The sequence below is a fragment of the Ovis aries genome, chromosome 6, assembly GCF_016772045.2.
Source record: "Ovis aries strain OAR_USU_Benz2616 breed Rambouillet chromosome 6, ARS-UI_Ramb_v3.0, whole genome shotgun sequence".
NCBI lineage: Eukaryota > Metazoa > Chordata > Mammalia > Artiodactyla > Bovidae > Ovis > Ovis aries.
This window is the reverse complement of record NC_056059.1, coordinates 45411696-45555874: the sequence shown is the minus strand read 5'-3', so window position 1 is coordinate 45555874 and position 144179 is coordinate 45411696. Positions and strand designations below refer to the sequence as shown.

The window sequence follows — 144179 nt, the reverse complement described above, 5'->3', positions numbered from 1 at the left end:
CTCAGCATCACAGTCTTTTCCAGTGAGTCAGCTCTTCACATGAGGCGGCCAAAGTATTGGAGTTTCAGCTTTAGCATCAGTCCCTCCAAAGAACACCCAGGACTGATCTCCTTTAGAATGGACTGGTTGGATCTCCTTGCAGTCCAAGGGACTCTCAAGAGTCTTCTCCAACATCACAGTTCAAAAGCATCAATTCTTCGGCACTCAGCTTTATTCACAGTCCAACTCTCACATCCATACATGACCACTGGAAAAACCATAGCCTTGACTAGACGAACCTTTGTTGGCAAAGCAATGTCTCTGCTTTTTAATATGCTCTCTAGGTTGGTCATAACTTTCCTTCCAAGGAGTAAGCGTCTTTTAATTTCATGGCTGCAATCATCATCTGCAGTGATTTTGGAGCCCCCCAATATAAAGTCTGACACTGTTTCCACTGTTTCCCATCTATTTCCCATGAAGTGATGGGACCAGATGCCATGATCTTCGTTTTCTGAATGTTGAGCTTTAAGCCAACTTTTTCACTCTCCTCTTTCACTTTCATCAAGAGGCTTTTTAGTTCCTCTTCACTTTCTGCCATAAGGGTGCTGTCATCTGCATATCTGAAGTTATTGATATTTCTCCCAGAAATCTTGATTCCAGCTTGTGCTTCTCCCAGCCCAGCGTTTCTCAAGGTGTACTCTGCATATAAGTTAAATAAGCAGGGTGACAATATACAGCCTTGACATACTCCTTTTCCTATTTGGAACCAGTCTGTTGTTCCATGTCCAGTTCTAAGTGTTGCTTCCTGACCTGCATATAGGTTTCTCAAAAGGCAGGTCAAGGTGGTCTGATATTCCCATCTCTTTCAGAATTGTCCACAGTTTATTGTGATCCACACAGTCAAAGGCTTTGGCATGGTCAATAAAGCAGAAATAGATGTTTTTCTGGAACTCTGTTGCTTTTTCAATGATCCAACGGATGTTGGCAATTTGATCTCTGGTTCCTCTGCCTTTTCTAAAACCAGCTTGAACATCAGGAAGTTCACAGTGAGATGGGTGCAATTGTATAGTAGTTTGAGCATTCTTTTGCATTGCCTTTCTTTGGGATTGGAATGAAAACTGACCTTTTCCAGGACTGTGGCCCTGCTGAGTTTTCCAAATTTGCTGGCATATTGAGTGCAGCACTTTCACAGCATCAGCTTTCAGGATTTGAAATAGCTCAACTGGAATTCCATCACCTCCACTAGCTTTGTTCATAGTGATGCTTTCTAAGGCCCACTTGACTTCACATTCCAGGTTGTCTGGCGCTAGGTGAGTGATCACACCATTGTGATTATCTTGGTCATGAAGATCTTTTTTGTACAGTTCAACATCGTTAATTATTAGAGAAATGCAAATCAAAACTCCAATGAGGTATCACCTCATACTGCTCAGAATGGCCACCATCAAAAAATCTACAAACAATAAATGCTGGAGAGGGTATGGAGAAAAGGGAACCCTCCTACACAGTTGGTGGGAATGCAAATTGGTATAACCTCTATGGAGAATAGTATGGAGTTTCTTAAAAAAACTAAAAATAGAACTAACATGTGGTCCAACAATCCCACCACTGGACATAAAACTGGAGAAAACCATAATTCAGAAAGATATATGCATCCCAGTGTTCATACAATAGCTGAGAGATGGAAGCAACCTTAATGTCCATTGACAGACAAATGGATAAAGAAGATGTGTACATATATATAATGGAATATTACCCTGCCATAAAAAAGAATGAAATGATGCCATATGTAGAAATATGAATGGATTAGGTGAAGTCAAAGACAAATATTATATCACTTATATGTGGAATCAAAAAAATGATACAAATGAACTTATTTACGAAACAGAAACAGTCTCATAGACTTCAAAAACATGCGGAAGCACAGCTGCTTATTGTTATCAAAGGGAAAAGATGTGGGGGATGGATAAACTGGAAATTTGGAGTTAACATATACACACTGCTGCTGCTGCTGCTGCTGCTAAGTTGCTTCAGTTGTGTCCGACTCTGGGAGACCCCAGAGACGGCAACCCACCAAGCCCCACTGTCCCTGGGATTCTCCAGGCAAGAACACTGGAGTGGGTTGCCATTTCCTTTTCCAATGCATGAAAGTGAAAAGTGAAAGTGAAGTCGCTCAGTCTTGTCCGACTCTTAGCGACCACATGGACTGAAGCCTACCAAGCTCCTCCGTCCATGGATTTTCCAGGCAAGAGTACTGGAAAACAGATGGTCAGCAAGAACCTACTGAATAGCATAGGGAACTCTACTCAACATTCTGTTATAACCTACATGGGAAAAGAATCTGAAAAAGAATGGATCTATGTATAACTGAATCACTTTGCTGTATACAAAACTAATACAACATGGTTAATCAACTGTACTCCAAAATAAAATAAAAATGAAAAGAAATAGAGTATTTTGTGAGGCAGAGGAGCCTATTTGCTAGGGAGGCCATTTTGGGTGGGCGTGGAGGTTGGCGTGGAGGTGGAGAGGGGATCCCAAGAGGAGAAATAAGTCAACTTGCAGCTCCTTCCATACGTTTCTCCGTTTCTCAACCCACAGCTCACTAACTGCTCATGTTTACAGTGTTACCACAGCTGCCCACTAGAAGGAGTCACTTCCCCCCACCCCACCCCCAAACACACACACATACACACACACACACATGCACACGCACAAGCACGGCTGCTTAGGGAAACAGTAATCTTTTTTCTAAGTGAAGTCACATGACTATGATCTTTCTAAAACAGTCTTCATCAAGAAACAAAGTCATCTACTGGATCATAAAAATTTGAACCAATTACAAACTGTGGGGCCTCACCTTCCCAGATGCTACCTGGAGCCAAACCAGCTGCCCAGTTAAGGGGATCCTGACTGGTTAGGCCTGGTTGGTCTTCATGTGCTCCCAGAGTCCTGGTCCTTTCCACTGCCCTCTATAGGAACCCTGACCTGACTTCTCTGGGAGGAGAAAGTGTATTCTGGGTATTGAGAGGTAGGGTGGGGCAGTGGACACACTCCTGACCTCCTCACCATCCCTTCCTGCTACACCAAACTCTCTCTCCAGAGCAGAGGCAGGGCATGGGTCCGGGGAGGCTATAGGTTCCCTTTAGGAGCCAAGTGATCATTTCCTTCCAGAAGAGCAAATGTTACCGTGAGACCTGGGAGCCAGGGAAGCTGCTTCTCCCCTTGGACCCAGCACTGCATCTGTGCAGCTTGAAGGCTGTTCAGAAGAGTGGGGGAGGGGAGAGAGAGAAGGAAAGATGGGAGAGGAAAGAGGGGAGAGTGGGGGAGAGAGGAGGGTTGCAGAAGAGTTTAGAGGAAGGAGCCAGACATCAAGAAGCAAAAGTGATGGTGTTGAGGCTGGTCTTTGGAATGAAAAACTGTCTTTGGGGATATTGCAGCAGGAGGATTTCAGAGAAGGAAAATTATCTCAGGGCACCAACTCCAAATGACAGCAGCACCCCTTCCCTAACAGAAGCCCCTTCCCAGTGAGAATTATAGATCCCACCTGCAGGGAAAGATGAGGACCACACTGACTGCACATAAAGATAACAGCAGCTAAGTCGGAATAGTAGCATTCACTGAGCACCTTTTGTGTGCCCGACATTTTTATACATATTACAGTGTGCAATCTGGGCTCAGTTGCTCAGTCATGTCTGACTCTTTACAATCCCATGAACTGTAGTTTGCCAGGCTCCTCTGCCCATGGAATTTTCCAGGCAAGAATACGAGAGTGGGTTGTCATTTCCTTCTCCAGGGGATCTTCCCGACCCAGGGATCAAATCTGTGACCCTTGCATCTCCTGCATTGGAAGGTGGATTCTTTACCAGTGAGCCACCTGGGAAGTCCGTACATGTTACAGACATCTTCTTCATTCCATCTTCGCTGCAGCTCTCCAAAGTAGAGACTGTGTTTGTATTCCTTGAACGCAAGAAGAGTTCAGGTGACTCACTGGATGTGTCGCAGAACTTTCTGGAGTAGACTAGGACTGGAACAGGACTTGAGCCTAGCTCTGTCTGAATCCAGGAGCCACTGTATCTCCACCACATTGGCAAGGACGCTGGGTGAGGGCTTCAGCAGGGCCATCGCATGCTGCTGCATAGGCTGTGGATTGTACAAGGGCCTCCTCCTCCCCTGGCAGGAAGGGCTTTGCCTGCCAGACTACCTGTAGGGCTGCAAGCACTCAAGGGAGGGACATCCAGAGGGGCTGGATCAGCCACGGGCCTCTCAGCCATTGACCTAGACTATTTCCTCTTGTTTCTCAATAACCCTTTCAGGAAGGTATAGCAGCACCCCACCCCACCCCGCCCCCGCCCAACTTGAGTTCACAGATTTAACACTGACAAGTTCAGGTATCTGTAAGACCCCCAGACTGGGTCTGTGGTGTGACATCATTGGTCACTTTGCTGGGGCTTAAATCTAAATCCTTGTGGGAAGGTCACCTGGCTGGGGGGTGGCTCAGTTGCTCACAGGCTGGATTCAGCTCTCTGTGTCACTTGGTTATATCTCATTGTTTCACCTTTTGTGGAGAAACTTGATGGAGGATGGTATTCATAAGTATTGGAATTATTTTTTAAAATCAAAAAGAATATCATTCAGAGAAAGATGGAGATGGCACACTTCCAAGGGTTTAGTTACTGTTCATAACAAGCAGGCTGATTAAGGGAGACAGTGAGACCAGTAGCAGTGGGCACTGGTAACAGGTAACAGTGGGAACAGGTAACACCCACAGCCCAGGGGGCTGAGAGGAGAGAACAGCACTCCTGGAAGTAGGATGAGCTGGAGGTGGCCCAGCAGGGACTGAGGCCAAAGAACGGGGTGGCAGGAATAAACACCCTGACCGCTGTTTGCTCTCATCTCCTGATCTCCTGTCCCAGCCTCTCACTCAGGTCAGACCCAAGGGGAAGGCAGAGGAGAGGGAGCTGGGGTGATTCGACCCATAGAGATCAGCCAGCTCCACACAGAGCTCGAGACTGGAGTGAGCCATGGGGCTAGGGGAAGGCGGAGGGTGGCCTCTGTTTCCCTCTGAGAAGAGAAGGATGCTTTTCTCAGCTTCCAGGGGCCGGAGGTGTTGCTGGCAGACTGCCCTCAGCTGTCCGCCCTCATGACGGGCTCAAGGTTCAGAGCCCTCAGCTCTCTGGGAGAAGCACTTGGGCAACACTGAAGAGCTGCTGAGGGTATGGAGCAACAGGAACTCTTCTACTCAGCTAATGGGAGGCTAGATTGGTGTTGACCGACTGGAGACCAATCTGGCAAAAGTAAACAAGGCTGGATATTTGCAGACTTCTTGAGTTAGCAATTCCACTCATAGAGAAATACTTTGAAGAAACTCAAGCAAGAGCACAAGAATACGGCACGAAAATATTCACTGAAGTATTGTTTGTAATGTCAGAAGCTTGCGACAGCCTCAGAATGGCCATCCACAGAAAAATGGATAAATAACTTGTGATGTTTTAACATGATGGAATGTTCTAGAGTTGAAATGACTGAACTATAGCTCTGTGGACCAACATGGGCAAATCTCCAAAGCATAATATTGAACAACATAAGAGGTAAGTTGCAGAAAGCTGTACGCAGTGGCACAATAGTTTATAATGTATGTATGTACATAGTATATATTATTATATAATGAAAACTTTATATTAAAAATAAATAGAATTTTAGAAACATATAATAATAGATTTAAGGAGACAATATTTGTATCAATAATATAAAAACATGCCTATGATTAGTAGCCAAATTTAGAGGGAGGGAGGAAATGCATGGGTACATAGGGGACTCCAACTGTGTCTGTAACACTGTTCTTTTATTGGAAATCTGGCGAAATGGTGAAATTTTATAAACCCAGATAGCAGGTGCATGGCTGCCAGGCTATTCTGCTTGCTGGCATCGTGCATACATTCTGAAAATCTCTAATATTTAACATGTTTCATTCTGGGACCCTTGGGCTCAGTATTTCAAATCACACCTCTAATTAACCAATTTCAGTCACATGTTCCCTAAACACTTTGACCCTTCTCTAAAACTCTGCCCTCCTGTTGTGTAAGAGAGCTCAGTTCTCACCCCACTGCCCTGAAATTTGGGCAAGTGCTCTCTTGTTAAGTCCAGTATTTGCTTCAGTTTTTTTTCAGAATCATCTGACATGCAGGCTGGCACCAAGCTCATTTGACTTGCTTCTGCTTCATCACTGGAGAGGCTTCAAGTCCTGCAAAAGGACTCAGGAAACACAATCTCCCTCCCAGGGAACCCTCCCCAGTCCAGGTACCAGGGAACCTAAGGACACAGGTCCAGAGAGAACGGCTCTTCCAGCAACCGTGGCACCCGGAGGCTTGGCTTCCCCGCGGAGCCCTCGGCTCACCTACACCCTCAGGAGGCTGCTGGGGATTGCCTTTGCCAGAAGCAGAGACCAGCTCCAGGGTTTCAAGGATTTCAGAGCATGGGCAGAGTGCAATGCCCCTCTGAATTATTTCCTGAAATCCATACTAAAAAGGCCTTCAAGGAAATATCTAATCGGCTTCGACTTGAGTCCTGACAAAAAACCAAAATTGCCTTCCATTTTCCTGTCTCAGAACCTCCAACTCCCACACACATGCAGCCTCTGCTGCCTCCTCCAATCCTTTCTAAATATAAAAGGAGAACTCAGCAACTCCAGGGATGAACCGGCAGTACCCCCAGAGTGCACGGGGTGGTGAGCCCCTCGTGGTCTTGAACCCATCATCACCCCGCTCCCTGAGGGCATGTATCCAGGGGAGCCACTCCCCTTCTCTCTGGGCACCTCTCTGCTCCTCACTGGGCATCAGCAGGGCTGCTGGACCTGCCGGGCAGGCGGCCATGGAACAGGCCAAGAAGTCATGCCTGAAGGAGCCTACCTCCCAGTGGGGGTGACAGGCAATTTACAAGTAAACTAACAGTCACACAATATCCCTGCAGGTGGAGACACGTGCTAGGTGGAGAAGCAAAGTGAGAGAAAGAGGCAGTGCATGGAAGTAGGAGAGACCATGCCTCCTTTGCAGGGTCAGGAAGCCTCCGGGGGGAGGCAACTTCAGAGAACACAGGGTGGGAGCCAGGTGGAGACATCTGGGGGAGAATGAATCCAAGAAAAGGGACCAGCAAGGATGTGATGGGAGGTGCAGGCGGTGAGGCAACCAGGGCAGACCTTGCCCCAGTGCTGTGAGAGCACTGTCCCGGCCGCCACGTTACAGAGGAAGAGACACAGGGTCCAGGAGGATACAAGGCTTGCCAAGACCCCACAGCCAGTATGTGCTGGCTGAAGCCAGGCTGTCTGGCTCTGAGAGGCATTGCTCCACGTCTCCTTATCATAGGACACACACAGATCCATGGCCCATATCCAAATCCTGGATCAGCTGTGGGTCGAAATCCAGGAAACTCCAATTTAAGAATATTCATGCAGTTTGGTATGGCACAATCTGTGATACACCCAGGGGATCCAGGCAGCACACAGTTAAACATATGAACGTAGCATGACAAAATCAGATATAGTAATATTTCTGCACCAAAATATACAAACCTTCACACTCAGTGGAGTTATTAATAGCCTCCATTCAGGGGAGGTTTTGCCACCAAATTCAGGTCACATTTTGATGCCAAGCTAGTTACAAAAATAAATAGCAAACAATTTTTGGTTTTCACAGCCTTTAGGATTTCCACTAAAAGCATGAGGGTCACAGAGTTATAGCTTCTAAAAATGACAGCTCTGTGAAGACAGGTGGTGGAGAAGCCAGCTGGAAACGAGGTCACCCATGTTGCTATCTTGGCATGGCTCAGCCTGAAGGACCTGTCACCAAGGGGGCTGAGCGCTTGGGGTGTGAACTTCCTCCTTAGCATAGGAGCCAACAGTCGCTCCAGAGCAGCTGGCAATGCACAGGAGAAAGGAGATGCAGAGTCCAGATCAGGGGAGAAAAGGGGACAGGAAGGCCCAGCTTTACCGACAAAGCACCAAAATGGAAGCTTTCTTTATATGTATTATATAATAAGATAGATTATATGGTCTTCCCTGGTGATTCAGAGGTAAAGAATCCACCTGCAATGTAGGAGACGTGGGTTAGATCCCTGGGTAGGGGAGATCCCCTAGAGAAGGGAAAGGCTACCTGCTCTAGTATTCTTGCCTGGAGAATGGACAGGCAAGAATGAACAGAAGAACCTGGTGGGCTACAGTCCATGGGGATACAAAGAGTCAGACACGCCTGAGCGACTAACACACACTTCACATGTATTATATCATATATTTCTGGCCTTGCCATGTGGCATGTGAGATCTTATTTCTCCAACCAGGGGCTGAACCCACACCCCTTGCACTGGAAGTATGGAGTCCTGACCACTGGACCACCCACCTAGAAAGTTTCCTTTCAGCTCTTCTTATTGTGCCCTTGTTAGACTGGGTTGAGTGTGAAAACCTAGCCAGAGGCAGAGAAGTTTGCAGGGGTTAATAATCAGTTCCCTGTTGCTCTGGCTAAGCCATGAGGAAATCACCATGGGAAAAGAACAAAAGAAAAATATAGCAATACAGTACAATCTAAACAAAAGTACATCAGGTTGATTAGTTGGGGTCGTCATGCTCTGCTAAGCTGAGGAAAAACATAGTGTGGACCTCGGAAAGCCAGGTCAGTATAAGTTCAGAACACTGCTTGTACACACACTAAGATGTTTTCCCAAAGCATATGCAGGTCTATGACCTCCAGCTGGGTGATACCCCTTCTACAAGAAACTAGCAAAGATAGTTCAAAGTAATCAATCAAATGGGAGACATGACCAAGGATACAGGAGGCTGATTTTATGGCAGCACAACAGATACTTTCTGCTTGCCAAGATACTAAATAAAAGTGATGTGGCTCTGAGGAACAGGGCTCTTGATCCAAGAGGTCTTGAGTCCCCCGGTCCCATCTTTAAAACTTTAATTCTGTCTCTAGTTTCTATTCCCAAACTGTGGGTCATTTTTGATCCCTACCTGCTATGCTGGCTGCAGCAGAAGTTAAAGTTGGGAGAGACAGAAAAGCATCTTTCTTCAGACTGAAAAAAAAAAAAAATCAATCTGGTGCCTAAGTCTTGGTCCTTCTGCCCCTATTCCTACCAAGAAATGCAAATCAATTCTGAAGCCCTCCCTGGGCTCCTCCTCGCCACCTGCCTTAGACAGGCGAGAAACCAGAGTAAGACTAAAGGCACTGGGCAGAGGAACCAGGCTTAGAGGAGCCATTTCTTCCTTCTGCCCCTCAGCCTGGGGAAGAGTTCTTGACCATCATCGCCACCCAAGGTCAGGTGGAAACTCACAGTCCACATACGGCCTCCACTTCTGTCCTAATCAGCTTTACGATTCACTGAGAATCAAATGGCAACAGAAGTAAGAAGGAAATGACACAATTTCCCTAGGGAAATTGGGAAAATAGCCATTCATTCATTCGATTATTCAATAACTGTATTTTGAGCACCTGCTCTATGCCAGGAAGTTTACTGAGCACCCACCACATGCATCAGAGAACAGGACAGCAGAAGCCCTTGTTCTCAGTGGAGAGGGCAGTCAGGCATGGATTCAGTATAGCATCATGGGCAAAGGTGATGGGTGCCTCAGAGGTGGGGAATAACAGCACAGAATAGGGAGATCAGGGTGCCCAGGCAATATAGACAGGGTGCTATGTTGAGCCCTACCAAGACCGTTCTCTGCTCTGTCCTTAGATGACATCATCACACCCAGGCCAATGTCTGAATTTATGTTACAATTTAGTCCATTCTTCTGAACATTCCCAGAGAGCTAACAATCACACTTGTATATATCAAGGGCACCTTGATTTCTATGAATCCAAAGTCAAGCTAAAGACAATGCGTGGAAATAAAAACTAAACACACACCCATACATACCCGATGTTCACATATATCTTCAGAGACATTAGGCAAGATATTGCAGCTCTATACGAAGGAGGAGGTGGAGGAAAAAAATTATAATAGCAATCAAGGAATAGGAAAGAACTCTTGGAAATTAAAATAAGCTAGAAAAAATAAAAAATAATTAGAAGATTGGAAGACAAAGTTGAGGAAAGAAATCTTTCAAAAAATAACACAAAAGTCAATAAGATTTTCAAAAATAATGAGAGAAAGATAAAAAAATAAGAGACTCAGTCCACATGAATTCCAGAGAAAGAGAACTGGGAAACTGAAGAGCAGAAAAAATTTAAGAAACATTTTTTTAAAGTTCCCAAACTGAAGGACATTCAGTTCTAGTGGTGAACTGTAACTGTCTCGTTCTGACTTGAGAGAGCATTTTTTAAATTTTCAGGAATTTCTTAAGCTGCTTGCTAAGCAAAGCCACTATTCACAGATATATAAACTTACAATTAAGTAAATTGTGTTAAAAGCAAATGTGATGAATACTCAGTCTATTACTTCCTAATTACTTTACCACACTTTACTACCTTTTACAACACGTCACTATTATATATCTTTCAAGGTTATTAATGCCTACGTATCTGTATCTGTGAGGTCCAATAGCTTTGTGGCCTAACTTTCATCTCACTCTTTAACACAGACGAAAATACCCACTAACATGGATATGGGACGTACACTTGTTCAGCAGTGACGTGAACACCTCTCCTGAACTGACTAGTAAACAGGTATTGCTTCATTTTTTCTGGTTCTGTCAAATCATGCCTGAGTTGCCACTAAAGGTATAGAGAGTTCAACAACAACAACGATGAAAGCATTCTGAGAGCCCATCAGCCAGGTTGAATTAACAGCAGAGAGTACTGCATATTTTATTATCATTTGTAAATGATGGGCATGACTTTCCAGATGAAAGTCCATTAACAGCTCAATAAATGAATAAAAATCATCCCACCTAAATACATTATCATGAAACCTCAGCATACTAGGGGAAAAGGGAGGGTACAAAATGCACCCAGAAGAGAAAATAGAAACAAGACCTAACAAGCTGGTCATCACACATGACGGACGAGTCACTGGCAACAGGAGAGCTAAGGGATAAGGTAGCAACGCCTTCAAAGCTGTGAGGGGAACCATTTCTGACCTTGAAGTGTGCACCCAACCAAACTGTCAGTGGACAGTGGATGTCAGAATAGAGCAAAGACAGTTTCAGAGATCAGCCATTTTAGAAAGTTTATTCCTGTGTACCCACTCTCAGGAAGCTTCTAGGAAACATGATCCCCTAAAATGGGGATTTGGCTGAGAGAGAGGAAGGTACAGACCTAGGAACTAAGTGCAGAGACGCTGGGGGTAGGAGGGAGTGCGGGATGCCGGCGGCGACAGCTGCAGGGCTTCGCCGGTCAAAGCCTCCTCCTGTTTCGTATTGTCTATGGTCCCACCTTTCCCTCTTTAATTATAAGAAGCCTGGTGCTCATATTTGCAAAACCCTGGAACAAAGATCTTGATTTTTGTTCAACCAAAAAAAAGTGCATCTCAGTCTTGTTTTCTGATCCATAATTCAGGTGTTCCTTAGGCCTCCCAGAGACTTTTGTGAAGACTGCAAAGTATTGAAGGCCTGGTGGATAAATGAAGGTCGCCAAGTAACCCGGGAAGTGGGGCATGTGTCCAGGTAAGTCATTTTAGTGAGCACTTACTATATATGCCTCTAGCCACTGAGAACGAAGGTAAGCACCAGGTATTTGCAAACAATTGCATTGCCCCATGCAGGTACCATGCAGATACCAGCAAAACACAGCAGTCTTCAAACCCAAAGTGTCAGAAGGCAGACCCAGGAGGAACCTGGGAGAGAGGGAGGCAGCAGTGCCCACGCCTCTGGTTATGAATCAATGCCATTCCCCACCGCTCTCCTTTAGATGGGTGATTGCAGAGCAGAGACTCCCCCCAAAACAACCCTTCAAAACTGTGTGCAAACGATCCCGTCCCCTTGCAAATGGCCACCTGAGAGGCCACTCTTGTGCTCCAGCCCATAATACTGTCTTCCCAAAAAGTTAAGACAGGCCTCCTTGGCAGCTGCCGCCAGCCCCTACGGCATCTTCTCTTGAATGCCATCAGTGGAGAAAAGTCTTCATCCTTTGAGTTTGAGAGCATTGGAACCAGAGCTGATGTCTGAGGTGACACAAAAATAAGGAAATTTTCCTCCACCAGAAAGACAAATGTAACCAAAGCAATGAGGTGAATGGCACTACCATCTGGAATTAACCACCACCGGCTGAGTTTACTGAGAGGGCTGGGTCAGCGCTAGTTCATCCCTTTCCGTGAACTTTATCCCCTTGGCCCTCACCAAGACCCAGGGAGGCTAGGATGAGTGTCCCCATTTCACAGATAAAGAAGATGAGGCTCCAAGTAGTTAAGTAGCCTGGTTAAGTCCTCATCCTGACTAAGTGGCAGAGTGTGGCCTGGGAGCTGCTCTGTCTGCCTCCAGAGCTCTTCCGTGGGACTAGTTAGGGGAGGGGCAGGAGGAAGGGACCACTTGGAGAAGGCAGTCTTTGTGCAGGAAGGAGAGACAATGGCAGAAAGACTCATCGTGAGGAAGGAAGGGAAGGACAAAGCACTGCAGGGAAACCCATGTGGGGCTGTGTCCCCGGGAAACCTGAAACGGGGAGCAGCAAGGGTAACAGAGGTACAGAAACGCCTCAGCACTTGGGTGCAGGGACCTGAAAAAGATGTGCTTTTTTTGCAGTAAGCCTAAATTAGCAAATCCCTGCAGAAGGATTTCACTGTCCTGCTTTTCAGTGTTTCAGGATGCCTTCATGAGGCTATGTCCAGAGGCAGGAGGATTCAGAGCCACTTTCGTGATAATAAGCTCAGGATCTTCCCCCAGGTGAAATCAGAAACTGTCCCTAATAGGTTACAGGGGACAAGGAGAGAATAAAAAAGAGAAAGCTGCTGCAGATTGGTAGGTGGAAAGTTTAACAAGCAAAGGAAGCTAACAAATGAGGCTTGTCTGGGGTGGCCCCAGATTTCCACACTTGTCCATTGGTCTTAAAATTTATGTAAAGGCCTTAAATGGGTTCAGATGGTCTCAACAGCATATTATCTCAAGGTTGCATTCCTGAGACAGCTCCTAGTGTTGGAACAGTGGGAAGAATGTAGACTCCAAGGACAGGGGATGGGGTAGGAGCCTCTGATTGCCAGGGTCCCCTCACAGGTCAACTGGTGGTCACAACCTCTCAATGACCTCCTCCAACACACGAACAGCAAAGAATGCATTAAAACTAGATGTTATGCTTACACGGTAATTCATTGGTTTTGTATAACACAGTGCTGATTAGGTCCTTGAAATTTTTGCTCTAGACAGATTAAATATTGCCCTCCTCCTTGCAAACTTTTTGAACAGTGCATCTGCTTAGCAAATCTTTTCATCAAATATTGATTAAAACTTTTTTATTTAAAATGAACAGGATCTAAATTAGTGAGCTGTGACCCAAGTTAGATGTTTGTTTCCGTCCAGGCTAACTGACTAACCTCACTGCCCAGAAGACCCCTGCCATACCAAGATGGAAAAAAAAAAAAAAAAAAAACCACAGCAGAAGATCTGCAGGCTTGAGAATGAAACAGACATGAAACAGACCCATCAACAGGCAGACATTCTCCAGGGTATTTGTGCCTCGGCTTCACCAGGAGGCCCTCAGTCCTTGTGAACAGCACAAACTTGAATTCTAAGTAAAAGTTTGAAAACTGCAACTAGATCATGAAAGCTTCCTTGGTCATGAGTCCAAAAAACATAGGAATGGGTACATCATTTACAGGTTGCCATATGGAATGAAAATACAGGAGCTCTTGTCAAGAATTTCCAAGACGGTGACAACAGAGTGAGAAACTGAATATACAGTCAATAGCCAGACCATGCATGAAATAGAACTCCGAGCTGCAACCTACAGCAGCCTGCCCAGAAAACCGACTCATCTGTGATAACCAGCCCAGGAAACTGTCTGCTTCCTATAAGCCATTCACGCAGGAAGGGAGACGGCCACCTCAACAGTGGCAATCCAGGAAGCCAAAGAATCTTCTTGCAACAATCGGCCTCAATAGCCAATGATCAGTAACCATCACTCCATGGCAAATAGATGGGGAAACAGTGGAAACAGTGACAGACTATTTTGGGGGGCTCCAAAATCATTGCAGATGGTAACTGCAGCCATGAAATTAAAAGACGCTTGCTCCTTGAAAGAAAAGCTATGACCAATCTAGACGGCATATTAAAAAGCAGAGACATTACTTTGCTGACAAAGGTCCATCTAGTCAGGGCTATGGTTTTTCCAGTGGTCATGTATGGATGTGAGAGTTGGACTAAAGAAAGCTGAGCACCAAAGAATTGATGCTTTTGAACTCTGTGGTGTTGGAGAAGACTCTTGAGAGTCCCTTGGACTGCAAGGAGATTCAACCAGTCCATCCTAAAGGAGATCAGTACTGAGTGTTCACTGGAAGGAATGATGTTGAAGCTGAAACTCCAACACTTTGGCCATCTGATGCAAAGCACTGACTCACTGGACTAGATCCTGATGCTGGGAAAGACTGAAGGCAAGAGGAGAAGGGGACGACAGAGGATGAGATGGTTGGATCGCGTCACCAACTCAATGGACATGAGTTTGAGTGAACTCTGGGAGTTGGTGATGCACAGGGAGGCCTGGTGTGCTGCAGTCCATGGGGTCTCAGAGTCAGACATGACTGAGCAACTGAACTGAACTGAATTGAGGTAATTGACAGCTTTCCTAACTTCTGTCCTGTTTCTAACTCAGGACCAACCCAATAAGGCCAAATGCACACTCCCAACCAGCCACATAGGATGTCCTGCTTCTATTAGGCCTCCTTCAGCCTCCGGGGCCCACTGCCTCTAGTCAGCGTAAGCTTGCATTCCCAGCCCTTCAGCCTGCTCTCTAGTGTCTGCCCAAAGGCAAGGCTGCCTCCCTTGCTCAAGAAAGCTCAGAATAAACAGCCTTTGCTTGTTCTCATGTGGTTAGTTCCACAGAGCATTAAACTGAGCCTGAGCCCTTCAGAGCACGAGGCCTGTGTTATACCCATGTGTCAGGAAACCAGCCCAGCATGAACAGCATAGCCAAGCAAACTGCTGCCCTCTGCAGGGCCTTTCAGCCATCCTCCAACTTGCAGGCCACGTCGACCTCTGGAACCCCGTCTCCTGATGGGGACCCTCCCACATATCTTCCTCCTAGGCCACTGGGCCTGGCAGAGTGGGCTACAGTCCTGGCAGAGACATTTGACAGGTCTAAGAGGCCACCATGCCTGGCAACCCAGCATGTCAGAAAGGCCATGTGGTGCCTGAGCTTCCTGGACTGAGGCATTCCCACAGGTCAGGCTCAGCAATCCGCATGGGGCAGCCGTGGGGAGCAGCCCCTCCTACCTTGAGTGGCTCAGAGCGCTGGGAACCTTCGGAGCCGGCCAGCTTGGCGCTAAAGTAAAGACTTCTCAGGCACCAGGGGGCGCTGTGGCTTCCCATATAGGACTCAAAGTGCTGGACTCCCATCAATTTCAAGGGCAGGGCTTCCAATATCGCACAGATCTTCAGTGAGGATTTACCACTAGGCAGCAGGGCTTCCCTGGTGGCTCAGAGGTTAAAGCGGCTGCCTGTGATGCGGGACACCGGGGTTCGATCCCTGGGTCGGGAAGATCCCCTGGAGAAGGAAATGGCAACCCGCTCACTCCAGTACTCTTGCCTGGAGAATCCCATGGACGGAGGAGACTGGTGGGCTACAGTCCATGGGGTCGCAGAGTCAGACACGACTGAGCGACTTGACTTCACTTCACTTCAGCAGGGGTCCCAGCCCTGGAGGAGTTCGCCTGCCAGAAGTGGAAGGTTTGTTGTTCACTAGAAAGGGAGGAAGTGGTTGATGTCAGAGAGGTACTGTGTTTGACAGGAAACTTGGCTGACCCTTCCCTCACCAGCAGTGTGACCTGAGGCAAATTATCTAACCTCTCTGGGCTTCTCCATCCTCCTTGGTACAAAGGGAAATTAACGATGCTCCCTTTTTCTGGGGTGGGGGCAGCTGGACAAGTTCATACCCACAGCTGATTAGTCCAGGTCCTCTCCTGGACTTGGTGCTCAGGAAACACAACGGGTATGGTGAGGATTCGAGGCAGAGATGACAGCTAGCCTGGGACTGGGATGGTGAGGGCTGGAGGAGTAAAAGGAGGCTTTGGAAAAGCATTTGAACTGGACTCTGGGACCAACAGAGGGGCAGCAAGTCTATTCTTCCAAACTAGGTGGGCACATTTTGCACCCTTCTCCCCTTAGAGCCATGCCACTCCTCTCTGTTCTGCTTCAACCCATAAAACATGTCTTCTTCTCCTTTACCAGTGATTTTGCGTACTGTCTTCTTCACCACATTCTGGCAGCATACCATCATCCGTCCCTCCGGCTTCCAGAAATGTGGACCACGTGGAGCGTGTCACACACCTAGTGTGCAGCCCACAGCAAAACTAGCTGTAAAATAGTCTTGCATTTAAACATAAACAGACCCTTATACTAATTTTGGAACTAAGGGCAGTGAAAAGTACTGGGTTAGACATTTGAGAGGTCTAAGGCTCACATTTTCACCGAGTTGCTGAGCCAGTTTGCAAATCTGTTCCTCCAACTTCTGTTCCTCAAATGGAAACTACATTATTACAGTTCCTGCTCCATCCCAAGACCGTCACCTCAAGTCCCTTTTACATGTTGGATGAATAAATGGGATAATTGACACATCATGCTCTATTTTGTGGAAAAAGTTAAGATGGAACTTATTTTTTCGACACTGCATTATCATCGATTCTAGCCCACAACTAATGGCCTAAGTGTGTTTTCTCGTCTGTATTCCATAGAGTCACACGGTCCCTCTGTGTTCACCACCAAGCATCCTGTGTTTTGAATGGTTTCTCTGCTGCAAACTGCAGATTCACCCCCTGCCTGGCCCATGTATTTATTCAGAAGATCATCTCTGCTTCTTACCTGCTTCCCATCTTCCGTGGAAGCCTTGACCCAGTGGAAGTCTGTAGACCAACAAAATGCAAAATATCTTGATGCACTGGGAATGAGACAGAGAACGTCCATGGCACAAATATAGTGGGTAGCTTCCCCACTGTCACCTTTCCGGGGAGAGCACGGCTCTGAGTCCTGAACATACACACATACGAGCCTGCTGAGTAGGCAAGGTGAGAGGCCACGGTCACAGGCAAGGGCAGCAGTGCCGTCTTGGAGGAAATGACCCTGACCTTGGGGGGCAGGATTTGGGGTCCCCCACATACTCCCAAATGGGCAGAGAAAGCAGCACTGCTTCTGGTTGCAGCCTGTTTCCTCACGGACCTGATGGTGATTATGAAGGACGGAGCTCTGAGAATGAAGCCTCGGCACCACTGTCAGTTGTGCCATGCAGACGGCGTCACGGCTGCACCACTGCAGGAAGACTGCAGGCCAGCGCGTGGTTAGGCGCGAGGCAGCCAAGGCACGGGAGGGAGTGGGGTTTGTAACACAGACCCCAGAAAGGCAGCACGCGTCGTGGTTAACAGCCAGAGTGCTGCACCAGGCATCCCCATCCTGCCCCTGCGGCCGGTGTGATTCCTGTGAACAAGCAAACGTTTCCTGTGCCTCAGCTGCTCCATCTGTGAAATGGAGATGATGCTAATAATAGCACTCACCTTATAGGACTGGGCTGAGGCTTGAATGAGTTATTTGTGCAGTGTGCTTGGAATGGCACCTGGCTCTTACTAAGTACTCAGCTGTAGCAATTATTGCTACCTGGGGTTTTGCATCCTGGCTGTTACACCGACTAGCTGTGTAATTGGGATACATGGAACCTCTCTGAACATTTTTCTTTCCTCTGAACTAAGGAGAGCAATTCCTTTGTTGCAGAGCTGTTCAGAGAACGATATGAGATAATGTATACAAAGCCTCTCCCACACTATTTCTCTTTCATGACAGGCTTCTGCACAGGAGAACCTTGAAAAACCAAAGGCACACAGACCAGGAGGAGGGGGATGGGCGGCAGCAGGTGCAGGTAGAGACCCTCTGATTACAACCAGCCTCAGGTCTGGCCCAGCCTGGCCCAGAACATCTGGCCCTGAGCACTTGGGATTTTTGTGTACACTTTGGCAGATGCAGAGGTCCATGGGCCAGCTGGGGCTAGGCCCTCCTGGGTGTGCTAAGCAGCCCAGTGCCATCTCCTGGGGGCCTGGGAACTGCCTGGTTTTTCAAACAGCCGGAGCCCCTAAACAGGGTAGCTCCCCTCCCGGTAATGCTTCAGATGACCCAGGAGAGCACCCAGCACCAGAGAGGCCCTGAAATGCACCCCACACTGGGGGAAAGACGGGTGCTTCAGTGCCTGCCCATCCCTGGTCCCGCCCTGGGCCTCTGAGCAGGGCTCACTCTGGTCCACTCTCCCAGGCGATTCGATTGGGCCACCTCCTCACCCCACAGGATTATCTCTGTGACCAGCGCTGTGCTAAGACGGGACCAGACAGGGGCACCTCTTTCCCAGAGCCAGTGAGGAGAGCTGCCAAGTCAGCTTTAAGGACCTCCCCACACCTCCCCATCATGGCCTTTAATCATATCTCCCAGATGGAGGCAGTGCCAACCTATAGCTGATACAGGACTGGAAGACACTGCTGTGCTCACAAGCTGGCTTCGTAATTGTTTATTCTGCACCGGGTCCTCTATAACCCTGGGCTTTGCTTCGATCTCTCCAGAGGTCAGTGTGGGGCTTGGGAGCCCGGCCTTGCCTCAGTCTGCCTGGGTCCAATTCCCTGCTTCCTCCAACTTCCTAAGTAACCTAAGTCACAGATCCTCCCCTGGGCCTCTCAAAGCCCTGAGCACAGGCAGCTTTTCAAAGAGCTGTCAGCTCCTCCTCCTCCTGCACTGGTGATCCCAGCACCCCACTCGGGGTAACTTTCTCCATCCTGCTTGCTGTCATTTTTGTTACATGAACAGCCACATGGATGAGTCATCCAAAAGCACCAGGCAATTCTTGATCTACTGAGCCCCAGTGATTTTCTCCTTCCCTAACACCATGGCCCCAGTTCCCCTGCCCTCTGTACAGTCACTGCAAACCACACCCATCTCTCCATCCCTCTAAATCTAAAACCCCACAGTCCTCCACCTTCTAACCCACTGACCCTGTCATGGTGTTACTACCTTTTCCAAGCCCCTCATCCCTTTCTTGTTGCAGTGGTTTGACAAAACCATAACCCAGATTAAAGCCAAAGCTCCAGCTAATTCACCCAACATCTGAGCAGCAGGAGGAAATGATTCCATTAATTGGGTTCATTAACTTAGGCTACAAATCTCCAGCAGACCTTCAATGCTAACACTTCCTCAGTGAATTCACTTTTCCTCTGAGGTCAAGGATTTCACACATTTCCTCTCGTCATCTCTCTCTGCTGAGACGGTATCTCTTGGGGAAAACTGTCATACCCACAGTTCCACCAGCCACGAGCACCAGTCCCCACACACTCCTGTGAGCGTGGAAGGAACACCATGCTCCAACCCGAGGCTGACCATTCCTCTGGGCGTTGGGTCTTGGCCCTTTGCCTTCTCGAGGGTTTCACTTTCACGTATTTCCCCTTCCTCTAGAATGGTTAATGTCTCTCTTGTGGATCACTCCTCTGGTAATGTACATATGCCTTCAGAGAATCCATCTTTTTAAAAAAAAAGCCTCCAAAGTCATGTCTCCAGCCTCTTTTCTCTCCTCTCTTGCAGCAAAATTCAAGACTGGCCTACTTCTGTGGGCTCCACTTCCTCACTTCACATCTATTTCATATCCATTCCAACACGGCCTCTGCTACCAACACTCCTCTGAAACACTGTGTCACCACTTTTATACAAAAATCACCTTTCCAAATACACCATCTCTATCCAAAACCAAAACTGAAAAGACACATGCATCCCATTGTTCACACAGCACTATTTACAATAGGTAGAACATGGAAGCAACCTAGATGTCATCAACAGATGCCTGGATAAAGAAGTTGCAGTCTATTACAATGGAATATTACTCAGCCGTAAAATGGAACACATTTGAGTCAGTTCTAATGAGGTGGATGAACCCAGATCCTATCATACAGAGTGAAGTAAGTCAGAAAGAGAAAGATAAATATCATATTCTAATGCATATATATGGAACCTAGAAAAATGGTACTGAAGAATTTATTTCCAGGGCAACAATGGAGAATCAGACATAGAGAATAGACTTATGGACATGGGGAGAGGGGAGGAGAGGGTGAGACGTATGGAGAGTAACATGGAAACTTACATTACCATATGTAAAATAGATAGCCAACGGGAATTTGCTGTATGGCTCAGGAAACTCAAACAGGGGCTCTGTATCAACCTAGAGGGGTGGGATGGGGACGGAGATGGGAGAGAGGCTCAAAAGGGAGGGGATATATGTATACCTATGGCTGATTCATGTTGACATTTGACAGAAAATAGCAAAATTCTGTAAAGCAATTATCCTTCAATAAAAAATAAATGAATTTTTAAAAAAGCAAATGTAATTTTGAAAGCGTTCTGGAGCTCTAAAAGGAACTAGAAAGGGAAGATAGAAAAATACAAATAAATGTTGCCTGCAGTTTAAAAGTACTAAATGCATCAAAACTTCCAGTGATGAATGCCTAAAGGTAACTTCTTCCTGATATAGGGATGATTCCTGATACTACCTTTTGACAAAAAAGACTAAACTTTTTCTTCACATTCAATATGTATTTTCTTTAACACTAGTTCTGCACCCAGTATTAAAAAGAAATCTCGGTAAAAGGAGAAAGCCTCTCACAGTGGTTATACCATTAAGAGAAGAAGCAGAATAAAAAACTCAAGGAAAATTCACTGTTTATTTTGTAAAGAAAATTAAGTGGTTCAACACATCTTCGATCACCGTCTATGTCCTTCCTGACATGAGAACATAAAAATAACAGCAAGCCAGATCATGAGTCTAGCTCGGGGTCTCGCTTCCTACTTCAGCAGCCATCTCTGGAGCTGCAGCAGCAGCACCGGCTTGCTGGGCCTCTGCTTCCGACTCGGACAGCACCTCTTCCTTCACTTTCGCAGGCTTGTTACCAGCCTCCTCCTCTTCATCCGAAGACTCATCAAGCTCCCACTCATCATCTATGTCCATTTCAAACACTCTCACATGACGGAGATTTGAGCTTAACTAAAGAAAAGGCCAAATACAGAAATTTTAAATGGCTTAATATATTGTATATTAAAAATCAGAAATCTGAAGAGTGGTTTCATAGGAAAATTATTTTCCCATCAAGTTACAACAAAATCACTCAACTCAGCTTTTATTCTGTACTCCACATACACAGTGACAATTTCAAGATTAATAAAATCTAAAACAGTTAATAATTACTTAGCAAGCTTTCTCAGAACAAGAGAACTAAATAGCTAAGACCACTACATGCTCGTAATGAATAAAAGCTTTATCACAGAATGTTTGCACTGAGAGGACCTTACAGATCCTGCCACTTCTGTTACTCTTAGTACCAATCTGTAAACACTTACCACACAGGACACCTTTCGAAAACCATTTCCAGCAACATACTGCGCTTTCATACTTTCCAGTAACCTCCAGTGCTTCTCAAAGTGCATGGTACGGGTGGGGATAGCACCACGCTGCTCATCTAGCCTAGAGAGGGGAGAAAGCGGAGCCAGGAGTGAAACAGGGCTCTTTCCCCTCATTTACTAGGGATGGCGTCAGGGTTTGATTCCTACCAATATTCCCATTTCCAACATAACTCTCCCAGCTATTGTATAAAAAAGCTGTGATACTATATTCTATGAAAACACTGCACTTCCAAATAGATCAAATTATCTTATTAAAGCAGAAACCTTAGAAAATAACGTTTCTGATTCACTTTTAAGGTAAGCAAATGAACTCATTTTATTAATGAATCTGCTTACTTAAATCTCAATCTAAAGCTAGCTCTTAGAAGTGAACTTGAACCCCTTCTGAGGCTGTTGAGGTTCTAATTCTGAAAGGAAAATACTAAAGACAAATCTAAAATAATTCTACTATAAACTAGGGCTAATGTCATCCTTGAAAACAAAAGTGCTGTTCTCCACACAAAATAATTCCCCACCTTCTTCCAGCAAATAATTCTTGATTTACGAACAAAGCAAAAGGACAAGAGAGCTGTTGAAGCCAGTATTTTTTCAATTAAAAAAATAGAAGTTTTCTACTCAGTTGATTTTATCATACCTAAAGAACTATAATGTATAATATACATTAAAAAAATATTTAACTGTGCTATCAGAAAGACAATCTTACTAATGTGAGTTACCTCGTAGAGTAAGTCCCAGTGAATTGATATTCTGCAGAATCCTCACTGCTGTACACTGAAGACAATGGCAGCTGCACCAAGAGTCTATCTCTTCCTTCACGTCCTACAGTGTCTTTAAGAACTACTGTGACTGTTTCATCGTCATAAAACTGGGCATCTAAACAACTGTAGGTGCTAGAATTAAATAAGCTCCGTTATATCAAGGTTATCATGACTGAGAAAATACTATACATATAGCATTATACTGGTACCAAACCAAAAACTGACAATGAAAATGTCAAGTTGACATTCTATGCAGCAACATTTAAAATATATCATTAGTTTACGCTAAAGTCACAGTTACCTATGGTACTGATTATTCACAAATATAACTAGGCCCTGAAAACAGGTAATCATGGGAAAAGAAAAATCGGTGAGGTTGCTTCACAGTTCCAGAAAATTCTTGACATCAATGGTCAGGACTTAAGCCTCTGGAAATTCTATGAATGGCACCATACAAATATATTGAGTAATCAAAGTTAACTAGAATGAAAAGTAAAAATAAGATTTATATATGAAAAGATACAACTTCAAAGAACTTCCTTTATGTAAGGAAAACAGTAAGAAAAAGGTAAGTTTAGGATTAGTGTCAGTTCTTTCTCTTGCAAAGCCTCCAGATGATATCGGTATTGTTACACTTAACCTAAGAAAACCCCAGAGCAGTAAGAAGGACACCACCACCTCACATCGCTGTTGGTCATAACAAGACCTTTAGCCATCTGCCCCCTGCAATCACATTACTTTCTTAGGAGACAGAGACTTCAGAAGTATTAACTGTAGGAAACCATACTACAGGAATTCCCGCAGGCCAGTAAGGTTCTTTTCAAATCACCCTCTAAGGTTCAAATCACCCTCTAAGTATAAAACACATAAAGAACCCAGCCCCTCTATGTTGCAAGTGACGAAGGCCTGAGAATATCATCACTGTAACTGATTCTAACCATATTCCTGTATTTGCATTTACTGTATGTACAGCTCATCCAGACAAGGTTCAAGATTTACCTTCTTCTCACTTTTTCAGTTGTGGCATATGTGAAGCTCCCAAATTTAACAGCAATTAGTCCATTACTTATAGATCTTGAAGACAGAAGAGGGGTGGGGAGAGACTTTGTAGAACAACTTGGATAGGCAATAATCTATATATGCTCGAAAAAAAATGACTGTCCGTACATTTACATAATCACCAAACCCCAGACCAAAATACTACTACACTCACTCTAGAATACTGATAACTAACGCAAATCCCTGACAGACAAACTTAACATCAAAATTACAACTCGGTTTAAAATCTCACAGTCACCAAAGCAGCAAAATGTCTTACAAAACGAGGATGTCTGGACAACCAAATTATTTCTCCCATCCAAGTACTAACCAGGCCCAACCCTGCTTAGCTTCTGAGATCGGACGAGATCGGGTGCATTTAGGGTGGTATGGCCACAGACCCAAATTATTTCTCTTGGACTACATCTTGGGTTCAAAAAGTTTCCTTTGGTTTAGATTTAAAACCACTTAAGATCCTAGTGACATTCTGAATATGATTTCTCTTTCAAAACTTTTATTTGCATTCTCAAAAGAAGTCTCTATAGGCAAGGCCTCTTGTTTAATGAAAGGCATACTAAACCTGGCGTGCTGCAGTCCATGGGGTCACAAAGTGTGGGACACGACTGAGAGACTGAACTGAATACTAAACCTTCCTTCTACAAGGAAGCCCAGATACAATCCTGAAGTTCCATAAGTTCATGAGATATAATACCAACTGTTTTGCTGTTATATTTTCCCTAAGCCTAAGGAAATCCTATATGTAATAGCGAAATACCAGTACAAAATTAAATGATCTAAAATTAAAAGGGATTGCACAGCTTCCTAATTTGGCATTACCACCTTAATAATGTGAAAACTAAGACTTAGAAGAGTTGAGTTAGCAAGTCTAAAGTCAAAGGAGCTTAACTAAAAGCTGAAATGGAGGAGAGGGAAGCAGTATGTTTTATTATTAAAAATATTAGAATCTTATCTCCTTGATTCAAACTTCAGATTAATACTCACTGGGAAATATCAGTATGTCTCCTTAAGATGCACATTTTGTAAAGTGAATCTTCTAAAATAGTAAAAAGAAGATAATGTAGATTTGAGGTTTTATTATTCCACCTAAGGAAAAAAGTTAATGTCAAAACATGACATTTAGCTATCAATTTATACAACAAAACTGTACTGTTCACAGAAGACAGGGAAGAAACACACACTTACAGAAAAGGGAATTTGAACAGTCTACGTGTGGAGTCCTCACTAAAACAAAAGAAAAGAAAGGTAAGAAAAATTTTAATCGGCTGTTGAATTATACCACCCAAAAAGTAAACAGAATTACCTTCTACTATCTTTATATAATGGAATACATACTGCTTGATTCATTGATTTTCCAATTACATCCTAAATAAGATTTAAAAATATAATTAAAGCATGTACATACACAGAATTAAATACTCCACAGAAAGTGACTGATCATCACTGTTTAAGTCTAGTGAAAAATTATCTCTGTCACCAAACCTTTATGCAAGAAATTTTAATGACAGTCACAACAGTAAAGAAGAGAGAAAACTCTGAGTGCCAAAGGACCTTGGAGATAAGTGATGGCAGGTGAAAAACCATCTCTTCTAAGTTTCACAGCATCAATCATCCATCCTTCAGCAGTTAACAGACACATCAGCTCTGTAACTAAGATCATTTATAATAAGTTTGTTCTGGGGACCAATAAAATACTAAAGATGCCAACATAGTCAATAACCGTGTATATATTTTTTAATTTATGTAAGAAACCAACAGTAAGAGGAAATATTAGGGTGAATAATAGGAAACTGCCACTTCTGTTATTCAAAAACAGTTGAGTATCAGCATTTTCATATGGTTCATCTTAATAATTATGATCATTTACATAAATGAGCCACATATCATAGATATTCTTGCTCCTATACAAAAACATGCATTTCTTTCAAACTTACTGCTGGCTTTTGCAAGCACTGATCAATAATGTTCTCCATCCGCCTTTTCACAAAATGCAATGATTTTCGAGGATAATAAGGAAACAGCAAAGGACTTTCTGGTTTCAAACAAAAACAAAAACAAAAAACAAAAAGCTATAACAAACCAGAGAGCTAGGCAAAACTAAGCTACTGTTAGAGCCAGCCCGCACAGCTTATCTGATGGTGGAATTCTCCCTGGGCACTCTACTGTACCTTCACACAAACTCACGAAAAACGACCAAGGCCTCCTGCTTTGCAACATCCTTGGCTGCCAGCCCACTGAAAACCACCACACTCACAAGCTGAGTCCTGGCAGTTTACTATTCTTTTACCTTTCCCACCAAAATCCAACAATATGCTTCTGTTGGCTATAAGAAGCAAAGGATGACTTGAGAACCAGAAGACATATAATGAAACAAGTTCACTCTTCCCTCTTCTTTGCCACAATAGTGTAACAATAGCAACCCAGTATTATTTTGGAAGAGTATGATGGTGAAAACAAAAACAGGAGATAAGAAATTGGTGCTATGAAAATAAGCTCTTCATTTCTGAAAAGGGCACTTTTATCAGTAGAAAGTAATATATAACTTGTCAACTACTGCCATCAAGTATGTTAGGTTCTTTTTATATCTGTTATTTCTATTGTTTACAACAGCTGTATAAAATAACTATCATACTATTTATTTCACTGATTTTTTAAAATAAATGAACCCTAGGAGGTTTAGGCAATCACCCAGTGTGAGAATGACCGAGAAGCTAGACCTCTGAATCAAGCCCAGGTCCCACTCCCAAGCCCACCCTCTTCCACTGTGCTCTGCTGGCCTCCCTCATAGCACCTCCTGCCCCAGCTATGCTGGATAAAGGAGTTTTTAATCATGTTAACATTTCAAGCTCCCAACAGGTGACAGATGCTGTGGTATCACAGAAAGATACTTGGTCTCTGTCGCCAGTTCCTGGGACAGAACTCTTTAAAACCTTTGGAATTTCCTGAGTGATAACGATGATAGGAGCATCCTCTGTTTTAAAGAGCCCCTAGATAGCTTCAGGATGCAGGCTGGTCACCATAAAGACCAAGCCCTGATTAGAAGCTTGGAACATTCAGCCCCATCCCCCAACCAGGTAGAAGAGAGAAGCCGGCATTGAGTCCCTCTAGAAAAGGCAGAGGAACCAGATTTCAAAATGCGAACATCCGCTGGATCATCGAAAAACCAAGAGAGTTCCAGAAAAACATCTATTTTTGCTTTATTGACTATGCCAAAGACTTTGACTATGTGGATCACAATAACCTGTGGACAATGCTGAAAGAGATGGGAATACCAGACCACCTGACCTGCCTCTTGAGAAACCTATATGCAGGTCAGGAAGCAACAGTTAGAACTGAACATGGAACAACAGACTGGTTCCAAATAGGAAAAGGAGTACATCAAGGCTGTATATTGTCACCCTGCTTATTTAACTTCTATGCAGAGTACATCATGAGAAACACTGGGCTGGAAGAAGCACAAGCTGGAATCAAGATTGCTGGGAGAAATGTCAATAACCTCAGATATGCAGATGACACGACCCTTACAGCAGAAAGTGAAGAGGAAAGATGAAAGTGAAAGTGGAGAGTGAAAAAGTTGGCTTAAAGCTCAACATTCAGAAAATGAAGATCATGGCATCTGGTCCCATCACTTCATGGGAAATAGATGGGGAAACAGTGGAAACAGTGTCAGACTTTATTTTTTGGGGGGCTCCAAAATCACTGCAGATGTGGACTGCAGCCATGAAATTAAAAGATGCTTACTCCTTGGAAGGAAAGTTATGACCAACTTAGATAGCATACTCAAAAGCAGAGACATTACTTTGCTAACAAAGGTCCGTCTAGTCAAGGCTATGGTTTTTCCAGTAATCATGTATGGATGTGAGAGTTGGACTGTGAAGAAGGCTGAGCGCTGAAGAATTGATGTGTTTGAACTGTGGTGTTGGAGAAGACTCTTGAGAGTCCCTTGGACTGCAAGGAGATCCAACCAGTCCATTGTGAAGATCAGCCCTGGGATATCTTTGGAGGGAATGATGCTGAAGCTGAAACTCCAGTACTTTGGCCACCTCATGCGAAGAGTTGACTCACTGGAAAAGACTCTGATGTTGGGAGGGATTGGGGGCAGGAGAAGGGGACGACAGAGGATGAGACTGCTGGATGGCATCACTGACTCAATGGATGTGAGTCTGAGTGGACTCCGGGAGTTGGTGATGGACAGGGAGGCCTGGCGTGCTGCGATTCACAGGGTTGCAAAGAGTTGGACATGACTGAGCGACTAAACAACTGAAATGAGTACTCATCAAATCAGGTCATAAAAAGATAAGGAAAGACTTGAGGAGCTATCACAGATTGGGTAAGACTAAGAAGACACAACTCAATACAGTGTGGGATCCTAAGGACAATGGAGGGAAAATATGAAGTGTCACCAATGGCCAGTAAGTTAACCACACCTACATAATGAAAACTCCACAAAACCCCTAGATGACAGAGCTAGGGCCTCTGCATTGATGCCTGCATTAAGGGGCTGGGAGGGGTGTGCATCTAAAGAGGGGATGGAAGCTCCACATCCCCCACTCCCTCACCCCATGTGCATCTCTACTTGGCTATTCCAGAATCGCATCCTTGATAATAAACTGGTAAATATAAGTCAAGTGTTTGTTAGTTTTGTAAGCCATTTTAGCAAATTATTAAACTTGAACTATGGGAACCCTCAAATTTATAGCAAAGTGGAACAGAAATGTGGGTAACCTGGGAACCCAGTACTGGTGACAGAACTCTGAAGTGGGGGCAGTCTTGTGGGACTAAGGCCTGAACCCAGGAGTCTGAGCTAACTCTGCAGAGTTAGTGTCATAACGCAAGTGTGGGATACCCAGGTGATCTGGGTATGACCTGAGATGATCTCAGGAGGAAAAGAATCCTCTCACTTTGGAGTCAGAAGTGTTTGAGTAAAAACACTTCAAATGCACACTGACTGCTTGTGTGCTATGTGGCAGGCACTATCCTAAGTGCTCCATTTAGATTAATTTACTGAATCTTCCCAACTGCTTTTGAGGGAGGCACTATGATCACCTCACTTTACAGAAGAGAACACTGGGGCACAGAGAGGTCAGGCAATGTGCCCGCAGCCACACGCCCGCAAGTGGCAGGGCAGGCCCCCAGCCCAGGCAGCCCTGCTTCTAGCACACCCACTTTCACCCACATGTGACACCCACTCTCTCACCTCCCCTGGGAAGGTATGTGCATTAAGTATTCGGCACTTGATTTTTGCAAAGTTCTAGAAAGAAGTTTCATCAAGGGTTTCTTAAAAGCTCCATAGTGACAATTTGTACTACTTCATAATCTACTAAGATGGGAGATTAATGAGCTGGTCTGAAGTCACATTCTAACATCTTAAGAGATGGAATTAATTTGAAGTTAAATATGAGGTCTGTAACTAAGGTTAGGCCTTTCTATTCAGCTACAGAAGATGTGGGGAGAAAAAAGGGTAGGACCAGTTTCTTCCAAAGTCCTCAGGATGGATATGAGCCCCACAGTGACAGGGTCCTGGTGCCATCACTGCTCACACACTGCTATCAGCCCTCCCTAGGCATCATTCCTTACTCCGTCGGCATCCTCATTCAATACAATAAATGAGCTGAGTCAGCTGTACTTTTATTATCCCTCCATTCAATACTAACTTGTGTTAATACATCTCTCTGGTGATCCTGAAGACTCTTAAGCAATATAAAACATGTTCTGCTCCGAAAAAGAATGTGGACTTCTAGGGCTAAATCAAAAGAGCAACAAGCAAAGTTTTGGGCCTGAGATTTCTCTGCTTCTCCCACTCACTCCTCATTCAGATAAACAGCAAACAGAAAGAAGCAGAGATTATTACTGACTGCAGTTAAAAACACAGGCTCTCAAGTTAGCAGAGTCCTAGCTCTATTGGTTACTACCCTCATCATCATGGGCCTTCTCTAACCTTCAGTTTCCTCTTTAGTAAAATGAAGATAACCTTCTAGGTTCTTCTGAGGATTAAAGGAGATAATACATGTATATAGTGGCTATTGGGAGAAGGCAATGGCAACCCACTCCAGTACTCTTGCCTGGAAAATCTCACGGATGGAGAAACCTGGTGGGCTGCAGTCCATGGGGTCGCGAAGAGTCAGACACGACTGAGCAACCTCACTTTCACTTTTCACTTTCATGCATTGGAGAAGGAAATAGTAAACCACTCCAGTGTTCCTGCCTGGAGAATCCCAGGGACGGTGGAGCCGTCTATGGGGTCGCACAGAGTCGGACACGACTGAAGCGACTTGGCAGCAACAGGTGGCTATTACCCCAAGGATCTAAGAAACAGCTAAACCTTGGTTAAATTACTCTTTGAGAAAGCAAAGAAATAGATGCTTTAAACATCTTTTCATCTAAAATGGAGAAGTTTTGATACATAATGGTTGCTATTTTGTGTGGCATCCCCAATAATGTTGGCTTAATAAAATTTTATTGTATCAACAATCCAGAAAACAAAAGGCGTAACAAGTTTAAAAAAAAAAAAAAAAAGCCACCTCAGGAGAATACAGTGATGCATCATTACAGGAGTTAAAAGCATCATATGTTTTTCAAAGCTAATAAACTGGAACTGACTTAAACAGACTTCTCTGATAGGCTCTATAGTTTTCTTCCCAATATCCTATTTTTTATAACAGACAATACTTAAAATAAGCAATCTTACTACATCACAGTTAGCATACTGTGTTTTTGAACATGGTAATAGCACACACTGTTATTATTTTCCTGTTTCTCTAATCAAATAAAATGGACACAAAAATCAAAGAACTTAAATAAGTATTCAGCAAGGACACTTGCTGAGGTATTGCTGCTGCTGCTGCTGCTGCGTCACTTCAACTGGTCTCAAATAAACAGGAACATGGCCCAAATCTGCTTGGTTCATGAAATACCTTTAAGGTGGCTGCTGTTCTGAAGAAAGTCATACCACTGGTTTCCCTCTGTGTTAGGGGGTGACACAAGGTCATCATCTTCATCTTTCAAGTACTAGAAACCGAGAATTAGACATTTCAGCTTTGTAAACCAGAGAATTAGGCTCTGAAATTGCTTACATTTAACACTATTCTACTCAAGTTATTTTTACTGTCAAGTCCTCTGAAACCACATTATTCTGTGAGATGACCAACATTTACTAAACGCCAAGCTACTGAACAAACTGCAGACTACTGAAAGATCAGAATGCAACAGACATAGAAACCATACGTGGAGTTTAAGTATCACGTTCTAGTTTCATGGAAAATAGAGCTGTTGCCCTTACGCATTTTAGACTGAGATATTAAACTGTCAATCTACTCCATGGCAGCGATTCTCAAAGTGTGGTCCACACCACTCGGAGCGCCTTCAAGATGGTTTCCAAGATCCATGAGGCCATTACTATTTCTCTAATGGTAAAAAGCTATTATTTGCTTTTTCCACTGTAATGACGTCTGCCCTGGTTGTCAAGAGCACAGGTGGGGACAACTGCTGGCATTGCCGCCAAGAATCAAACCATGCTAGCAGTCACTGGATTCCTTTTTGCCACATACAGTTTCACCAATCTCTGGAACGGCTATTAAAATTATTAATTTTATTACATCGCAACAAAATCTTTTTAATGTTCTGAGAGACAGAATTGGAAGTATGAATAAAGCACTTTCGCTGCATACCAAAGCATGACGGTTGCCATGAGGAAAAGCATTTATGAAAATGCACTTGAGTCACCTAGGCACATCTTTGCTGCTCCTGGAATTCCATTTTTACTCAAAAGAATGACTGGCAGGCAAACTCTGATTATGTGTCCTTGGGTATTTGGCAGATATTTTCTTGAAACTAAAGAAAGTGATCCTGTCACTTTAAGCAAAATAACTGACAGTATTTGTTGTCAGTGATAAAATTTAAACATTCAAGCAAAAATTAAAATTTTGGAAAACCCGTATCTGCTACTATGTGCTTGACAGCCTCATAGTAGTTAAAGATTGTCTGACGAGATCGGTAATAATATTAACAAAATCTGACTTTTGGATACTGTATGAAGAAAGGTATCAGCCTACGGAAGATCTCTGTAATTCAGTGAATCAGTATTTTCCCAAAGATCAATACATGATATTACAAAATCAAGCACAGGGTAACAAGATCCTTCCAGAGTGAAAAGCAGATGAATAAATTTTAATGAATCATAATACGGAAAGTCTACTGTTGCAACTTAGATTCCACACTAGAACTAACCTAAGATACTACTGTTTGTCAGAATTTGGTAGAGTATCAAAGAATATTCACAATTTTCTAAAAAGCTATTAAAATATTTCTGCCTTTCCAACTATACACCTGTGTAAAACCAGGCTTTCTGATCAAACAACATATCACAACAGAACAAATGCAGCTGCCTTCTCTTAAGCCATACAGCAAGGAGATTTGCAAACATATAAAACAATGTCACTCTTCACTTAATTTTGTTTTGTTAAATAGTTATTTTCCATTAAAAATATTTATATTAACATGTAATGAAAGGGGTGTTTGTTCTTTTTAAGTGAATTAAGAAATAAATAATTCTTTTTTTTCTGTTTAATTTCTAATATCTAATAATATATGCTATTCATAGACACAACCCACATGAAAGCTCTCTGGGAGTTTTCAATAATTTTAATATAAAGGGTTCAAAGACCCCCCCAAAAGTTTAAAGCTACTCTTTGGTGATTTTACTAAAGGAGAAGGCTACTATATAATTTGGCATTATGCTACTTTCAGAAAGTTTTGTATAATAAAGATTAACACTGCTAATGTTTTAAAATTAGTTTTTAAAAAATTAAAAAATTAGTAACTAGATTCAATCCAGAGCCCATACCTGACCAACTTTTTCAACGTTAAAGTATTTTCCTTTTCGATTATAAAGATCTGGAGCCTAGAAAGAATAAATAAAGTTTAATTCTTAAATCAACTCATTAAAGAAAAAAAAATCTTACATTTTAACCAAAAACTCTACTTCTCAAGAAAGCTGTTAGTAGCAGTTACTCTTTTCTTTTGTGGATGGTAAGACACAAACACAAAGTTCAATTTATATGCTTTACATTTAATAAATAAGTACTGTCATTCATTAGTTCAATAGTTGAAAAAGCATACATAATTGCTAGAAGGTTGCTTAAACTGGATTAAATTTGATTACTTACCATTATCCAGATTTACTGTAATTATTGTTGAAAAAGCACTATAGAAATGCCAATTTCCTACCTCATTGAAATGTTCAGTAAGAAATTCAGCAACAAATGTGATATCTTTCTGAGTCATCTATCAAATCCAAAAGGAACAAAAATAAAACAAATCAAGATAAAGAAAAGCTTCTTAATAAAAAATTATGTAACAATAAATGTGACAAGCATGTAATTATTTTAAACCCATTTTCCAATCAGCAACTCCAACAGCTACAGATCTCTTTACGGTCTAAGGCTATTTATTATTTTATGCCTAAAGCTAAGACTGAGAAACCTGTGTGCAGGTCAGGAAGAAACAGTTAGAACTGAACATGGAACAACAGACTGGTTCCAAATAGGAAAAGGAGTACGTCAAGGCAGTATATTGTCACCCTGCTTATTTAACTTCTATGCAGAGTACATCACGAGAAATGCTGGGCTGGAGGAAGCACAAGCTGGAGTCAAGACTGCCGGGAGAAATATCAATAACCTCAGATATGCAGATTACACCACCCTTATGGCAGAAAGTGAAGAGGAACTAAAGAGCCTCTTTATGAAAGTGAAAGAGGAGAGTGAAAAAGTTGGCTTAATGCTCAAAATTCAGAAAACAAAGATCATCGCATCTGGTCCCATCACTTCATGGGAAACAGATGGGGAAACAATGGAAACAGTGGCTGACTTTACTTTGGGGGGCTCCAAAATCACTGCAGATAGTGACTGCAGCCATGAAATTAAAAGATGCTTACTCCTTGGAAGGCAAATTATGACCAACCTAGAGATCATATTAAAAAGCAGAGACATTACTTGCTAACAAAGGTCTGTCTAGTCAAGGCTATGGTTTTTCCAGTAGTCATGTATGGATGTGAGAGTTGGACTATAAAGAAAGCTGAGCGCCGAAGAAATGATGATTCTGAACTATGGTGTTGGAGAAGACTCTTGAGAGTCCCCTGGACTGCAAGGAGATCCAACCAGTCCATCTTAAAGGAGATCAGTCCTGAATATTCATTGGAAGGACTAATGTTGAAGCTGAAACTCCAATACTTTGGCCACCTGATACAAAGAGCTGACTCACTGGAAAAGACCCTGAAGCTGGGAAAGATTGAAGGCAGGAGGAGAAGGGGACGACAGAGGATGAGATGGTTGGATGACATCACCAACTCAATGGACATGGGTTTGGCTGGACTCCAGCAGGTGGTGATGGACAGGGAGGCCTGGCATGCTGTGGTTCACGGGGTCACAAAGAGTTGGACATGACTGAGCAAATGAACTGAAGAATGAGTGTGGAGTCTCTCCTTTGGGAGTGGAGGACGTCTGTTCAGATAACCTCAATCTAGGTTAAGGGCTGCAACCTGAGAACACCTCTTGCTTCAGTGTTGGCCTCTGCTTCTTTTAATGACCCCCACCTTCTCCCTATCCAAGTTCTTCAGCCCTCAAAAAATTACATATTGAGGTCTCTGCCAACAACGAACATACTGAATCTCCCAAAGTAAAGGTAAGAGTGATGGCAGAGAAATAGCTAATGCAAACATCCCTGGTTTGCAAGGCCAGTCATACAGCACAGAAGATCTACTTCCTATAAAAGCTGTGATCCCTTACTTATCTGGTCCACTAAGACTAATTTTAATACTCCCCATTTTTTCAGGCTTAAAACCACCTAATCTACCTGAATCACAGTTTGGGGAGGGGTGAGGATGAGTGAGCTGCAGGAACCAAAAGGGAATTCTGCCCTATTCTGTAAGATATTCTGAGAAGGAGATTTCATTGCTACTTGTCATAATCCTTATTACAGTCAAAAAGAAACTGGTACTCACCAGACATGAACATAGGTACTAATATCTACATACAAGACTTCCAAGGAAAATAAAAATGCATTTAAGATTTTAGGAAGTTAAAAAAAGGAATCCAAATACCCTATGTTATACAGACTCTGAGATCTTATACAAACATGAAAATGATAAGCTTAGCCATAGTCTAGCATTCTGTGAGATAAAAAATATCAAACATGCAAATTTTAAAAAGGGCTTACTAGGATCTCTCTTGTGCCTACAGCCTAACATCTCTTAACAATAACTGCATCTTACTACTAAGATGACCAGCACAGATGAGCTCAACCAGGGCAACACTAACACATATAGGAAAAATACTATTATATACTACCTTGTTCAGTTCGGGAAGTACATGGTCTTCTGTCATTCTCAACATTGCTGAAAATATAAAGTTTAAAACTATCTTTAAAGGGAAACTCCAAACATAATTTGAATTATAGATGCATTTCACGTCTAAATGTATTTCACTGGACTACATTTTCTAGTTTTAACAGCTTCTTGTCACCAAGGAAAACTTATTTTTCTTCTAAGAACTACAGAGTGAAGAATTTGATTTATATTCTTAGGCTCAAAATGGTTGGTATAGCCATCTTAAACCATTTTTCCTTTTCTCCTTTAATACAACCCATTGCCACTCCAGACAAACAAACCGAACTGCTGCCTTTAGCAAAGACTGTGTGTGCAGGAATCCCTCCTAACTTAGTCATGTTTCTTCTCTTAAAATGTGCAGGCAATTCTTTCTTTCCTCCAAAAGCCTTAGAATGCCAAACAGATGTGTTCTTCCCCTTGGGCTTTTCTGCCACATGAAGATGCTTGCACTAAGATTTATGTGTGTATACACACACTTATATATGTGTATATATGTATTTATATACCTTCTTTAATATTTGTGGTGGACCCTTTTTGTCCTTTCATGGGGTGTCTTCATCAATACTGTATTTTATATACATATTACATCCACCTCAGTGAAGAAATATATTGCATGTGTTTTGCATAGCGTTTGAATATGCTTCTTGTGTTTGGTCAGGAAAAAGCATGTTAGGCATGATTCTGCAAATAGGGTTATTTTAGGAAACTGTTCTTAATTAATTCAGACTTCTAATTTATCTGAAAAAAAAAACAACCCAGCCATAATCTAGTTCCATTCATTCATTTATCCATTCAAAAATTACTTACTGAGCATAATACAGGTACTGGGAACAAAGCAGTATAAATAAATCCCTGCCTTCATGGAGACTGCAGTTTACAAAAGAGCAAAGCAGGGTTAGAGCGCTAACTGGTGGCAGCATCCAGTTACAGTTAGGTCTCCAGTTCTCCAATCCAGTGTTTGTTTTGTTGTTCAGTACTAAGTCCTGTCCAACTCTTTTGCAACCCCATGGACTGCAGCCCGCCAGGCTCCTCTGACCAGGGGATTTCCCAGGCAAGCAAACCAAAGTGGGTTTTCATGTCCTTCTCCAGGGGCTCTTCCTGACCCAGGATCAATTCAGTGTGCTTTGTTCTAATGATAAGGACTGAGTGGTAATTCATTTATCTTCTAATGCAGCTTCTTATTACAGTTAGGACATGCAGTAAGACTATAAACTGCCTAATTACTCCAGTAACTATAAGTAAAACCAAGCTACTATTTCTCTAATAGAAAGTCTCTTCTAAGGTTTCATTTAATTTGAACATTGCAATTTATTCTAATTAACTCTGATATTAAAGAGGCTGGCCTGATAAACACTCTGGCTCCCCATTCTGGCTAGTGTTGGTATGGTTTTGAGAAAAATCTAAGAATTTTAAATGTCAACATCCACTGACTGCATTCATTTTTTAATTAAAAGCAATTATACTGGGCTAACAAATATGAAAAGTCATGTTTTAAAAACATGAGAAGCAAAGATTTGGAAAAAAATCAATTAAAAAAAGATTTGGGCATTTGTTTAAAAGGATGTTGGCACAGTACAGGTAATTTACTTTCTGTTTTACTCTTTAGAATTTTAAGAACTATGGAATAAATTCTATTTACAACTAAATATTCCATGTGTTGGCAGGAAATGGATGCTAAATTATTCCAAAGACATTAAGAGAGGCCACAAAACCAGCAGCACTAATGGACTACATACATAAACTATGCACACTCTGCAGGGTGAGCATTAGCACATCTGATATCATGTCAGTGACTATTTGTTGATCACATACAAATGCAAAGAGAGGCGGAGACACAAAGGAAGGACTAGTGGTCTGCAATCGATTTAGCTCGGGCATCACTGTCCAGTAGAAGTGATAATGGCAATGTTCTAGTTCTGTGCTGTCCAACGTGGTAGCCACTAACTACAAGCAGCTCCCGAGCACTTCAAACACGGCTAGCATGACTAAGGAACTGCATATGTAATTCCACATAATTTCAACTAATTTAAACAGCCATAATTGACTAGTGGCTACCATAATGAATGGCACAGATCTAGAAACACAAGATCACGGTATAAAACAGGAGTTCAACTATTCACGGCAGAGGCTTTGTCTTATTTTCTCTCCCCCTTTCCACTCCAAATCTAACACCTAACAGTGCCCAATACAAAGTAGAGATTAAAAAATGTTATTTGAACCTAAGGAGACATTACAGAATATAAAAAGGTCGACTATCAGTAAGTGATAGAGATAATCAACGTTAGAAGTTGTATCTGTGGGGGCACGGATGAGAAGGCGTAAAGAAGAAATACAACTGGCCATGTGTTGAAAACTGCTGAAACTGAGTGAAGTGTATAAGTGGGGTCATTTAAACTATTCTCTCTACAGTGACAAGTATTTAAAAGTTTACTAGTGTAATTGAATATTCCAAATTGATATTCCCACATTTTTTCTTCAAAAGTGTTAAAAATACAAGAATGCTTCATTCAATCAACTTACCCACATACAACCACCGAAAAAATGCTTTGAAGTTTTTCATACTGCTATCTATAACTCTAAAAGATAAAAATAAATCAGAAATGAAATTATTACAGGAGGTTCATATATCATTGTTCAATTACTATGGAATATAATAATCCTTACTGTTCTAGTATAGCCTATCTGGATGACATTTAAAGCTTTAGAACAGATTTAACAAATCAAACACATAGCTAAAAATAAACTCTCAAAAGAGCAGATCTTGATTCTTTTTAAAAATAAAGCAAATAACTCAGATTCTAACTGGTTATAACAGCCTTGCCACAAACTGTAATAGTCTCTCCAAGCATTCAATAAAGTATGAAATCCTTTTCTAACTTTGGAACCAAAAGAAATTAAAAAAAAAAACAAACAAACAGTTTTCAGCACTATTCTGTTTTTTTTTTAAAAGATCACTGATCAGTAAGAAGAAAAAATATCAACCATAACAGAAAATCATCATTATAAGTTTATACTATGTCACTACCATTACCTATGATATCAATAAGACATTACTTATGGAAGCTGATATTTTTATCCTTATAGTAACAGATCTCAAAAATCGAATTTCCTTGGGCTTTACACAAACGTACCCTGAAGATTAAGTGTTATAAGTGGAAGTCATCTACACTTTGATGAAAGTGTTTCTGAATATAGAAATGGATATCATTTTTTTAAAGCTCTTTAAGCTCACATCTGTAAGATAATTACTCTAAGCAAATAATATGTGCCCTTTTCACCCCTAAATCTCAAAGTCCCTTCTAAGCATTAAGTCTCATAATACTACTGGAGAAGTAGGTCAGTATCATTAACCTTTCTGTACACAGTACAACACCTGACATAAAAAACTGTGACATCTCTTGCGTTACCAAGCACCACGATCAAAACTCCTGCAGCAAAAATGGGGGGAAAAAAGATTCCTGTCTTTCTCAGCTCACCCCAACCCCAGGCTAATGTTAAAACTCTCACTGTCTCAGTTTCTCCATTATAATCTAAAATAATGCTTTATTTCACTTATCTCCAAGGAGCAAGAAGTCAAATCAACAACCTTTCATTCATATTAAAACATGATCAGAGAAAACTTAGTATTTTATGTTTACTCTCTGCAAATATGCAGAACCAAAAAATTATTCAACATTCAGGAAAAGGAATGTCATTTCCCTCCCTGTTCTTTGAGCACACACATCTATATTCTAAACTCCATTAAAACGACAGTGGGGAGGGGTGTACGTGTTATAAACTCACATACAAAAAGATGATAGAAAAAAAAGGTTTTTTAAGTTTCAGAAATGTCAAAAGCAGACAGAAGACTGGTGACTGGTGAAGGTCACCAGCAGTGGCCACATGTGAGGCACTTCAGAGAGGGAGCAGCACAGAGTCATCCACCCAGCAGAGCCCCGGAGACACTCAGTCCTTAGAGACATCAAGCTCAGCAGAAGACATCAGGATGACGTTGGGCTGGGCAAAGGAGGACTGAAATTGAAAGAGAGGGGTTCAGCACAGGCCGACATGCGCTGGCACTCGTGCTGGCTTTGGTCCACCCTGCACCCCGCAACTCCAAGCAACTGTAAACTGCCTCAGGAATAAATATGAGTAAACAATCGGGCATCAGGTTTTTGCAGAAAGCTTGCCACAAGAGACCAAAACAAACAGCAAAGTGACATATAAACAGATAATTCAGGAAGCAGCAAAGACTTTTAAAAAATCTAATTAATGTCCTCAGAGAGCCATGAAATGTCATATGTACAGAGCAAGGGCGCTGCTTTGAAAAATGAGTAAACAAATAAGAAAACACTTAGTAATTAAGACAGGACTGCCATAATAAAACATGCAAGAGCATGGCGTGGGTCAATGACTTCATTCTCCATTCCTCCTGGACTCTTATTCCAAAGTTCACACCCTAGACCCTCTTTACCAACCTGAGCCTTCTAAATCTCAATTTCATGCATCCTACTCAACCACAACCACCAGCTTTCTTTCCAGTGACTTCTTGCCAGCATCCCAACAGTCGTACCACCAAGACTTATCCTACTACTCCCGTCTTTCACTGTCTCTTACCCATTTGGTTCTATTTTCAAAATATATTCAGGTTCTGACCATTTCAGATTCTGACCACCATTTCTCTCTTGGCTTCTGTGCTTGCCCTCATATAATCTATCCTCAACACTAAGTAAATAACAAGAGGGATCAAAAAGATTCTAAGTCATATCCTGTTCCCCCACAGCCTGTAATGCTCTAAGAGCTTATTATGTTATTCTTTATTATGTCCAGCGTAAAAGCCAAAGTCCTTACGACGGCCTACAGGCGCTACACAACTTGACCCATCCTCCATGACCTCTTTCACCTTATCCTATCGCTCACACTGTTGCTAAGTTCACTAACTTAGTGGCTCCTGGAGGTGCCCCTCAAGTATGCCAGGCTTGCTCCAAACTCAAGGCCTTTATACCTGCTGTCCCCTTTGCCCCCAAATATCAGCAAGGCTCACTCCTTCCACCCTCGAGGCCCTCCCTGACCAAAAAACTGCACCCCTACCCCCAGCACACCCTAGATCCTCCTTCCCTACATGGTTTTTCCCACCACTACAAACCACTATCTGACCTGCTATAGGTTTTAATTATTCATTTCTTTATTATCTGTCTCATCACATTAGAATACAGTATCTATGAAGGTAAGATTTTTATCAGTTTTGTTCACTACTACACTCTCAGCATCTAGAATAATGTTTAAAACATAATGAAAAACGCACAATAAATGTATATGATGAAAGATGGTGCTGGATAATCAAGTCAAGAAAACTTCACAAGAAACAGTAAAGACAAAGCTATTTAAAAAATGTGAGTAAAAATAAAAGACATAGAGGGTCAATCCACGAAGTCTAATATGACCAACTAGATTTCTAGAACAAAAATCTAGTTTTAAAAAGTGGGGGAGAAGAGGAAATTATCAAAATAATAATACAACGGAGTTCAGCTTAAAAATAGCATTTTTTAAATTATCAGTGCAATATATGGAAAGACCCACATTTAAAATACTACTGTGAAATTTCAGTGTATCAAGGATGAGGAATAAAGTTTTCAAGATAAGAAAAAAAACAGCATACAAAGGAATGAGAATCAGAAGCACCAGACCTTCCATCAGCAACAAACAGGCTAGAATACAACAGAGCAATGCTTTCAAAGCTCTTGGAGAAAATAAATCTCCCTTCATAATCCATACCCAGTCAAAACTGTCAATTAAGTGTGGTAGGAGGAGAAAAGACACAAAGGGACACAGAAAGCTTACCCTTACACATCTGTTTTCTAAGTAATTGGAGGACATTCTCCACAAAGTGATTAAATGAACCAAGAAACAGAGGAGATCATGAAAGTAAGGATCTAACCCATGAAAGCAATGAGGAAAACGCCTGGGTGGTAGCTGGCACAAGAGCCGGAACCAATGGACAGATTGGTGCGGGCGTGGTGGCGGCGGGGGTGTTGTGAGGTGGGTGGCTAACAGAGGAGGCACCAGGGACAGAGGGGAATTCCAGGGATGTGATGCTACCCCTGAGACAGGGAGAAAACCTAAAAATGTGGTAAAGAGAGACAGTGCAAGGAAAAAAGAAAGCAAATAGAGTCTAGGAAAAACAAAGAGAAACAAAGGAACAATTTCAAAAAACTGATAAATACAAGAAATGCAGTACAGTCATACAATTTAAAAATATGGAAGTAACCTATAGAACTAAAACCAGAAACAGTCACAAGAGTTTAAAGGATTCCCTCTGAAGAGAGGACCTGAGGTGAGGATGGGTGAGATAGGAAAATACCATGTGAATTTTTACAATCACTGCGCTATTGGTTTGTTTTAATCCTACAAACATGCAATTTTCATAAGAACTTAAAATCTCATTTTAAGAAAATCACAATTTGCTAGGTTCTCAATTACAAAAAGTGAAATATTCTCAAGTCAATGATTTCAATATTCAAGTATCCCCAATACTTACTGAAGAAGTTCATTTGCCTTGAGTATAAAAGAACCTACTGCAGTAATAGCATCTGAAAAGAAGTAAATAAGTAAATGTCATTTGTCCAATAAGTAAAGTGAGTTTAAAGCAGTCTGTTGAGAAATAAAATTATCACCTTCAATTCCTGCAGCATCTAGTCCAAGAGGTTCATATTTTTGCTTCCATGAAGCCATTCCTTTCAGTTCACTCAAATGGTATAGTAAAGACTCTGAGCCACTATCAAAAACAGAGCAGAAATAAATTAGCATCATCACCGTCATCAGGGTGGCAGGCACCTATTATCTTGCTTGAATGTTTCTAAGTTTTCAAAAATAAAAACTGAAAGTAACTCTAATTTCCTTACTATGAGGGACTATTAGCTCTCAAAATTATTTCAAAACACTGAAGCAGAATCATTTGGTTGTCATGACTAGTGAGACGGACTGGCCACATGATTAAACTTTATGAGATCAAATTATGTTCCACAGTTGGTCCTGGCACTGTTAAGATAGTCATACGGTCATCTTGTTCACCTAACAGCTATGTATTTAAAACTGAGCAAATATTTATTAAGCTCCAACTTCAGGTCAGGCACTATGGGGACTTCATGGTAAACAAAACAAAAGGGTCCTTATAACACTGATAGTCTAATGGGGGAGACAGTCATAACCACATAATCAGACAGTTTCATAATTTCATAATCAGACCATTTCAACACACCAGGTACAGGTGAAAGAGAAGAACCTGAACTAGTCTGGGAATTAGAGAAGGATTCTCTGAACATCTGAGCTGAGAGCTGGAAAATGCAAGTGAAGAACAGAGTGGAAGTGTTCCAAAAAGCAAAGAGACGTACAAAAGCCCCAGGTAGGAGACAAAAGTGTCAAGTTTGAGAAGGCCACCAAAGACATGGGTCCTAACAAATGGGAAGGCACTGGAAGTTTTTAGTAAGAGTAGCATGATCAGATCCACTGTGGAACACATCTGAGGGCACAGTGCGGCCTGGAGACCAGGCCGACAGCCCTACAGTGCTCAAAGAGGGAGGTAAGGGCCCGGGGTCTCAGCATAAAGAAATCTGTCAAAATCTAAGTCAAACACTGAGCATCAACCAGCAAGTGGCCTCACTGAGGGAGCGGTGTTTAGAAATGGCATGAGACTTGAGGGTCTAGAACAGTCTTGGCTCTGACACGTAATAACTTTGCCCTTTCTGAACTTCATATGCCACATGCCCTTTCTAAACTTCAGTTTCTTCTTATGTAAAACGAGGATAATCACAACCAACACCTTGCCAAGGACTTACATGCAAAAATATGTAACATGCTTTTACAGAACATATAAAATGATATACAAACATACTTAATTTCACTGCTCAAAAAAGGGTATATGCCCTATTCAAGACATAACTCATGGCTGTCTGGGTGAGAAAAAAGCCCAGATAGGGCCTCGGGTGGTGAAAAGATGTTGGAAAGTTATTTCACAGAGCAGAGTCATTATTATCGATTCTTTAAATCTTGGGCACTTTAAGATTCCCCTCGAATGCTAAGGCAAAAATGTCAGCCAGAAGACGCTCTAACAGAGAATGCCAGATGATGAAAAGAAGGCTGAAGAAAGGAAACCAATGCTATAGGTACGTGCAGAAGCAACACCAAAAGATTCTCTGTCATCTTCATACCTCTGTAAGTGACTTATAACCAATTTTTGTATACTGGAATATGATGACTCTATAGACTGGCCAAGCTTCTTTAAGCCCTGATTAAGAGAAAAAAAAACGACATTTAGCAAACAAGGAAGATACTATATGCCATTCAAAAAAAATTAAGACTATGTTCATAGCCATTAAAGTACAAAGATAACCACACCTTTACTGTTAACTGGTTCATTAAGAGGGTCTGAAGTTCAGCACTAGAATGAAAAAGAAAGTATTTTTAGTCTTCTCTATTTAAAATCTGAATGCATCACTTAAAACATTTAATTTCAAAGTACAAATTTAAACAAAGATTTTAAACAAATAAAAAGAAATAGCCCAACAAAAATTAAGACTTTGTTGTACTCAGAGAAACAGACAAAAACAGGAAACGTTAAAGTCCACACACAGACTGAAATAGACATGAGAATGTGCTATACACTGAAATGGTATTTCATGTCAGTAAGGAGAAGATGTACTACTCAGTAAGTTACACTGGGCAATTATTAGACACTTAGAAAAAAATAAGTTGTTACGTCTTTCATAGCATACAACCAAATAAATCATATCTGGAACATCTAAATGGGATAAAATCATAAACCACCAAAAAAAATCTCTAGATGAAAATAAAGATCTTTGACTGCTTACTATGGGAAAGATCTTTTTAAGAATAATGCTGAGGTAAATACAATAAAGGAAAAGAGTGATTTAGCTACATAAAAATTTTTAATTTTTTATACATTTAAAAAGTACAGATATATGTATACATGGTACATACACATAAAATGATTACATTTACATAGGAAATAAATACGTGAATAAAAAATCCTAGAAAGATATATACTATTCTTTGTTTTTTGTGCATCAGAATTTTCTATTTTTTTTTTTTTACAATGAATATGAGTTACTTTTGAAATAAATTACTTTTTTTTTTTTTTTAAATTTTAAAATCTTTAATTCTTACATGCATTCCCAAACATGAACCCCCTCCCACCTCCCTCCCCATAACATCTTTCTGGGTCATCCCCATGCACCAGCCCCAAGCATGCTGCATCCTGTGTCAGACATAGACTGGCGATTCAATTCACATGACAGTATACATGTTAGAATGTCATTCTCCCAAATCATCCCACCCTCTCCCTCTCCCTCTGAGTCCAAAAGTCCGTTATACACATCTGTGTCTCTTTCCCTGTCCTGCATACAGGGTCGTCATTGCCGTCTTCCTAAATTCCATATATATGTGTTAGTATACTGTATTGGTGTTTTTCTTTCGGCCAAAGAACTAAATAGACATTTCTCCAAAGAAGACATACGGATGGCTAACAAACACATGAAAAGATGCTCAACATCACTCATTATTAGAGAAATGCAAATCAAAACCACAATGAGGTACCACTTCACACCAGTCAGAATGGCTGCGATCCAAAAATCTGCAAGCAATAAATGCTGGAGAGGGTGTGGAGAAAAGGGAACCCTCCTACACTGTTGGTGGGAATGCAAACTAGTACAGCCACTATGGAGAACAGTGTGGAGATTCCTTAAAAAATTGCAAATAGAACTACCTTATGACCCAGCAATCCCACTTCTGGGCATACACACCGAGGAAACCAGAATTGAAAGAGACACATGTACCCCAGTGTTCATCGCAGCACTGTTTATAATAGCCAGGACATGGAAACAACCTAGATGTCCATCAGCAGATGAATGGATAAGAAAGCTGTGGTACATATACACAATGGAGTATTACTCAGCCGTTAAAAAGAATTCATTTGAATCAGTTCTGATGAGATGGATGAAACTGGAGCCGATTATACAGAGTGAAGTAAGCCAGAAATAAATTACTTTAAAAAGAGAAGGTAAAGCAAAAGTTTCTAATGTAAGTTTATTACCTTGCTTTCCCCCACAACAACAAGTCCATGAATTCATCTTGCACTGATGTGGTTGTGTTCTTTTCCTAGAGAAAGATGGATAAACTCATGATAAGTGTTTTTTAAATAAGCATTATTTATTCAAAATTATGGGAACATGACTCCCTTTCTCACCTTTAACCTTCTCTCAAATCCATATTTAAACTGTTTATCTGAATAGCTGCAGCTGCTGCTGCTAAGTCGCTTCAGTTGTGTCTGACTCTGTGCGACCCCATAGACGGCAGCCCGCCAGGCTCCCCCGTCCCTGGGATTCTCCAGGCAAGAATACTGGAGTGGGTTGCCATTTCCTTCTCCAGTACATGAAAGTGAAAAGTGAAAGTGAAGTCGCTCAGTCGTGTTCGACTCTTAGCGACCCCATGGACTGTAGCCTACCAGGCTCCTCCATCCATGGGACTTCCCAGGCAAGAGTACTGGAGTGGGGTGCCATTGCCTTCTCCGATCTGAATAGCAGTTATGAGGAAACAGCCAGTCCGCTCTTCCAACACCTGTCCTTAATCGCCACATCCTATTAGCTCCACTTCACAATCCTGTCCCCACCTAAGTTTTTCCAATGGGAAGGACTGGCATTATCTCTCTCTGAGACAAGAGTTTGAGGTTAGATCAAGCCATCTCAAAGAAATCAAGATCTGAGCCTTGAACAAATCAGACCGATTTTTCTCATGTCCCTCATGAAATGAGTAAGGACATCATACACTCTTTAACACCTTCCATGGGAAACTCCAGTTACATCACCTGGACAAACTTGGTAAGACGAGAATCCATCTGCATCAGTATTTCTTCCCAGGCTTCACACATACATGTCAGTGACAAATTTATATACTATTAGCAAAAAGAAAAAATATTAAAGTAGCAAAAAATACTTAAGATAATATGCTAACTAAATAATACATGCTTCTTACTGCCAATTGTCTCAAAGAAACCCAGGATTTACTGTAAACCACTTTTAACTCTGAAAGTTAAGCCTGAGAAAGAAGAGACCATGGCTAACACTTGATAATCATTTAACAATCAAACATTCTCAAATTAAGTTTTTATCTGGTAAAATAGATATTTTTCAACTTTTTACATATACGATGTGTTTTATGTACATTAACTGTTAAAATGCTGATTGGTCAACTATTCGATCTTCAAACAGTATCCTTTTAAAAAGACACTGATCTCCAGAAATCTTTGACATGAAGTACATTAGTGACTGTGGCAGACTGAAGCAAGAAGGTCACAGTTCTTTGCAGCTCCTCTATCCGGATGTATAGCCGGTTTCTCCAGTCTGTCGATTTGGGCTGGCCGTGTGTCTCAGTGTGACAAAGAAGCACAAGTGTCACTGAGTCCAAGGCTCCAGAAGGCTTTGCAAGCTTCCACTTACACGCCTGACGTTCCCCTGTCCACACCACTTACCCAACAAGCCTGATCTAGCCTGTTGGGAAGTGGGGAGTGTGGATTTCAGATAAAGCCATCATGGCTGAGAGATACTTGGACCAGCCAGCTGACCACCGCTGTACGACCAAGACCAGCATGAATAGCTGAACCCAGCCCAGAACAACAGAACCTTCAGCTGGGCCTGGCCCAAACAGTCAACCAACTAAAACACCAATCACCTGCTAACTGGGGGTACATTTATTATATCCAAAAGCTGTTAGAATGACTATTTTCCATAATACTTGATTTGCAAAGACACTTTTAAAATTACAAAATACCTTATTATGAGAATGTTTAAAAAGATTTAGATGACTTTTTTCTTTTCTTTTGGAGATATAGAGATGGGTTGGAATAGATTTTCAATTAAATTTCTTTTTCTTGTTTCAGTGGACATTATAAGCTTATCTATCAGACTAGACACCTCTGCCACGTATAGTTGGCTTTAAAAAGTAAGATTTTCAAGTTTTTTATTTACACAACATTAGTAAACAGTCACATAAAACAAGCTATGAATAAATACCTGTAAAAGAGCTGAAATGTGAGTAAACTTTCTGGCCATTCGAGTTACTTCAGGTAAGAAAGAGTACAATAGATTGGTTTCAAGCTGTCAAATTAGAACACTAAAGTGAGTCACAAACAGATATATTTACTACTTTTAAAGACGAGTCAAGGTATAACTATGTATCAGAAAGACTACCTCAGAATTTTGCTCCTTTTCAGTATAACAAATTAGCAAATAACAGAATATAATTTTAGGATTCTCTCATCTGTAGCATCTAACTATGTACAGTTGACCCCCTCTAAGTTAGCAGTCCTCTCTACTTAGTTAGAATAAATGTAATAATCTAATTTATACCACTATTATGAGAGACTTTTAAAATGATCACAAATATCTAAAAAATTTTTAAGGAATTACAGCTAGTAATAAATACAAGTTAACTATCTATTACAGAGGTACATGAAGTATCACAATAAAGTTGTTATTAAAAACATGTTACAAATTCCACATAAAGAGTGAATTATTTTACTATAGCACCAAACACAATTCGGGAAATTGGATTTTCACAGAACCTTCAGATGAAGAGCAACCATGAACAACTGTTCTAGCAAATAGCAGAAAGTCGAGAGCTCTCTGCTGCTGTGAATACAGTGAAACTATAAGGCCTCACTTGCGTCACACCCGGCATCTTTCCGTCCTACTCTGGTTTGAGAGCTCACACATACTTAGACTAAGTGGCTGGGTTATTCGAGATGAAATTTTCAGGAAGATTTTCCTGAAGGCAAAGCTACAATCTAAATACTCTGTAGGAGCCCAGTTTCCACAGTCTATGATACAAACAGCACACAATGAAAAGGTTTTCCCCGGCATTTAGTGGGCATCTCATACAGGAGGCAATGTGTTAGTTAAGAGCCCCGGCTCTGGAGCCAGACTGCCCAGCATCACCTTCAAGTCCTTACCAAGCAAGTGACAGTTGCTCTGCGTGCCATTTACTCAACTACAAAATGGGGATAGTAATAGCACCTATCTATTAGGTTACTGTGAGGATTCACATAAAATATACTGAATTACTCAGTACTGGGCACATATTAAATAATTAGTAAATATTAGCTTTTATTATAATAATAATTATATATATTATAGTTTATATATTATATATTTATAATTATTTATATATAATTATAAAACAATTATTTTTATAATAATAATTATATTTTCTTGGGTCAAAATCCCAAGAAAACACTTGTTACAAACATGAACTGGTATAGCAACAAGTTAATATTGGTCATTAACAGACCATCGAAACACTGTTTTGATGAAAATTATGCTGAGCAATTGGAATAATAAGGTATTCACCAGTAACACTCTAAGATTTAGAAGCTCCAAGTCAATTTTTTGCTTTGTTTTAATGACCATTAGAATCCAGTGATATGGATAATAAAAATCAAACCTTTAAAAATATATATTTACTCTCTGCTGGTTCAAATACTCACCTGAAAATATGAAACTTCTGAAGCACCACTGGCAGAAACTTCTGTGACCACTGACAATGACTTCAAATCACTTGACAGACATAACGCAAGACAAGTACCGACAATCTGTAAAACAGTCAAATCCCCATTATATTTAGTGTTATTGCTGCACTGCATCTGCTTACAACACAGGAAGCGAAAATTCAGAGCTCTAAAAAGCAGTAACTCCTGCCATGTATGTGGCAGATGAAGGCATGCGTCCACTGAGTTGCAAGGACGCAGACACAGACCCTAACTACGCACCCGAGTGCTGGAGAACTAACACAGCCTGCAGAGCCGCAACATTTTCTGCCCTTTTAGGGAACTGCAAGAATAAGAAAAGGCATGGAGAAGACCAAGACTGAGCCTAAGATTGCTTCTAATGACTTTCATCACATTCCGATCACAAATGGCAGCTCTTAAATGCAAGGCTAGAAAAACATCAAATCATAATCAAGTGTACCACAGTAATCTTTTAGTTAAGAAAAAACTTTTTGACTAATTCTCCTAATTCTCCTAATTCTCTAACCTCTGATCTTCACAGACATCATATCACTATTTTATCTTAGTAAGAAAGTTATCCTCTTAACATTTAAGGACGAGTAAATCCAAGAAATGAAACTGAGAAAAATAGTAATGTTTTATTCTTTTCCATAAATCAGTCAGTTGTTACAAAAATAGAGGCAAAAATAGAGAATCTTAAAGAAAAACTTACCCCAGTGACTCGAGCAATTTTGAACATTCCGTAAGCATAAAGCTCAATAAAACCAGAGCTTCCTCCAAGGACAAGAATATTAAGCCTGATTAAAAATAATGCAACAAGCAAGCTGAGGACAACAGAGAGGACCAAGTTCTTACACCAAGATACAAGTTGTTGCTGCCCTCGTATAATCTGCACACTCAAGCTCCCTAGCAGGGTGACTGAACCTCTAAACAAGTTCACCAAATTTCAATTACATCAGGCTTATTCCTTTTTTCCCCCAAAAGAACAACATAAATTTCATTCAGCCTACAAAAACCTCAGTTTACAGTAAAATAAGAATATATTATTTTAATAACCCTCAATAACAAAATCATCTCTTTTCCAGTTAATATAAATTGCCATCAGTTTTATCATGGCCCTGATGCTAAACGTATTATGTGGGCTTAAAGAACCTGAAGATTCAATTTAAATTTCAGAAACTCAAGCACTTCTATCCTCCTTTACTTTTTAAAAATGAAAGTATACCATAATATTAAACTTGACACAAATATCATACAATAAAAATGAGTGACTAATAGATATTGTCTGTTTATTGTTCAGAGGTATTTGCCAGCAATGAAATAAAATGACAAAGAAAATATCTTTGGAACTCTGGTCTAAAAACTGCCTCAAGTATCAAATTTAAGAAAATAAAACTTGCTATTTAAGATGTCTGCAAGATTTACCTGACATCTCCCAAAAGCTTAATAATTTCATCCGAATTTTCTTCACTAAAATATAAAAATAAATTGGGTTATCTTTCAACTATATGCTTCAAATAATAAAAGATTTATCTTACTTGAAAAAAAGAAAAGGTATACCTTACCTAAATATTTTTGAGGTGTTGCTATAACTAGAAAAAAAAAAATAGTAGGGTAAAAAACTCTCAATAGAAATACATTTTTTTAAAGCACATGAGAAAACTGTCAGTGTTAAAAGAAAGAAACCTGTAAGATTAATTTGAATGAGATTAAACACTGGTACTTACTTTTTCGGCAATGTAGGAAGTTTAGGTAAGAGAAGATTTGATTCATCCTCAGAATTATAAAAGGACGTTAGAACACTACAAAGGGGAAAATAAGACAAAGCAAAAATAAGTATTATTAAAACAAAGATTCTACTTCTCTTTCCATTAAAAATATTAATTTTTAAAGGCCCAATTTTACATATGACACATTACCAAATGAACACAGTGACTTTCACAGTGGTAAACTGTGCATGGCATTTAACAATCTATCTTGAACTTTATTTCTGAAAGAAAAAAAAAATCAGCCTATCCACTTTATGTTAAGAGGAACAAATATTTATAAACAATTTTCTCAGCATATGAAATGCATCCATATGTATTTAGTATCAGTACCAGATATGGACTGAGAATTTGTGATTCCTTAACTCTCCTCTAAAAACCAACACTGAACATAGGAGTAGCAAGAGTAATTTTAAAGAACACTGAAGTTATTATAATGTAATGACGGGCTCTATAACTTATGCACATTTGGAGACATAACAATCCAGTCGGTGTATATAAGATGACACCAAGTATTTTGAAACAGTTTTATGTGTCCTCGCATTTTTTTCAATCCTACCTCCAAATACAGATGGAAATGAATAAGGTGAAAAGCGGTGTCCTAAAAGACCCTGGAATCTCCATATAACATTTCTGAACTCTTAACAGAAAGCGTGTTAGGAATACACTTAGCAGGTAACTGGACTGGGACAGAAATTACATGGTATACTCTGCTCCCCTATAAATTCACATTACCTTTTGCAACCTTTATTATTTGATGACAGATTGATCCTTGTTTTATCTACAGTGAATTTTAAACCCCAGGCTAGACCTTATTATCTAATATTTTTACAAGCCCCTCCTGAGGAAATTTGTGAATTAACAATCAGGATTTATAAATTCATTTGATATTAACTTAAAACTTAATTAGAACAGAAAAGCTAACAGGAAGAAAATGATCTTATTTCCTCAAAAAAAAAAAAAAAAACCTTTTATGTTCAGTATTCACTAAGCCTACTGACCCTTTAGGCTATCTTTACTGCAAACGTGGCAGAGTACTTAATTTCACAGACTAAGGCAAAACTATTTTCACAAAATAAGGAAACTATAGGGATCACAAAAATAAAAAGAACTCCTTCAGTATCAAAACAAAATGTTCTATTCAGCACTTTTCATATTCGAAGAATATTTACTCAGACACAGAAACACAAAGTTCCAGAATGAAATATATGGTGAAAAGAAAAACAGAACCTTAATTTGCTAATCAACAATCTTAACTAATATTACTTGAAAGTATAAGTCATTGATATAAACTTTAAAAAATAACCAAAAAGAAAAATCTTGGCTATTCAGGCATTATTGCTCCAATAATAAAACAGATTTTTTTCCAGAAGAGAAAGAAATCTAGCAAATATCAAAAAAAATTTCATCTTGATAAGCTTAAGACAAAAGGTTAAAAGCAAATACACATACTCAATACTCAGATGTGCCTAAGTTTCCACTTTTAAAAAATGAAAATTTCATGAATATCCTACTGGGACCACTGGGGGTTTTATCACTCTACCTGCTCTCAACGGTCACTTCCATCCAATGCATACAAGAAACTGGGGCCTCCACAGAAAAAGAGTGCAAGCTTTCAGGTTTTTCTACATCACACAACACAATTTTTTTGGTATCAGCAAGGGCAAAGGCCAAAACTAAAACAAGAAGAAATAATCAGAATAAGTCAGTGTAATATTAAGAGAAAAATGGGTATTTCATTTCTTGCCCAATTTTACTATTTTATATATATCATAATCATAGAAATGCTTTAACCCCTAAATCCTTCCTTTAAATAAGTAAAACACTGAAAGGTATCTTTGCATAGAGTTACGCTGTTATTGACACTTATTTTCAAATGCTCAAACTTTTGTGAGCAACCTACTACTGTCTTGTATACTGTTCTTAACATCTTACATATCAGAGTCTCTAGACTGGAACCTTGAGGCCAAGCAGAAAACACAGAACAGACATCAACATATAAACAATAACATCGTATCACCAAGACATACTGGTCCCCACCTGAAAGTTTAAAAGTGATTCCATCTGCTTGATTCTTGGGAAGGTTTTTTATTCCTCTTTTTAATTTCTAACCTTTACTGAACAGGGATATCAAATACTGATGGGTCTGAATGATCTAGTATCATTTCTCTACAGAAGTCCTTAATGTCTTCCTAACATATAAAACTGAAGACCGTCTAGACAGAAGGCTGTGTGTTTCACTGTATACCAATACATACAACTCTGTGAGATGAGAGGCAATCCAAGTCTCCTCTTCTTTAAAGCAATTTAAAGCAATCTTGAAATAATCATTACCAAGCTAAGCTCTATTTTATTGTTCAAAAACAGGAGACATTTTTTAATGATAAAAATATCACCTACTTAAATACATTTTCATACACACTGACCTCCATGATTTTTGAGATCCTGATGTTTTTAGACAAACAGAGCAAGATCTCAAAATACTACTCACAAAAGTTCTCTAATTTTACACATACTTTTTTTTTTTTTCCAGTAGAAGAAACAAGAACTGAGCAAAATGAAGATAGACCAAAATAGCTGTTATCTGTGGAGTGACAGGCTTTCAGGACATTTTTACAGACTTATATTTACCTAGGGAAAAAAGGAGGCAACAAGGAGGAATACATATCATTTTATGAAAACAATTTGTTTTTTTAAGGCACCAATGATACAGATGAATTGCAGCATTTTCCTGTGCTGACCAGACATGTACAGCAGCTCAAATAACTGTCAGTGTAACAACACATGGAAGAGGAGCGTTCAGTCCTCAGAGCAGCAGCATGGTAAGCGACACCACACAGGGCACCAACAGGAGTAAGATCACATGGAAATTGAAGGAAGGGGGTCAAAGCTGACAGTCTTTCAGGTGAGGTAAACAATTGTGCAGAGAGAATATTTACGAACCACACATTTAATGCTAAAACACATTTTGGGGAGAAAAGGGCCATGATGGCTCTGAACTGACTATTGAGTGGCAAATGAAGCCCTGGACAAACAGTGCAGAACAAGACAGCAAAAGAACAAAACCAAAGTACCCTGTATATTCTCATAAAACTTCCTGTTAGACTTATCTTTGCCAAGAAGTCAGATTTCATTTTAGAGATATCTCTGCCATGAAACAAGATGGCAGAATCAATCTGAGTTCCATGAAAACACTATAAAGCATCTGAAAAAACAAAATTCCCAAATCAGTATTTAGAATTCTAGTACATTGTAAGAAAAATAAATTCTTTCAGTGAGTAAGTTCTCTTTACAGAATACTCTTTCTGAAAAACAAAAACACATTTTTTACAATACTGTCATTACGTTTGCCATCTGGTCTCCAAGCCAGGCAGGTCACTTCTTTTCCTGTATTTTCATTTGGTGGAAAACTCCAAACTCGATGAAAACTTGCAAGTCGATGAAGTAAAACCTAGGACAAAACAGACATAGTGGCAGATAATAAAAACACCCATTTCCAAAAATAAATCTAAACAGTTAAAAAACTGTACCAAGTATAATATTTAGCCATCAGAAAAAATTCAAAGTCAAGAGTGTCTGAATGAACTTAAGGTATTTCCAAAGAAACGGGTGAAACAAGGTCTAATTTAACCCTGTACTCTACACATTTTCCTAACTTTTACGTCAACAAGAGACTTATGTTTTAGAAAGGAATACAGCTTCCCAGACAGCTCAGCGGTAAAGAATCTACCTGCCAAGCAGAAGACTCAGGTATGATGCCCTGGGTGGGGAAGATCGCCTAGAGAAGGCAATGGCAACCCACTCCAGTATTCTTGCCTGGAAAAGCCCACAGAGAGAGGAGCCTGGCAGGCTGCAGTCCATACGGGCGCAGAGTCTGACACAGCTGAAGCAACTTAGCACACATGCACGCACTGGCTCATTCATGCCTTCCAACACTTCTCATCATCATTTTGGGTGATTTCAAGAGCAACAGTGTTCTGGCTTTTGGTTCTCAACTACCTCTTCTTCAATGACCACAGCTTTTACCCCACCGCAGTCACTCCCAGGGTCATGTCTGTTACACTGTCATTACCGACAACTACAAATGCTGCCATAAACTTCAGCTGCAAACTTCCCACTTTCCATCACTGTCTGTATCTTTCCTGCTCATCCTGACTAATACCCAACTTCAATTCTGCAACCTCACCAAGACATACAATCCAATGAGTCTACCATCGATTCTCTGTCCCTCACCCCACACATGACCTCACTTCCCTACTTAATCAGGTTAGAATTCAAAGTTCATCATTACAATCACTTCTCTTGTACATAACTTCGACTCCCTTGCATCTCTTGCTTTTTGTCACCCTTTGGCACAACAACTCTGGTTAAAGTCAACCACACCAGCACCCATGCAGCTGAACAGAAGACACAACCATGCTCACTAGTTTCACTACAGAACCAGTAAGCTCATGTGCCTTTTAATACTGAAGAACAATCCTATTAGATTCACTAGTCCACTCGCCTTGTCGGCTTCTTCAAAGTTCTCTTCCCTCCTCAAAATTCCAACATTTTCGTCTCCATCCTCATTCCTAAACAGTGCCCTTTCTTCTTCACTAAGAAAATGGAAGCGACAAGTGCCCACAATTACACCTACTCATCTGGTCACACTGACGCTATTTTTTCCCTTCCCTCCTACAGTTGTGGCTGAAGGAACTGCACTCCTCTCAGGGCCATGAGAGAATTCCAGAACACTCTGGATGCAGAGGGAGACTAGGTTTCATAGAGGGCTTTGGGAAAGCAGACATCAATACCCTGGCGACAAAGCCATGATAATCAACACAGCCTTCCAGGCTGCTATGTTTCCCTGACTGCTGAGTTCCCTTTTCCAACTAGTGTCCAAGCCTGGCTGAAGACCACTCCCACCTGGCCAAGTAACTATCAGGACACCTGCGAAAAGGCCAAAGGAGTAAAGACACAAAGGTGAAGGTTTCCTTACAAAATGTCTGCCAAGTAATTAAAAACTTTCAGCAGAAAGTTACAACTGGGTTACACTTGATGAAGTGTAATATAAGGTGAACCAGAAATGGCAACCCACTCCAGTACTCTTGCCCGGAGAATCCCAGGGGTGGGGGAGCCCGGTTGGCTTCCATCTATGGGATCGCACAGAGTCGGACACGACTGAAGCGACTTAGCAGCAGCAGGAGCAGAAATAGCGACAACACTCAGGCACATTCCATCAGGAATCAGTGAATCAGGCACATTCCATCAGGAATCAGTGAATCAGGCACATTCCATCAGGTGAAGCACCACTCTTGTTTCAATTTAAAGGTATTTTTAATGGGAGGTGGTTAACCAACCAACACTGTGAATGTTGGATAACAGAATAAAGATTCTTAAACATCCTCTTTGGCAGCTACAACCATGCATATTCACAGCTCGTGTCTGACAACTCACCTTTCTTCTGCCTGAACTGTATAAGTAAACGAAGGGCGGAATCTGTGAACCCAATACTATGTCAACTCATAAGTGATACATGAGCCTTTAAAAGCCCCATTTAACAAATAACTATGAGAGTCTCCGGGATGCAGGACCGTGTGATTGTGTCAAGCTGTGTGAAAACTTGGCCACAGAATGCGGGAAATGGGTGTACGAAAGACCTTTCCTGTGCGTGGCCCCTTATATTCACGTAGACTGTGCAGCAAGACTGCAGAGAGGGGCAGGGTAGACAGGTGGCCCGGGCTCGGTGTTCTCGTGGCTGCGCGCCGGCTCACTCACCTCGCCCGCGGTGTTGGCCAAAGCAATGAGATCCCGCTTGGGTGACCAGACCAGGAAGATGATCTCCTGCGGCAACTGCTTCTCTCCCACCACCCGGAAGGATGGGAAACAGGTCGGGAAACGCAACATGGGGACGGCCCTGCAATGACTTCCCTAGTCGGAGGCTGGCTGGGGACCCCGCGGCCGCTCTGCCAGAGCCCGGCGCCGCTCCTGCCCCGGACCCTTCCGGCAGAGCACCAAAGGCGGCGGTACCAGCGAGGTGCCCCACCGCAGCCAACGCCGCCGGGGCGGTCTCCGCCTCCCGCTTTCCCTGCCCGCGCCGCCCGCGCTGCCGCCGCCGTCGCGCGCTTTCCGGGCACTTCCGGTGCCCGAACTTCCTCGCGAGAGCACGGAGGCGAGGTTTCGATCACCCACAGTCCTTTTGACAGTCTCCAAACCAGTGGTCCTCAGTCCTGCTTGCTCACTAGAGAGGTTTTTTGTTTGTTTCTTTTGCTTTAAACACCGTGCCCAGGCAGCACGCCAGACTAATGAAAAGCGCTTCCCTGGTGGCTCAGACGGTAAAGAATCCGCCTGCAATGCGGGAGACCTGGGTTCGATCCCTTGGTTGGGAAGATCCCCTGGAGGAAGGCAAGCAACCTACTCCAGTATTCTTGCTGGGAAACTCCATGGACAGAGGAGCCTGACGGGCTACGCAAAGAGTCGGAAACGCCTGAGCGACTAAGCACAGCACAGCGCAGCGCAGCGCAGTACGGAATGGGACCCAGGATTTATGGAACACTCAAGAGTGCTGCCAATTTGCAGCCTACGTAGGAGAGCTCTGCTTTAGAATCTCCAACATTGGCAAATACCCTGATTCTTTATCCCATTTAAGCTTCATAACTACTGATATTAGTAGCCGCATTGTAATAAATGAGGACTGTGGGCTCAGTCAGGATTTGTCTCATAGCTATTGGAGCGTCTACTATACGAAGGAATCTCCACAAGTGCAGGGGACATGGGCTCAGCCTGGCTGGATGTGTGAATCAGAGTCCATCTGATGCCTCTTGTTACACATCTAAATGTGTTAACTTGTTCAAAAGTTCCCATAAGTTATGGGCCAGGTTAAAAGAATGTGACTATCATCATCCTGTGATTATCCATCTTAAAGTCCATGGTAGAAAGCCATCTACCTTTCACTTCGTTTGACTTGCTCAAACAAGAAATGTGGGAAGATCTTCAACTCTAAATAAGCCCTATCTTCCCGCCATCTATCTGGATCTAGCCCCTGGGAAAAGGTGACAGAAGTAGACTAATTCATTCAGCAACAAATATTTCAGGCACTATTTTGTGCCAGGCAGTTTGTAACTCATGATGTTTACTCTGCTCCCTTTCAGAGATGGGTCTTTTACCTTGCTTTTTCTGCAAACTATTAAGCATGGTCCCCAGATTTGTCCAGAGGCAGTATTCCAAGGTGAGAATGGACTTGCTTTTGTTATTAATGAAATGCATTTTCGGGTATTATTTAATGTTCTGGAGTGTTGTATAGTTAGCACAACCAATGCCACCTTGAGCATGTACAGTTCCACCTGTCCTTCCACTGCCCTACCCAGGACTGTACTGTGTGGTAAATCACTTCTCTGTCATCAAGAGCTTTGCAGTTAATAGTTTAATAATTATTAGGACCAGGTGGCCTTTATGCTCTGTTAGTCCCCAAACAATGATGAAAACCTTCCCTGACGTATTCCTGGCACCCACAAGACTAGTTGTGCTAAAGTCGCTTCAGTCACATCTGACTCTACAACCTATGGACTGTGGCCTGCCAGGCTCCTCTGTCCATGGGATTCTCCAGGCAAGAATACTGAGTGGATTTTCATGCCCGCCTCCAGGGGATCTTCCCAATCCAGGGATCAAACCCCAGTATCACGCATTGCAGGCGAATTCTTTACAGTCTGAGCCACTAGGGAAGCCCAAGACTAATTACCCATTCATAAATCTTGACTTCAGAATGCACTTCCTGTTTCTCTAGGTGAACTAATATAACACTGTTGCAGTGGTCCTTTGGCGGTGCTGAGTGCAGTTGCAAATACTTCCAGATCATTGTCTGCCTGACCCCCAACTTGTGAGTTACCTGGTAATAAACTGATCCATTGATAATATGGAGCTGGCTGTCTGGTTTTCGGGTCTCAAGATAACCTTCTCCATCCTCTAACACATGGCAATAGATAATCTAGATGGTGGGGTGCATTTAGCTAAATCCACTATCTACCTGCCTTACAATCTTATGAAAACTGAATGCCCACCTTCCTGAAACTTATCCTGAATATGGTCCCTCGTACCACACAGGAAAAGGACTGTGAATAAAGCTATACCCTCAGTGTTACAAGACAGAGGAGAGTAACTACCTACATATTATGAAACCTTCACAGAAGAGTATGAATTTCCTCCCAGATATGTGTAACATAGGAAATATCATAGGTGTGAAGTTCCAGATGTGGCCATTTGGAAATAAAAAATTTGGTTATTAAGTACATTCATCAAATTGTTTACAATAGTGAAAAATGGAAACAACTTAGCTGCCCAACCACAGGAGACTGATTAAATACAGTATGTCCATACTGAAGAATAATACTGTCATTATGTGTATAAACTGATGTTCACAACATCTTTATGAGAGGATTACAAAACTATTTTTACAATTCCATTTTTAAAAAATTTAAAGTGTCTGTAGCTATTTATACAGGAATCTTATTTTTGGAAGAAAATACACATAAGTTGTGATAGTGGTTATCTCTGGGTAGTAGAATCAGTTACTTTTCATTTTCTTTGACTCAGGTGGCTCATGTATTAAGTGTAAAGTTAACAGGCAGCAATTTTTATTTCCTTTTGTCTTCTTTAAATATGTAGAATGTTTAGACTGACTATCTCTAGTTTTCTCCCACTCCTCACCTCCACATTTGCAAGTGAAGAAATTGGCCCATCTAATTAGGGTTAGTTTCTTAAAGACGAATGGATGTCATAGTTACAGTCTGCAGGGGTACTAAGCCGTGCAATAGTTTGAGAATCTTGTGACTGTCCAGCTAAAAGGATAAAATTTACCCCTTGAATCTCTGAGATCTGCTCACTCAGTTTTGATGCTTTCCCTCCCCCTCAATCTTACACAGTTAACATTTATACTAAGTCTCTTGAAATCAAATTTAGAGATCTTATCGTCACTTTATCAATGACCTTCTAGCTGACCCTCAAGTAATTTAACCCATGTCCTAATTTCCAATTAAAACCACATCAAATAAGTCAAATTAGATTTTTCCTTTGCATTTTTTTGAAGCTTTTCTTTCTTGGCAGCTCTAAGAGTATTAGCGTCTTACTATTAGGCAGCACAGTTGGGTCTGGAGGCATGAATGACCATTTCCATTCACCTGACCCAACTCTGATTTATGAGGAGCTTCTACTGGGTGAGTGAAGAACAGTGTTAGCTTGGGTGCCAACTTCCAGTTAACCATGTTAGCTTCCCAGGCTTGTGGAAGAAGGAAGGTGGCCGTGGGTCCTGCTGCTGGCTGTCTCTGATATCACCACGTGCAAGACACAGCTCTGGGAGCCAGGGAAGGCACACCATGAAGTCCCGGCCCCAAGCAGCTTCTAAGCTAGTCGTTCTAATGCAGGGCATGATTTAAGTGCCTGAAAACAAGTCGAAGACAAACACACACCTGTTTTTATTTCACTGGCAAAAGATGACTGTTTCACTGGAGACAGCAACGAGGACATCGTGAAGGAGGTGGCATCAGACCACAACCTTTTGTAGGCTGTGATTTTAAGTCAAAGGCACACCATGTTTTGTTGTACTTCACAGATATTGTCTCTTTACAATTGAAGATTTGTGGCATCCCTTTGTTATAAGATGATGGTTAGCATTTTTTAGTAATAAAGTGTTGTGTGTTAGTTGCTAAGTCATGTCCAACTCTTTGTGACCCCGTGGACTGCAGCCCGCCAGGCTCCTGCATCCATGGAATTCTCCAAGCAAGAATACTAGAGTGGGTTGCCATCCCCTCTCTCCAGGGGATCTTCCTGACCCAGGGATCAGACCCAGGTCTCCTGCATCACAAGCAGACTCTTCACCATTTCAGCCTCCAGGTTTTTTCTTTGTTTTTTTCAATCCTTGTAAGAAAAAGAGCAATTTGTCTCCATATCTTAGGCAAGCCTAATGTTAGGGACTGAACTGTGTCTCTCCAAATCTATATGCTGAAGACCTAACTCCCAGTACTTCAGACAGGGGCTGGATCTAGAGACACCATCTTTAAAAAGGAGATAAAGGTAAAATGAAGCCATTAAGGTGGGCACTAATGCAATCCGACCATCCTTACAGGAGGAAATGTGGATCAAAGAGACACCGCAGACAGATCATGTGAGGACAGAGAGAGAAGGCAACCGCCTACAAGCCAAGGAGAGAGGCCTCAAGAACCAAGCCTGTGAACACCTTTGTCTTGAACTTCCAGGCTGTAGAACCGTGAGAAAGTTAATTACTGTTTAAGCCATCCAATACATTTGTTATAGCAGCCCTAGCAAATGAATATACCTACCACCTGAAAACCTGTAGAAAATTCCATACTTTCAAGTTTCTATAGATACCTACAGCACTTAGCAGACATGAGACTGTATGAAGCGGGCACTGACATTAAGAAACTGAAACCTTTTGGGGAAACAGAAGCTGTCAATACAGTCACGGAATACTACATAAAAAGTGACTCAAGCGTGGTGCAGAATAGCAAGCAGCTTGGAGAGGAAGGTCGTAGCTGGGATCAGTCTCAAATGTGCAACTTACCAGGACAGAGTGGGATTGGGACCAGGGCCTAAAGGCTCTGTAAGACTTTAAAAGATGGCTGTATGGAGGGAAATATTCCAAACAGAAAAAAGAGAATGGGATGAAAAGATAGAGGCATACCAGAGAAATAAATTAGTCCAAATATCACACTAAATGTAGGGGAAAAAAATCTAATCTCATTCAGGGCCTACAAAGTGACAAAATGCAACAAAGTACAAAAATACGACAAAGTAACGTCATATTTCATTACATTACGTAATATAAGCAAGAAATAGAATGAGATTTAGCTGCAATTATTTAAGAAAAATGTCCTTTTCGGGAACTTCCCTAGTGGTCCAGTGGTTAAGACTCCACATTTTCGCTGCAGGGAGCACAGGTTCAATCCCTGGTGGGAGAACTAAGATTCCACATGCCACAAGGCATGGCCAAAAAAAAATTTCCTTATGTTCAATGCAGGATGCAGGATGCTTGGGGCTGGTGCATGGGGTTTTTATTTTATTAAAAAAAAAAAAAAGCTTAAAAAGGTTTGTCTGTCAAATTCAGGGATTTTCTCTTACTGCTGTTTTAAATAAGTATCTTAATGTTCAGTTATGCAGATTCCTAATTAGAACAAATGACCTCATCTCCCAACCTCCCAGAGACATTTTCACATTCTATTAGTTTATCCTCTGAGAAAAGAAAGAGATTAAGTCCTTAAAATTACCATTAACTGAACACAAGAACAGAACCATCAAACTTCCTATTTTTAACTCTCTGAGAAGGTAACGAAGTTTTCAAGTATAGAATTCCTGATTATAAGTAATACCCTATTTGCTCAATACTAATATGGGCTTTTTTTCACATTTCAGTATTTCTGAAATAAGACACATCTAAAACTTAATATATACAATTAATAAGATAAGGGTGTTTTCCCCCTGAAAAGATGATTCCATCAATAGCACACTTTACAACTGATGGTATCTTAAAACTAAGAAAACATGGTGATGATAACCATTGACCATCAGGACTCAATTCTTCAGCACTCACGGTCCCTCAGGTGTCTGAGTTTCTGGGCAGATTTCAATAGGTTTTAACCACAGTATCACGGACACCATGAAAGTCAGGCAATGTCCACACCTATGCCTGAATCAGAGAGACTCTTACAATGACTCTACAAGGTTCATATCTCATCCAATCACCTCAAAACCTGCCCCTCCTATCACTACAGCAACCCACAAAAATGGGGCAAGAGAAGAATTATTTGATGCTTGTTAAGTCCAGGAGCTTGGCTCATCTTTCGATGTCACCTGATCTATCAGGACCACACTGTCAGGGCCATGTGTGAGGATTCCACAGGAGGTACCAAACCATCCAAACTTAAAATACCAGGTGGAATTTAAATAAGAGATGAAGTACAGTTCTTCTACTTTTAGAAGAGGGCTCCAGCTAAGCCCAAGCAGAAATGCCTCCAAACGTGCTCTAAAATAATTATGTGGGGAAGAGAAGACAGTCATTATGCAGATGCAAGCCATTCAAAACTACTAAGCCTGAAGAAGATAATGTCAGATACCTAGCAGAGAAATGAGGAGAGGAGTTCTCTGTTCAAACTCCTCCCTTTAGCATTGCTGCCCTGGACCACCAGATAATTACCATCTTCACCTGTTAACATTTCTCCAGGCTAACAAGCGAACTGAGAGCCAGGTGCAGGTGCCTCATTTAATTCAACCACAAACAAACCTGAGATGTGTTGTCCCCGTTATGATAAGAAACAGTGGCTTCTAGAGAGTGAATGACTTGGCCAAATACATACAACCAGGAAGTGTTAGAATAGGAAAGAGGAGTGTGAATCACCAAAATAGACTGCCTCTGCTACAACTTTTATAAAGAAACATCCTGCATAAGTTAAAAGACAATAAGATGACAGAGCAAGTCATAATTCAACAAACATTTAGGTGATTCTATACCATCAAAGGAAAACTGCAAAGAGTAGTTGAAAAATAAATATTTAATATTAATATAACCATAATCATAATTGTTTTAGACTGCCTTTGTCAAAATTCTTTCCATCTTCAGATTCTGTCTTAAAAAAAACAACTGTACATTGTATTTCTCTTTACAAGTGAGATTTAAGCCATTGTACAATATTTTAATATTTAATGTATCTAACAACATATTCCCATGTTCAATGTAAACAAAACCTCAGGTTTTCATTCTTATTTTGTTTCTGCAAAAGAATGCTCTGTGCCCATTTTTCAGATAAAAGAGGCTAAAATAATATGACTGGAAGAGATGTAAAGAGAGAAAAAAGGCACCAAAAGCTAGTAAGCCAGCGAAGGTCTCCAGAGGGGCTGCAGTGTGTGTGTGTGTGGGGGGGGGGGTGGGGTGGGCGTGTAAAGCGGGGGTGTCTATAAACCAGCAAAATACCACCTCCCTATTTTCAAGCTTAGAAAGGTGCATACCTTTGAAAGCAAAAGAATTTAAGTCCAACATGGCACTTTCAGAAAATGGCATCAAAGGTTGGACTATAAATCTTTCTTATTCTCAAGTCACTGGACATTTAAGAGCAAAGATATTGATGGGTTCTTTCTCTCCTTTTCTTCTTCCTTGTAACAGATGTATGATTCATGGATTGTCCTTTAGTGGTCTCCATTTTCATCTTATTGCTTTTTCTTTGCTTCTGCTTTCTGACAGCTCTGAAAAACAAGGTGCTAAATTATTTTGGAGAATGAACACAGTGAATTATGTAATTATGTTGAAGTTTAATTAACTAGCTAACCAAATAAGAAAACAGAAGGGAAAGATTTTACTGTATTATAAGCATAAATCCTCAGAATCCTAACCACAGTAACAAGGAGATAGAGTCCTGACCAAGCAAAATGTTTTAGAGAAGAAATTTCTTTGAAAGATGGTTACTACAGATTTAGAACAATCTATTCAGGACAAATACACCACAGAGGTAAAGAGTCAAGCCAATGAGTTGGGAGGGTTTTTTTTTTTTTTTTTCCCCTTGTACATCTGTACTGCTCAACTCAGCACTTCTATCTCCAAATCCCTGAATTACATATTTCAGAAAAAGACCGATACATCGACAGTTAGCAATGGTAGAAAAATGCTGCAGCTCTGAAAAGGCTTACAGAAGCTCATCTTATAGTCTTAATTTTCCTTTCCTCAGTATCCTAAAATCCTGACAAGTGCCATATAGGATGTCCACATTTAGTGGGCTCTTGAAGACTAGCTTCAAAATGAATAAGTTGAAAGTAATCTCTAAAAAACATTAAATCATACCAGAAAACAAAAACAGATCCTTTGTTTCAGGTGCTCTCTGAACTAAGTTACAGGCAATCCATAGCTGAGAAAGATTACTGGTCTGTTCATTCACTTTCTCCAAGCTAGCAGAATCAAGCCATTTATTATATCATGAACAAAGGGGTGGTCTGGGGCTGCCAGCACTGGCAAACCTGGAAACTTCCAAGGCTGCCCAGCAATATCAACTGCTGGACTCCTTCTTATAAACCACCACAAGTCCTAGGGGAAAGCTTCTTCTTGATCTTCCCGGGACCAAAATCTGGGAAAGCAGCTTCGTATACAATATATAATCTCCTAGTGGACAAACCCAGCCTCTCCTTTGGTTCCTTCAGTATACGTATTAAGTGTTGGGAATACGAACATGAACGGGCACAACTGACTTCAAGGAGCTGGGAGACTGAGACAAGGCAGGCGTCACCCTTCCCTTTCCTTCTCCCCACTTTTCTTTTTTTAGGGAAAGAAACTGAGGCCAAGAAACCATCTATGAGGAAGTGGCAGAACCAGCTTGATTCAGGAAACCATGCTCTTAATTTTACCTTGATACTACATACACTACTATAAATTATTCAGGTATATAAAATGCTCAGCATATAGTAACTCCTAAATAAATATCAGCTATTGTTAGTAGCTCCACATGACTACTATTCAGAATTTTGCTTGGTAATTTAATATTTTTCCATGTTTAGATTTTGCACTAGGGTATCTTTTAAGTTCAAAATAAAACAAAACAGTCATCTTCGTTCTGTTTTGTGCATGTTATGTAAGTCTCCTTTTTCTCTAGCCATTTATTTTAAAGTAGGAAAATGCCCTGGTAAGTGATGATTTAGCAAATGTAATGACATATAATCTCTTGATGGCAAAATCAATGATGTTATTATGCATGCCTGTATATAAAATTCAAACAAATTTTCTTTGGCTTATCCACTGATAAGAACTAAACATGAACCAGATTTCACTAGTTAGGTTAGTTAAGTCGTTCAGTCATGTCTGACTCTTTGTGACCCAGTGGACTATAGCCCACCAGGCTCTTCCACCCATGGGATTCTCCAGGCAAGAATACTGGAGTGGGTTGCCATTTCCTTCTCCAGTGGATCTTCCCGACCCAGGGATTGAACCCAGATCTCCCACACTGCAGGCAGAAGCTTTAACCTCTGAGCCATTAGATTTCACTAGAAGATATGGTAAACAAAAACAGAAAGAAAATATTCATTTGTAATATGAATGAACAAAATGTTCCAGAGGTAGAGTCTTTAAACAGTGATAAACTGAGTATAAATCAATTGGCTGTTTTATTTTGCCTTAAAATTAAATTCACCTGGTATTGATATTTGTCCTCTAAATTCCAAGTATTTATGTAACTGATAAAACAAGCTCTAACCACAAGAGGGAGCCAGCATCATTCTAGTTCATAACCAAAGGACAAATAATACTAAGGAAAACTAAAGTAACATAGAAGTGAAGTGAAGTCGCTCAGTCGTGTCTGACTCTTTGCGACCCCGTGGACTGTAGCCAGCCAGGCTTCTCCATCCATGGGATTCTCCAGGCAAGAATACTGGAGTGGGTTACCATTTCCTTCTCCAGGGGATCTTCCCAACCCAGGGATCAAACCCGGGTCTCCCGCATTGGAGGCAGACACTTTAACCTCTGAACCACCAGCAAAGTAAGACAACTATAAAACATACAAGATGAAAACACCTTTGATGCCATATAGGCTAAAAAAAAGCATAAAAATTATTTTTTACTATTATAAAAAGTTCATGCCTTGTCAACTCATTGTAAAAACTTTTTGAAAGCAATACCTGAAAATAACCATTAACAGTTTAGGTGTCTTCTCTAAGAGAAGAAGGTGACACTATTCAAGAATTATCAGATATACCACGTCCTAAAAGATTTGGTCTTAAGTTAAAATTGATAAAATCTAGTACTGAAAGATACTACATGATTTTCCTCAATGAAAACAATATATTACTAACAAATAGACTAGTCAGAGCTATTTAAGAACCAAGGAAGAGCCTACAATGTATTACCAAAAGGCAAATTCAGTTTCCATGTGTCATAAAATCACAGAATCAAAGGCTGAGCATGATACTAACTCCTGTTTGCAACTAGAATTATACTGTAAATAGTAAAACACCCCTAGATCATCCCTACTTTATGAGACTGTATTCTATTCTTAAAGGATTATAAGGAAAAGTATTTTCTAAGATTCAATATACCTCTTTAATTAATTTTTATAGTACCACTTCTACCCTTGATTACCTAGTGGGAATAAATTATTTAAAGTAGATTCAATATGGGCTTCTCTGGTGGCTCCGATGGTAAAGAATCTGCTTGCGATGCAAGTGACTCAGGTTTGACCCCTGGGTTGGGATCAAGATATGGCCACCCACTCCAGTATTCGTGCCTGGAGAATTCTATGGACAGAGGAGCCTGGCAGGCTACAGTCCATGGGGTCACGAAGAGTCAGACATGACTAAGTGACTGACACTCTCATTTTCACTTTTCAATGGAAAAGGTAGTTTAAATAGTAGGCAGAATTCAAATGGCTGGGCTTTAATGAAAAAAAAAAAAAAATTCTACTGACCGAAAAAATAAAAACAGATGGAAAAGAATACAATCATAAGTAGTTAGTAAAGCATCAGGTATTCAGTTTGGTACAAAAGTAATTGTTTTGGACCATGAATTTTAAATCATTATAGCTAGACTCAAACACGTCTTTATTAATCAAAACAGGAACCATTACAATCAACACATATTTGCCAGTGAGAAAATAAGTTCGTTTATCCCTGTAGCGTAAAAATCTGTGCTTCAGGACTTGACGAACTCTTGGAAAGCATTTTCTGCCGCCTGCTGGTTGTGGAAGCATTTTCCCTGCAAAAAGCTGTTGAGATGCTTGAAGATGTGGTAGTTGGTTAGTGAGAGGTCAGGTGAATATGGTGGAAGAGGCAAAACTCTGTAGTCCAATTCATTCAACTTTTGAAGCAGCTGTGTGACATGGGGTCAGGTGATGTTGTGGAGAATTGGGCCCATTCCGTTGACTAATACTGACTGCAGGCGTTGCAATTTTTGGTGCATCTCATCGATTTGCTGAGCATACTTCTCAGATGTAATGGTTTCAGCAGGCTTCAGAGAGCTGTAGTGGATCAGACAGGCAGCAGACCACCAAACAGTGACCATGACCTTTCATGGTATTAGTTTGGCCTTGGGAAGCACACTGGAGTTTGTTCTTGGTCCAACCACTGAGCTGGTCATTGACAGTTGTCATATAAAATCCACTTTCCATCACGCATTACAATCCAATCAAGAAATGTTGCACAGAATAAGAGAAACTGCAGCTGCTAAGCTGTGTCAGTCGTGTCTGACTCTGTGCAGCCCCACAGATGGCAGCCCACCAGGCTGCCCCGCCCCTGGGACTCTCCAGGCAAGAACACTGGAGTGGGTTGCCATTTCCTTCTCCAATGCATGAAAATAAGAAGTGAAAGTGAAGTCACTCAGTCATGTCCGACTCAGAGACCCCATGGACTACAGCCCACCAGGCTCCTCCGTCCACGGCATTTTCCAGGCAAGAGTACTGGAATGGGTCGCCAGTGCCTTCTCCGAGAGTAAGAGAAGATGACACTTCAAAACAAGTACTTTTTTATTTTTGGTCAGCTCATCAGGCAACCATTGATCGAGCCTTTTCACCTTTCCAATTTGTTTGAAATGCCAAATGACCATAGAATGGTCAATGTGGAGTTCTTCAGCAACTTCTCTGTTAAGGGGATCAGCTTCAATGATGGCTCTCAATTGGTCGTTGTCAACTTCCTATGACCAGCTGTATTACACTCATCTTCAAGGTTCTTGTCTCCTTTACAAAACTTCTTGAACCACCACTGCACTGTATGTATGTAGCAGTTCCTGGGTCAAATGCATTGTTGATGTTGTGAGTCGTCTCTGCTGCTTTACAACCCATTTCGACCTCGAATAAAAAAATTGCTCGAATTTGTTTTTTTTTGTCTAATATCATTTCTATAGTCTAAAATGAATATAAAATAAACAAGTACCAACCTAACACTTATAATACGAAAAGATGTTTTTTTCATCACAAGTTATATGATTACTCAAAGTTTTTATCCTGGTCTCAATTTTAATGTAACATTAAACTTAGCTATCTGGTTTCCACATCAGCAAAACAAGAGGACTCAATCAATACCTGTCATCCCTTTAGTTTAAAAAGAAAAAAATGTAATCATAAGTTAGCTCATTTGAAATACCAATAATATTTCTAAATCAACTACTGTCATTGGTATAATGTTGCTCTGAATTATAACAACTATATCACATACACATATAGGAAAGTTAGTCATTTTCTACCTTATATTTTGGTTATTTACTGGTCTTGCCTGTAAAATCTTAAGCTCTCTGAAACTCACCTTGATAACCTTCCTCCCCATCTATGCAAACAATGTCTAACAGTGAAAGCAACAATTAATTTCGCACTTATGGATCCTCCAATTATTGCACACTTTTGTGGATTGTTCTGTACACAAGAAAAATTTTTTCTAGTAAATAAAGGAATTCAACTAACTTGTTAACTTTCTTAGATGTAGAGATGTTAGGACAAGTACTCCGTTTATGATCTAATTCACCACAAATAAAGCAGCCGTCTTTAGGGCCCTCGCAAGAATGATCTGGAAGAGCACAGTGATTGCAAATGCTACAGTGGATCCAGGCTGTAAAATAAAATATTAGGTTTTAGAAGAGGTTCATTTAATAGAATTTTTCATTAGATTAACCTTTATGATGAGGAAGTATGAATAGTGTTTACTTCAAATATTGTGATCGCTTTGCCTAGCTAATTATAGTTTGGCTAAAGAGGCCAAGGTTAAGAGGTTGGAATCCCACGTAAATCAGCTAACTTCTTTCTCACACGTAGCAACAAATTCTGCCCTTCTGCAATGAGTCACGAACCACTGATACAATGGGGACTGGCTGAACAATACAAAATCCTACTAAAATAAGCCAAACCAAACAAGGTAAAGTCATCTCTCTGAAGAAGAGAAAGTTCATTTTAATAAGTGTAAAAATTAAAAAGAAAGTAAATTAAGTCTCTATATTAATTTTTTTCTTTTGTAAATACAGTTAAATAAAAATTCTATTTAGATGAAGAAAAACCCAAATATTTTCATAGGATCTCAAACACTAAATACTTACAAGGCTTTACACACTTTTTGCAGAGAAAGCAATGGTTCCATTTCCTGCCATCCTACAAAAACAATTTTTAAATTATGATTAATTTGTCATTAAGAATCAAGTCTGATAATTAAAAATTAAAATGGCTTATTAAAAGCTGTGTAAATTATTCATTCCTTATTTCTCACTTTCCTGAGCTTTACAATTAAATACTTTGATTTTAATTTATGCATTTCTCCATTCAACTCAAATGCCCCAGATTCCTTAACACTAAAACTGGGGGATTTATTTAAATGATCTTGAAAGTCCACTCCAGATCAATCAACCCAAACTGCACGAAGAAGGACTCAATGAAAATTTCAAGAGAATTAATGACTCATAGTTTTTATAGTCTATCTGACATAATCCTTAATAACGTTCATATTTGAGAAAATGTAATTTAGAAGGATGGAGGTTACTATCTGGGTAATTTTAAAACTATGAAATAAAACATACCTAAAAAAGTACATGAAATGCATACATCCAGTTTAGTGAGTATTATAAAGTGAACACTAAAGAACCCAACAAGTCAAGAGACAGAATACCATCAGTCCCCTAGACACTTCCCCAAATGCCCCTTTCTAGTCCAGCATTCCTCCATCCCCACTGAGAAGCACCTATCCTAGCTTTTCTGATGCTCACTTCCTTGTTTTTATCTTTTCCACTTATGTGTGCGTCTCTAAATTAAAAAATTGGGTTTTTTTCTCATTTTGTAATTTGTATGATTTGGGCATAATTTTTTTTTTAATGAAGAATACAGACACTTTCTAAACTAATTGGAAATATATATAATCTATGTTACCATAGTAAAAAACCACTATAACCACTAATACAATTATAAAGTTATAAAAAATGTACTTTCCAATAGTTATAAAACAATAGCCTTTCCTTTAGAGAATAATATGTGCTTATCAGCCAACTAAACTTCACATGTTCTTTTTGACTGGATTTAGTTAAAATAACAGAGCATCCTAAGGGTGATCCTGCCTTCCTAAAAATGTCACTAGGAGGTGTGTCCTCTGCAGTCCCTCCTCACCTGTGAAAAGCCTGTCTACTAGTGCTGTGTGAGGAGTAAATGACTCAGCCCACGTACAGCACTTAAGACAGGGCCTGGCACATAAAAAATCCTGTTGTTAACTGCTGCTTCATCGGAACAGTGATTGGTATCTAATAACTCAATGCCTTATCTGAAACAATTTTGCTCTCAACAAAATTCAGTCCTCATTTACTGCCTTATTTGAAACACTAATAATTTTAGCAGTCACACAGTACCATATAAAAATAACTCAAAAATTATTAATGGTAATGAAGGCAACTAAATATTTTTAAAAGCCTGCAGTACTTTATGATTAGAGAAAAGGTACTGCATTAAAATATAATTAATAAACAATAATTCACTAACTTGTTCAATTGCTAAGCCATGCCCAATGCTTTGCGATCCCATGGACTACAGGCTCCTCTGTCCTCCAATATCTCCCAGAGTTTGGTCAAATTCACGTCCATTGAGTTGGTGATGCTATACAACCATGTCATCCTCTGCTGCCTCCTTCTCCTTTTGCCTTCTATCTTTCCCAGCATCAGGGTCTTTTCTAATGAGTCAGCTCTTTGCATCAGGTGGCCAAAGTATTGGAGCTTCAGCAACAGACCTTTCAATGAATATTCAGGGTTGATTTCCTTAGGATTGACTGATTTGATCCCCTTGTGGTCAAGGGACTCTCAAGAGTCTTTTCCAACACTACTATTCAAAAGCATCAGTCTTTGAAGCTCAGCTTTCTTCATGGTTCAACATTCACACCTGTACATGACTATTGAAAAAAACCACAGCTTTGACTATATGGACTTTGTCAGCAAAGGGATGTCTTTGCTTTTTAATATGCTATCTAGGTTTATCATAGCTTTCCTTCCAAGGAGCAAGCGTCTTTTAATTTCATGGCTGCAGTCACCATCTGCAGTGATTTTGGAGCCCAAGAAAATAAAATCTGTCACTGTTTCTACTTTTTCCCGATCTATTTGCCAGGAAGTGATGGGACTGGATGCCATGATCTTAGATTTTTGAAATGTTAAGTTTCAAGTCAGTTTTTTCACTCTCCTCTTTAGAGGCTCTTTAGTTCCTCTTCATTTTCTGCCATTAGAGTGGTATCATGTGCATATCTGAGGCTGTTGATATTTCCCTTGGCAATCTTGATTCCAGCTTGTGAGTCATCCAGCTCAGCATTTCACATGATGTACTCTGCATATAAGTTAAATAAGCAGTGTGACAATATACAGTCTTGATGTACTCCTTTCCCAATTTTGAACCGGTCCATTGTTCTACAGTAAGTTCTAACTGTTGCTTCTTGACCTGCATACAGGTTCCTTAGGAGACACGTAAAGTGGTCTGGTACTCCCATCTCATTACGAATTTCCCAGTTTGTTGTGATCCACACAGCCAAAGGCTTTAGCATAATCAATGAAGCAGAAGTAGATGCTTCTCTGGAATTCCCTTGCTTTCTCCATGACCCAATGAATATGGGCAATTTGATCTCTGGTTCCTCTGGCTTTTCTCAACCCAGCTTGCATATTTGAAAGTTCTTGGTTCACATATTGCTGAAGCCTAGTTTGAAGGATTTTGAGCATAACCTTGCTAGCATGTAAAATGAGCACAACTGTATGAACATTCTTTGGCATTAATACATTAATATGAATTATAATATTGAAAAAAATAACAGTAAGCAAATATAATGAAACTAGTGAACTAGAATAAAACTAACATATTTGAGTAAAAACACATTCTAAAGAAAACTATACCTTGGATGTACAAGAATTACAGTGTTCACAGTGTTGATTCTCTAGAGAAACATATCGTTGACACAGTGGGCAAAATCTAAGGAGAAAAGAAAGACTCAATGAAATGGGCTGCATATATTTATACCTATTGAGATTCACAAGGTAGATAAACGTTCACAAGGCATGTTACAAAAATTCAGTATAATTCAAGTTAAATCCAATATAACATTTTAGGCCACATTTAATAGTAATAAAAGTACTACATGAGTCAATATGAAAGGCATTTTCACGTTAGATATATGGAACTTTATTTTCAGTGACCAATGTATTTCAAGGTCCCTCTATGATCTTACCTGTACCCTTCTTCAATAGGAAGGATTATTTTGTTAGGTGGGATATTCGTGAAAATACGCACAGGAGACTGTTTCCGTCCCGTCTTTCCATGTTTATAAAGTGCATGATTATCATAATCTACCTAGAATGTAAAAAAAAAAAAAAATTTAAAAGAAAAATTTCTCAACTGAGTCAACATTTGTTAAGACTCTTTAACCAATAAGTGAACAAACTGATGCCAAGATACAAATTAAATCAGAATATTTAACAAGAAGTTCTTAAAAGCAAGAGTTTACTTATTAGTCAACAGATTCAGAGAGGACTCCATGAGAGTAAAATCGTATTATAAAAAAGGTACAATTTGTTATGACAGATTCATGTTACCTGGAATTAAGAGAAGAACTCTAATCTTGTATCCAATGCAACAGACTCTGCAAGAAGGACTATTACATAATAAGAATTTAGCTTTGAGGATTAAAAAATTCCACCTTTGATGATCTGTGCCAGGGCAGTTGGGGTGTTTCACTGTTTGCATTCACTGCATGTCAGTTTTCAGCTCCCTGAGGCTCAGTGCCACCTTGGTTTGGCCCTCCACCGTCACTTTCTGACAGAGCCAGGTCGAGGCCAGGCAGTGGCTCTGCCGCTCACTTGTTATATGACTTCAGGCAAGCCTGCATCATTTTCATCTGGAAAAGGTTACTAACACCTACCTTAGAGTTGCTGTGAAAGTTGAATGAGCCAGTGTATGTAAAACACTGAATTTAGGACCTGGCATATGTTGGCGACAGAAGGATGGAGACACAGAGGGAAATCAACTACAGTTCTCCCCACAATGACTACTTCAAGCATTCACCTGTCTCCTTAATATCCCTAACTCAACTTTCCCTTTCTGCAGATTATCTGGAAAGTAAACTGAAACCAACAAGCATGATTCCATGTAAAATGCATAATCAATGATCTGCTTCATTGATTATTCTGGCTCCCGTCTCCTCCTCCAGCTTATCACCCATAAACATTCTCAGTTTGGTTTTAAAACTGCTGTGAATTCCACCTAGCCACTAAGTCCATCTTTCTTCAGATCATTAACTCTCAAACTGTGGTGTCTGGATCAGCAATATCAGCATCACCTGGGATCATGTTAGAAATGCAATTTCTTGTCCCACCTAGGACCTAAAAACACAAACTCAGGGGGTGGGTGGGCAGCAATCTGTATTTTTAACAAGCCCTCTTCGCACACTAAAGTTTGAGAAACACTGCTTTAGATCACCCACAAGAGTATTATGTGATTTTTATAAGCTAAATCCCAACTTTCAAGTAATAAATTGTGTAGATTCTACATAAGATTACACTTAAGAATTTACAACAGAACTAACTCACAAGCTAGCTATTTAATGAGAGAATTGCAAAAATATAAGGCATAAGGCATCTCAGAAATTCCTGTCAAAGTGTCCAAAACTTTGGCCACCTGATGTGAAGAACTGACTCATTGGAAAAGACCCTTATGCCCTGATGCTGGGAAAGATTGAAGGCAGAAGGAAAAGCGGACGACAGAGGATGAGATGGTTGGATGGCATCACCGACTCGATGGACATGAGTTTGAGCAAGCTCTGGAAGATAGTGAAGGACAGGGAAGCCTGGCATGCTGCAGTCCATGGGGTCGCAGAGTCGGACACGACTGAGCGACTGAACTGCCTGAACTGGAGGCACTGAGCACGATGGAAAGAGAGGCCTTTAATGAGAGATTCCTAGGTTCTCCCATGACCGTAGCACTGCTGGCTAGATGTACAGGGGAACAAATCTAGGAAGACTGATTAACAAGCTTCAGCAGCGAGGGGAAAGAAAAGTACAAGGTGAGGAGACCCAACTAAACGAGAGACAGTGAGGAAAAAAGCCCTACAGTGTTCTGCACGGTGAGCATACACAGGTCAGCATAGTGAGTCCACAGTCTAGGGTAACCATTAAGAGTAGGTGTGGGCCTACAGCTGGATTACTCAGGACTATAACAACTGTAGTATCATTAACAAGGAAAGGAGACGAGGTTAGATCACTTTCAAAGCTCTGCATTCAGTTGCTACATTTTGAGACATTAATAAAGCCAGTTCATTTCTACTGAAAGTAATGGGGATAAATAGGACTTACAGTTTTACAGACTGGGGGTGTTTATTCAGAAAAGAGAAGACTGGGAGGATTTGATGGCTATTTTATAACTGAAGGGGTGTTATGTGGAATAGAAATTAGAATTCTCCTTCATTGCTTTGGAAAATAGAAGTAGGACCAATGGTTAGAAGTTAATAGGGAGCATATTTTATCTCCATATGAGAAAATTTTCTAATGATTAGAGCTATTAAATAAATTGAGTTGCCTTGTAAGGCTGTAGGACTTTGCTCACTGAAAGCATTCAAGGCTAGATGGCTGCTTGTCATGAATTTAGTGGAGAGGATTATTACATTGGGAAGTTAGCCTATGCTAAAGCTATGCTTGTTTCCAACTTTAAAATTCTATGAATATATGTTACCTATTAGAGGCTAAGATACAAAAGTAGACTTTACTTCAATCACCTTAAAACAGTACTTTAAGTAGTTTTCTTTTAAATGGTTTAAATTCATAATTTTTCCCTAACGCACTTCCTCAATGTACTCAGTAAATATATGGCACCTTATTAAATCCAACAAAGATATTCTGAACATTTATGAGTGTCATAAGAAAAAAAATTCTTTCCAAGAGAATCTTATGAAGATTTTCAACTGCTGGAAAAGAGTATCTTAGAAAAGACTTTTAGTAAATGGAATACTCCATGCAATAGAATAGATAGCAGATGGAAGAGAGGGGGAAAAAGAACAATTTCTTTATGATTACCCAAGGAGTCAGAGAATGTGTGTGTCAGGAAGGTGGTTGATTACTTGATTTTGCATAACCTAATTGAGATTATTATTATTTTTAAATGTGGGTTTGTTGTGCTAATTAACTATAAACATATGGTATGTAAAATGCATGCTGCTAGGGTAAATTAATGTACCTCTAACATACATCCATATTTCATAGCTTCATCCACACAAATAAACCTCCTATGGAAGTGCTGTAAAGCAAACACAATTTTGCAAATTGCATATCACTAGTGGTAGAGCTGATACACCATTTTCCCATCATTATCCCTGACATTTCACTCACAATGATGATGAGAGGCATTTTCAAATAGAAAATTTCTCCCATGGAACTGATTAATGTGATGAAGTACTGTATAGAAATGAGGGAAAGCACAAAATATCTGCAATTCCTAACTTTTAATTTTATCTATAAGCAAATGTCTCTGCAACACAAGACTGAAACTAGTTCTATGGAAACCAAGACATTCAAGTCGACAATTACTCTGCACCTATTACGCTTTAAGTGTCATGCTGGGAAATAAAGATTAAATAAAAAACAGTACATTCTTGTATTTTCAGAACTCCCTAAAGTATGTTCTGTTTAATTTCATTATATTCAAAAGATCCCAAGTGAACTCTTCAGCTCCATCACTCAACTTCTGCCATAGCAATAAGGTTTTTTTACATATATATTACGTATATAATATGTAATATATTCATCAGGTTTAAGTCTAAAAGTAAAACTTATCTGCCATCGCTTTTTTGGTTCAATTATTTTATTTTACAGGTAAGGAAATAGAAACGTGGAAAGATAAAGTGACTTCCCTCAAGATTAAAGAACTTCTAAAAGGTTAAAAACCTTACTCCATGTAACCTCTTATTTTAAATACCATATGTATAGATACATATAGATATATACAGAGACATACACAGACGTGTTTGTGTGTTATTCATTACTTCAAATCCATTAAATGTTTTGTTTACTATATATTGAGTTTTGAGTCACCTTATAATTTATAATCATTTCTCAGAAATTCCTGTCAAAGTGTCATTTCTTAACATGAAATCAGCCTTGAAAAACTGTTTTCTAATGGGATGATTTTTTAAAATGATAGCTTTAAAAAAAAAAAAAAGCAAAGATCTCTACTTTTAACAATGTCCCAGACTAAGTAGAAACAAGAGATCATAGCATGTTCCAGGTGGAAGGGAAGTGAGATGATCCAGCTCAGATATGGTAAATATAGGACCTGAATCTACCACTCTCTGACCCTGACCCTGTGGCAGATATCACAAATCAATCACGCTACTTTCTGCCACTGAGTCTGGTATTCTCAACAAATTCTCCAAGAAGTCACTGACAATTTATCAGGCTTACATCTAAAAGTAAAACTTATCTGCCATCCCTTTTCTGGTTCGATTATTTTATTTTACAGGTAAGGAAACAGAGACCTGGAAAGATGAAGTGACTTCCCTCAAGATTAAATAGCTTCTAAAAGGCAGTGCTAGGACTCAAACTTCTTCTGACTCTAAATCAGAATTTCTTTTCATTACCAAATCCTTCCTTTCTAGGTCTTAGATAACTATTCTGTATTCATCAAGTGCTTTATCGCTGAAGATTCTACATGATTTATATTTTATGAAGATTCGCAGCATTTCTGCCTTCCTCTAACCTAAAAAGTATTTCTGAAAAAAGAGATTTTGTGTCTTTTTTTTTTTTTTTTTTTTACTGTATTGTGGTTTGGGGGCATATAATCATCTCAGACCAAGTCAGAAAGAAAGCCTAATCAAGGTCTATGGGAAAAGATATGTGAAGGAAGAAAGGAAACTTGCAAATTTTTCATTTGATGAAGGCAGTTTAATATAAAAGGGAAAAAACTGCCACAAAATGAAGCTAAAGTAACAACAGAAACAAAAGAAAGAATGCAAAAGGTTTGGAAAGGATAATAGTAAGTCTAGAGAAAGTTTCAAAACAAAAACAAAAAACAGAAAAGGTTTACATTCACCCCAGGAGATCTGGCGAAATCTTCTCCCAGTCAGCATGTAATGGGGCAGTAATTCTTATCTTTAGTAGGAATTACAAAAAAATGAAGATTTGTTTCCTTTTATAGTTTTATTCTAATTCTTCTCAAAAGTTGGCTTTCTCTTTAATTGAAAACACTGCTTTCACCCTGACTGATATACATGATCTAATTAGAACCTTCTCCCCCAATGCACTGAGTTATATATATAACTACTTTCAGTAAGCTTGGACCTTGGAACTAGCTCTCAAAACTAAAACGCCAACATTTGTAAAAGTTCTTTTGTAGTAACACCGCCTGTCTAAACAAACAATAACTGGTTAATCCACATTAATTGCTCACATCTGCCTTATCCTGGATCTGCCTTCTGCCTCCTCACCATTTCAAACTCTCGCCCACAGTGAAAAAATGGAAATAAGTTTGAGCAAACTCGAGGAGATAGCAAAGGACAGGGAAGCCTGGCATGCTGTAATCCATGAAGTTGCAAAAAGTCAGATATGACCTAGTGACTGAAAAACAACAAAATGTGGATGAAAGTTTTCTGAGGAATGATGTGTTTTACAATTTTAATGTCTCAGATACTGTACAAAAGAGAACGTAAGAAAAGTTCTACCCTGACTCTGGGACCATCAGAATGATGACAGTATCAAGATGGTTTCAACAGTGCTGATAGCAATGACCTTTATTCTGCATTTGCTGTGGGTCAGGGACAAGGCTAAGCTTTTTAAGATATTATCTCAAATAATTCTTAAAACCTTATGAGGCAGATATATTGTTACTATGCTCAGGTAACAAGGTAAGTTTCAGAGAGTCAGATAAAATGTGTAGGCCTAGTTATTAAGTGTCAGAACTAGGATTAAAACTCAGTTCCTTTTCAACTCCAGAAAAAGTGCATCAAGGCAGTATATTGTCACCCTGCTTATTTAACTTATATGCAGAGTACATCATGAGAAACACTGGACTGGAAGAAACACAAGCTGGAATCAAGATTGCCAGGAGAAATATCAATAACCTCAGATATGCAGATGACACCACCCTTATGGCAGAAAGTGAAGAGGAACTGAAAAGCCTCTTGATGAAGGTGAAAGAGGAGAGTGAGAATGTTGGCTTAAAGCTCAACATTCAGAAAACGAAGATCACGGCATCCGGTCCCATCACTTCATGGGAAATAGATGGGGAAACAGTGGAAACAGTGTCAGACTTTATGTTTTTGGGCTCCAAAATCACTGCAGATGGTGACTGCAGCCATGAAATTAAAAGACGCTTACTCCTTGGAAGAAAAGTTATGACCAACCTAGATTGCATATTCAAAAGCAGAGACATTACTTTGCCGACTAAGGTCCATCTAGTCAAGGCTATGGTTTTTCCAGTGGTCACGTACGGATGTGAGAGTTGGACTGTGAAGAAGGCTGAGTGCCGAAGAATTGATACGTTTGAACTGTGGTGCTGGAGAAGACTCTTGAGAGTCCCTTGGACTGCAAGGAGATCCAACCAGTCCATTCTGAAGGAGATCAGCCCTGGGATTTCTTTGGAAGGAATGATGCTAAAGCTGAAACTCCAGTACTTTGGCCACCTCATGGGAAGAGTTGACTCACTGGAAAAGACTCTGATGATGGGAGAGATTGGAGGCAGGAGGAGAAGGGGACGACAGAGGATGAGATGGCTGGATGGCATCACTGACTCGATGGACGTGAGTCTGAGTGAACTCCGAGAGTTGGTGATGGACAGGGAGGCCTGGCGTGCTGTAATTCATGGGGTCGCAAAGAGTCAGACATGACTGAGCGACTGAACTGAACTGAACTGAACTCACTCAATGTGTATAGGGCACCTACTATGTGCCAAACATTGTACTGTATGATTATTCACTGTCAAAGGCAGCAGGTATACCTGAAGTCAGAAATGGCTTACTCAGTTCACATCTCTAGGATATGTCAACTATCTCTGCATTGCAAGTGTCCATATTACAGTAGAAGCATCCTTCAGACAAGCAACAGAAAACTGGATGCCCTAAAAAGGAAAGTAAACCAGCTTTGAGAAGAATTATGAAACAGATTTTGCCTAAACCAGAGCTCAAGAAATCAAGGTTAAAATGACTTGTGCTACACAGTTTTGGAAAGGAATCTGTTAATGTGGTTCAACAGCCATGAAAATGTCCATTAAACTTGACAATGTAACTTTTGTAATTCTATTTTAGTTTTAGAAATTTATTTTAATGGAGTTATATACAATATAAAAAAATTCTATGAATAAAAGATGTTTAAAGGTGGAAGCAACCTCTTAAGTCTGAAAAAAGAGAGGATAACAATACAGTCCATTAATGAAATAATAAAGAATAAGATTATATAGCTACATTTTAAAATATACATTTATATAAGGCACCATGAAGGAAGCAGAATTCATATTCATCTGCTATGATTACAAATATGTAAAAGTATTTTCTGAGAAGACTAGAAGTGAATACAGTTGACCCCTGAACAACACAAGTTTGAACTGTGTGGGTCTACTTATTCATGGGTCTTTTCCAATAGTAAATACTATCAAAACAAATTTGGCTGAATCCACAGATGCGGAACCACAGATTTGGAGAAAGTTCAAATACAGAGGGCTAATTATAAGTTATACACTGATTTCCAACTGCACCCCTAACCCTCTGGTTATTCAAGGGTCAACTCTACTTCAACAACCTATTTGCTGTTTGGAGTAGAATTACAGGTAGACTCTGTGCCCTCATTTTTAGTAACACTGTTTCTCACACTATTTCTAAATAATTTTCATAATAGTATACATCTTCAGGATGTACAAAGATTAGAGCCAAGTGCTACAGGAATTATACCTGTTACCTTGTAATAGCATATAATATAATATAATCTGCAAAAATACTGAATCACTACGCTGTACACCTGAAAGTAACACAGTATGGTAAATAAACTATGCTTCAATTAATAAAAGAAAAGAATCAACTGCTGGCTTGGAATGACTAGTGAAGACTTTTACAATTTGGGGGCTGAAAAGCCTTGATCAGAGACTAGTCAACTGCTCAGAAAACTCAAACAGAAAAATGTCATTACAGAAGAAGACACAGTGCCCACTTGCTGATCACACACTGTGATGGCAACAACAGGGTTAAATTCAGAACTCAAGGAAATGAATCCAGGAGAGTGGACGCTAAAGCAGAGGAGCTGAATGGCAGGGACGTGAGGGAGAAGGTCTGGTCAGTGCCCTGAATCAGCACACTCACACCTCAGCATCTTTGCTTCTCTGACACACTAGTTGTTCCGACACGACTTTGGGCAAACCCCTCCTTGGAGCTCCTGGCATCCTCTGGGCAACAAAGTAAAGTGTACAGAAAAAGTGATTTACTTCTCTACCACCTCTGAATGGAGAAATCCCATGCTGATAATGATGATCCTGGGGTGCTGCCCACTCTCCTGGTGATGTGAAACATTAGATCATTTAATGCAAAACCCGGCAGAGTTCAGAATTACCGGGAAGCTTGGTAAAATATTTTTTCCTACAGCTTTACCCTCTGATTTTGATTTAGTAGGCTTATTTTGGTACCTAAGAATCTTTATTTTTAATAGGCACCCTAGAGATTACAGACACCAGGAACCACTGCACTAAGTTACATATGATAGAGTTTTAGTGTCTCATACAGCTTATAGTGTTTGCATTTACTAAAACTGATGGATAGTCCTACCAGAATATTTATTTAAGCAGAATATCCACTTCCCAACCATGCCAGAAAACAGAATATTTACTATACCTGGTAATCCAGCATGCAGAAGCTTGGGAAAAACTGACAAATTCGGGATTCAAAAAAATAGGGGAAAATCCAGAATATGGGTAGTTCTTTCTGACTGTTATCTAATGGATCAGAAAAAAAACAGAAAAGAAAAAACTGATGTCAGAGAAAACATAGAGAAGAGAGTTGTTACTGAAAAAAATATGGTATTGGGCGAAATTGTAATCCTTCAATACATTTAAATCATACAAAAGGAGAGACTATTTACCAGAGTACCATTTACAACTTGACTTTTCCCCAAAGTCAATGGAAACATTCTCGTAAATTTAACCATAGCTACACGGGGTTAGCTCAGACAGTTAAGCGTCTGCCTACAACGCAGGAGACCTGGGTTCGATCCCTGGGTCGGGAAGATCCCCTGGAGAAGGAAAGGGAAACCCACTCCAGTATTCTTGCCTGGAAAATGCCATGGACTGAGGAGCCTGGTAGGCTACAGTCCATGGGGTCGCAAAGAGTCGGACACGACTAAGTGACTTCACTTTCACATGGGGTATGTATATAAAAGTTAACTTTATATGCATATCACTGTGGTCTAGGTAAAGGCAAAGATATTACCTAAAAAGTGACCAAAAAAAAAAAAAAATGAGTTTCACTATGAAGCACAAAGGTTGTTGTGACACAGTGGAAGGATTCCTGGACCAGAAGGCAGAAGGCCTTAGATCTGAATCCTTATCTCTGCCATAACTCACTATGCCAGTTTTCAGGGTGGATATATCTTTTCTGAATCATGGGAGATTCTTATTAACAATTCCATCAAAATTAATTTTTATGAGAGACAGTGGACATAGCTATTATTTAGAGAACATCTCATACAGGCTAAGCACAATGCTAGGAACTTTTTTATATGTTATCTCTTTACCAATACCTGGAGTCAGATATTAATATAATAATCTCATATCATAGATGGGGAAACCGAAGCTGCAAAATTTAAGCACTTTGTTCAAATTTACTGCAGCTAATAAGCAGTAGAACCGAATTCAAGCCCAAAGGGTTCTTTACTGCTTCCCCAACAACAGTGACTTTTCCACTCTGAAAAGGAGACCTCAGAACCAAAAATAAGTAGGATACTTAGCACTATGAGTCACTTTTCAGATTCCATTTGCATCCTATCCCCAAAGCACACTATTTATATAGCACAATTAATGGAGAAGCTTGATCACTTAATTCCTGACACTCTTATATTTATCAATTTGCAGGAAACTGCAAAATGGAAACTGAAAAATGATTAAACTGACTAATTAGGCAATTATATAAAATACTTTGAAGTCCTAAGCCACTTTAAGCTGAATATCCCCTAGTCATTAACCCACTTCTAGAGTCAGGTGTCCATGCATCACTGCTAGGCTACTTGATGGCCAGCCTTCCCAAACAAATCTGTGCACAGTTCAGAACTTTGGCCCAGAGGCTAGGTGCCCTCCTAGAGTTCTGGGTAAGGCTTCTGGAAGATGAAATATAAGGTCCATGAGGGCAGAGGTAAGTGTCCATTTACCACTACATTTCCAGTACCAAAACAGTATCTGGAACATAGTGGCCATTTAGTAAATAGCAAATAAATGACAACAGTTCACTGATATTCTGTTAAATGTTCATGGATAATGCCTCCTTATGCCCACCAAAATCAAATATTTTACTTATGAGCCATTTTTCAAATACATAATTAGAATAAAACAAAGTGTATCATGATAAAGTCAGCATCAAATAAGCCTATTTTTCAACAGAGAACACAAGGCATGTATATTTTTTCAGTGCTCTGATTCACTAAGGTCTGCTAATATGTGACAGGAAGTAGATGCATATACAATTTACTTTGCAGTAAATAATAAATCACACACCTTGGCTGTGACCTTCTTTCCACATAGCAATTAACTTCTTGAATGTAACAGCCAGAGGTTCGACCAAGCCACCAAATGGAGGATCTGCCACCATGACGACTCCTTCACCTTTATCTTCCTGTAAAAATGTCCTGCACACTTCAAGGGCAGCCTGGAACAAACAGAGAAAAAATAAATAAATAAATCAGGACTAGAGTCAGGAACTTCGCCCTACTTTGAGGAGAATGCACTAGGCTCAGTCTCTCTCTTCATCCTGAACTTCACCCACCCTATCACCCCAGAGTCCCTCAGTGACGTCCTGAAGCCTCTCTCATTTGGCCCCGTAAGGTTTTATCTTCAGGTTCCTTGATAAATGGGTTTATAAAATTGCAAATTCAAGGACTACACATTTCAAATAGTTAAATTAAAAAACTAAATTTAGTCACCTAAAAGAGAGAAACTCACTATCCATGAAGACTATCTAAAATGCTAAATTCAATTCAACAAACAGAAGCAGGGACTGTACTAAACACTGGAGACACAAAAATGAATAAGACATATTTTTCCTATCTGGTTTGTCCACCACCATAATTTCAATTTAATGAGCCACAAATCACCAGTTAAACATGCATGTGTTTTTGAATGCCAGGTAAATGGCAGGCATATTTGAACAATGAAAAGTAAATAAATGCAAGTTCACAAATAACAAAGCTTATCCAGGCCATGAAACTGTGTTACTAACATATTTTCCCAACAAACTAACTAAAGTGTTTTTAGTAACTGTCAACATCCATTGGATCATCAAAAAAGCAAGAGAGTTCTACAAAAACATCTACTTCTGCTTTATTGACTACGCCAAAGCCTCTGACTGTGTGGATCACAACAAACTGTGGAAAATTCTTCAAGAGATGGGAATACCAGACCACCTGACCTGCCTCCTGGGAAATCTGTATGCAGGTCAGGAAGCAACAGTTAAAACCGGACATGGAACAACAGACTGGTTCCAAATGAGGAAAGGAGTACGTCAAGGCTGTATATTGTCGCCCTGCTTATTTAACTTAGATGCAGAGTACACCATGAGAAATGCTGGGCTGGATGAAGCACAAGCTGGAATCAAGACTGCCGGGAGAAATATCAATAATATCAGATATGCATATGACACCACCCTTATGGTACAAAGTGAAGGGGAACAAAAGAGCCTCTTGATAAAAGTGAAAGAGAAGAGTGAAAAAGTTGACTTAAAGCTCAACATTCAGAAAACTAAGATCATGGCATCTGGTCCCATCACTTCATGGCAAACAGACAGGCAAACAATGGAAACAGCGACAGACTTTATTTTGGGGGGGCTCCAAAATCACTGCAGATGGTGACTGCAGCCATGAAATTAAAAGAAGCTTGCTCCTTGGAAGAAATGTTATGACCAACCTAGACAGCATTTTAATAAGCAGAGACATTACTTTGCCAACAAAGGTCCATCTAGTCAAGGCTATGGTTTTTCCAGTAGTCATGTATGGATATAAGAGTTGGACTATAAAGAAAAGCTGAGCGCCGAAGAACTGATGATTCTGAACTGTGGTGTTGGAGAAGACTCTTGAGAGTTCCTTGGACAACAAGGAGATCAAGCCAGTCCACTGCAAAGGAATTCATTGGAAGGATTGATACTGAAGCTGCAGCTCCAATACTTTGGCCACCTGATGCGAAGAACTGACTCATTTGAAGGGACCCTGATGCTGGGAAAGATTGAAGGCAGGAGAAGGGGATGACAGAAGATGAGATGATTGGATGGCATCACTGACTCAATGGACATGAATTTGAGTAGACTCCAGTGATGGACAGGGAGGCCTGGCGTGCTGCAGTTCATGGAGTTGCAAAGAGTTGGACACAACTGAGCGACTGAACTGAACTGAACTAGTGACTGCAAAGTTAACATTAAAAACTGCCCAGTATATTTATCCCTTTTTTGCTTTTGGAAAGATCAACAAGAGACAGACCTATAATACTAGCTCCAGTCTACTGACTTTGTAGTAGCTTTCAAGTATTCATCTATAAAAGCAAATCAATACTTTTAGTATACAAAACAGTAGAAGATTTTAAAGTTTAATGGCATTTGAACTTTAATAAACCTATATGTACGTTATAATAAAATATATATTGTTCTACTATTAAATCAACTTAGAAGACCCAATTGAAGAAAGGAAAAATCACAATACCCCAATCCCTTTTCTCTAAGAAAGTATTAACTTCCTCCTGGAAGTACTACAGCAAAGGATGGTGTCAAGAAGGTTAATCATTTTTCAGGTGCTGCCTGGCCCTTCCTTAACCTGCCTACACGATCAAGGACTAAAATTGCAGATGATGTTACTGAAAAACCTTCAAATCCCTAAGAGTTATTAAGTAGGAAAAAAAAAATGTTAACAAAGCCTGAACATTTAACTAAATTTTTAAAAAAACATTAAAGAGTATCTTTCCAGGTAAGAATCAATGGTGGGGTGTACTCTTCTGAGGGGCCGAGGGTCCTAAGGTTGATCACCTTAGGAAACAAGGCGGAAATAAGACACTCGCGTATGCCACCAAAGCTGACAATAACTTAACTCTTTTATCTCAGTAGCTGGTATTTTAAATAGGCACCCTCTATACACACTTTAACCACCTTAACCATTAAGGTGTATGACATTTTTTATTTTTCAAGAGACTATATTATTTGTTATGAAAAAAATCTTGTACAGGAAACTTCTGCTTTTTAATCCAGTCAACTGTGGAGAGCTTCTGTGCAGTGGCAGAGGCTTAGATCCTCAAAGGCATTTGGTGCCTCAAAGGCTTATATGCCTTCACAGACAGGCACCTTGCAGACACTTAAATACTTTAGTGATCGATTATTAGATGGTAATCTCTACTGAAAACCTTGACTCCAAGTAGGTAGAAAAGGGGCAGACAATAAAATAATTAAACAGTAGTTTTCTACAGATCATTCTCTACAGCTGCAGTGCTATTTAGAGGCTGCTCCTAAAACACAGAGAAAGGAGAGCCTGAGTTGGATGACTGTTTTCTTCTAGGAAAGAAAACATGGAGCTCAGTCTTTACAGCTTATTCCAACAGTTATTCTAGAAACTTGCAAGCTAATTCTATAAACTCTCAATAAAACTTACATAGAATTTCCTAGAGAAATGCTAATTGTTTGTTATTTTCTTGAAATATACAAAATTGCTGGCCAACTGTTAGGTATTTAAATGTAATTTTACTCATCTTTATGGTTCAGAATAAAAAGCAAAGTCATGGTCTAGTATTAAGAACAAATAAATGAATACCTGACCCACTACTGAAGCATCAAGCAGTAACAGAAGCTCAGTTACTCCCTCATCTGTGTCACTAGCACGGACAGCATCCCTGAGCTCAAGGCCCCACAATTCCAAGACGCCACACTGGACACCTGCATGGCAGTGTTCTGCCAGCCCCACAAACTCAACATTTCCAAATGTCACTTACAAACTTCCCCACTCTGTGTTTTGAAGAATGAAAGATGAACTCAGGTCACGGCCCCATGGCATCTTTGATCTCTTCCCCAGCACAGGTATCACCAAGTCATCTTTTTTTTTTTCAAATGAGGTATAATTGACATGTGTACACATAGTAATTACATCAAGTCTGCTGGTTTCCATCAGTAAAATGTCTTCAGAATCCACTTCTTTCCTCTCCTTTTCCTACTGTCACTGTCTAAGGTGAAAAGCCCCTCTTCATCTACTGTCAAGTGATTGTTCAATTTCTTGTTTTCCTTAAAGCTCATCTAATCAGTCCTCAAATTCTGGTGATTATCAACCACATAAGCCCTTCAGGAAACAGTGAAATACATCTAATTGTCACTGCTATTTACTTCAATACTTGGTTTTCATAGCTTTCACTGCTGAAGAATGTGTATCCCAATGCTAAATTGATTCTGATGGAAGGAGTACTTCATTGGCTATACCTAGTAAATCAGGAGACTCACTTTTCAATCCCAACCAACAATTTAGAATCTACTTTCATTTCCTAAATGCATAGGTCTTTTGGTCTTCTTGATTTTCAGTCTGTCAGTTAATATCTTAAAGCACAATATATACTTAAGCATAGTTCACCATTAAAAATATATATATATGTGTGCATATATGTATGGACATGGGCTTCTCTTATAGCTCAGCTGGTACAGAATACACCTGCAATGCAGGAGACGTCCGGTTCAATCCTGGGTTGGGAAGATCCCCTAGAGAAGGGATAGGATACCCACTTCAGCCAGTATTCTTGGACTTCCCTGGTGGCTCAGACAGTAAAGAATCCACCTACAATGTGGGAGACCTGGGTTTGATCCCTGGATTGGGAAGATCCTCTGCAGAAAGGCATGACACCCACTCCAGTATTCTTGCCTGGAGAATCCTCATGAACTGAGGAGCCTGGAGGGCTACAATCCATGGGGTCACAAAGAGTTGGGCATGACTGAGCAACTAAGCACAGCACAGCCCAGCACATGTGTGGCTATGCTTCAGGTAGTCTTGATAATTTCAAATATTTTAGGCCAGCCTTCTGTCAGGTATGATTACTTGGTTGGTTACAGATTTTATTTTGTAATGGGACTAACAAAGAGTTCAAAACAAGAGTAGGAATATCAGTTCTTATTGCTATGTTGTTTATTCACAAGGACATAACTAACATCATACTGAAAGAAGGTTTTTTTTTAAGCCACTCTCCTTTTTTTAAGGCTAATTTTTAAGAGCAGTTTTAAGTTTACAGTGAAACTGAGAGGAAGGTTCAAAGATATCCTACATACCCCCTGCTCCTGCCCCTCCCCCATTACCAATATCCCCCACTGGAGTGGGACATCTGTTAAAACAGATGAACCTAAACTGCCACATCATTATCACCTAGAGTTCACAGACTGGGGTTAACTCCTGACACTGTCTATTTTTTAAGGATTAGCTTAATAAAACCATAAATCCCCTTAACTAGGACATGAAATTTATCAGAGAGGAAGACATCAAACAACTAACCACAGAATTATTTAATTACAGTATTGTAAATCTACAAAGGAGAACCTGACCTTGTCTGAGGGTAGGGGAAGCTGGAGAAAGGAACTTGGAACAGGGTTCTGAAGGAGGAGGTGAAATTCACAGGGCAAAGAGGGAGTGGAAGCAGGAGGGAACAGCATGGCAAAGGCCCCTGTGATGGAAAGGCCAGCCTGAGATGAACGTCATATGCCCTGAATACAACAGCAAAGCAGGAACGGAAAGAAGACAGGCTGGAGGGCGGCAGGGTCACATCTCACAAGGCTCCATGGGTCTTGCTGAGAAAGCAGGTCTTTACCCAAGAAGCAGTGAAAAGCATGAAAGATGAATAACATGATCACCCCTGGATGCTTGATAACACTCAGTGAACAAACAAAAGTAAATATCAATAAATGGAAGAACAGCCACCATTTGCTCTTGAGGGACTGTAGAAAAATAACGAAGGAAATACAAGAAAGAAGAAAGAGATAATGGTCATAACTCTTACCTTTCCATCAAAGAAGTGATGGTTAAACATATTATAATGGCAAAAACTATCTTCCATATAAAACTGTGAATACCTGTAAAATAATTTATTACTGTAGTTACTTGTCTGGTCACAGCTATATAGTAAATAAATGTAAACTAAATTTTAAAATTATGAAATCACACCTTAAATAAAATCAATTTCATCATCCTTCAGGTTTCTGAAATAAAGAATATTTTCCCCAAACCTCAAGAAGCTGACAACAGTGGATGAATAACAAACTTAGATTATGGCCCCAAGTTTTAATAAGTCAGTGAGAAAACTCATATACAAAAAACACACATATTCCTAGGGACCAGAAGATTATAAATAAATAATTATGTTCCTGATAATTATTATGCATTTTAAGCTTGAGTCTGTTTGGCAGTTTAAATGTCTCTCATACCTAATAATGTTAAGGAAAATACTGAATCAACATTTCTGCTCAATAGCTGTTATTTTCTTCTGTGGCTAACAAAAAAGGTATTTAATACAGAGGTTTTTTTTTGTCTATTGCAAATTAGCTTAATAAAATATGCTTCTTAATACATAAGAAAAAGAATTTATGTGCATTTCATATTTACTGAATTAGTGCCAGGAAACAGGATATTTATTTACTGATTGAATCATTTTATTCTTCTAACATACTACTTTAAAATGCAATCACTAATGAATGGGAACACCAGCTTTGGGTATTAACACATTATAATTTCTACTAATTTACTAGGCAAATTTTGATTCATACCACATTTATGGCTTAAACTTGCATTTACTTGATTTCTTACAAAACTGAAATTTCTTTCTTCCTTAATTTTATTTGTACTGCCTATCTCTATTTTCCCCATTTATGTCTATGGGTCTTAATGTCTTTCTTGCTGACTTCTGAGGGTTTTCTTTGTGTAATATAGAAACCTCTTTCAATAGGATTCTGAACTTCCATAGTTTTGTCAAAAACAGTTCACACAGGACCACACCATCCTTCTACAGAACACATAAGTTAGGGGAAAGACTGAAAAAAATCATGGACACATACTTACTTATACAACTTCTTTAACCAAATCATGATAGAGGCACTTCTTTGCTTCTACGACTACTCACAGTTATTTAATACCATCTGCATGATCACCAACCATGTTGAGTATTTAATACAACGGACAAGCCTAGTTTATCCTCTTTCTATTACACCGTGACTAAGAGTACAGCTCAAGAGTCAGGGGGCATGGTTTCAAACTCTTAAGTCTTTCAGTTACTAGCTGTATAACTTTAGTAAGTTATTTTACCTATCTGAGCCCCAGTTTCTTCATCTGCAAAATGGGAAAATGATTTCTATCCCATAGGACTAGGTAAGAATACATAAGATAATTATGTAAAGTGCTTAATACAATGCTAGCTATAAAGCATATACTGAGATTTCAGGTATCATTATTTTAATAAATACCAGCTATAAAGATTTATGTCTCAATGTCTCTAATATTAAGGAATTAGGTTTATGTCCAACCAAAATTTCTCCTCCTGTAATCTAAACCCATTTCCTCTTATTCTGTGGAGACAAAAGAACATCTGCTCACCATTCTCAATACAATATCCCTTAATATCATTTAAGATACTGTTAGTACATCTGCTGACATAAATTTAAACTGAAGAAATAAACAGAAGGCTTAAATAACAGAAAATATTTAAACTATACACTGTAACCTAAGAAATACTCCCAAAACTGTGACAATGTCAATTATCATTATTTAACAAATGTCTTCCTCTTTAACCAAATCCCAAATAGCTGATAATATATCCATATCAATTATTTAATTCACATATATATTAAGACTAGTACAGCTGTAGATCAACCATCATTGAGGTGTTCTCCCTTGCACTGCTTTGTGTGAGCAAGTGAAAAATACAATCCCTTTTTAAATGTATTTATTTCTACCGCCCTCTACTTTTTTCACTGCTTCACAATGCAATAGGTATTTTTTTTTAATTAAAAAAGAAAATGTTATTTACATAAAATTCAGCACAGCACACTTGTCCAAAATGTTCTCAGTAGCAGTGGGCAGAGCCAGAGAGAGAAAAAAGCCAAGGTTTCAGCTCTAAGCTTCCATCAAACACAAATAAGGGAGCATAATTATTCATGTTTTGAATTACAAAAATTCACTCAACATTACCCTCTTAAAATGAAATTGGCCACAAAGAATTATTCTCTCCATTGAATAATGCAAACAAAACCAATCAGAAATGCATACACTTGAAAACTGCTCAAAAGGACATCCATTTAATTTAGCCATTCATTCTCTTTAAATGAGAGCCAGTTACCAAGTATGAAACATGTTCTACACACAGGAAATGTAATCAAGAGCTGAATAAAATTAGTTCACGAAATGAACCTAAGAAATTCAGCTTTTTGATATAACTTTATTTGGATGTAGTTTGCCAAACAGAATTTCACATCTTTCATGCTAAAATTGGAGCATACAGAAATCCATCTTAGCAAATGTTAACTTCATATCTTCTTTTTCTTGTTGCTCACTTGCTAAGTCTCATCTGATTCTTTGCAACTCCATGGACTGCAGCATGCCAGGCTTCACTGTCCTTCACTATCTCCTGGACTTTGCTCAAACTCATGGCCATCAAGTCAGTGATGCAATCCAACCATTTCATCCACTGTCACCCCTTTCTTCTCCTGCCTTCAATCTTTCCCAGCATCATAGTCTTTTCCAGTGAGACAGCTCTTTGCATCTGGTGGCCAAAGTACTGAAACTTCAGCTTCAGCATCAGCATCAGTCCTTCCAATGAATATTCAGGATTGACTGGTTTGATCTCCTTGCTGTCCAAGGGACTCTCAAGAGTCTTCTCCAGCACCACAATTCAAAAGAATCAGTTCTGTGGCACTCGGCCTTTTTTATGGTCCAACTTTCATACATACATGACTACTCGAAAAACCATAGCTTTGATTATATGTACCTTTGTCAGCAAACTGATGTCTCTGCTTTTTAAAACACTGTCCAGATTTGTCACAGCTTTTCTTCCAAGGAGAAAGTATCTTTAATTTCATGTAGTCACTGTTTGTAGTGATTTTGGAGGCCAAGAAAATAAAATCTGTCACTGTTCTCCCCCCCGCCATCTATTTGCTGTGAAGTGATGGGACTATATGTCATGATCTTCTTTTTTCGAATGCTGAGTTTTAAGCCAGCTTTTTCATCCTCCACTTTCACCTTCATCAAGGGGCTCTTTAGTTCCTCTTCACTTTCTGCCGTTACAGAGTGGTATCAACTGCACATCTAAGGTTGTTGGTATTTCTCCTGGCAATCTTGATTCTAGGTTGTGATTCACCCAGTCTGGCATTTCACATGATGTATTCTGCATATAAGTTACATAACCAAGGTGACAGTATACAGCCTTGACATACATCTTTCCCAGTTTTGAACCAGTCCATTGTTCTATGTCCGGTTCTAACAGTTGCTCCTTGACCTGCACAGAAATTTCTCAAGAGACACGGAAGGTGATCTGGTATTTCCATCTTTATGAAGTTCATATCTTAGATGTTCAGAAAAGGGCATTTAGGACTTCCCTGGTGGTCCAGTGGTTAAGAATTCACCTGCCAATGCAGGGGACATGGATTCTATCCATGGTCCAGGAAGATCTGCCACACTACAAGGCAACTAAGACTGCGAGCCACAACATCTCAGCCTGCACTCTAGAACCTGTGCTCTGCAACAAGAAAATCCACTGCAATAAGATGCCCATTTGCTGCAACTAGAGAAAGCCCAACCCAGAGACTCAGTGCAGGCAAAACTAAATGGAAGGAGGGCGGGACGGAAAGGAAAGAACATTTACAGCACTATACACAGATCCCTAGAGTTGAGGGATCTGCAGCTCTGCAAAGACCTTCTGCAGGGCAACAACAAGCCAAATTCAAAGTGCCAAAGGAACTATCTACTGCCACACTATACTACACAGGAAGGTTTCCCTGATTTAATTGTGGTCTCTGTGAAAAATGTGAACCAACCCCACACTCCATCATAATGTAAATACAGGCAACAGGCAGAGTTCATTCTGACTAGTAACGTATTTCAATTAAACCGGCTCTCTCTTGGCACTCAATGTTTACCTTTTACAGAACTGACTCAAAAATAGAGTAGCTATCAAAGAAGCTAAGCCAGGAGACCATAGTTCAATACCTCCAGCTTTTGTTTGCAACACACACAGAAGTTTGCCGACACAGAAAGAAAAAAGCATCTGTGTGTTCCATAGGTTATAAAACAACCTTTATCTACATCACCTACTCCCTACTTAGGCCAGGGGATTTAACTATAGGCTCAAGAAAGGTGAAACTGCAAGTTATGGCATTTAAGGCAAAAGAGTCAAAGCACAATATCAATCTTTCAAGTTAAAAGTAAACCAGTAATAAGACTTAGAATTTCTTTTGAAACAATTTTTAAAAATTAATGTGACAATGATTAACTTAAAAAAATAATACTAGTAAATCAGATAAGATGCAAAAAAGAGTTCTGGAGAACAGTGCACACTGTTGTGAATATACTTCACTTATTTCACACTACTGGCTAACATGGTAAATGTTATACTATGTATATTTTATTGCAACTTAAAAAAAAAAAGCAAGTAAATCAGGGCATGAGCAATGAACAACACAAAATAAACTTTTTTAAAAATTTAATTTAAAAAAAAAACAGAAAGAATGAAGTGTTTAGGAAAAACTTTAACAGAAGAAGTGCAAGTCCTGCACACTGAAAACTATAAAATATTGTTTAAAGAAATTAAAGAAGAGCTAAATAAATGGAAAGATAGCTCATATTCATGAAACAGAACACTTAAGATGGAAAGATGTGGGTTTGACCTCTGGGTCGGGAAGATCCCCTGGGGAAAGACACAGCAACCACTCCAGTGTTTTTGCCTGGGAAATCCCATGGACAGAGAAGCCCAGTGGACTATAGTGCATGGGGTCACAAAAAAGTTGGATACGACTTAGTAACTAAACAACAACCCCTCAAATTGATCTACAAATTCAATGTGACTCCTACAAAAAGCTCAACTAGCTTTTTACAAAAACTGACTAGGTAATTCTAAAATTCATACAGAAATGCAATAAACCCACAAAAGCCAAAATAATCTCAAAAAGAATTAAGTTGAAAGATACACACTTTCCAATTCCAAAACTCACTACAAAACAACAATTGAGATTGCATGGGCCTGGCATAAGGACAGACACAAGTAAACGGAACAGAATTTAAGGTCTACATATAAATCCACAGATATATCATCACGTGGTTTTCAATAAGGTTCCAAGAGCATTCCATGGGAAAAGAATAATCATTTAAACAATGGTGCCAAGGCAACTGGATATCCACATGTAAAGAATGAAACTGGACCCCTACCTCACATCATACTAAAAAATTAACTCAAAATTAACTAAATGCAAGAACTAAAAATTAAAAACTCTTAGAAGAAAACAAATGTAAATATTCATGCTTTTAGACTAGGTAATAGTTTCTTGGTATGACACCTAAAACATAAGCAACCAAAGAAAAGAGAATAACTTTTGACTACATAAAAGTGAAAAGACAACTCACAGAATGAGAGAAAATATTTACGAATTATATATCTGATAGGAGTCTAGTACCCAGAATACATTAACTACTCTTTCAATTCAACAATAAGACAAATAATCAATTTTAAAAATTGAGCAAATGACTGAATAGACATTTCTCCAAAACGATAAACAATTGATCCTAAGTTCATGAAAAGATGCTCAACATCATTACCACAATGAGACACTACTTCAAAAAGACAGACAATAACAAGTGTTCATGAGCATGCGAAGAAATTGGAACTCTCATATACGGCTGTTGGGAAAGAAAAACTGTGCAGTCACCTTAGAAAACAGTTTGGGAGTCCTTCAAGAAGTTAAATATAGAATTACCATAGGACAATTATGACTGTGACTTTGGTCAAGTTATTTAATTTCTTTGTACCTCAGTTTTCTATTCTGAGGAAAGGAGAATGTTAATGGCATCTGTCCTAGAGGGCTATTGTGGGGACCAAAGAATTTAGAATAGGGTTTGACCTGTGACAAGCATTTACTAAATATCAGTTATAGTTAATATTTCATGTTATATCTTTATAATCATTTAATAACACTTTAGGAAATAAACAAGGTAGTTAAAAAAGAAATTGATATATTCACTCAATGGAATAGTACACAGTCATAAAAGGAAGTACACTTAGATGCTATGACATGGAGGAATCTTGACAACATTATGCTAAGTGAAAAAGGTCAGACACAAAGGGCATATATTATATGATTCCATTTATATAAAATATCCTGAAGAGACAAATCTGGATGAAAGAAAGATTGACACTTATCAGGAGGAGTAAGGAGTATATCAGGAGAAGTAAGGAGTCTCTCTTTAGTGTGATTTAAAATGTCCTGGAATTATGGGTGATAGATTGTAGATGTAAAATAGTGAATATACCAAAAACTGCTGAAATACTCACTTAAAAATGGTCTGTTTTAAATGACTTATATCTCAGTTTAAAAAAAGAAATTGAGTTTATCTTTAAGAAGACGTCTGTATTATCACTCATGGAATTTCTTTTTCCCGAAGATTACTAACACCAAATAGGTATTTGTAAAGAGTGTGCTCGTCTTGTTAACAAGGAATGAGAGTTGCAGAAAATGTGGGTTATTTCCGAGACACATACATGCTTACAGTAGATAACCCAAAGCTAACTTGGAAATCTAAAGAAAAATTAATGATGAAAGCTGTACTTTTTTTATTGTGACTTCTACACTTTAAAATTCTGTCTGCCTTATTTTTAGGGAGAAAAAGCATATGTAATTTCACAGAGAATCTGAGTAATACTGGAGAGAACACAACAACTACTGGAATACTGGCTAAATAGGTCCTATCAGATTAAAAAAAAACCAACAACTCAAAGACTGATTCCTTCAATACACTCAAGAACAAGAAAAATATACTAAGGACATGGTGTCTCATAGACTTACCATGAACTCCTAGAATTCAAACAATTACAGAAAATAGGAAGAGTACTTCAAGTTTATAGAATTAGAGTCTGCGGATGGACACATCTGCCGTCCTGTGCTGTAAATAAAAAATTTGTATCTTCTCAAATACAACCAGAGGGAAGACTCAAAACGTGGTCCACAGTCTCACCTGTTTGTTCCAACATATCAGGTGCTGTTTAATTCTGATTCTCTCCCACAAAGCTTATCTATTTGCTTACTAATTAGCCTCTGCCTCAGGACCTATTTCCTAGTTAGCACTCCCTTCACTTCAGGCTTCATCCAGTGAAAGATAGTATGCACACCCTTCATTAAAAACATTAAAATACACATCCCATTTAAGACATTATGATAAAATAAAATCCCAGAGGAAATTCAGAATTACCCTTGAAAAGTAAGTATATAAGAAGAAATTTCACTCAATAGAAATGTTTGTCTAAATTATAAGCCAAAGACAACTAGATACCGTCACAGAAAAAAATTAGGAAGCATACTAGCAAAAAGCCTACTGCCTCCCTGTCAGCTGGTAAAGAATCTGCCTGCAATGCAGGAAACTGGGGTCGATCCCTGGGTTGAGAAGAACCCCTAGGGAAGGGAAAGGCTACCCACTCCAGTATTCTGGCCTGGAGAATTCCACAGACTGTATAGTCCATGGGGTCGCAAAGAGTTGGCCACAACTCAGTGACTTTCACTTTTACATGTTGAGTCTATCTAACTGAAGAAATACCTTATAAACAATTACTACTTCTATACTAAGTAAAGGGTTATAACAGGATTAGTAAATGTTCATTGCAGCACTGTTTATAATAGCCAGGACATGGAAACAACCTAGATGTCCATCAGCAGATGAATGGATAAGAAAGCTGTGGTACATATACACAATGGAGTATTACTCAGCCATTAAAAAGAATACATTTGAATCAGTTCTAATGAGATGGATGAAACTGGAGCCGATTATACAGAATGAAGTAAGCCAGAAAGAAAAACACCAATACAGTATACTAACACATATATATGGAATTTAGAAAGATGGCAACGATGACCCTGTATGTGAGACAGCAAAAGAGACACAGATGTGTAGAGCGGACTTTTGGACTCAGAGGGAGAGGGAGAGGGTGGGATGATCTGGGAGAATGGCATTGAAATATGTATACTATCATGTAAGAAACGAATCACCAGTCTATGTCCGATGCAGGATACAGCATGCTTGGGGCTGGTGCACGGGGATGACCCAGAGAGATGTTATGGGGAGGGAGGTGGGAGGGGGTTCATGTTTGGGAATGCATGTACACCCGTGGTGGATTCATGTCAATGTATGGCAAAACCAATACAGTGTTGTAAAGTAAAATAAAAATTTAAAAAAAGAAAAGAAAAGAAAACATTAAAAAGAAACAGAACACAATGAGGGAGAATAAATATTATACTTTGTAAACGTACCGAAAATCAATATCCAATAAAAGGCTTCTAATGTTAGACTTCTTGCCACCTGATTCTTTCAACCTGATCAGCTCATGTAACCTAAAGCAATCAGTGAAAGCAAATTTAGTAAGAAACGACTAATGTCACATATAACAAAAAACCCATCAATGGTCTCCTGATATTTCTAACATTTCAATGAAACACTGAATTTCAAAGTATTTTTAAATGCTGGATCTCATCTAAAACAGAAAACTCTAGAATTAATAGTAAATAACTGAAGATTCAAACCACAATCTTCTATCATACATCAGAAATCTGTAAAGACTTCGCTTGAATGGAATAAAAATTACAAACTCCTTCAGAGAAGGACTACACTGTATACTTGAGGTTGCATGTTGTACCCTCTATACAATAAATAACTACTCACTATATTTTCTTACAGTTTAGAAAGTGGTGATGGGAGAAGCCTTTAAAATACTGTTATCACATACCTTGGGGTCCCAACACACAGTACTCTTCTGAATCCAAGATTTGAGAGCAGGTCTACCAAGAACAGACAGCTCCGGTCAGCAAACAAATACTGGGCATTTGTCTTCTTGTTTTCCAGGGGATAAAGGAGTTTACTGGGCCTTTTTAACTGGGTGATAGAAACATCACCCACTACTGGATGTTCATGATGCTTCTCCTCATCATCCGGCAACAGCAACTGCTGACAGCTCTGACAAAACTTTCTCTGAGACAAGGGCAACTCGATAAACTTCAAGTACCTTCAAGACGCGACAAAACACAAAGCAATACAGTCTAAGTTGGTTACCTTAAAGGCATTTGATTTTTGCCACTTTTAACATGCAAAAAGTATTACTTCTTAAAGAGTGCTGTGCGTGCAAGCATGCATGCTAAGTCACTTCAGTCGTGTCCAACTCTTTGCAGCCCTATGGACTGTAGCCCACCAGACTCCTCTGTCCATGGGATTCTCCAGGCAAGAATACTGGCTTGGTTTGCCGTGCCCTCCTCCAGGGAATCTTCCCGATGCAGGGATCAAACCTGTGTCTCTTATGTCTCCTGCATTAGCAGACTGGTTCTTTAACCACTAGCGCCACCTGGGAAGCCCAAAGAGTGCTGTATGAGGAAGCAAAGGTACAAAAAACTCTGTGGAATGTCGGCTAGAATTTATGTCTGGCTGCACACCTAAAAATAGAAAAGGATCAGCGATTTCGTAAGAACTGAGATGCTCCAATTTAGCCACTGGATGAAGATCAATATTCATTTAAAATGTGAATATAATATATTACTCAAACAACTTAGTAGTAATGGAGACTACTATCACCTTTAAATTTATTGACAAATCCATGTATTCCAACTTGGAAGTGTTAACCAGTCTGGCTCAGTAAGACAGTCATTTTAAAATGAGAAATTAAGATCATTCTTCAATTTCTTATGGCATACTTAGCAAGAAAAATTACCTCTTAAAAGAAAAAATGTTCCCACAAAGTTCCTCTATTCTTAGCAGTACTGATGGAGGCAGTTCTGAGAAGCTCACATGCAAAACAACAAAACATTCTGCCCTGCTCATCTCTGGGGTTCCACAGGTGGTGTGTAGAAGTGCCCTTTTGGGGGGCTTTTCTGCTGCTCCACAGGGTTTTGGAGCTGGAGTCACAGGAACCAGTAACTCATCAAGCCAGCATTTTGGAGGACTCAGAGGAATCCTTTGATGCTGTGCCAGCAATCTTCTGAAAATGAGTTACTGGAACCTGGAGAATAGGAACTGTGTGCAGCACCACAGGCATTTTATGCTGGACAACAGTCCGTTTCATGAGATCAAGCCCTGAGCCTTTGGAGTGGGAGCACTTACCCCAAGATCCTAGACTAACAGAGAACTATCAAATAGTGAGAACTCACACAAAAGAAACCACTTGAATACAAGACCTGGCATCATCCAACTACCAGTATCACCCTGTGCAGGAGGCCTCATCTAAACAACAAACAAAACAAAAATACAAACCCAATCATCAGCAGACAGGATTACCACCTCACTGAGCCTTGCCAATCAGAGGAAAAACATACAAACAAACAAACAAAAACTCAGCACAAACCTCACCCTATTCAAAGCTTACACAAACCACTGGATCAAACTTAGCAGGGCAGAAACCAAAAGGAAAAAAGAATTCAACTTTGAAACCTGGGAAAAGGAGACCTCAAACACAGAAAGTTAAAAAAAAAAATAATAATGAAAAGGCAGAGAAATACCACACAAATGAAGGAACAAACTAGAAACACAGAAGTCCAAATAAATGAACAGGAAAGAGGCAAACTACCTGAAAAAGAATTCAGAATAATGATAGTAAAGATGATCAAAAATCTTGAAAACAAAATGGAGAAAATGCAAGAATCAATTAACGAAGACCTAGAAGAATTAAAGAATAAACATACAGAGACAAACAACACAATTACTGGAATTAAAAATACTCTAGAAGTAATCAATAGCAGAATATCTGAAACAGAAGAACAAATCAATGAACTAGAAAAGAAATGGTGGAAACAACTTCTGAAGAGCAGAATAAAGTAAAAAGAATGAAAAGAATTGAGAAGAGTGTCAAGAACCTCTGAGACAACATCAAATGCACAGACAATCACATTATAGGGGTCCCAAAAGCAGAGAAAAAGAAAGGGTATGAGAAAATTTTAAAGAGATTATAGCTGAAAATTTCCCCAACATGGAAAAGGAAATAATCAAGTCCAAGAGGCACAAAGAGTCCCATATAGGATAAATCCAAGGACAAATACGCCAAGACACATACGAATCAAACTAACAAAGACTAAACACAAAGTTCAGTTCAGTTCAGTCGCTCAGTCGTGTTCGACTCTTTGCGACCCCAGGAACTACAACACGCCAGGCCTCCCTGTCTATCACCAACTCCTGGAGCCTACCCAAACCCATGTCCATTGAGTCGGTGATGCCATCCAACCATCTCATCCTCTGTGATTTCCTTCTCCTCCTGCCCTCAATCTTTCCCACCATCAGGGTCATTTCCAATGAGTCAGCTCTTTGCATCAGGTGGCCAAAGTATGGGAGTTTCAGCTTCAACATCAGTCCTTCCAATGAACACCCAGGACTGATCTCCTTTAGATTGGACTGGTTGGATCTCCTTGCAGTCCAAGGGACTCTCAAGAGTCTTCTCCAACACCACAGTTCAAAAGCATCAATTCTTTGGCACTCAGCTTTCTTTACAGTCCAACTCTCACATCCATATATGACTACTGGAAAAACCATAGCCTTGACTAGACGGACCTTTGTTGACAAAGTAATGTCTCTGCCTTTTAACATGCTGTCTAGGTTGGTCATAACTTTCCTTCCAAGGAGTAAGCGTCTTTTAATTTCATGGCTGCAATCACCATCTACAGTGATTTTGGAGCCCCAAAAAATAAAGTCAGTCACTGTTTCCCCATCTATTTCCCATGAAGTGATGGGACCGGATGCCATGATCTTTGTTTTCTGAATGTTGAGCTTTAAGCCAACTTTTTTGCTCTCCTTTTTCACTTTCATGAAGAGGCTCTTTAGTTCTTCTTCACTTACTGCCATAAGGGTGGTGTTATCTATGTATATGAGGTTATTAATATTTCTCCTGGCAATCTTGATTCTAGCTTGTGCTTCTTCCAGCCCAGCATTTCTCATGATGTACTCTGCGTATAAGTTAAAAAAGCAGGGTGACAATATACAGCCTTGACATACTCCTTTTCCTATTTGGAACTTCTGTTCTTCTATGTTCAGTTCTAATTGTTGCTTCCTGACCTGTATACATATTTCTCAAGAGGCAGGTCAGGTGGTCTGGTATTCCCATCTCTTTCAGAATTTTCCACAGTTTATTGCAATCCACACAGTCAAAGGCTTTGGAATAGTCAATAAAGCAAAAATCTATGTTTTTCTGGAACTCTCTTCCTTTTCCATGATCCAGCGGACATTGGCAATTTGATCTTTGGTTCCTCTGCCTTTTCTAAGACCAGCTTGAACATCTGGAAGTCCATGGTTCATATACTGCTGAAGCCTGGCTTGGAGAATTTTGAGCAGTACTTTACTAGCGTGTGAGATGAATGCAACCGTGCAGTAGTTTGAGCATTCTTTGGCATTGCCTTTCTTTGGAATTGGAATGAAAACTGATCTTTTCCAGTCCTGTAGCCACTGCTGAGTTTTCCAAATTTGCTGGCATATTAAGTGCAGCACTTTCACCACATCATCTTTTAGGATCTGAAATAGCTCAACTGGAATTCCATCACCTCCACTAGCTTTGTTTGTAGTGATGCTTCCTAAGGCCCACTTGACTTCATATTCCAGGATGTCTGGTTCTAGGTAAGTGATCATACCATCATGATTAACTTGGTCCTGAAGATCTTTTTTGTACCATTCTTCTGTGTATTCCTGCCACCTCTTCTTAATATCTTCTGCTTCTGTTAGGTCCAAACCATTTCTGTCCTTTATTGAGCTCATCTTTGCATGAAATGTTCCCTTGGTATCTCTAATTTTCTTGAAGAGATCTCTAGTCTTTCCCATTCTGTTGTTTTCCTCTATTTCTTTGCATTGATCACCGAGGAAGGCTTTTTTCTCTCTCCTTGCTATTCTGTGGAACTCTGCATTCAAATGGGTATATCCTTCCTTTTCTTCTTTGCTTTTGGCTTCTCTTTTTTTCACAGCTATTTGTAAGGCCTCCTCAGACAGCAATTTTGGTTTTTTGCATTTCTTTTTCTTGGGTATGGTCTTGATCCATTGTCTCCTGTACAATGTCATGAACCTCTGTTCATAGTTCAAAGAAAGAACATTAAAAGCATCAAACAAGAAGCAACAAGTAACATACAAGGGAAACGCCATATGCTTAACAGCTGATATTTCAGCAGAAACTCTGCAGGCCAGAAGGGAATGACAGGATATATTTAAAGTACTGAAATGAAAAAATCCAAGATTACTGTACCCAGCAAGGATCTCATTCAAAATTGATGGAGAAATAAAAAGCTTTACAGACAAGCAAAAGTTAAGAGAATTCAGGACCACAAAACCAGCTTTACAACAAATGTTAAAGGGACTTATATAGTCAGGAAATACAAGAGAGAAAAAAGATCTACAAAATCAACCCAAAACAATTAAGAAAATGGCAATAGGAACATATATATCAATGATTACTTTAAATGTAAATGGATTAAATGCTCCAACCAAAAGACACAGACCAACTGAATGGACACAAAACAAGATCCATATCAACAAGATATGCTACCTACAAGAAACCCACTTCAGACCTAAAGACATATATAGACTGAAAGTGAGAGGATGAAAAAATATATTCCATGCAAATGGGAAGCAAAAGGAAGCTGGAGTACAATTCTCATATCAGACAAAATAGATGTTACTATAAAGACGATTAAAGTGTCTGCCTGCAATAAGGGAGACCTGGGTTTGATCCCTGGGTCGGGAAGATCCCCTGGAGAAGGAAATGGCAACCCACTCCAGTATTCCTGCCTGGAGAATCCCATGGATGGAGGAGCCTGGTGGTTGCAAAGAGTCGGACACGACTGAGCGAGTGAAGTTGAAGAAGTATAAAGATGATTATAAGAGATAAGGAAGGACACTACATAATGATCAAGGGATCAATCCAAGAGAAAGACATAAAAATTGTAAATATCTATGCACCCAAAATAGGAGTACTTCAATACACAAGACAAACACTAACAGACATAAAAGGAGAAACTGACAGTAACACAAAAATAGTAGGAGAATTTAACACCCCACTCACACCAATGGACAGATCATCAAAACAGAAAATTAATAAGGAAACACAAGTCTTAAATGATACATTAGATGAGATGGATCTCATTGTTATTTTCAGGACATTCCATCCAAATACAGAAGAATACACCTTCTTCTCAAATGCACACGGAACATTCTCCAGGAAAGACCACATTTAAGCCAATATCACCAATGAACACAGATGCAAAAATCCTTAACAAAACTTTAGTAAACCGAATTCAGCAACACATCAAAAAGCTGATACACCATGATCAAGTTGGGTTTATACCAGCTATGCAAGGATTCTTCAATATATGCAAATCAATCAATGTGATACACCATATTAACCAGTTGAAAGATAAAAACCATATGCTCATGTCAATAGATGCAGAAAAAGCCTTTGACAAAATTCAGCACCCATTTATGATTAAAACTCTTCAAAAAATGCACACAGGGGGAATCTACCTCAATACAGTAAAGGCCATATATGATAAGCCTACAGCAAACATTATTCTCAATGGTGAAAAACTGAAAGCATTCCCCCTAAGATCAGGAACAAGACAAGGGTGTCCACTTTCACCACAATTAAACATAGCTTTGGAAATCCTAGCTACAGGAATCAGAGAAGAGGGAAAAAGGAATCCAGATTGGAAAAGAAGAAGCAAAGCTCTCACTGTTTGCAGATGACATGATACTGTACATAAAAAACCCTAATGATAGTATAAAATTACAGTGAATTTAGCAAAGTTGCAGGATACAAAAATCAATACACAGAAATCACTTGCATTTCTATATACTAACAATGAAAAATCAGAAAAAGAAATTAAGGAATCAATCCCATTCACCACTGCAACAAAAGGAATTAAGTATCTAGGAATAAACTTATCTAAAGAGACAAAAGAACTGTATACAGAAAATTATAAGACACTCATGAAAGAAATCAAAGATGACATAAACAGACGTAGAGATATTCCATGTTCCTGGGTAGGAAGAATTAATATTACAAAATGACTATACTACCAAACACAATCTACAGATTCAATGCAATCCCTATCAAACTACCAATGGCATTTTTCACAGAACTAGAACAAAAAATTTCACAATTCATATGGAAACACAAAAGACTCCGAATAGCCAAAGCAGTCCTGAGAAAGAAGAATGGAGCTGGAGGAATCAATCTTTTTAACTTCAGATTATACTACAAAGCTACAGTCATCAAGACAGTATGGTACTGGCACAATAACAGAAATACAGACCAATGGAACAAAACAGAAAGCCCAGAAATAAACCCATGCACCTATGGGTACCTTATTTTTGACAAAGGAGGCAAGAATACACAATGGGGCAAAGGCAGCCTCTTCAATAAATGGTGCTGGGAAAACTGGACAGCTACATGGAGAAGAATGAAATTAGAACACTTCCTAACACCATACACAAAGATAAACTCAAAATGGATTATAGACCTAAATGTAAGACCAGAAATTCTTAGAGGAAAACACAGGCAGGACACTCGATGACACAAATCAAAGCAAGTTCCTCTATGACGCACCTCTTAGAGTAATTGAAATAAAAACAAAAGTAAACAAGTGGGACCTGATTAAATGTAAATGCTTTTGCACAGCAAAGGAAACTATAAGCAAGGGGTAAAGACAACCCTCAGAATGGGAGAAAATAATAGCAAATGAAACAACTGACAAAGGATTAATTTCTAAAATATACAAGCAGCTCATATAACTCAAAACAACAGAAAAACAAACAACCCAATCAAAAAGTGGGAAACAGACCTAAACAGACATTTCTCCAAAGAAGACACACAGATGGTTAACAAACACATGAAAAGATGCTCAACATCACTCATTATTAGAGAAATGCAAATCAAAACCACAATGAGATATCACCTCATACCAGTCAGAATGGCTATCATCAAAAAGTCTACAAACAATAAATGCTGGAGAGGGTGTGGAGAAAGGGAATGCTCTTGCACTGTTGGTGGGAATATAAATTGACACAACCACTATGTAAGATGGCAAGGAGATTCCTTAAAAAACTAGGAATAAAATCACAATATGACCCAGCAATCCCACTCCTAGGCATATACCCTGAGGAAACCAAAACTGAAAAAAACACAAGTATCCCATTGTTCATTGCACCACTATTTACAATAGCTAGAACATGGAAGCATCCTAGCTGTCCACTGACAGGTGAATGGATAAAGGAGCTGTGGTCCATATACACAATGGAATATCACTCAGCCATTAAAAGGAGCACATCTGAGTCAGTTCTGATGAGGTGGATGAACCTAGAACCTATTATACAGAATGAAGTGAGTCAGAAAGAGAAAGATAAAATATCACATTCTAACACATATATACAGACTCTAGAAGAATGGTACTGAAGAACTTATTTACAGGGCAACAATGGAGAAACAGACATAGAGAACAGACTTATGAACATGGGGAGAGGGTGAGATGCATGGGAAGAGTAACATGGAAACTTACATTACCATACGTAAAAGAGATAGCCAACGGGAATTTGTTGCACGGCTCAGGAAACTCAAACAGGGGCTCTGTATCAATCTAGAGGGGTGGGATGGGGAGGGAGAGGGGAGAGAGGCTCAAATAGTAGGGGATATATGTATACCTATGGCTGATTCATGTTGAGGTATGATAGAAAACAACAAAATCCTGTAAAGCAATTATCCTTCAATAAAAAATAAAGTAAAAAAAAAAAAAAAACTGGCCATAGAAACAAACAAAAAAAATTAAAAACAGCAAAACAATAATCACAGACCTTAAAAAATATGATACCAGATATCCTATTTGATCCCTTTCATCTTTATATTTGATTTCAAAGTCATCATTTTTTTTCCTTTTATTCCTGATGATTAAAGACAGAAGACAATCAGAGTATGTTTTTAAAACTGCTGATTTTTGAAAAACCAACTAAGAAATCAGACTAGAAAAACAAAAGAAAAATAAGTAAGATTATCATGGCTCATGTGTGTGTCTGTTAACTGCTGGGTCATGTCCGACTCTTTGCAACACCATGAACTGGGGTCTGCCAGGCTCCTCTGTCCATGGGATTCTCCAGGCAAGAATACTGGAGTGGGTAGCCATTCCCTTTTCCAGGGGATCTTCTCAACTCAGGGATCGAACCTGGGTCTCCTTCACTGTAGGCAGATTCTTTACTGTCTGAGCCATCATGGCTCACGAAAGGTCAGAAATATCTAAATCTAAGCACATCAAAGGATTCTTAGAGTCTGAAAAGAGTCATATGATTTCAGTTGAACTAAACTCTGAACTACACTGCAAAAACTATGAACTTAGCATAGAATCAAAGTGGGTTTTAAAACTTTTTTATACCTAAGCACAGTTTCACTTCAAAGCACTCAAGGCAGTGACAGATATTTTGAATGGCTACAGCAAGAAATAAGCTTATCATGCTGGTAATTTAAATGCTCCTATTTCTATGATAAACTGTTCTTTTGATAGCTGTATCTATGACAGGAAAGAAAAAGGAGCACGATATTAGAAGCAACTTTAATAGTAATTCAAAGTAAGAATGTCAGTAGGGAAAAGGGCCCCGGAGACATGAGATGCAAGCAGAAGGAACCAGTACCCTCCTCAACAACAGACACACTGAATTCACTACTATTACCCTTCATTAGTAACTGTTTGTTGTTGAACACTTCCACAGCCAGCTAAGACAGAGCAACAGAGTTAGGATTTACCATCCTGGCCCTCAAAAGATGCACAAAACATATGAAACCACAGTGTTAAGATATTGGACAACTGGCAGCCCAAACAGTGAATGCTGAGAGACGGGAAGAGATGAGTGAGTGGAACGGTGTCCAGCTTCCTGCCCGTGGAGAGCTGGCTGCACAGGACCAAGGCTCCAGATGCAGCATGATGACCAGTTAATAAGGTAGAGTTGAGAATTCATGGTGGCCATGGGCTGGACCCCCAGGACAGAGCACTGAACAGTACACACAGGGTACAGAGGGCGGAGTGCGGGCAGTGAGAGAGCACTCTGAGGCCTGATGGGAGTCCCCTCAAGTCTACGTTGCATACTGATCAGCAGGTGCGTGAAAACACTCCCCTCTGAGAGGGCAAGGACCAATGCAAAGGAGCAGGTGAACAATCACCCAGGGCACTGAGCAAAAAACCTCTAACTCTACAAGCATTAGGTACAGTGCTCAGCACGTATGGCCCCAGACGTGGGGAGAAATCAGCCATATCCCAAAGGCTGCTCTGATCCTCCAAAAGACTTAATGATCCGTCTTCAAAAGCAAAGGACTACAAACAATCAGAGAGCAAATACTGTGAGCATGGCCATCCATTCTCTATCACTACTGTTCTATCGCCAGAGCACAAAACCAACCACAAACCAAACGGAATGAAGCGGCATGACCAGATGTGGCCCACAGACTACTGCTGGCCAAACAAGCTCAAGAATATCAAACAGTAGACAAGTAATTTAACTGTACCTTGGAGCCAAGTTCAAAAATAGGTAAAGGAATACAAAATATCCATATAGGAGGTAAAAATCACATTGCCAGCATCAGAAATGCAAAGAAACAAGAAAACGTGACCCATGATGAGGGAGAAAAAAAATCAATTCAAACCAGCTCAGAAATGACAGAGACAATGCAATCGGCAGACAGAGACAGTAAAGCCATTTTATTATAACTATATTCCATGTGTTCAAGAAGGCAGACAAAAGCAACAGCCAAAGTAAAGACATGGAAAACAGAAAAAGACCAAAATCAAACCTATGAAGATTTTTTAATTGTCTGAAATGAGAAACATGCTAGACAGGACTCAGGACTAACAGCAGTTCAGATACTATAGAAAAAAAAAAAAATTGGGGTACTTGAAGACACAGCCCTAGACACTATCTAAAATGAAACATCAAAGGGCCCAAATATGTGAAAATGAACCTCCAAGAAGGGAGAGTGGGGAGAAACCTTAAAAAAAATAATGATTAAAATTTTCTAAAATTACATCCAAAGATCAAACTCAGTGAGCTACAGGCACAAGAAATGAAGAAAACTATATTATCTGCCTTTTGATGAGATGTTAAAGGAAATATACCCCACCACTTACAGAAGAGTCTGCTGCCAAAACTGAACTTGATTTTGGTGACATGCTACTCTCCAAGAAATACAAGGGATAGAAGAAAAGTTCGATGACATTGTAGGATTTAATCAATCAAATTCAGATATGGAAAGTCTATCAGACAAATGACTCTCATTCTTCAATGAATGAGAAATATCAACCAATTACACTATGTGAAGGTTGTCTGGATCCTGATATGAACAGACCAATTATAAAATGGCATTTATGAGGTAAACAGAAATGTTGATTTCTAACTGCACATGATACATAATATTAAGAAACTGTTTACGTTTTAAGTATTATTGTGATCATGTTTTTAAAGGCCTTATCTCTTGTTATACATAGAGAAGTATTTCTGGGTAGAACTATACAATTTCCAGGTTGAAGGTGAGGGTAGAGGGTACAGGTGGAACAAAATTAGCCTCATATTGGTGACTGATGAAGCTAGGTGTGAGGGCAGGCTTTTTATACTGCAAAGAATAAAGGAGGCTCTTTACACTGCTCTCTCTTCTCTTGTGTATGCTTGAAATTTTCCTAAGTCAAAGGTGTTAAAAAGCACTTTAAAGGAAAGGCAAGAGTCAAACTCAAAAAAAAAAAAAAGACAACTCCAGAAGATCACCAAGAATTGGGTTTTACTCAGCCATAAAATCATATAACACTCGGTTTTTCATGCTTTGACATTGGGGACATAATTAGGGAAATTTCTCAGACTTCAAGAAAATGAGTTTCCAGTTTGCAAGGATTTACCTAACACCCAGCAAAATAAAACAAAACTGACTCACATCAAGATAGACCCTCATGACATATCACATCTCTAAGAATAAAGATTCTAAAAAATTGATGGAGGGATCAAAAAAGTCACAGGTCACACAGAAGAGATCAGGAATGAACTTGCTGAACATGAACTTGTTGAACCTGAACTTCTCAACAGCTATAAGGAAGACAAAAGAAGCTGGAACACTGCCTTCCAAATTCTGAAGAAAATATATTCCCAACCTAGAATCCTATCAATGAAGTATCAGCATAAAGATATTTACAGAAATACAAGATTTCAAAGCACAAAGAGAAAAGATCAAGTCAACTGCTGAGTGATAACAAATCAAACTGGCCCCAGACATCTACAGTACTTACTTAACTCTAGAACAGCGCTCTGCAAAGAGGCCAGGCACTGGAGCTGGCCAACATGTGCGTCTAGTTCCTGACCAGACAAAGACAGACATTAAGAGTACGTGTTTAGAAACTTTGATACCATTTAGGCAGAGTACTTTATGTCTGTTCAGTCTAATAATAAAAAATGTGGCCTTGCATTTGTATATCTTCTTTTCCATCTTATTTTCTAATTATATTTTTATTATATTATAGAAGTACCTAATCCCCGTGAACTGTGAATAAAAATATAAATCAAGCAAACAAACAAAACACTGACCCTTTAACACAGATCATTAAGAAGCACTGCTCTGGAGTACATGAAGCAATCCTGCAAAATCCCAAGGAAAATACACACCTGAATAATTTTATATTTAAATACAATGCCATTCAAGAACAAAGGAGTGACACAAGCATAGAAAAAAACTTATGGTTACCTCAGGGGAAAGGAGGGTAGGGAGAGAGAAATTAGGAGTTTGGGATTAGTAAATGTACACTGCTATACATAAAAAAGAAGCAACAAGGCTCTACTGTAGAGCATAGCAAACTATATTCAGTATCTTGTAATAAACTATAATGGAGACAAATCTGAAAAACTAATATATATATATATACACACATATATATATATATATATATATATATATATATAAAACTCTAATGGCAGAAAGTGAAGAGAACTAAAGAGCCTCTTACTGAGGGTAAAAGAGGAGTGAAAAAGCTGGCTTAAAACTCAACATTCAAAAAATGAAGATCATGGCAGCTGGTCCCATCACTTCATGGCAAACAGATGCGGAAAAAATGAAAACAGTGATAGAGTCTATTTTCTTAGGCTCCAAAATGACTGCAGACAGTGACTGCAGCCATGAAATTAAAAGATGCTTGTTCCTTGGAAGGAAAGCTATGACCAACCTAAACAGTGTATTAAAAAGCAGAGACATTACTTTGCTGACAAAGGTCTATACAGCCAAAGTTACGGTTTGTTTCTCCAGTAGTCATGTACGGATGTGAGAGTTGGACCATAAAGAAGGCTGAGCGCTGAAGAATAGATGCTTTTGAACTGCAATTCTGCAGAAGACTCTTGAGAGTCCTTGGATCGCAAGGAGTTCAAATCAGTCAATCCTCAAGGAAATTAACCCTAAATATTCATTGGAAGGACTGATGCTGAAGCTGAAGCTCCGATTCTGCGGCAACCTGATGTGAAGAGCCGAAACTCACTGAAAAAAAACCCTGATGCTGGGAAAGATTGAGGGGGAAGTAGAAGAGGGCAGTAGAGGATGAGATGGTTGGATGACATTACCAATTCAATGGACATGAATCTGAGCAAACTCCAGGTGATAGTGCAGGACAGGGGAGTTGGGAGTGCTTTAGTCCATGGGGTCACAAAGAGTTGGACACAACTTAGCAACTGATCAACAACATATAAAACCAAATCACTTTACTGTACACCAGAAATTAACACATTGTAAATCAAGTATACTTTAATTAAAATATATATATGTGTAAAAGAAAAAATAGAGATTAAATTTCTAATTGTAAAAAAACCCCACAACAACAAAGAATAAAGGCATTAAATATTTTTGGACTTGGAAGAATAGGGGTTATACAGTTATGTAATCTGGTTACTTCATGCAGAAACTGCTGGACAGCTGGATGTCAAGGAGAAAGGGCAACTTTTCCAGTCAGGAGCAGTTCAGATTTCTTCAAGAAGGTGAAGCTGAGAGATTATGCTACATCTGAATGTTTTGAGAGAGTTCAGACAACAGGCAGAGAGTTTGCAATTGAATCATTTCTGAAGCACATAAATAATTAAACAGATAGTCATACAAAACAAATAAGCCCAAAACTGTTATTAGCTATTGGAAAACAAAAGTTGTACAGTAAAGAAGTTATTATGATTAATACATGTTTTAATATAAATGGAATCACACAATAGCCACATGGATATTTTGATGTCAGTTATTTTTTAATTAATCAAAGGTTTTTTTATGAAAGAATGAAAACTGCTGGAGGATAAATTTCAGCCAAATGAAACAACAGTAGACTGTCAGTCAGCACTAAATCCATTTGACCACAGACTAAAATGAGAAAAAAATATGAGTATCAGAGTATAAAATGGAAACAAAATCCAAATAAAACCAGCAAAGGAAGGGGAAGAGAAAGTGGGAGTTAGTAGAAGCATACTGATTTTCTCATGTTTTAGAGCCATAGGCCAAAAGATATAATTTAAAACTGAAAAATCAAGTAAAAGTGCTATAAGCAACAATCAAAGGTATGAGGTTAACCTTAAAAAGAAATAATCAACTGAAATCAGATAGTAACTATAGAGAAGGAAAGACAGAAGAAGAAATATATAAAGTCACCATTTCTCATTTTTAGATGAGGGCAATATATAAAAAAAATTAAATCTGGTTTAAAAAACCACAAAGGCAACCATGAAAACAATAATACAGAAGAAACGCACGTCAAAAAAAGCAAACATAGACCATAGAGTGAAAGAGAATAAAAAGAAGCAATAAATATCATACAGCAAAACCAGGACCAAGCGTATCTATCATACCTACCATTAAAATGGGCTAAATAAACCCACCCATTAGAAGAAAGACTGGATCACAAAAGCAAAATCCAATCAACCTATTTCATCACATCTACTGAAGCGACTTAGCAGAAGATGCATACATTTTCATATTTTAGCATCGAGGATATTGAGACATGATTTAAAACTGCCATCAGCCAGACTGTAGGTGGAGCGTCACTGCCATCATCCTATGACTCAGTCCTGACACACAAAGTTATTGTGCCTGCAGTCAAGGACCAAACCAGAGCAACAGAGCGGAAGCACGTAAGTTGCTTCAGTTGTGTCTGACTCTTTGCGACCCTATGGACTGTAGCCCGCTAGGCTCCTCTGTCCTTGGGATTCTCCAGGCGTTAATACTAGAGTCGGTTGCCATGCCCTTCTCCAGGAGATCTTCTCAACCCAGGGGTCAAACCCACATCTCTTACAACTCCTGCATTGGCAGGCGGGTTCTTTACTGCTAGCACCACCTGAAGAAGCCCTGGAAACCGAAGCACACTTTTGATATCAGAGAAGTAAACACTCATCATTGAATGAAAGACAAAAGCAATCAAAGGCTTTACAGGAAAAAGGAGAAAGGAAGCTCCCCAAAGAGATAATGCTATGTCAGCTTCTGCTACTTAAAAACAGGCCTATCACACACCCATTGAAGCCAACTGAAGGCAGGACAAAGTGCAAATCACCAGGAAGAGATGAAAGTTCAAAGCCAGGGGCTAGTGTGGCAATTCACTAACTACACGGAACTATCTTAAGCCACTAAGTTTAATTATTTTTAAGAAAAGAAAAAGAACAATGTTAAATGAACCTCCACTTACATATTTTGTGTCTGGTCAAAGCTATCCTTCAGAAAGTTTTTATTGCTAGTTTAGTAACCTTCTCTTGACAAGATCAACTGAGATCTTAGGCATATTTCTATTCAAAATTACGTCATCATTCAACGACGTGGCTTTATGTAACATTCAGACACAAGAGCTTTTTTTAAGCTTGGCAGGAAGAACATGAGACTCTCCAGAGCGAAGGATTACTCAGTGCTCCCTCCTCATCTGCACTTACTACACACTCCCGGGGGCAAGAAGAAATTCATTCTGCTGCACGGCTCAGCATGACTCACAAACTGCAGGCTAGCATTCTGAATGTCACTTTTATTGATCTCCATTTGATGTTCCATTTGTCTTTCCAAGAGTAGACAAATTATGTTTATGGCATTTCCCTAATAGCAGACCTTGAAAATCTGAGTTTAAATGAGCTCTGAAAAAAATATAACCAAATGAATTACCAACTAAACAAAACTATCTGGATGCACATAAATTAATGCTGATTTTAGCATTAAAATAAATCTTCTCTAAGACTTCAGGGATCATGATAAAGATGCCAACATACTACATAATAGAATACATAACAGGCAGCTAAAAACTGTAAGGAAAGTCAAGTTTCAGGCACAAAATGTAAACCAGTCAGCTGAACACATATGAAATATAAAGCATGGTTCAAAGAGTAAAATTAGGAAAATGATTATCAAATCCTATATTGTAGAACTTAGAAGTCTGTACAGCACTGCCAGTTCCATAATAAAAATCAAGTAACAAAAGTCTATTTATCTCAATAACTACAATTGTTCTTTTAACAATTCCAAAACTAAATCAATGAAAAGCTAATGCTATGTCAGTAACAGATGAAAAGTTTGCTTTATAAAATAGGTATAATGTTTAAATGCATTTTAACACTTTCAAATATAGTTACTTAATAAGATAACACAAATGAGTTGTATAAAATTAAATTAGAAAACAATTATAATCTCAAGTAATAGTATGTCATCTTTAGGTTCATTACACGCAAGAATAATTTGCTAGTCTCAAACTGAAGACACACTAAAAGAATAAGCAATTAATAGCATAGAACAGGTAATTTAATAAGCTTTGGTTTGAGAAAGGCAACATTTTTAATTTTGAAGAATGATTAATTTCAAACTTTTCACTCTGAAGCAAGCAAATAAGAAAGCATAAATAAGAGCATCAGCTATAAAGTGATGCAGTAAAATCAATGACACTGCACTTCAAAAAGTGTAAACTTTTACCAATCCTCCAAAATCTATTTAAATACCATATCCTTAAACTGAATCAGTTAGTGAAGGCACAAATAATGTGTAAAGCTTCTGACCTTCCACAGTACAGTTTTTCTAAGAATACTGGCAACATAGTACATCTTCTTTGCAGTGTATTATTTTTAAATATATCTCAACTCCATTATTACTAGCATTTTAAGTTTTTTTTGAGTCCTCAACAAAGAATGAATAAATGATTGGATGGATGGAAAGATAGATAAATGGACAGAGGCCTGGGGAACAAAATCTGAGGTTTTGGATCACAGATGATTTAAGACAAGCTCTCAATTATCAGTACTAGAACAGATGAAATTACAGCCCCCAGGAAATAACCTTTTGAAAAAATTTTAATATTTTCATATTCTAGCCAGTGTTTTTATTTCTAATTATCATGAAATATGTATTTCAAAAATTCTTCAGTATCAAAAACCATACTCTGGCAGTACAAAGATTTGCACAGTGGTTTAGCTCCAGGCTAAAATCTTATTATGTAAGGAAAGAAGATCATGTAAATTTTCTTACGGAATTTAACTGAATCACCAGTATTTTTATGCAATAACATGAAATACATGCTTATTAGCTAAAAGTGATATGGTAGAGTACAAAAGTAAGTACACATTATGACCACAACCCCTTTGCACAGGAAAAAGGCCAGGAGGAAAGTACTAGAAAATGACCAAAGCGATGGCTTCAAAGGGAAAAACCTACTTTCTACTTTCTGCATTTATTCTATCTCATTATGATAACCTCATAATAATATATCTCTATATAACTTTTATATCCTCAAATCTCCTTAAATTAAATTACTACACATCATATATTAATTACTATCTGCTTTGAGTGCCGAAGAATTGATGCTTTTGAACTGTGGTGTTGGAGAAGACTCTTGAGAGTCCCTTGGACTGCAAGGAGATCCAACCAGTCCATCCTAAGGAGATCAGTCCTGGGTGTTCACTGGAAGGACTGATGCTAAAGCTGAAACTCCAATACTTTGGCCACTTCATGTGAAGAGTTGACTCATCGGAAAAGACCCTGATGCTGGGAGGGATTGGGGGCAGGAGGAGAAGAGGACGACCAAGGATGAGATGGCTGGATGGCATCACTGACTCGATGGACATTAGTTTGGGTAAACTCCGGGAGTTGGTGATGGACAGGGAGGCCTGGTGTGCTGTGATTCATGGGGTTGCAAAGAGTAGGACATGACTGAGCGACTGAACTGAACTGAATTATATGCTTAAAAATACTACTTCAGAATCAGAGAGGCATAAGTTTGAGTCACTGCTCAGTCATTCTAGTAGTATGAAGTTGATGAGGTTAACTTAACTTCTCCAAGCCACAAGTTTCATCTAAACCACCTTGGCAGGATTAAATAGTATCTCATGGAGTAGGAAACAGCAACCCACTTCAGTATTCTTGCCTGGAGAATCCCATGGACAGAGGAGCCTGGTGGGCTACAGTTCTTGGGGTCACAAAGAGTTGGACACAACTGAGTGACTTTCACTTCACTTCACATGGAAAACACCTCACATGATGCCTGGCTCAGTGGTACCCAATTTTCATCAATTCTCCTTTCAACATTTTTCATTGTTGATTTAATTCCCATAAATTAAGAAGATATCAAGTTAATTCCCATAAATTAAGTAGATATCACTAAGTACTATAGTTAAGGGGCAATCAAGCTATCTTTAAAAGAGTCACCTCCATCAAAGGACTTTAAAAGCTCAGGAAGACACTTTTAACAGATCCCAGTATCCTTTCCACTTAAGCTAGACAAGACTTCAGAATCTTTCTCAACATAGCAACCCAGGTAACCAGAAAGAGCTGTCACAAGAGTGAAAACCCGTTTGTCATCAGCAACCCAGACTAGAGGCTTTGAACGAAGCTTCCCCCAGTACATAGAGCACGATGCCTACCACAAAGGAAAGGGATGAATTTTCTTCACAAGTTTACCAACAAATTAAACCTGTGACTCAATTCCAGTTAACCCAATAAAACATTTTAAAACTGCAGATTTTTAAAGACAGATGTTATAGTTTTTTAAAAAAAATTTTAGTTCTTTTATTAATACTATTTCAATAAAGAAGATTACAGTATCATGAAACTGGATTTGGCAATGATTCTTAGCTATGATAACAAAAGCACATGCAACAACAACAAAAAAAATTGAAAGATGAGACCCTTTGATACACTCTTGTGGTAAAGAATCCCCCTGCCAAAGCAAGAGACACAAGGGATTCAGGTTCAATCCCTGGGTTGCGAAGATCCCCTGGAGTAATATATGGCAACCCACTCCAATATTCTTGCCCGAGAATCCCATGGACAGAGGAGCCTGGCGAGCTACAGTCCTTGGGGTCACAAAAGAGTCAGACGCGACTGAGTGCATGCACACACACACACCTGGAACATATAAAGAACTCCTGCAGCTCAACTACAAAAACAGTGATGACCTTGGTAAAGTAGGCAAAGGACATGAATAGACATTTCTCCAAGAAGATATATAAATGGCCAAAATGCATTTGAAAAGATGGTCAACACCATTAACACAGAAGGAAACAAAAATTAATACAGAAGGAAACAAAAATCAATACAGAAGGAAACAGAAAATCAAAGACACAACTGCTAGGATGGCTATCCTAGCAAAAAATAATAATAATACATGTTAGCAAAGACATGCAGAAATTGGAACCCTCCTACATTGCTGCGGGGGGGGGGGGTGATATAAAACGTTGAAGCTACTGTAGAAAACGGGTTGGCAATTTCTCAAAAACTAAACAGTACTTTCATCAGTTCAATTCAGTTCAGTCGCTCAGTCATGTCCAACTCTTTGCGACCCCATGAATCGCAGCACACCAGGCCTCCCTGTCCATCACCAACTCTCGGAGTTCACTCAGACTCACATCCATCGAGTCAGTGATGCCATCCAGCCATCTCATCCTCGATCGTCCCCTTCTCCTCCTGCCCCCAATCCCTCCCAGCATCAAAGTCTTTTCCAATGAGTCAACTCTTCGCATGAGGTGGCCAAAGTACTGGAGTTTCAGCTTTAGCATCATTCCTTCCAAAGAACACCCAGGGCTGATCTCCTTTAGAATGGACTGGCTGGATCTCCTTACAGTCCAAGGGACTCTCAAGAGTCTTCTTCAACACCACAGTTCAAACGCATCAATTCTCTGGCGCTCAGCCTTCTTCACAGTCCAACTCTCACATCCATACATGACCACTGGAAAAACCACAGCCTTGACTAGACGGACCTTAGTCGGCAAAGTAATGTCTCTGCTTTTAAATATTCTATCTAGGTTGGTAATAACTTTTCTTCCAAGGAGTAAGCGTCTTTTAATTTCATGGCTGCAGTCACCATCTGCAGTGATTTTGGAGCCCAAAAAAATAAAGTCTGACACTGTTTCCACTGTTTCCCATCTATTTCCCATAAAGTGATGGGACCAGATGCCATGATGATCCAGTAATTCTACTTCTAGGGATGTACACAAAGAAATGAAAACAGGGACTCAAACTATTCATACACCAACATGTGTTGACTATTACATACAACGGCCAAAAGGTGGAAACATCTGGGTATCCACTGATGGATAGACAAGATGTGGTACACATATACAAATGAATGTCATTCAGCCATAAAAAGGATGAAGTTTTGATACATGCTACAACATGGATAAGCCTTGAAAACACTACTATAAGTGAAATAAGCCAGACACAACAGGACAAATACAGATTATTCTGTTATCTGAAGTACCTAGAATGGTCAAATTCATAGAGACAAAAAGTAGATTAGAGGTTATCACAGACTGGAGGAAGGTTCAATGGAGAGTTATTACTTAACAGTGACAGAATTTGTTTGGGGTGATGAAACGAAGTGGTGATGGTTGCACAACACTGTTAATATAATTATCACCACTTTATTCTGTCATTTTTGAGACTGCATCCAAGTTCTGCATTTCAGACTCTTTTGTTGACTAGGATGGCTACTCCATTTCTTCTAAAGGATTCCTGCCCACAGCAGTAGATATAATGGTCATCTGAGTTAAATTCACCCATTCCAGTCCATTTTAGTTTGCTGATTCCTAGAATGTCGACATTCACTTCTGTCATCTCCTGTTTGATCACTTCCAATCTGCATTGATTGATGGACCTAACATTCCAGGTTCCTGTGCAATGTTACTCTTTACATCATCGGACCTTGATTCCGTCACCAGTCCCATTCACAACTGGGTGTTGATTTTGCTTTGGCTCCATCCCTTCATTCTTTCTGGAGTTATTTCTCCACTGATCTCCAGCAGCATACTGGGCACCTACCGACCTGGGGAGTTCATCTTTCAGTATCCTATCTTTTTGCCTTTTCACACTGTTCATGGGGTTCTCGAGGCAAGAATACTGAAGTGGTTTGCCATTCCCTTCTCCAGTGGACCACATTCTGTCAGACCTCTCCACCATGACTCACCCGTCTTGGGTGGCCCCACAGGGCATGGCTCAGTTTCATTGAGTTAGACAAGGCTGTGGTCCATGTGATCAGAAACGCAATGCCAAAGAATGTTCAAACTACCGCACAATTGCACTCATCTCACATGCTAGTAAAGTAATGTTTGAAATACTCCAAGCCAGGCTTCAGCAATACGTGAACTGTGAACTTCCAGATGTTCAAGCTGGTTTTAGAAAAGGCAGAGGAACCAGAGATCAAATTGCCAACATCCGCTGGATCATGGAAAAAGCAACAGAGTTCTAGAAAAACATCTATTTCTGCTTTATTGACTATGCCAAAGCCTTTGGCTGTGTGGATCACAACAAACTGTGGAAAATTCTGAAAGAGATGGAAATACCAGACCACCTGACCTGCCCCTTGAGAAATCTATATGCAGGTCAGGAAGCAACAGATAGAACTGGACATAGAACAACAGACTGGTTCCAAATAGGAAAAGGAGTATGTCAAGGCTGTACACTGTCACCCTGCTTATTTAACTTATATACAGGGTACATCTTGAGAAACGCTGGGCTAGAGGAAGCACAAGCTAGAATCAAGACTGCCGGAAGAAATATCAATAACCTCAGATATGCAGATGACACCACCCTTATGGCAGAAAGTGAAGAAGAATTAAAGAGCCTCTTGATGAAAGTGAAAGAGGAGAGTGAAAAAGTTGGCTTAAAGCTCAACATTCGGAAAACTAAGATCATAGCATCCGGTCCCATCACTTCATGGTAAATAGATGGGGAAACAGTGGAAACAGTGGCTGACTTTATTTTTCTGGGCTCCCAAATCACTGCAGATGGTGACTGCAGCCGTGAAGTTAAAAGACGCTTACTCCTTGGAAGGAAAGGTATGACCAATCGGCTGCTGCTGCTGAGTCGCTTCAATCACGTTCAACTCTGTACGACCCCATAGACAGCAGCCCACCAGGTTCCCCTGTCCCCGGGATTCTCCAGGCAAGAACACTGGAGTGTGTTGCCATTTCCTCCTCCAATGCATGAAAGTGAAAAGTGAAGTCCTAAACAGCATATTAAAAAGCAGAGATATTACTTTGCCAACAAAGGTCAGTCTAGTCAAGGCTATGGTTTTTCCTGTGGTCATGTACGGATTTGAGAGTTGGACTAAAGAAAGCTGAGCGCCAAAGAATTGATGCTTTTGAACTGTGGTGTTGGAGAAGACTCTTGAGAGTCCCTTGGACTGCAAGGAGATCCAACCAGTCCATTCTAAAGGAGATCAGTCCTGGGTGTTCATTGGAAGGACTGATGTTGAAGCTGAAACTCCAATACTTTGGCTACCTCATGCAAAGAGCTGACTCATCTGAAAAGATCTTGATGCTGGGAGGGATTGAGGGCAGGAGGAGAAGGGGACGACAGAGGATGAGATGGTTGAATGGCATCACCAACTCAATGGACATGGATTTGGGTGTACTCAGAGAGTTGGTGATAGACAGGGAGGCCTGGTATGCTGTGGTTCACGGGGTCACAAAGAGTTGGATACGACTGAGCGACTGGACTGAACTGAATTGCTAAATGTTAAATATACATTTTACCACAACAAAAATACACTAATTACTTAAAGTAAACTTAAAGGCACAGAGAAAAAAATCAACAATGGGATAATAAATTAAAAGTGACACCCCATCAGTACCTTTCCACACACTGAGCTCGGGATAAAGGAGGCTGACAGCTTCGGTTATGGGCTTCCCGGGCAGCAAGTCTGGCTCCTGACAACTGAAAGATAGTACAAAATCCACTTAGTAAATCATCAAACTGGCTAACATCCTAGATAAAGTATCATATTCGAACACCAAGAAGCCAAAAACTCAGGCAGCTCAAAGCTGTAAACAAGCATTCATTTCGGGGGAAAACAAAAGACATTAAGCTGGGGAAACTCTAGACCAGTTTGAAACAGCAAACAATGTATTGAATCACTGAGAGATTAATTCAGACACAGTGATCTTAAAAAGTCTACAAAAGAGTGGCACACAGACTGTTTCCCAATAAACCTAACAAAGCTGAAAGTTTTCTAGTCAAAACTTTCAGAAACTTGAATTGGCACTAAGCCAAGAGGATACCAAGCTCATAAATGTATCTCTAAGTGCCTTCCTCAGCCATCCAGTAGCTGAAAAAAGGATGTTTGATGCAAACGCTTCCCAAAAAGGGTTTTTCTAAAACATTTCCTGGAATGATCATGACCTGCATTCTTCAGGAAGAAATCTATATTTGCAAACTCAGTATTAATACCTCAGAAAGTTTTAAAGGAAATTCATTCTTTGAGACAGTAGTTTAAGACATCAGTAGTCAGAGTAAGTTCAAAGTAAATATAAACTCCAATCTCTGGACCAAAAAACATGGTATCTTCATCTCTTAAGAGGTTTATCTCATACATTCTCAACAAAATGTCACACACATCAAAAATAAATAAATATATCCAGAAAGCTGATATACCTTTTCATCTTCCCATTGAAAAAAATTACAATCTTTTCTATCTCTACAAGCTGAACAGGCATAAAACCTCCGTGTTTCTTCTTTCCCTTGGTTCACTTTTGCAAACAGAAGAGTGGGTCCTAGTTCCATAATAAGAAAAAACATGTCAGTCATCGATATCAAGTTTCTAGTTTTCACCGACCTCAAATAAAATGTTTTAGTTTTATGCATAGGTTGTCATAATTAAATGCAATACTTCGATAATTTTTTTTTTAACCGAAAGTCACAACATTCAGGCACTGACTACTTAGGAAATATATTTCGAAAACCAGTCTCTCCAGAAAGAAAACGCTAGTGTCAGTACAGTTGCAGTCCACATGGTGAACCGTCTAGGTCCTGACACAACAACAGAGTTCGAACAACTGAGCACTTTGTTACCTCCGCTCAGTTACCTTTTCAGTAAAACTCTTAGCATTTAGATTTGGACACACTCTCTCTCCCCGAGTTAGAGAAAAACTGGGTCTGGTTTCTAAGCAAGAATTCATGATTTCGCGCCTCCCTAACTTTTTTTTAACTAAAAATAAAGCAAATCAACAAATGAAATATCAAAGTACTTCGCAATGGGAATTACTCAATAACATACATCCTTTGTGCCTAGCCTCTGCCTCGTCCCTTCAAAAAAGACGTAACCGCGATGGAGCCAAAATCACAACAAGAAGGCTTCTTTGAAGGTTTCTTAAGTAAGTGGCAAAGCACAACTTCCAGAGGAAGGAGCGTCTTCTAGAACCATACTCAGTGGGAGAGAGAGGCAGATAAAAATTCGGGAGCCCTAAATGCCCCAGGCACCCTCAGGCTAACCACGCCCCTTGGCGCCAGACAGCCAGGCTGAGCCCAGACGCGGACCCACCGTGAGGGCACAGCGGGGCGGGGGTGGCAGGATCAGAAGAAAGCACCACCTCGACTCCCGAGTATCCCCGATGACCCGAACTCCCCTCTGCCTCCAAGGTTCCAAGCTGGTCCCTGGAGGTCGCCATCTTCCCACCGCCGTCCCGAAAGCCTCAGTCCGGACCAAAGAGGCTGAGAAAGAGCGCCGCTTGGGCCTGCAGCCACTTTAGAGCGCCCCCACGCTGCTAGGAGGAACTTCGGCCGCTGGAGCGGAAGTCATGCCCCTAAACCCTGTCCCTTGCTAGCTGGAGGCTAGGAGGTCCCTCTCCTGGGAGTGAGTGGGAGACGGGATGGGTTGACAGGCAACTTGTTGGACCCTGTGCAGTAAGCTCACCTATTTTCTGCCTCAGCCTTAGTACCTTAGGATCCGTGAGTACCCTCCTTGAGTAAGAATATAGCCAGGAGCTGGTAAAGAATCACCTGAAATGGGGGAGACTTGGGTTCTATCCCTGGGTTGCAAAAATCCCCTGGAGAAGGGAAAGGCTACCCACTCCAGTATCCTGGCCTTGAGAATTCCACAGACTGTATAGTCCATGAGGTCCGGGAGTTTCCCCTTACACTCTGTGAAGATTATGACCGCAGATGACTCTTAGCAGTGCAGCAAAGATTTGGTCTGGTTAAAAATCCAAAAGGCAACATAACCACCATCACCAGCCACGACTGATAAAAATAGCTGAAGACTCAACTTAGTAAAAATGTCACTTATACCCATATTTACAGCATATCTTTGTCAGATGTTTGTAGGTTTGGACAATATTATTCTGAAATTCATAAGGATAGGTGAGAAAACTACAATAGGCTAAACAATTTTGAAAAAAAATGAAGTAGGAGAAATTAGTTTACCCAGTTTCAAGACTTATTATGTAACTGCAGTAAACACATGAATATTGTAGATGAAACAGTCAATGTCTATAGTATGTAATATATACTATATATATACAGAGCTCCACCCATCAACAGAAAATTGAATTAAAGATTTACTGAGCATGGCCCCGCCCATCAGAATAAGACCCACTTTCCCCCTCAGTCAGTCTATCCCATCAGGAAGCTTCCATAAGCCTCTTATCCTTCTCTATCAGAGGGCAGACAGACTGAAAACCACAATCACAGAAAACTAATCAAATTGATCACATGCACCACAGCCTTGTCTAACTCAATGAAACTATGATCCTTGTTGTGTAGGGCTAACCAAGATGGACGGATCATGGTAGAGAGTTCTGACAAAATGTGGTCCACTGCAGAAGGGAAAGGCAAACCACTTCAGTATTCTTGCCCTGAGAACCCCATGAACAGTATGAAAAGGCAGAAAGATAGGACACTGAGAGATGAATGCCCCAGGTCAGCAGGTGCCCAATATGCTACTGGAGAAGAGTGGAGAAATAACTCCAGAAAGAATGAAGAGAGAGGCAAAGCAAAAACAACACCCAGTTGTGGAGGTAACTGGTAATGGAAGTAAGGTCCAATGCTGTAAAGAGCAATATTGCATAGGAACCTGGACAGTTAGGTCCATGAATCAAGGCAAATTGCAAGTGGTCAAACAGGAGATGGCAAGAATGAACGTTGATATTTTAGAAATCGGTGAACCAAAGTGGGCTGGAATAGGTGAATTTCACTCAGATGACCATTATATCTACTACTGTGGGCAAGAATCCCTTAGCAGAAATGGAGTTGCCATCATAGTCAACAAATGCGTCTGAAATGCAGTACTTGGATGCAATTTCAAAATGACAGAATGATCTCTGTTCATTTCCAAGGCAAACCATTCAATATCACAGTAATCCAAGTCTATGCCCCAACCAGTAATGCTGAAGAAGCTGAAGTTGAACGGTTCTATGAACACCTACAAGACCTTCTAGAAGTAACACTCAAAAAAGATGTCCTATTCATTATAAAGGACTGAAATGCAAAAGTAGAAAGTCAAGAAACACCTGGAGTAACAGGCAAATTTGGCCTTGGAGTACAGAATAAAGCACGGCAAAGGCTAATAGAGTTTTGCCAAGACAACGCACTTGTCATAGCAAACACCCTCTTCCAACAACACAAGAGAAGACTCTGCACATGGACATCACCAGATGGTCAACACCGAAATCATATTGATTATATTTTCTGCAGCCAAAGATGGAGAACCTCTATCCAGTCAGCAAAAACAAGACAGGGAGCTGACTGTGACTCAGATCATGAACTCCTTATTGCCAAATTCAGACTAAAGTTGAAGAGAGTAGGGAAAACCACTAGGCCATTCAGGTATGACCTAAATCAAATCCCTTATGATTATACAGGGAAAGTGAGAAATAGATTTAAGGGACTAGATCTGCTAGACAGAGTGCCTGATGAACTATGGACAGAGGTTCATGACATTGTACAGGAGACAGGGAGCAAGACCATCCCCCCCAAAAAAAAGAAATGCAAAAAAGCAAAATGGCTATCTGGGAGGCCTTAAAATCGCTGTGAAAAGAAGAGAAGCAAAAAGCAAAGGAGAACAGGAAAGATATGCCCATTTGAATGCAGAGTTCCAAAGAATAGCAAGGAAAGAAAAGAAAGCCTTCCTCAGTGATCATTGCAAAGAAATAGAGGAAAACAATAAAACGTGAAAGACTAGAGATCTCTTCAAGAAAATTCAAGATACCAAGGGAACATTTCATCCAAAGATGGGCTCAATAAAGGGCAGAAATTGTGTGGACCTAACAGTAGAAGAAGATATTAAGAAGAGGTGGCAAGAATATGCAGAACTATACAAACAAGATCTTCATGACCCAGATAACCATGACGGTGTGATCACTCACCTAGAGCCAGACATCCTGGAATGTGAAGTCAAGTGGGCCTTAGGAAGCATCACTATGAACAAAGCTAGTGGAGGTGATGGAATTCCAATTGAGCTATTTCAAATCCTGAAAGATGATGCTGTGAAAGTGCTGCACTCAATATGCCAGCAAATTTGGAAAACTCAGCAGTGGCCACAGGACTGGGAAAGGTCAGTTTTCATTCCAATCCCAAAGAAAGGCAATGCCAAAGAATACTCAAACTACCACACAATTGCACTCGTCTCACACACTAGTAAAGTAATGCTCAAAATTCTCCAAGCCAGGCATCAACAATACATGAACCGTGAACTTCCAGATGTTCAAGCTGGTGTTAGAGAAGGTAGAGGAACCAGAAATCAAATTGCCAACATCCATTGGGTCATCAGAAAAGCAAGAGAGCTCCAGAAATACATCTATTCCTATTTTCTCCTTTGTTGACTATGCCAAAGCCTTTGACTGTGTGGATCACAACAACCTGTGGAAAGTTCTTCAAGAGATGGGAATACCAGACCACCTGACCTGCCTCTTGAGAAATCTGTATGCAGGTCAGGAAGCAACAGATAGAACTGGGCATGGAACAACAGACTGGTTCCAAATAGGAAAAGGCGTACATCAAGTCTGTTTATTGTCACCCTGCTTATTTATCTTATATGCAGAGTACATCATGAGAAACGCTGGGCTGGAGGAAGCATGAGCTGGAATCAAGATTGCCGGGAGAAATATCAATACCCTCAGATATGTAGATGACACTACCCTCATGGCAGAAAGCAAAGAAGTACTAAAGAGCCTCTTGATGAAACTGAAAGAGGAAAGTGAAAAAGTTGGCTTAAAGCTCAACATTCAGAATACAAAGATCATGGCATCCAGTCCCTTCACTTCATGGCAATTAGATGGAGAAACAGTGGAAACAGTGACAGACTTTATTTTGGGGGGCTCCAAAATCACTGCAGATGGTGACTGCAGCCATGAAATTAAAAGACGCTTACTCCTTGGAAGAAAAGTTATGACCGACGTAGACAGCGTATTGAAAAGCAGACATTACTTTGCCAACAAAGGTCCATCTAGTCAAAGCTATTTTTTTTTCCAGTAGTCATGTATGGATGTGAGAGCTGGACTATAAAGAAAGCTATGTGCCAAAGAATTGATGCTTTTGAACTGTGGTGTTGGAGAAGACTCTTAAGAGTCCTTGGACTGCAAGGAGATCCAACCAGTCCATCCTAAAGGAAATCTGTCCTGAATATTCATTGAAAGGACTGATGTTGAAGCCGATACTCCAATATTTTGGCCACCTGATGGGAAGAACTGACTCAATGGAAAAGACCCTGATGCTGGGGAAGACTGAAGGCGGGAGGAGAAGGGGACAACAGAGGATGAGATGGTTGGATGGCATCACCAACTCAATGGACATGAGTTTGAGTAAACTCCAGGAGTTTGTGATGGAAAGTGAGGCCTGGCATGCTGCAGTCCATGGGGTCGCAGAGAGTCAGACACGACTGAGAGACTGAACTAAACTGATAGTATGTATAAAAAAAATGATGCTACTCATACATATTTAGACTCACTCATTTAATACTAATGTATATTAATTTAGAAATACTGCTCTTTACCTGCACTTTTTATGGAATAGTTTCACTCAGATCTTCACCTGCACCTGTAGCATCTGGTCTTTGACATAACAATGCCCCTTTTCAAGTACTCTAGCATGGATTTCTGGAGCACATTATCTGCACTTCTACATCTCCAGTTAGGAAACTTTCAGGACCTGCTGTTGATGGTACTTTTGGATATATCTCAAGCCATAATTATTCATTCACATTAGCAGTAACACCTCTATTTTTTAAGTTTTGGCTTATAGGTACATATTTGTAATCCTTAAAAAGCTTGTTTGCAAAATTTGCACTTGAATTCATGAAATCATATCACCAGAAATAATTACCAATTTTTTTTGAGGGGGGGTGGTTAATGGCAGAAAGTGAAGAGGAACTAAAAGCCTCTTGATGAAAGTGAAAGAGGAGAGTGAAAAATTTGGCTTAAAGCTCAACATTCAGAAAACGAAGATCATGGCATCCGGTCCCATCACTTCATGGGAAATAGATATGGAAACAGTGGAAACCGTGTCAGACTTTATTTTGGGGGGCTCCAAAATCACTGCAGATGGTGACTGCAGCCATGAAATTAAAAGCCACCTGATGGGAAGAACTGACTCACTGGAAAAGACCCTGATGCTGGGGAAGACTGCATCCTTGGAAAAAAAGTTATGACCAACCTAGATAGCATATTGAAGAGCAGAGACATTACTTTGCCAACAAAGGTCCGTCTAGTCAAGGCTATGGTTTTTCCAGTGGTCTTGTATGGATGTGAGAGTTGGACTGTGAAGAAGGCTGATCACCGAAGAATTGATGCTTCTGAACTGTGGTGTTGGAGAAGACTCTTGAGAGTCCCTTGGACTGCAAGGAGATCCAACTAGTCCATTCTGAAGGAGATCAGCCCTGGATGTTCTTTGGAAGGAATGATGCTAAAGCTGAAACTCCAGTACTTTGGCCACATCATGCAAAGAGTTGACTCATTGGAAAGAGTCTGATGCTGGGAGGGATTGGGGGCAGGAGGCGAAGGGGACAACAGAGGATGAGATGGCTGGATGGCATCGCCAACTCGATGGACGTGAGTTTTAGTGAACTCCAGGAGATGGTGATGGACAGGGAGGCGTGGCGTGCTGCGATTCACGGGGTTGCAAAGAGTCGGAGATGACTGAGCAACTGAACTGACCTGAACTGAATAAATATGTTCTCAAATACCAGCCTCTGCCTCTTTAAATGTCTTCCAGGTTTGCTTCTACTCTCCTTTGGAAACTACATCTTTGTCTGCACCAGGTCTTATTCGCAGCACATGGGATCTTAGTTCCCCAGCCAGGGGTTGAACCTGCTCCCTGAGGAGAAGGGGCTGACAGAGGACGAGGTGGTTGAGTGACATACAGACTCAATGAACATAAGTTTGAGCAAGCTCCAGGAGGTGGTGAAGGACAGGGAAGCCTAGCATGCTGCAGCCCATGGGGTCACAAAGAGTCGGTCACGACTGAGCAACTGGACAACAAAATGTTAAATAGCATATGTTGGTTCTTTGCTGGAGAGGCCATGTATATGAGCTTTAATTTAATGTTTCATTTTATTGTTTCATAATATTTTTAGTTTGTACACAAAAATCCTTGAGCAGAAAAAAGCTCAAGTCTTAACAGGACTCTGAGACAGACCCTTGTCACATTTCCATCTCAGAGCATGATCTTTAATGCTAAGAGACACTCGATTTTGGTCCTCCACCCTGAACAGAGGACAAACTGGTGATCTTCCTATGGAGATCAGGAAGTCTTACTCATTGACTTTCTGGATAAAAGCCCTCAGTCCCCAAATTTCCTGCAGAGAACATGGATGAAGCCATGATAAAAGCCCTCAGTCCCCAAATCTCCTGCACAGAAGATGGGTGAAGCACTTGGTAGTGGTTCACTGTCTTCTCTACCTTCTCTAACAGAATTCCAGTTTCCTTTGGGAAAACAACCATCCCCAGTTTGGGTCCATTGTAGTTTGTGGTTTTTTGGCTGTGCTAAGTCTTCGAAGCAGGGTTCAGGTTCTTCATTGCAGTACTCAGGCTTCTCTAGTTGAAGCATCTGGGCTTAGTCGGCCCATAGCATGTGGGATCTTAGTTCCCCAACCAGGGACCAAACCTGCATCCCCTGCATTGGAAAGCAGATTCTTAACCACTTTTATCAGGGAAGTCCTTAGTCCATTGTAGTTTGAGAGTACAAATAACCATAAAGACTGGCTTGGGTTTGGGCAGATGACTTGGAGCTTCTGCTGGAATGCCTGCAAAAGAAGCTGCTACAGGTCCATTTTGTCATCTCAGAGATTTCTTATAGCAGAGGGGTTCAGCTCTCTAATCTTACCTAAGCTAAGTCATTGTCTAGGTGATCTACATCCACCTTGACAAGCATGACTCAGCTCTTCTCCATGTGTGCCTCAGCCTCCTACTGTAACCAACTGGCCAGCTTGGGCACGTTGTTCTCATGAGAATGACAGAAATGCAGTACAGCTAGAAGAAACAGACGAGCTTGGCCTAGGCTTCCAGCTGCACTGTCACTTCTGCCTCATTCTTTTGACTCAAGCAGGTCACTTGGTCAAACATTAATAAGTTACAAGGCAAAGGGAATAGGTCACAAAGAGCTGAAGAACTGGAGGCAGTGACACAGTCTACCACAAAAGCACTCTTCGCTGGGGCAACCAAGTGTCTGGTGGTACTGTTTCCAACCACTCCCAGGTGGCACTAGTGGCCGGTGCTCCACAACAAGAGAAGCCGCCACAATGAAAAACCTAAGCACCGTAAATACAGAATAGCCCCCACTCAGCTGCAACTGGAGAAAGCCTGAGCAGCAGTGAAGACCTAGCACAACCAACAATAAATAAATAAATAAAATTATTTTACAAAAAAATAAAGTAAGCATGTACACCTGACAGCTACATTATCATGTAACAGTGTGGTCATGCCAAGCACTTACATGTGAAATATATACTCTATTATAAGTAACTGTCCTTTTAAAATATTTTGTACATTTTATTTTATTAAAAATTAGGTGTTTAGTTAGACTGCCTCATCTATGAATTTCATTTTGGGGGAGTCAAGGGGGTCAGCAAAGTATTTTTTATGAAAAGAGGACAAAGGGGAAAGGTTGGGACCATAGAGGTCATCCAGCTCATACAGCTCAGCCTGGTGAGGGTGGGTCACTGAACCACACAGAGCCCCCTTCGAATCCTGCTCCACCGTTCACAAATTAATTATGCCACCCACTTCAGGCAAGTTGCTCAGCATCTCTGAGTCTTTCTCAGGTTTACTATATGTAATAATGAAATGAAAGCACATGTGCACCTTTTGGATCCTGACAGGAAACAGATGGCACATTCAAGTGGGGTAACTGAAGGAAGTCTTGTAAGGGGACTGTTTACCAGGTTGCGGGCAGAGTTAAGGTGAACTACCCAGGGAAAGGGTATTCCCTTAGGGCTGTTAATAACAGGAAGTTATTTCCACCCCAGATCTACAGGGCCAAGGAAGTTACTGGAAACCCAAAGAGAATAATTATATGGAAGAAACAGCCCTGCAGAGTGATGGCCTTCAGCAGAGGGCCTCAGCCAGCCATGACAGGCCCACAGGGAAGAAGCTGGGGGAATGAATATCCAACCTCACTTTCTTCCTTTGGCCCTCAGATCTTTCATCTTTTCATCTCTTATGGGCAAAAAAAAAAAAAAAGAAAGAAAGAAAGATAACAAGCAAACAAAAAAAAACACAGAAATGAGATGTGGAGATGCCTGCTGATGGTGTCCATGAAGGTCAGCCTCCCAGAACATAGAGCAGAGGGGGGAAGGCAGAGAGTAGATACGGAGGAGCAAACAGATGTTTACACAGCACAAAAAACACGCAACATAGTACACGGCTGAGTAAGAAATTTCATAAGTGGTAGCACAGTTAAATAAGTGAACAAACACACACACATACCCACACATAGTGTATATATATATATATAATATACGTATTACATACATGAGAAACTCAACCTCCCCAAACTATGGATAGAAACTCCACTAGAATCTAGTTCATCTTGTAGGGAAAGAAAAAGAAAAAATTCTTTTTCTTTACTCATCTTGTGTTCTCTGGCTGAGGCCCTACAAATTAAACTTAAAAAAAAAAAAAAAACTAGGTTAATAAGATAAAACAAGCAGACATTTATGAACATTTTTTGTCAACCATACACATGGGAACATTAGAAGTGAGTCTCTCACAGAGGTGTTAGAACCTAGGCTTATATTCAATCTCTTGACAAAAGAACAGTATATATTTAGAGACATAAGATATGAGAAGTACTTTGAGCTCCTGTGGATGGCAAATTTCCGGAAGGCAAGGAGATGGTGAAACTAATGGTAAACAAGGATCTAGAATTATCTCTAGTGGTTTATTTCTGTTCTTGATAGAGAAGGGAGGTGGCGGGGAGCGAGGGAGTGAAGGGGGGGCATCTTTACAAGTTATCTTTACAGAGCATGTCCCCCTTTTAGGTAAATAAGAGGACAGTGAGCTTTTCTTGTATCTGCTGATTCTCAATTGCCTTAAGCTCCAAATCATGCTTAAGCCAAAGTGGTGTATTCTGTTACCTTTCCATCTCTTTATTCAGTTAAAGACTTTTTCCTACTGCATTCCTCTATATATCAAATCTCCACACCAGCAATGACAACTTGCCCTCTTTGAACCACAGACTTTTGAACTTTTAAAATAATAAATAGTAATATTTGCCCTCAAAACATAGGGTGGATGTTGTCCTAGTAAATGAGCAGCATTTAGTCTAGAGATTGATGGAAGTGTGCACTTGCAATTCCTCACCTGCTGCGCAGAGAGCCAGTGTAGCTGAATGTTAAACTGCTTAAACACTGTGCCAGCGTGGTGGCAACCTTGGTTTAAACCAGTGCCTTGGTTGAAAGGCAGTTCCTGATTACCTATAAGTGCCACAACTTAAAACAAACACTCGAAGGGTAGAGCAGCTTTCTGGATTGTTCCCAAAGGCCCACTGAGATTCAAGGCAGGCTTCTTCACCCAGACAGACATTTCTGCACAAGCCTCACTGAATCTGGTTAAACCAGTTCCAGCTGCCGGGGGATCAGCCCTAAATGTTTACACAACTTTCTGACTCTTGCAGAAGGCAAAGCTACCTGGTTTTTCTACTGTTTCTGAAAGCTTCAGTAGTTTCAGAAGGCTTAACGGTCAGGTGGGGGTTGTGTATCCAGAGCTGAGGAGCAGCCAGGGTTCCTGGAGTCAAAGGAAAAATAAACACATCTTTTTGCATACAGAGTAGATTAGCAGCTTCTTTTTTATATCATGTGCTTTCAATTTTCGGGTCTTAAAAACCCCACAAGACGACCTGCAGAAGTACCAGCCACCGACTGCCAGGTTAGCATTTCACTGGCTGGAAAGGAGTGTCAGGATTCTGAGCAAATACTTTTTGAAATGTCATTTAATTTCTAGGGAGTTAGGTTTGCATAAAGCTCTCAGTGTTACCCAGTGACCTCAGGTGCCTTTTCCTCTCGATCCCAGATCAACCCCAGGTGTCACACAACAGAAAACTTTAAAATAGCCTTCGATTCCCAATCTGTCACCATGCTCCAGGAAACATGATATTCAATCCAGAAATGTATGCAGTAATCCAAACCCATAAACACAGATGTGTGCTTTATCATCTAAAACCTAAAATCCAAAAGTGCCATTAATACACACAGACAGCTGCTCGGATAGCAACCAAATCTATAACAGAATTTGTACTGCACTTTTCACAAAATACCTATATATTATGTTTCATCCTCGTTGCAAACTCTGAAGTTAGCATTAGCTCTTGTAATTTACATGTGGAGAGAAAGTTGTTCTGAGAGATTGCCCAATCTGCCCAGGGGTACCGAGCTAATGAAGGATGGAGCCAGGGCTTAAATACAGGTCTCTCTCAATCTCAGACTCTCAGGCCAAAGAGAACTGTGGCCTGCCTTTTAATTATTGAAGATAAGCAATGTTAGAACATAAGTTTAGAGTATTTCAGAATGACAAAAGTTACATCTGTTGTAATAAAATAAGAGTTAGAATAAAATTAGTATTAGAATAAAAACTTCAAGCCTAAGGATTTATTTTTCATCAAAAAACTTTTTATATATATTCTGAAGCAGTTTTGTTCAGTCGCTCAGTTGTGTCTGACTCTTTGTGACCGCATGGACTGCCGCAGGCCAGGCTTCCCTGTGCTTCATCATCTTCCAGAGCTTGCTCAAACTCATGTCCATCAAGTCGGTGATGCCATCCAACTATCTCATCCTCTGTCATCCTATTCTCCTCCTGCCTTCAGTCTTACCCAGCATCAGGGTCTTTTCTAATAAGTCGGCTCTTTGCATCAGGTGACCAAAATATTGGAGCTTCAGCTTCAGCTGAAGCAGGTCAAAACTTACTGAATACAAAATGATGCTGATTAATAATGCACTGGTGGCTCAGAGGATAAAGCATCTGCCTGCAATGTAGGAGACCCGGGTTCGATCCCTGAGTTGGGAAGATCCCCTGGAGAAGGAAATGGCAACCCACTCTAGTATTTTTGCCTGGAGAATCCCATGGACAGAGGAGACTGGTGGGCTACAGTCCACAGGGTCACAAAGAGTCGGACATGACTGAGCAACTTCACATTCACTTTCACTTTTGCTTAGATACATGTATTTGTGTTATATATTTTCACAGTTCAATCCATGGGCACACTTAACATTTAGGGATCTTCATATAAGAAGCACCGAGAAAAGCAAAATAGCTCCCAGCAATGGATAAATGCAGCAAAAGTTAAACACAACTTTGTTCCAAGTTATATATTTTGTTCCTGAGATTTTATGCTTAATTACTACCATTCATGAAAATATTCTTTTGATATTATGACAGATTAGAACATTTGTTTGATGGAAACCAACTCAGCATCATTATCATTATCATCAAAAAAGAGAGCTAAATAAGTAAAAGTCATTGATTAAAAAAAAAGATGGGACAAGAATTAAGTTTTCAAATAAATGGGAGTGGAAGGAAATCTAGCCATGCTCCATAGACAAGAATATATTTTGATTTGTGAAAAGAGTTCTTGCTGGCATGGCTCTCTGGCTTTTTTGGGATTTTCTCCCCTACCATGATGAATTTGTTGATAAAAATAGTTGGAGAAATATTATATCATGTTCATGGATAGGAAGAATCAATATAGTGAAAATGAGTATACTATCCAAAGCAATCTATATTCAATGCAGTCCCTATCAAGTTACCAACAGTATTTTTCACAGAGCTAAGAACAAATAATTTCACAATTTGTGTGGAAATACAAAAAACCTTGAACAGCCAAAGCAATCTTGAGAAAGAAAAATGGAACTGGAGGAATCAACCTACCTGACTTCAGGCTATACTACAAAGCCACAGTCATCAAGACAGTATGGTACTGGCACAAAGACAGAAACATAGATCAATGGAACAAAATAGAAAGCCCAGAGATAAACCCACGCACCTATGGACACCTTATCTTTGACAAAGGAGGCAAGAATATATAATGAAGAAATGACAATCTCTTTAACAAGTGGTGCTGGGAAAACTGGTCAACCACCTGTAAAAGAATGAAACTAGAACACTCTAACACCATACACAAAAATAAACTCAAAATGGATTAAAGATCTAAATGTAAGACCAGAAACTATAAAAATCCTAGAGGAAAACCTAGGCAAAACACTCTCTGATGTAAACCACAGCAAGATCCTCTATGACCCACCTCCCAGAGTAATGGAAATAAAAGCAAAAATAAACAAATGGGACCTAATTAAACTTAAAAGCATTTGCACAACAAAGGAAACTATAAACAAAGTGAAAAGACAGTCTTCAGAGTGGGAGAAAATAATAGCAATCAAAGCAACTGACAAAGAATTAATCTCAAAAATATACAAGCAGCTCATTCCAGCTCTGCTGCTTCTGCTGCTGCTAAGTTGCTTCAGTTGTGTCCCATTCTGTGCGATCCCATAGACGGCAGCCCACCAGGCTCCCCCGTCCCTGGGGTTCTCCAGGCAAGAATAGTGGAGTGGGTTGCCATTTCCTTCTCCAATGCATGAAAGTGAAAGTGAAGTTGCTCAGTCTTGTCTGACTCCTAGTGACCCCATGGACTGCAGCCTACCAGGCTCCTCTGTCCATGGGATTTTCCAGGTAAGAGGACTGGTGTGGGCTGCCATTCATGCAGCTCAATACCATAAAAATAAACAACCCAATCAAAAAATGGGCCAAAGAACTAAACAGACATTTCTCCAAAGAAGACATATAGATGGCTAACAAACACATGAAAAGATGCTCAACATCACTCATTATCAGAGAAATGCAAATCAAAACCACAATGAGGTACCATCTCATGGTGGTCAGAATGGCTGCTATCAAAAAGTCTACAAACAATAAATGCTGGAGAGGGTGTGGTGGAAAGGGAACCTTTTACACTGTTGGTGTGAATGCCAACTAGTACAGCTACTATGGAGAACAGTGTGGAGATTCCTTTAAAAACTGAAAATAGAACTGCCGTACAACCCAGCAATCCCACTGCTGGGCATACACAGTAAGGAAACCAGAATTGAAAGAGACATGTGTACCCCAATGTTCATTTTAGCACTGTTTACAATAGCTAGGACATGGAAGCAACCTAGATGTCCATAGGCAGATGAATGGATAAGAAAGTTGTAGTACATATATATACACAAAGGAATATTACTCAGCTATTAAAAAGAACACGTTTGAATCAGTTCTAATGAGGTGGATGAAATTGGAGCCTATTATACAGAGTGAAGTAAGAAGAAAAACACCAATACAGTATATTAACACATATATATGGAATTTAGAAAAATGGTAACAACGACCCTATATGAGAGACAGCAAAAGAGACACAGCTATAAAGAACAGACTTTTGGACTCTTGGAAAAGGCTAAGGTGGGATGATTTGAGATAACAGCATTGAAACATGTATATGACCATATGTGAAATAGACCACCAGTCCAAGTTTGATGAATGAAACAGGGCACTCAAAGCTGGTGCACTGGGACAACCCAGAGGGATGGGATGGGGAGGGAGGGAGGGGGTGGGGTTCGGGATGGGGGACATATGTACACCCGTGGCTGATTCATGTCAATGTGTGGCAAAAACCACTACAATATTGTAATTAGCTTCCAATTAAAATTAATTTAAAAAATTAAATCTCTTATCTAATTCCTGATATAAATGCATTATGAAGTATGCAGGATCACTTGGAAAATATTGCCAAAAATGTTTAACCTGAACCTATTTAAGCTTTCAGATCTCACTTCCAGTTTAGAGAAAATACAGGGGATAGAGGATCAAGTAGAACACTAAGAGGAAATAATGAGACAAATCTAGAATGGGGGATATCCCAAAAGGTAACGTCATGGGGAAAGTGAAGGGACTGTTCTCAATGAAAAGATACAAAAAAAAAAGTATGAAATTTGATTGGATCTCAATTCAAAGAAACCCAGCTATAAAATATATACTTGGTGAATAATTGAAGATATTTGAATATGGTGTATATAATAAATAGGATTTTTTTGTTGTTGTTAATTTTCTTAGTAGCAACAACCTTGTGGTAAGTAGAATGACCTTTATCTGCTTTTCTTTCAACATGATCTTTCCACATGATTAGCTTAGGCTTCTTCATAGCATGGTGGACTCTGGGTAGTTGAACTTCTTTACATGGCAGCTGACTTCCAAGGGTAAGTGGAGGCTGCCAGGCTTTTTAAAGTTAAGCCCAAATCTGGCATTGCTATACTTGTGTTACATTCTGATGATCAAAGCAAGTTGCAAGGCCAGGTCAGATAGAAATGGGGGAGGGGTAGACTCCACTTCCTGATGGATGGAAAAGCACATGCTTGCAAAGAGGGGAGTGATGATAGCCATCTTTGGAGACTATACCCTTCTGTCCAAAAAATGGATTAAATATATCCATTGAATGAAATCCACACTCTCCACAATACAAATCTAGATGTTGAGTAGATGCTCCTATTATAAATAAGAAAAATATTGAGCGCTCAAATCAAATCCAGTGAAGCATTTTGTTTACAAAGCATTTCATTTCCCCCCACCTTGTAGGCATAGAATGCACAACTTAAGAAGCAAAGAGAAATGTGCACACACAATCAAAGATGAAGACATTATTCCCTAGAAAACACTTTTAGACCTAACACCATTTTCTGTTTTTTTTTTTTTCTGCCTTTGAGCAGTATCTGACAAGCTCACTGTTCTCCGTCACATCTGACTCTTTGCTATCCCATTGACTGTGGCCCGCCAGGCTCCTCTGTCCTTGGAATTTTCCTGGTAAGAATACTGGAGTGGGTTGCCATTTCTTTCTCCGGTGAATCTTCCTGACCATATCTCTTGAGTCTCCCGCATTGGCATGCGGATTCTTCACCAGCTGTGCCACCTGGGGAGTCCCAGAAGTACCTGAAGAGTGATTCCAAGGGCTGAAACTGCTACAGATTTCTGTCTTCCTACTGCCTCTTGGAGAATCTGGCACACGTGAATACCCATGCTTGTTGAAATCTATGTGTGACATATCATACAAACTGTTGTCCGTGAACGAATTCGAATTTTAGCAAGTGAGAAAGAGTAAAGCAAATTCGTGTATCTGCCTTGTTTGAGAAATGAGCTGGTCTGGTGCACAACTATGTAGAACAGAACCAGGAGGCCAGCAGTAAGCAAGACATTTACTTCAGTTGTCAAAATACTTGTCACAAATCCAAAGGTCAGAAAAGTCCCACACGTTATGAAGAGCAAAGTTTCTCAATCTTCACTTCAGAAAATATTTACAGATGGGTGTTCCTATTATTTCAGTCTTCCATTGAGGATTCTAAGCGGGTGGCTGGAACTGCAGCAGTGGCCAAGGGAGAAGGTGATCACGGCCGCCTTCCAAGAGACTAATGCATATGGAGGTGCCTAACAATTTTTGGTTTGGGTAGTGCTATCAGCTGAATTGTGGCCCTGCATCAAATTAATATGCTGGCACTCTAGCCTCCATGTGACTAGATTTGGAGGGACAACTTTTCAAGAGGTAATTAAGATTAAATAAATTGGGGGCGTGTAGGGTGAATTGGGAGATTGGGATTGACACATAAATGCTATTGATATGATGTCTAAAATAGACAATGAGAACCTACAGTATAGCACAAGGAACTCTACTCAGCGCTCTCCGATGGCCTAAACGTGAAGGAAATCCCCAAAGACAGGATGCATGTACATGTGCACTTGGTTCACTTTGCTGTAGAGACTAACACAGCATTGTAAAGCAACTATACTCCAATAAAAAGTAATTAAAATTTAAAACAGAACAAAGAATTAAATGAGTTAGACCCTAATGCAATACAACTGGTGTTCTTAAAATAAGAGATATGAGGGACATAAGTGCAAGAAGAAAGGTCGTGTGAGGATACAGTGGCAAGGCAGCGATATGTAAGGCAGGAGAAAGCCCTCACCAGGGAACAAGCTGGCTGGCACCTTGATCTTGGGCTCCCAGCCCTTCCGAACTGTGAGAACATTTATTTCCACTGCTTAAGCCACTCTGTGGTATTTTTCACGTCAGCCCTAGAAAATTAAGAAAGCTGGCATACAAAGCACTCACATAAATGTGTTCCCAAATAAAAACTTATTTTAAAAAATGAAATAATTGCAACATATGGAAAACAGAGAATATTTAAAAGCTCACCTAAAATCTTCTGCTCAGAGTTTAACAGATGTGGACATCTCGTCATACCTGTTTCAGATTTTTTTAATTTTTAATTTTTTTACACTCATACGAAAGAAATCTGTTTATTGATCTTCCTTTGCAATTTGACAAGAAAAAAGTTGAAATAATGTTACAAAACAATCAGGCCCTTGTGTTATAACTCTGTACAAACATTCCAGCCAGAGGCATCTCCTTTGCAAATAGAGCTAACAACAGATTGTTTTTAAAGAAATAAAATGTTCATACTTAAAATTGGTACCCTTTAGATCTGCTTCCATATCCTCCTAGCCCTGAGGTAACAACTCTTTTGAAATTGGAGGCCAATTTGTATGTTTCCTGTTGACTTTTTAATATATGATACTTAGGTGTATGCATATCTCAAAAAGCAAGCATAAGAAAGCACCATTGATCTGCTTTATATTTACATAAATGTGTAAATACTTTTGCAACATTTTTTTCCTTCAACATTGTTTGGAGGTTTATATGCACATTTTGATACATGTGGCTATCATTTAACTATTTTTAGTGTGCTGTGGTCTTCTATTGTATGGGTATACCACAGTTTACTTATCCATTTTCCTACTAATATTCAGGTTGTTGTCAATTTTTCAGTATTATAAACACTACAGCATTGACCAATCTTGTATATGTTTCCTTGAATGCATATACTACCAGCAAACTTGTATCTTCAATTTTACAAGAGGTTGATCTCAAAAATGATTGTACCAAGCTACAGGCTTTTACTTCTCCCAAATCTGATAGGTTTACAGTAGTAATGCACTGTTTATTGTTTCATGAAGAATACTTTACTTACAATGAGCTGTGCAACTTGATGATCTTTGATGAATGTACTCACCTATGAAATCAGGACCACACTCAAGACACAAAGTATTTCCATCATCCCTTGAAATTTCCTCAGGCCTCCGTGGAAACCATCCACCCTCCCACCCCATACCCCACCCACAGGATCCATCTCAGTCCCCAAGTAGTCACTGGACTGTTTTCTTTAGCAATGAACTAGTTTTCATTTTAGAAAATTTTATATAAATGGAACCAGATGGTATGTTCTCTTTGTGCCTGGCAGATTATTTTGGTTTGTTGTTCAGTCGCTCAGTCATATCCAATTCTTTGAGACTTCATGGACTGCAGCACACCAGGCTTCCCTGTTTATAACCATCTCCCAGAGCTTGCTCAAACTCATGTCCATCGAGTTGGTGATGCCATCCAACCATCTCATCCTCTGTCGTCCCCTTCTCCTCCTGCCTTCAATCTTTCCCAGCATCAGAGTCTTTTCTAATGAGTTGGCTCTTTGCATCAGGTGGCCAAAGGATTGGAGTTTTAGTTTCAGCATCGGTCCTTCCAATGAATATTCAGGACTGATTTCCTTTAGGATGAACTGGTTGGATCTCCTTGCAATCCAAGGGACTCTCAAGAGTCTTCTCCAACACCACAGTTCAAAAGCATCAATCCTTTGGCACTCAGTCTCCTTTATGGTCCAACTCACATCCATACATGACCACTGGAAAAACCACAGCTTTGACTAGATGGATCTTTGCTGGTAAAGTAATGTCTCTGCTTTTTAATACAAAATATAGGTTGGTCATTGCTTACTCCTTGGAAGAAAAGTTATGACCAACCTAGATAGCATATTCAAAAGCAGAGACATTACTTTGCCAATAAAGGTCCATCTAGTCAAGGCTATGGTTTTCCAGTGGTCATGTATGGATGTGAGAGTTGGACTGTGAAGAAAGCTGAGCACCGAAGAATTGATGCTTTTGAACTGTGGTGTTGGAGAAGACTCTTGAGAGCCCCTTGGACTGCAAGGAGATCCAACTAGTCCATTCTGAAGGAGATCAGACCTGGGATTTCTTTGGAAGGAATGATGCTAAAGCTGAAACTCCAGTACTTTGGCCACCTCATGGGAAGAGTTGACTCATTGGAAAAGACTCTGATGCTGGGAGGGATTGGGGGCGGGAGGAGAAGGGACGACAGAGGATGAGATGGCTGGATGGCATCACTGACTTGATGGACATGAGTCTGAGGGGTCGCAAAGAGTCGGACACGACTGAGCGACTGAACTGAACTGATAGCTTTTTTTCCAAGGAGCAAGCGTCTTTTAATTTCATGGCTACAGTCACCATCTGCAGTGATTTTTGGAGCCCACGAAAATAGTCTCTCGCTGTTTCCCTTGTTTCCCCATCTATTTGCCATGAAGTGATGGGACCAGATGCGATGATCTTCATTTTTATCAATGTTAAGTTTTAAGCCAGCTTTTTTCCTCTCCTCTATCAAATTCATCAAGAGGCTCTTTAGTTCATTTTCGCTGTCATGAGAGTGGTGTCATCTGTGTATCTAAGGTTATTGATATTTTACCTGGTAATCTTGATTCCAGCTTGTGCTTCATCCAGCCCAGCATTTTGCATGATGTACTCTGCATATAAATTAAATAAGGAGGGTGACGATATACAGCCTTGGCATACTTTCCCAATATGGAACAAATCCATTGTTCCATATCCGGTTCTAACAATTACTTCTTGACCTGCATACACTTTTCTCAGAAGCCAGGTAAGGCGGTCCGGTATTTCCATCTCTTTTAAGAATCTCCTACAGTTTGTTGTGATCCACATAGTCAAAGGCTTTAGCATAGTCAACAAAGCAGAGAAGTAGATTTTTTCTGGAATTCTCTATTTCTCAGATCCAGCAGATGTTGAAAATTTGATCTCTGTTTCCTCTGGCTTTTCTAAATCCAGCTTAAACATCTGGAAGTTCTTGTTTCACGTACTGTTGAAGCCTAGTTTGGAGAATTTTTAGCATTACTTTGCTAGCATGTGGAATGAATGCAACAGTGCAGTAATTCTTTCAGTTAGCATAATGGTTTTGAAGTTCATCCATGTTGCTGGGTTTACCAGTGCATCTTTTTCTTTTTTTAAAAAAATATAAATTTATTTAACTGAAGGTTAATTACTTTACAATATTGTATTGGTTTTGCCATACATCAACATGAATCCACCACAGGTATACACGTGTTCCCCATCCTGAACCCCCCTCCCTCCTCCCTCCCCGTACCATCCCTCTGGGTTGTCTCAGTGCACCAGTCCCAAGCATCCAGTATCATGCATCAAACCTGGACTGGCGATTCGTTTCATATATGATATTATACATGTTATTTTATAAATGTATTTTTTGCTTATCCATTCACCTGTTGGTGAATTTAGGTTCTACCTAGCCATTTGCTTTCATTTCTCCTAGGTTAGTAAAAGAATGATTGGGTGTTATGATAGGTGTAAGTTTAACTTTATTCATTGTGAGTTTTATTTGTATTTCCCTGGTGATAATGTCAAGCTTCTTTCCATGTACTTACTGGCCATTCATCTTATTTTGTGAAGTGTCTATGTAAAATCTTTTGTTCATCTCTTTAAGTTATCTTCTTATTCTTGAGTTGTACAATCTCTTTATATACTTTGGAATTCTTTATCAGATATATTTGTCAAATATTTTCTCCCTGTTTGTGACGAGAAATTTTAATTTCTGAAGTATCTTTTGAAGAGCAAGATGCTTTAGCTTTCAGTTCAGTTCAGTTCAGTTGTGTCCGACTCTTTGCGACCCCATGAATTGCAGCACGCCAGGCCTCCCTGTCCATCACCATCTCCCTGAGTTCACTCAAATTCACGTCCATCGAGTTGGTGATGCCATCTAGCCATCTCATCCTCTGTCATTCCCTTTTCCTCCTGCCCCCAATCCCTCTCAGCATCAGACTCTTTTCCAAGGAGTCAACTCTTCACATGAGGTGGCCAAAGTACTAGAGTTTCAGCTTTAGCGTCATTCCTTTCAAAGAACACCCAGGGTTGATCTCCTTTAGAATGGACTGGTTGGATCTCCTTGCAGTCCAAGGGACTCTCAAGAGTCTTCTCCAACACCACAGTTCAAAAGCATCAACTCTTCGGCGCTCGGCCTTCTTCACAGTCCAACTCTCACATCCATACATGACCACTGGAAAAACCATAGCCTTGACTAGACGACCTTAGTCAGCAAAGTAATGTCTCTGCTTTTGAATATGCTATCTAGGTTGCTCATACCCTTTCTTCCAAGGAGTAAGCGTTTTAACTTTAATCAAGACCAATTTATCAATTTTTTCTCTAATGGTTTGTGCCATTTATGCTCTAAGAAATGTTTATGAAAACATAGTTAAGATTGTCTCTTGTTTTCTTCTATGAATTTTAGCTCTCATACTTAGGTCTCTGTATGGGGTTAAGGTGAAAGTTCTGTGAGTGTGTGTGTGTGTTTATGTGTCTAGTTATTGCCGCACCATTTTTTGAAAAGACTACCCTATTCATTGAAATGCCTTGGCATCTTTGTTGAAAATTAGTTTACTATGTGTAACTAATATTTACACATTTTTTTCTGGATTCCCTATTCAGTTTCATTGGTCCATGTGCCAGCTAAGTTGATTCAGTCATGTCTAGCTCTTTGCGACTCCATGGACTGTAGCCCACCAGGCTCCTCTGTCCATGGGATTCTCCAGGCAAGAATACTGGAGTGGGTTGCCATGCCCCCTTCCAAGGGATCTTCCTGACCCAGGGTTGGAGCCTCTCTTTAAGTTTCCTGCATTGGCAGGCAGGTTCTTTACCTCTAGCACCACCTGGGAAGCCCTTCATGTCTATCTTCATCCCAATTATCACTGTCTTGATTGCTGTAGCTTTGCAAGTTCTGAGACCAAGTAGCCTATAAGTCCTCCACCTTTTACTCTTGTCTCATAGTTTGGCCAAAACATTTCCATACACCTTTTAGAATTAGCTTGTCAAATTAAAAAAAAAAATCCTGATGGCATTTTGACTGTGTATAGACAAACTTGGGAGCAGCAACATCTTATTTCTACATAATCATGGCATTGCTCTCCATTTATTTAAATCTAATTTTTCTTTAAAATAGCTGGTGTAGAGGGCTTGCTTATATGTCTTTGGTTGAACTTATCCCTAGGAACCTAGTATGTTTTGCTGCTACTGGTATCTTTGAAGATTTTCTAACTGATGTTGCTGGGATATAAATGTTGCAAAATTCACTTATCAATTCTAATATAGCTACTGGTAGATTCTTTTAAAATTTCTACATGCATAATTATGACAACTGTAAAAATGACAATTTTCTTTGCAATCCTCATTCCTTTCAATTCTTCCCTGCCTTTACTGAGCTGGCTAAGCTCTCCAGTATGATACTGAACACAAATTGTGAAAGCAGACATCCGTGTCACATTATTGATCTCAGAGAGAAAGCACGTAAGTCAGAATTCTGACCCCCAAAGATGCCCACATTCTAGCATCCAGAATTTGTGAATATATTACATGGCCAAGGGGAATTAAAGTTGAAGATGGAATTGAGATTACATGTAAACAAGCCTTAAAATAGGGAGATCAGATTACCTGTGTAGGCCCAGTGTAATAACTTGTTATTACAAGTGTAAGAAGGAAGCAGAAGGGTCAGTGTCAGAATGATGTGATGAGAAAAGCATTCAACCCACTGTTGCTGGCTTTGGAGACGGAGGAAGAGGGCTACAAGCCGAGGAATGTCTGAGGTTCATAGATACAAGAAAGGACAAGGAAACAGATTCCTTCCTAGAGCCCCCAGAAAGAAACAGCCCTTTGATGCTTATATCAGCCTTCTCATCTGCACAGCTGTCAAATATGGAAGTTTGTGTTGTTTGAAGACACTAATGTTTGTGACTATTTATTACAGCAGCAACAGATAACAAATACAGGAAACTTCAGATTTTCCAGCAGTAAGTATGATGTTTGCTGCAGAGTTTCTATGGATATGTTGTCTGTTTGCGCTTGGGTTCCTTCTAGTGTATTTCTTACACACAGTTTCAACTCTAATTTTCTTCTGATCTCTGTCAGCAGTCAATTTATTTCCTATTGCTTACTCATCCAATTTTTCTTTTTTTTAATGTAGATAATCAACCTCTTTTTTTTTCCCATCGAATTCCTGAGCTTTTCTGATTTTGATGTTGTATTGTTCTTTCTTGGCTTCTATCATTTCTTGAATTCCTTCAGCATTTTAACAAATATTACTGTTTTCCTTTGCTTTGTAAATGTTTCTAGGATACCATCATTTTCTGTAGGTGTGTTATCCTGTCTTCTTAAAGTATGCCTCACCATGTGGTCATGTTTAAAATGAGATGAACTTTGTCATACTTTGCTCCTTTATTTTCAGAAGATTTCAGTGTAGGTGGTGAGGTGGGCCTGGAATTTCCTGGTTTTGTGGTTCTAGGTTTCTCTCTTCTGCAGTTACTACAAATCATTAGATAACATTAAAAAAAAATAACTTATTTTTAAATTATTATTTTTATCTTTTTGACAGTGCTTCACAGCTTGTGGGATTTTAGTTCCACCTAGGGATTGAGCCCAGGTCCTGGGAATGAAAGCACCGAGTCCTAGCCACTGGACCAGGGAATTTCCAGATGATGTGAGGTTTTTTTTGTTGTTTTTTGTGGTAAAAGCCACATAATATAAAACATACTATTTTAACCATATTTAACTGTACAGTGGCACTAGGTATATTCCCAGATGACATGGCTTTTTATGTACCTTCTTATCATCGTCTGAATTGTCTTATCTGGTCCCCTGCTCCAAATGTATCAGGACCTTTCTCTCCTTTATCCCCAGGGTCCTTTCCTTGTTGATGTCTGTTTTGTTCCTAGCAGTTTCTCTCAGCATAGGCCTCTGTGCTCTCACCAGATACTTCTGAGAACCCTCATTACCTCCCTGCAGGCTCCTTTTACAGCTGCCACTTGAATGCTGACAGCCCTCTTCCAATTCTGATTGTGATTT

The 144179-nt window shown here is 39.9% G+C and overlaps 3 protein-coding genes and 1 long non-coding RNA gene across 10 annotated transcripts; 1 reads left to right on the top strand and 3 right to left on the bottom strand.

Moving 5' to 3' along the window:
* Positions 1-10484: 10484 nt before the first annotated feature.
* LOC132659937 (uncharacterized) lies at positions 10485-16345 on the top strand. The gene is made up of 3 exons (XR_009601006.1): positions 10485-10637; positions 11469-11575; positions 13418-16345. It is a non-coding gene; the product is annotated as an uncharacterized LOC132659937 (long non-coding RNA).
* Positions 16346-20762: 4417 nt separating this feature from the next.
* On the bottom strand, positions 20763-56152 carry ANAPC4 (anaphase promoting complex subunit 4). 2 transcript variants are annotated; one of them, XM_004009748.6, is made up of 28 exons: positions 55790-56152; positions 53378-53483; positions 51576-51708; positions 49994-50068; positions 49832-49858; positions 49692-49736; positions 48979-49063; positions 48246-48350; positions 46774-46857; positions 45570-45656; positions 44799-44863; positions 43085-43127; positions 42898-42974; positions 41365-41465; positions 41229-41280; positions 37232-37287; positions 34674-34720; positions 32557-32613; positions 32174-32230; positions 30246-30339; positions 25266-25363; positions 24635-24696; positions 24517-24555; positions 24316-24417; positions 23275-23349; positions 22234-22407; positions 21455-21578; positions 20763-21101 (listed from the first exon to the last, which is right to left on the bottom strand). In XM_004009748.6, exons 1-28 carry the CDS (start codon positions 55916-55918, stop codon positions 20883-20885), a joined length of 2418 nt encoding a protein of 805 aa, XP_004009797.2. In that variant the 5' UTR covers positions 55919-56152; the 3' UTR covers positions 20763-20882. The 2 variants fall into 2 exon arrangements, with proteins under 2 accessions (XP_004009797.2, XP_042107217.1); XM_042251283.1 differs by lacking the exon at positions 55790-56152 and adding an exon at positions 53107-53237 and having other exon boundaries at positions 53378-53485.
* Positions 56153-62550: 6398 nt separating this feature from the next.
* Positions 62551-121336, bottom strand: ZCCHC4 (zinc finger CCHC-type containing 4). Of its 6 annotated transcripts, none has more exons than XM_004009747.5 (13): positions 121184-121336; positions 120298-120416; positions 119498-119580; positions 97159-97434; positions 96686-96766; positions 88192-88264; positions 82696-82846; positions 80825-80925; positions 72200-72321; positions 71868-71943; positions 69063-69114; positions 68437-68581; positions 62551-63256 (listed from the first exon to the last, which is right to left on the bottom strand). In XM_004009747.5, exons 1-13 carry the CDS (start codon positions 121308-121310, stop codon positions 63121-63123), a joined length of 1542 nt encoding a protein of 513 aa, XP_004009796.1. In that variant the 5' UTR covers positions 121311-121336; the 3' UTR covers positions 62551-63120. The 6 variants fall into 6 exon arrangements, with proteins under 6 accessions (XP_004009796.1, XP_012035147.1, XP_060272915.1 ...); XM_060416932.1 differs by lacking the exon at positions 62551-63256 and adding an exon at positions 66553-67827; XM_012179757.4 differs by lacking the exon at positions 96686-96766.
* LOC132659936 (uncharacterized) lies at positions 97449-109222 on the bottom strand. The gene is made up of 2 exons (XM_060416936.1): positions 98131-109222; positions 97449-97786 (listed from the first exon to the last, which is right to left on the bottom strand). Exon 1 carries the CDS (start codon positions 101526-101528, stop codon positions 100581-100583), a length of 948 nt encoding a protein of 315 aa, XP_060272919.1. The 5' UTR covers positions 101529-109222; the 3' UTR covers positions 97449-97786; positions 98131-100580.
* Positions 121337-144179: the final 22843 nt, after the last annotated feature.

Bases quoted from the DNA above. Each gene is read 5' to 3' on its own strand.
- ANAPC4 (XM_004009748.6), bottom strand. From the start codon at position 55,918: ATGTTGCGTTTCCCGACCTGTTTCCCATCCTTCCGGGTGGTGGGAGAG. The intron at 24,556-24,634 runs GTAATTCTGTTT...CTTTTGTTTTAG, and splicing joins TTATATAAAGATAGTAGAAG to TGAGGACTCCACACGTAGAC. The intron at 21,579-22,233 runs GTAACTCACATT...TCCCCTCTCTAG, and splicing joins ACTGGGACTTACTCTACGAG to GCTAGATGAGCAGCGTGGTG.
- LOC132659936 (XM_060416936.1), bottom strand. From the start codon at position 101,528: ATGGCGTTTCCCTTGTATGTTACTTGTTGCTTCTTGTTTGATGCTTTT.
- ZCCHC4 (XM_004009747.5), bottom strand. From the start codon at position 121,310: ATGGCGACCTCCAGGGACCAGCTTGGAACCTTGGAGGCAGAGGGGAGT. The intron at 119,581-120,297 runs GTATATCAGCTT...ACTATCTTTCAG, and splicing joins TTCAATGGGAAGATGAAAAG to TTGTCAGGAGCCAGACTTGC. The intron at 68,582-69,062 runs GTAAGTATTTAG...TTTATTTTACAG, and splicing joins CAAAAAGTGTGTAAAGCCTT to CCTGGATCCACTGTAGCATT.